A 102229-nucleotide genomic window follows, 5' to 3' on the forward strand; every position below is an offset into this window, starting at 1 on the left:
CCCATGTACAGCGCAGGCGACTGTAGACCATCAGATGTCCCCATGTACAGCGCAGCGCCTTCAGACCATCAGATGTCCCCCATGTACAGCACAGCGACTGTAGACCATCAGATGTCCCCCATGTACAGCGCAGCGGCTCCAGACCATCAGATGTCCCCATGTACAGAGCAGCGCCTTCAGACCATCAGATGTCCCCCATGTACAGTGCAGCGGCTCCAGACCATCAGATGTCCCCCATGTACAGCGCAGCGGCTCCAGACCATTAGATGTCCCCATGTACAGAGCAGCGACTGTAGACCATCAGATGTCCCCCATGTACAGCGTTAGCGGCTCCAGACCATCAGATGACCCCCATGTACAGCGCAGCGCCTTCAGACCATCAGATGTCCCCATGTACAGCGCAGCGACTGTAGACCATCAGATGTCCCCCATGTACAGCGCAGCGGCTCCAGACCATCAGATGTCCCCATGTACAGCCCAGCGCCTTCAGACCATCAAATGTTCCCATGTACAGCGCAGCGCCTTCAGATCATCAGATGACCCCCATCAGATGTCCCCATGTACAGCGCAGCGACTGTAGTCCATCAGATGTCCCCATGTACAGCGCAGCGGCTCCAGACCATCAGATGTCCCCATGAACAGCGCAGCGCCTTCAGACCATCAGATGTCCCCCATGTACAGCGCAGCGGCTCCAGACCATCAGATGACCCCCATGTACAGCGCAGCCACTGTAGACCATCAGATGTCCCCCATGTACAGCGCAGCGGCTCCAGACCATTAGATGTCCCCATGTACAGCGCAGCAGCTCCAGACCATTAGATGTCCCCATGTACAGCGCAGCGACTGTAGACCATCAGATGTCCCCCATGTACAGCGCAGCGGCTCCAGACCATCAGATGTCCCCATGAACAGCGCAGCGCCTTCAGACCATCAGATGTCCCCATGTACAGCGCAGCGACTGTAGACCATCAGATGTCCCCCATGTACAGCGCAGCGGCTCCAGACCATCAGATGACCCCCATGTACAGCGCAGCGCCTTCAGACCATCAGATGTCCCCATGTACAGCGCAGCGACTGTAGACCATCAGATGTCCCCATGTACAGCGCAGCGGCTCCAGATCATCAGATGACCCCCATGTACAGCGCAGCGGCTCCAGACCATCAGATGTCCCCATGTAAAGAGCAGCGCCTTCAGACCATCAGATGTCCCCATGTACAGCGCAGCAGCTCCAGACCATCAGATGTCCCCCATGTACAGCCCAGCGCCTTCAGACCATCAGATGTTCCCATTTAAAGCGCAGCGCCTTCAGACCATCAGATGACCCCCATCAGATGTCCCCATGTACAGCGCAGCGACTGTAGACCATCAGATGTCCCCCATGTACAGCGCAGCGGCTCCAGACCATCAGATGTCCCCATGAACAGCGCAGCGCCTTCAGACCATCAGATGTCCCCATGTACAGCGCAGCGACTGTAGACCATCAGATGTCCCCATGTACAGCGCAGCGACTGTAGACCATCAGATGTCCCCATGTACAGTGCAGCGGCTCCAGACCATCAGATGTCCCCATGTACAGCGCAGCGACTGTACACCATCAGATGTCCCCATGTACAGCGCAGCGGCTCCAGACCATCAGATGTCCCCCATGTACAGCGCAGCGACTGTAGACCATCAGATGTCCCCCATGTACAGCGCAGCGGCTCCAGACCATCAGATGTCCCCATGTACAGCGCAGCGACTGTAGACCATCAGATGTCCCCCATGTACAGCGCAGCGGCTCCAGACCATTAGATGTCCCCATGTACAGTGCAGCGACTGTAGACCATCAGATGTCCCCCATGTACAGCGCAGCGGCTCCAGACCATCAGATGTCCCACATGTACAGCGCAGCGGCTCCAGACCATTAGATGTCCCCATGTACAGCGCAGCGACTGTAGACCATCAGATGTCCCCATGTACAGCGCAGCGGCTCCAGACCATCAGATGTCCCCATGTACAGCGCAGCGACTGTAGACCATCAGATGTCCCCCATGTACAGCGCAGCGGCTCCAGACCATCAGATGATCCCCATGTACAGCGCCTTCAGACCATCAGATGTCCCCATGTACAGCGCAGCGACTGTAGACCATCAGATTTCCCCCATGTACAGCGCAGCGGCTCCAGACCATCAGATGTCCCCATGTACAGCGCAGCGCCTTGAGACAATCAGATGTCCCCATGTACAGCGCAGTGACTGTAGACCATCAGATGTCCCCCATGTACAGCGCAGCGACAGAGACCATCAGATGTCCCCCATGTATAGCGCAGCGACTGTAGACCATCAGATGTCCCCATGTACAGAGCAGCGGCTCCAGACCATTAGATGTCCCCATGTACAGTGCAGCGACTGTAGACCATCAGATGTCCCCCATGTACAGCGCAGCGACTGTAGACCATCAGATGTCCCCATGTACAGCGCAGCAGCTCCAGACCATTAGATGTCCCCATGTACAGCGCAGCGACTGTAGACCATCAGATGTCCCCCATGTACAGCGCAGCGGCTCCAGACCATCAGATGTCCCCATGTACAGCGCAGCGCCTTCAGCAATCAGACGTCCCCATGTACAGCGCAGCGCCTTCAGACCATCAGATGTCCCCATGTACAGAGCAGCGCCTTCAGACCATCAGATGTCCCCATGTACAGCGCAGCGGCTCCAGACCATCAGATGTCCCCATGTACAGCGCAGCGACTGTAGACCATCAGATTTCCCCCATGTACAGCGCAGCGGCTCCAGACCATCAGATGTCCCCATGTACAGCGCAGCGCCTTCAGACAATCAGATGTCCCATGTACAGTGCAGTGACTGTAGACCATCAGATGTCCCCCATGTACAGCGCAGCGACAGAGACCATCAGATTTCCCCCATGTATAGCGCAGCGACTGTAGACCATTAGATGTCCCCATGTACAGCGCAGCGACTGTAGACCATCAGATGTCCCCCATGTACAGCGCAGCGACTGTAGACCATCAGATGTCCCCATGTACAGCGAAGCAGCTCCAGACCATTAGATGTCCCCATGTACAGCGCAGCGACTGTAGACCATCAGATGTCCCCCATGTACAGCGCAGCGGCTCCAGACCATCAGATGTCCCCATGTACAGCGCAGCGCCTTCAGACAATCAGATGTCCCCATGTACAGCGCAGTGACTGTAGACCATCAGATGTCCCCCATGTACAGCGCAGCGACAGAGACCATCAGATGTCCCCCATGTACAGCGCAGCAGCTCCAGACCATCAGATGTCCCCCATGTACAGCGCAGCGACTGTAGACCATCAGATGTCCCCATGTACAGCGCAGTGGCTCCAGACCATTAGATGTCCCCATGTACAGCGCAGCGACTGTAGACCATCAGATGTCCCCCATGTACAGCGCAGCGGCTCCAGACCATTAGATGTCCCCATGTACAGCGCAGCGACTGTAGACCATCAGATGTCCCCATGTACAGCGCAGCAGCTCCAGACCATCAGATGTCCCCCATGTACAGCTCAGCGACTGTAGACCATCAGATGTCCCCATGTACAGCGCAGCAGCTCCAGACCATCAGATGTCCCCATGTACAGCGCAGCGACTGTAGACCATCAGATGTCCCCCATGTACAGCGCAGCGCCTTCAGACCATCAGATGTCCCCCATGTACAGCGCAGCGACTGTGGACCATCTGATGTCCCCATGTACAGCGCAGCGGCTCCAGACCATCAGATGTCCCCCATGTACAGCGCAGCGCCTTCAGACCATCAGATGACCTCCATTTACAGCCCAGCGACTGTTGACCATCAGATGTCCCCCATGTACAGCGCAGCGCCTTCAGATCATCAGATGTCCCCATGTACAGCGCAGCGACTGTAGACCATCAGATGTCCCCCATGTACAGCGCAGCGGCTCCAGACCATCAGATGTCCCCATGAACAGCGCAGCGCCTTCAGACCATTAGATGTCCCCATGTACAGCGCAGCGACTGTAGACCATCAGATGTCCCCCATGTACAGCGCAGCGGCTCCAGACCATCAGATGTCCCCATGTACAGCGCAGCGACTGTAGACCATCAGATGTCCCCCATGTACAGCGCAGCGGCTCCAGACCATCAGATGATCCCCATGTACAGCGCCTTCAGACCATCAGATGTCCCCATGTACAGCGCAGCGGCTCCAGACCATCAGATGTCCCCCATGTACAGCGCAGCGGCTCCAGACCATTAGATGTCCCCATGTACAGAGCAGCGACTGTAGACCATCAGATGTCCCCCATGTACAGCGTAGCGGCTCCAGACCATCAGATGACCCCCATGTACAGCGTAGCGCCTTCAGACCATCAGATGTCCCCATGTACAGCGCAGCGACTGTAGACCATCAGATGTCCCCCATGTACAGCGCAGCGGCTCCAGACCATCAGATGTCCCCATGAACAGCGCAGCGCCTTCAGACCATCAGATGTCCCCCATGTACAGCGCAGCGGCTCCAGACCATCAGATGACCCCCATGTACAGCGCAGCGCCTTCAGACCATCAGATGTCCCCATGTACAGCGCAGCGACTGTAGACCATCAGATGTCCCCATGTACAGCGCAGCGGCTCCAGATCATCAGATGACCCCCATGTACAGCGCAGCGGCTCCAGACCATCAGATGTCCCCATGTAAAGAGCAGCGCCTTCAGACCATCAGATGTCCCCATGTACAGCGCAGCAGCTCCAGACCATCAGATGTCCCCCATGTACAGCCCAGCGCCTTCAGACCATCAGATGTTCCCATTTAAAGCGCAGCGCCTTCAGACCATCAGATGACCCCCATCAGATGTCCCCATGTACAGCGCAGCGACTGTAGACCATCAGATGTCCCCCATGTACAGCGCAGCGACTGTAGACCATCAGATGTCCCCATGTACAGTGCAGCGGCTACAGACCATCAGATGTCCCCATGTACAGCGCAGCGACTGTACACCATCAGATGTCCCCATGTACAGCGCAGCGGCTCCAGACCATCAGATGTCCCCCATGTACAGCGCAGCGACTGTAGACCATCAGATGTCCCCCATGTACAGCGCAGCGGCTCCAGACCATTAGATGTCCCCCATGTACAGCGCAGCGGCTCCAGACCATTAGATGTCCCCATGTACAGCGCAGCGACTGTAGACCATCAGATGTCCCCATGTACAGCGCAGCGGCTCCAGACCATCAGATGTCCCCATGTACAGCGCAGCGACTGTAGACCATCAGATGTCCCCCATGTACAGCGCAGCGGCTCCAGACCATCAGATGATCCCCATGTACAGCGGCTCCAGACCATCAGATGTCCCCATGTACAGCGCAGCGACTGTAGACCATCAGATTTCCCCCATGTACAGCGCAGCGGCTCCAGACCATCAGATGTCCCCATGAACAGCGCAGCGGCTCCAGACCATCAGATGTCCCCATGTACAGCGCAGCGCCTTGAGACAATCAGATGTCCCCATGTACAGCGCAGTGACTGTAGACCATCAGATGTCCCCCATGTACAGCGCAGCGACAGAGACCATCAGATGTCCCCCATGTATAGCGCAGCGACTGTAGACCATCAGATGTCCCCATGTACAGAGCAGCGGCTCCAGACCATTAGATGTCCCCATGTACAGCGCAGCGACTGTAGACCATCAGATGTCCCCCATGTACAGCGCAGCGACTGTAGACCATCAGATGTCCCCATGTACAGCGCAGCAGCTCCAGACCATTAGATGTCCCCATGTACAGCGCAGCGACTGTAGACCATCAGATGTCCCCCATGTACAGCGCAGCGGCTCCAGACCATCAGATGTCCCCATGTACAGCGCAGCGCCTTCAGCAATCAGACGTCCCCATGTACAGCGCAGCGGCTCCAGACCATCAGATGTCCCCATGTACAGCGCAGCAGCTCCAGACCATCAGATGTCCCCATGTACAGCGCAGCGACTGTAGACCATCAGATGTCCCCCATGTACAGCGCAGCGCCTTCAGACCATCAGATGTCCCCATGTACAGCGCAGCGACTGTAGACCATCAGATGTCCCCATGTACAGCGCAGCGACTGTAGACCATCAGATGTCCCCATGTACAGCGCAGCGGCTCCAGACCATCAGATGTCCCCATGTACAGAGCAGCGCCTTCAGACCATCAGATGTCCCCCATGTACAGCGCAGCGGCTCCAGATCATCAGATGACCCCCATGTACAGCGCAGCGGCTCCAGACCATCAGATGTCCCCATGTACAGCGCAGCGACTGTAGACCATCCGATGTCCCCATGTACAGCGCAGTGGCTCCAGACCATTAGATGTTCCCATGTACAGCGCAGCGACTGTAGACCATCAGATGCCCCCCATTGTACAGCGCAGCAGCTCCAGACCATCAGATGACCCCCATGTACAGCGCAGCGCCTTCAGACCATCAGATGTCCCCATGTACAGCGCAGCAGCTCCAGACCATCAGATGACCCCCATGTACAGCGCAGCGGCTCCAGACCATTAGATGTCCCCCATGTACAGCGCAGCGCCTTCAGACCATCAGATGTCCCCATGTACAGCGCAGCGGCTCCAGACCATCAGATGTCCCCATGTACAGCGCAGCGGCTCCAGACCATCAGATGTCCCCCATGTACAGCGCAGCGCCTTCAGACCATCAGATGTCCCCATGTACAGCGCAGCGTCTCCAGACCATTAGATGTCCCCCATGTACAGCGCAGCGCCTCCAGACCATCAGATGTCCCCCATTTACAGCACAGCGCCTCTAGACCATCAGATGTCCCCCATCTACAGTGAGCATACAGGTGACTCCCCTGTGCGGTAAATGTGATGGAGGGGCACACACCTGTTTATAGAGGTAATGTGAGAGAGGTGGAAGCCACCTGTCTGCAGGTAGCATACAGGTAACAGCATCTGTATGTTGGAGGATCTGTATGTTGGAGAATCTGTATGTTGGAGGATCTGTACACTGGAGGATCTGTATGTTCGGGGATCTGTATGTTGCGGGATCTGTACACTGGAGGATCTGTATGTTAGGCCATCTGTACACTGGAGGATCTGTATGTTGGAGGATCTGTACAGTGGAGGATCTGTATGTTGGAGGATCTGTTCAGTGGAGGATCTGTATGTTGGGGGATCTGTACAGTGGAGGATCTGTATGTTGGAGGATCTGTATGTTGGAGGATCTGTATGTTGGGGGATCTGTATGTTGGGGATCTGTATGTTGGGGGATCTGTATGTTGGAGGATCTGTATGTTGGAGGATCTGTATGTTGGAGGATCTGTATGTTGGGGGATCTGTATGTTGGAGGATCTGTATGTTGGAGGATCTGTATGTTGGGGGATCTGTATGTTGGGGGATCTGTACACTGGAGGATTTGTATGTTGGAGGGTCTTAACACTGGAGGATCTGTATGTTGGAGAATCTGAATGTGGGAGAATCTGTATATTGGAGGATCTGTACACTAAAGGATCTGAACATTGGGGAACTTGTACATTGGGTATCTGGTCATTGGGAGATCTGTATGTTTGGGGACCTGGTCATTGGTAGAACTGTACGTTGGAGGGTCTATACACTAAAGCATCTGTATGTCGGAGCATCTGCATGATAGGGGATCTGCGCGTTGGGGGATCTGCGCGTTGGGGGATCTGTACGTTGGGGGATCTGTATGTTGGAGGATCTGTATACTGCAGGATCTGCACATTGTGGAATCTGTACAGTAGAGTATGTTGGAGGATCTGTACACTGGAGGTTCTATATGTTGGGGGATCTATATATTGAGGGATCTGTCCACTTGGAGGATTAATATGTTGGAGGATATGTACACTAAAGGATTTGTACATTGGGGAACTTGTACATTGGGGATCTGGTCATAGAGAGATCTGTATGTTTGGGTATCTGGTCATTGGTAGAACTGTACGTTGGAGGGTCTATACACTGGAGGATCTGTATGTTGCAGTATCTGCGCGATGGGGGATCTGCGCAATGGGGGATCTGTATGTTGGGGGATCTATACATTGGAAGATCTATAGGTTGGAAGATCTGTACATTGGAGGATCTGTACACTGGAGAATCTGTATACTGGAGGATCCAAGTATTGTGGGATCTGTACAGTGGAGGGTCTGTACACTGAATGATCTGTATGTTGCTGGATCTGCACATTGGGGGATCTGCACTCTGGAGGATCTATAGGTCGGAGGATCTCTACACTGGAGAATTTGTATACTGGAGGATCTAACCATTGTGGGATCTATATGCTGGAGGATCTGTACACTGGATGATCTGTATGTTAGGGATCTGTACACTGGGGGATCTGCACGTTAGGGGATCTGCGTGTTGACGGATCTGCGCATTGGGGGATCTATATGTTGGAAGATCTATACGTTGGAGGATCTATAGGTTGGAAGATCTGTACGTTGGAGGATCTGTACACTGGAAAATCTGTATACTGGAAGATCTGCACATTGTTGGATCTGTACACTGGAGGATCTGCACATTGTTGGATCTGTACACTGGATGATCTGTACATTGTGGGATCTGTACACTGGAGGATCTGTATGTTGGGGGATCTGTACAGTGGAGGATCTGTATGTTGGGGAATCTGTGCGCTCTGGGATCTCTTTACGCAGAACAATCTCATTTCATATTCTCATCTTCCAGGATCTTATTTTTTCGATCCCTTTGGCTCAGAGCTTGCAGTTTCATCCCCTCAGATTGCCATCTCTTTTTATCTAGTAGTTGGTGTTCCCAGGTCTTGGGCGCCCCTGCGGGTGTCCACCATTTACACCCATCTTATATTGAAATTGCGTGTGTGCCCTCAGAGAGGCGGAGAGAACAGATGGCAGCGCTCGGTGAATGATCATTTATTGGACACGCATCACCAGCGGTCAATAATATCTGGCACCCATATGGCCACACACAGTGCGTGGGTTTAGAAGAGCGGGCAGACTTCTGGCATGTGATCTGCCCGCCAGCCTCTGGGCCGTAGTTGTGGACGTTCTCTCTAGTCTGCTCTCCGCTCCTCGGACTGCGTCCCATCTCCTTGGAGTTCTGTCAAAAGAAAATTCGTCACATTATATATATATATGAAGAAAGTCTACTCTTGGCGCAATATCGTACAGCGGTGAGGCGGTGCGACCCACGACTCCGACCCTGAATCCTGCACCGAGGAGGCGGTGCGACCCACGACTCCGACCCTGAGTCCTGCACTGAGGAGGCGGTGCGACCCACGACTCCGACCCTGAATCCTGCACTGAGGAGGCGGTGTGACCCACGACTCCGACCCTGAATCCTGCACTGAGGAGGTGGTGCGACCCACGACTCCGACCCTGAATCCTGCACCGAGGAGGCGGTGCGACCCACGACTCCGACCCTGAATCCTGCACCGAGGAGGTGGTGCGACCCACGACTCCGACCCTGAATCCTGCACTGAGGAGGCGGTGTGACCCACGACTCCGACCCTGAATCCTGCACTGAGGAGGTGGTGCGACCCACGACTCCGACCCTGAATCCTGCACTGAGGAGGCGGTGCGACCCACGACTCCGACCCTGAATCCTGCACTGAGGAGGCGGTGTGACCCACGACTCCGACCCTGAATCCTGCACCGAGGAGGTGGTGCGACCCACGACTCCGACCCTGAATCCTGCACTGAGGAGGTGGTGCGACCCACGACTCCGACCCTGAATCCTGCACTGAGGAGGCGGTGCGACCCACGACTCCGACCCTGAATCCTGCACTGAGGAGGCGGTGTGACCCACGACTCCGACCCTGAATCCTGCACCGAGGAGGTGGTGCGACCCACGACTCCGACCCTGAGTCCTGCACTGAGGAGGCGGTGCGACCCACGACTCCGACCCTGAGTCCTGCACTGAGGAGGCGGTGCGACCCACGACTCCGACCCTGAGTCCTGCACTGAGGAGGCGGTGCGACCCACGACTCCGACCCTGAATCCTGCACTGAGGAGGCGGTGTGACCCACGACTCCGACCCTGAATCCTGCACTGAGGAGGTGGTGCGACCCATGACTCCGACCCTGAATCCTGCACCGAGGAGGCGGCGTGACCCAGGACTCCGACCCTGAGTCCTGCACTGAGGAGGCGGTGTGACCCAGGACTCCAACCCTGAATCCTGCACTGAGGAGGCGGTGCGACCCACGACTCCGACCCTGAATCCTACACTGAGGAGGCGGTGCGACCCACGACTCCGACCCTGAATCCTGCACTGAGGAGGCGGTGTGACCCACGACTCCGACCCTGAGTCCTGCACTGAGGAGGCGGTGCGACCCACGACTCCGACCCTGAATCCTGCACCGAGGAGGTGGTGCGACCCACGACTCCGACCCTGAATCCTGCACTGAGGAGGCGGTGCGACCCACGACTCCGACCCTGAATCCTGCACTGAGGAGGCGGTGCGACCCACGACTCCGACCCTGAATCCTGCACCGAGGAGGCGGTGCGACCTACGACTCCGACCCTGAATCCTGAAGTGAGGAGGAAGTGCGACCCATGACTCTGACCCTGAATCCTGCACTGAGGAGGCGGTGCGACCCAGGACTCTGACCCTGAATCCTGCACCGAGGAGGTGGTGCGACCCACGACACCGACCCTGAATCCTGCACCGAGGAGGCGGTGCGACCCACGACTCCGACCCTGAATCCTGCACTGAGGAGGCGGTGCAACCCACGACTCCGACCCTGAATCCTGTACCGAGGAGGCGGTGCGACCCACGACTCCGACCCTGAATCCTGCACCGAGGAGGCGGTGCGACCCACGACTCCGACCCTGAATCCTGTACCTAGGAGGCGGTGCGACCCACGACTCCGACCCTGAATCCTGCACCGAGGAGGCGGTGCGATCCACGACTCCGACCCTGCATCCTGCACCGAGGAGGCAGTGCGACCCACGACTCCGACCCTGAATCCTGTACCGAGGAGGCGGTGCGACCCACGACTCCGACCCTGAATCCTGTACTGAGGAGGCGGTGCGACCCACGACTCCGACCCTGAATCCTGCACCGAGGAGGCGGTGCGACCCACGACTCCGACCCTGAATCCTGCACCGAGGAGGTGGTGCGACCCACGACTCCGACCCTGAATCCTGCACCGAGGAGGCAGTGCGACCCACGACTCCGACCCTGAATCCTGTACCGAGGAGGCGGTGCGACCCACGACTCCGACCCTGAATCCTGCACCGAGGAGGCGGTGCGACCCACGACTCCGACCCTGAATCCTGCACCGAGGAGGCGGTGTGACCCAGGACTCCGACCCTGAGTCCTGCACCGAGGAGGCGGTGCGACCCACGACTCCGACCCTGCATCCTGCACCGAGGAGGCGGTGCGACCCACGACTCCGACCCTGAATCCTGTACGGAGGAGGCGGTGCGACCCACGACTCCGACCCTGAATCCTGCACCGAGGAGGCGGTGCGACCCACGACTCCGACCCTGAATCCTGCACCGAGGAGGTGGTGCGACCCACGACTCCGACCCTGAATCCTGTACCGAGGAGGCGGTGTGACCCAGGACTCCGACCCTGAATCCTGCACTGAGGAGGCGGTGCGACCCACGACTCTGACCCTGAATCCTGCACTGAGGAGGCGGTGCGACCCACGACTCCGACCCTGAATCCTGCATGGAGCAGGGGGTTGGACTGATGACCCCGGTGTTCCCTCCCAACTCCACCATTCTATGATTCTATGTGGAGTGGCAGTTAACCCCTTAGTGTCCCGGCCTATTTTTGCATTAAGGACACGATTTGGTAGATTTTTGTCTCCACTTTTCGAACACCATAACTTTTTTACTTTCCCGCCACTGCGGCCGTATGAGGGATGTTTTTTCTGTGGAGGGCTGTAAATGTTTTTGGTACCATTTTTGGGAAGAGCCGAGAAAAATCATCAATTCTGCCGTTTACAATTTTTTAAAGCCGTGAGCTAGGTCCTGCGCCATTGTTACCGGCAGGCAGTAACATCGTGTGAGAATCCCGCTAATGAAAGCAGAACCACTGAAATCAATAGGTTTGTTTCATCACTTTTTCTGGCCGTGATTTGCATGACTGCATATAGGTCCCCAGACACGGGCATGTGTTTAACCCCTTAATGCCACAGGATGCACAGTTACTGCAGGTTAGGGGTATGGATTGAGGGGGATCGATCCCGCTCCATACAATGTGTGTGGCGGCTGATTCTTACAGGGGCAAAATGCCCCGACCGATGTTTGGGGCCTGTATGGCACCCCATGATGAGATCGCAGGTTACTACGCGGTTGCCATAGCAGCTGGAGGCCTTCTGTAAGATCGCACGGCTGCCATTGCAGATTGCCTATCAAGCCATGTTTGTGGAGTGATAGACTGCCTGTCAGATCGCGGTATGAGGTAATACTGCAGGAGCGATCAAACCATCGACAGGGGACCAAAAATGTAAAAATCAGTTTAAAAGTTTTATTAATTGTTAAAAAAAAATAAAAAGGTAATAAAAGTTGTTTTAAAGAAGCCTTTTGTCATATTAATGATACAAGAATCTAAATATCGGATCTATCAAAGTAACGCATTATTCGCCCGCATGGTGACGTGTCAGAGAGAAAAGAGCACCGGAATTGAGCTTCTTTGTCTCCAAGAAAAAATGTAATAAAAAGTGATTAAAAAAGTGACATGTAATCCAAAATGGTGCCAACAGAAACTGCGGGGCGTCCGGCAGATAATGAGCCGCACAACTATGAAGAAGCAAAAACGTAAAAAAGGATGGCGGTCAGAAGATGGCGGCAGGAAATAATACTAAAACATTAAATAGTAACATAGTATGTTGGGCTGAAGGGAAACAAGGTCCATCCAGTGCAGCCTGTGCCCCCCCCCCCCCCTGTTGATCCAGAGAAAGGCAAAAAAAAACAACTATGAGCCAATTTACCCCACCCTAGGGGAAGAATTCCTTCTCAACTCCATAATGACACTCAGAATAATCCCCGGATCAACGTTTGATAGTTCCTACCTGAATATAATATCTGGATCACCAACCCCGCCGGCCAGCTAATATCTAGATCCTATAATATCCCTCAGCTCTATAAACACATCCAGTCCCTCTTAAACTCCTCTATGGATCCTGCCATCACCACGTCCTCAGGAAGAGAGTTCCACAGCCTCACTGCTCTTACAGTAAAGAACCCCCTTCTGCTTTCTTCTAGCGGATGCCCTCTTGTTACCGTCGCAGTCCTGGGTGTAAACAGATCATGGCAGAGATCCTTGTATCGTCCCCTCATGTATTTATACAGTTATTTGGTCGCCCCTTAGCCGTTTTTTTTCCGGGGTGAATAATCCCAGTTTTGGTGCCTCTCTGGGTATTCCAGTCCCGTCATTCCATGTATTAGTTTAGTTGCCCTTCTTTGAACCCCCTCCAGTACTGTAACATCTTTCCTGAGCCCCGGTGACCAGAACTGTGCGCAGTATTCCATGTGAGGCCTGACAAGTGCCTTATATAGTGGGGGGATAATGTTCTCGTCCCTCGCCCCTATACCTCTTTTACTGCACCCCAAGACTCTATTAGCTTTTGCAGCAGCTGACTGGCATTGCTTACTCCAGTTTAGTCTACAGCCCACTAGTACCCCCAGGTCTTTTCCCTAGCGGTACCCCATTTAGTGTATATTGGTGACATCCGTTCCTCCTGCCCATGTGCAGAACCTTACATTTATCCACATTGAACTTCATTTGCCATTTCTCCCCCCACCCCCCAGCTTATCTCGGTCCGTTTGTAGCCGCACATTGTCCTTCGTTGTATTAATTATATTGTATAATTTTGTGTCATCTACAAATATTGATATTTTGCTGTGCAGCCCCTCTATCAGGTCATTGATACATATATTGAACAGAATGGGGCCTAATACTGAACCCTGTGGCCCCCCGCTAGTGACTGTGGCCCAATCAGAGTACGAACCATTTATTACCACCCTCTGCTTTCTATCTCTGAGCCAGTTCTTTACCCAGATACACACGTTTTCACCCAATCTGAGCTTCTCATTTTGTATATTAGCCTATTATGTGGCACGGTGTCAAATGCTTTAGAGAAGTCCAGATATACGAGATCAATAGACTCTCCCAGGTCCAGCCTAGAGCTTACTTCATTGTAGAAGCTGATCAGATTGGTCTGACATGATCGACCCTTCATGAATCCATGCGGGTGAGGAGTTATCCTGTTGTTCTCCTTGAGGTACTCTTCGATGGTCTCTCTCAGAAACCCCTTGAATATTTTTCCCATTACTGAAGTGAGACTTACCGGCCTGTAGTTACCAGGCTCACTTTTGGACCCCTTTTTGTAAATTGGAACCACGTTGGCAATGCGCCAATCCAATGGTACAAGCCCGTTATCAATAGTGTCCCTAAATAGTGTCCCTAAGAAATAGCGGCCTGTCTATCACATCACTAAGTTCCCTTAGAACCCTTGGGTGTATTCCATCTGGGCCCGGCAATTTATCGATTTTAACCTTTTTTAACCGACTCCACACTTCCTCCTGTCCACCAACCGACCTCATCCTGACATCTCCATCTCAGTGTGTGGCGTCACCATAACTCCAAGACAACATGCCCGCTGCCTTGGGGTCATATTCGACTCAGATCTCTCATTTACTCCCTACATCCAGTCAGTGGCCCGAACATGTCGGCTGCACCTAAAGAACATCTCAAGAATCCGCTCCTTTCTCACCATAGACACGCTGAAAACGCTTGTTGTTGCCCTCATCCACTCACGGCTCGACTATTGCAACTCCTTGCTGGTTGGCCTCCCCTGCACCAGACTCTACCCTCTCCAATCCATCCTGAATGCGGCAGCCAGGCTCATATTACTGTCCAGCCGCTACTCGGACGCCTCTGCCCTGTGCCGGTCACTGCACTGGCTGCCCGTTAAATACAGAATTCAATTTAAACTTATTACCTTCATCCACAAAGCCCTCCACAGCGCAGCGCCCCCCTATATTGTATCCCTCATCCACAGCACAGCGCCCCCCTATATTGTATCCCTCATCCACAGCGCAGGGCCCCTATATTGTATCCCTCATCCACAGCGCAGCGCCCCCCTATATTGTATCCCTCATCCACAGCACCGCGCCGCCCTATATTGTATCCCTCATCCACAGCGCAGTGCCCCCCTATATCGCCTCCCTCATCTCAATCCATCACCCAGCCCGGGCTCTCCGCTCGGCAAACGAAACTAGACTGCACACCCCTCTAATTCGAACTTCTCACTCCCGCCTCCAAGACTTCTCCAGAGCAGCACCGGTCCTCTGGAACGCACTACCAAAGGCTACCCGAGCAATCCAGGACTCACAGAACTTCAGGCGTGCTCTAAAGACGCACCTCTTCAGGGAGACATACCGCATTCCCTAAACAAACCCCTCTGTACTCCGCCTGATAACATGCTCCCTGACCTACTGACTGCAATCCCTGCTAGCCATCATAAACCGCTCCTGCAGTCATATTGATCCTGCCGTCGCATAGCTAAATGTCTGACTGTTGTCTGTATATAGCATCCCTCACTCTCCAGCACGCGATACCGTGCACACCTCCAGCCCTTTACCTTCTGTATCACCCCATTACTTGTAGTATGTAAGCTCGTTGGAGCCGGACCCGCACCCCTATTGTTTCCATCAGCTGATTACTATGTAACCGTGGTTCTGTAATTTTTTGTACTTTTGTCTTTCTGTATCCCCCCCTGTCTATGTAAGCGCTGCGGAATATGTTGGCGCTATACAAATAAAGATTATTATTATTATATTATTATCCTGTGTTAGACAGGTAATATTCAGCGGGGGGGTTCGTTTTATTCCTCTGCATCTTGTGTGGCATTTCCTTTTCATTTGTGATTACACTTGAGAAATAAACTATTTAATAGATTTGCCTTCCCCTCATCGTCTTCTATGATTTCTCCTGCATCATTTGTTAAAGGGCCAGCGCTCTCAGTGCAAATCCTTTTTCTGTTAATATAATTGAAGAATAGTTTTGGGTTGTTTTTGCTCTCTTTTGCGATCCGTCTTTCTGCTTCCTCCTCGACAGTTTTTATCTTATCTTTGCATAATTTGTTCTTTCCCTGTATGATTTTAGCGTTTCTTCGCTGCCTTCTTGCTTTAGTAGTCTAAACGTTCTTTTTTCCATTTATTGCCCCCTTTACCATCTTGTGGAGCCACATTGGTTTCCTTCTACTTGTAGTTCTTTTATTTTTAAAGGCAATGAACTGTTCACATGAGGTGATTAGGATCCTTTTAAACTTGTACTGTTATTTTTGAGGATGTTGTTTTGTTGCTCCCTGATAAGGTTTCTTATTGGATGACAGCTGGAAATTAATTATATTGTGGTCACTATTTCCCAAGTGTCCCCCAACCTGCACCCCCATTATTTTTTCCTCCCTGTATTTCTACCCACAGAGATTCCACCTGTTTGTCTCCTACCCCTATATCCTCCTGTAGCTTCAGCATTAAGTACGATTTAACGTACAGACATACCCCTCCCCCTTTCTGGTTCCCACGGTCTCTTCTGAAGAGATTGTAACCCTGTAAATTCACCGCCCAATCGCGCTTATCATCAAGCCATGTTTCCGTAATTCCCACTATATCGTAGTTTTCATCAGTCATTCTCGCTTCAAGCTCACCCACTTCACTAATCAGACTTCTTGCATTCGTTGCCATACAGTTTATACAGTTGTTGTTATTCTTTGTATCCTTTATACTACTTATAGTCCTATTAGCTGTTCTTTCAGTTCTAACTGTACTAACCCCTCCCCCACTCGACCCCCATTCCCAATACTTGCTCCCAGGTCACTATCTACACTGTCTACCCCCCTGTTTCTGTTTTTGCACCCCTGCCCATCCAGTTTCTAGTTTAAACACTCCTCCAGCCTTCTAGCCATCTTTGGAAAGTAATAAAAGTAGTACAGAAAAAAAAAACTATATAAGTTTGATATGGCAGTAATCGTACCGACCCATAGAATTAAGTTCTCAGGTCACTTTTGTTGCAGTGTGTGCGCCGTAGAAGCAAGACGCACCCAAAGATGGCAGAATTTATTTTTTTTCCATTTTACTCCACTTAGAATGATTAACAAGTTTTTCCGTACTTTATATGTTACATTGTATAGTATCACTGAAAACTATAACTCGTCCCGCCAAAGACAACAACCCTCAGACAGCGATGGTGCAGACATAAGAGTGATGACTTTCAAAAAGGGGGAAGGAAAAAACAAAAATAGAAAAAAAAGGGTGGCGTCATTAAGGGGTTAAGCCCTGACATATATGATATTACATGGGGACTATCCATATTACATCTGTGTATGATGGGGACTTAATGCTCACCTGTACAGATGACACCGGCGTCCTGTGAGTGGGTACAAAGGCTGTTTTTGGACACGACTCCAGCACACTGCGATACCGCAGTCTCGTTACCATTACAGAACAGTTTTTCCAGCCATATTGATCCAGACCCGGGGCCAAAATATGCTCCTCCAGGGGCCCGTTGTGCATGGCCACAGCCAGCTTGTCTGCACACCACATGAGCGTCGTTAAGATCCCAGGTGTCATCACACACGGTGCCCCAGGCCCGCTGGTAGAAGACCTCCACCCGTCCGGAGCAGCTGGAGTCTCCACCAACCAGTCTAATCCGAGCTGCCCCTGCAAAAGAGGATGATGATGACGGACACCTGGCACATGCATGGGGGCACATAACTAACCGAGGCTGGCATCTAACAGCAGACATCAGTGTGCACACAGCCCGGACACGTCAGACATGGATGTGGAGGAGGCTCTTGGACATCTCAGGCCTCCGCCCTTGACTTCTACTCACATTTATCTTCCAGTTGCTCTGGATCATCATACCTGCTTGTGAACACAGCACTTCGACTTCACCAGACTGCATCTGGTGTCCTTTGGACAAGACAGAGCTGCACTGAGACAGACTTGCTTCATGGCCGACACAGTAGATACTGCGCAAATCTGTATGGCGGTTCCGACGTTTGTCTATTGACATTTCCTTGACCTGAGCACGTTCAACGGCGAAGTGGCAGCCTAACTGCCTACATAGCACCGCCTCCTCCTCGACATGCCATTCAAAGGCGGGCACCAGATGCCATTTATTATCCAGGAGCACCTTCACTTTGCCGGAACATGCACTACTACCCTCCGTCAGCGCCACCTTGGAAATAGCTGCATGAGACATGAAGAAGATAATAAGCAGAGAGGAGATGTGAAGACGAGCCATAGAGGGCCAGCTGCTGCTGTGGACGTGTCTACTAGGGTGGAGCCCACAAAAGAGGACCTCTTCTGAAGACCAAGTCTACTGTACAGGGGGTCTGGAAAGTCTTAAGACCCTCTCACTTTCTTTACACGTTTTATGTTGTGTCCCCTCACCATTCTGCACTCAATACCTCATAAAGACAAAGTGACAACAAAATGGGAGAAATCGTGGACATTTTTTGCAAAATTAAAAAAACTAACATTTTGCATTGACATAAGTATTCACATCCTTTGGTATGACACTCTTAGCTCTGGTGGCCTGTAGATGTTTCTGCACCTTGATTGGGTCACCTGTGGTAAATTCAGCTGATTAGACATAAATCCCCCCACCTATATAAGGTCTCACCGCTCACAATACATATCAGAACCAAAACCAAGCCATGAAGAGGACAGACCTGCCTGTAGAGCTCAGAGACTGTGTGATTATGTGGAGGCGCAGAGCAGGAGAAGCTACAAAAACATAATACTTACATGGAAGAAGAACCACCAGGACTCTTCCTAGAGCCGCCGACCCCCAAACTAAGGGGAGAATGGTCTTGTAAGAGAGGAGACCAAGAACCCAGCAGCCCCCATAATACTTACATGGAAGAAGAACCACCAGGACTCTTCCTAGAGCCGCCGACCCCCAGACTAAGGGGAGAATGGTCTTGTAAGAGAGGAGACCAAGAACCCAGCGGCCCCCCATAATACTTACATGGAAGAAGAACCACCAGGACTCTTCGTAGAGCCGCCGACCCCCAGACTAAGGGGAGAATGGTCTTGTAAGAGAGAAGGCCAAGAGCCCAGCGGCCCCCCATAATACTTACATGGAAGAAGAACCACCAGGACTCTTCCTAGAGCCGCCGACCCCCAGACTAAGGGGAGAATGGTCTTGTAAGAGAGGAGACCGAGAACCCAGCGGCCCCCCATAATACTTACATGGAAGAAGAACCACCAGGACTCTTCCTAGAGCCGCCGACCCCCAGACTAAGGGGAGAATGGTCTTGTAAGAGAGAAGGCCAAGAGCCCAGCGGCCCCCCATAATACTTACATGGAAGAAGAACCACCAGGACTCTTCGTAGAGCCGCCGACCCCCAGACTAAGGGGAGAATGGTCTTGTAAGAGAGGAGACCAAGAACCCAGCGGCTCCCATAATACTTACATGGAAGAACAACCAGGACTCTTCCTAGAGCCGCCGACCCACAAACTAAGGGAGAAGGACCTCAGTAAGAGAGGAAACCAAGAACCCAGCAGCCCCCATAATACTTACATGGAAGAACAACCAGGACTCTTCCTAGAGCAGCCGACCTACCAGAATAAGGGGGAGAATGGTCTTGTTAAGATTGGTGACCAAGAACCCAACGGTCACTCTGGCTGAAAGAAGCCTCCTCAGTGAGGGCTTAAGTAGAGGAACGTGATTTTGGCATGTTTTGCAAAATATGACAAAAGTAAAGGATTGATTTAAATGGTTTCGCTTTGGCTAGTATTTTTGCGCAGTAATGCTATGTGTGAAAAAAGATCAGGCGGGACCCATCCTCTTATCTTTTTTTTTTACCCATGCAACGGTCAAAAACCAAAAGGATTTAGACTGGTTAATACGCTCCATACCGGCGCGAATATTTGCGCATGTGACCATTTGTTTAGGCCCCAAGACACATACAAGCCACCTTTTACATTTTTTAAAGACTTACCAAAGATTTCTCCAGTTCTGTTGTCACTTTGTCATTATGGGGTCCTGAGTGCAGAATGATGGGGACACGAGGACACAACATGACAACATGTGAGGGAGCTTTAAGACGTAACGATTATCGTTCAAAAAATAGTTCAAATGGGCAGAAGTGAACGATAACCATTCGGTCTAAACGGGAATCGTTGGCTTCTTGCTCGTTGTTCTTTTTTGCAAGCATAAAAACTATTGTTGGCTCGTTAACTCCTCGTTGGGTCCCTCTCATCAATTATAGGAAACACTGAAGGATTCTTGTCTGAACAGGCTGCACGAGAGCGAACAAGCTATCGGCCACGTCACCCGCTCATCAGTACATGTGATAGTTGTTTAATGTAAAGGAGCCTGAGTAAGAGGGTCTGAAGACGTCCTGAATGCAATGTAACTCCACCCTGTTCAGTCCATTCGTGTGTAAACCCCATATACTGGTAGCTGACTCTTCAATCAAATCACCCCAAGCCCGCTCGAATACCCCCACATGGAGTATATGACCTCTGTGATGGTCTCACCTGAGGTGGAGCAGACAATTCCGGCGTGGATGTTGTAGAGGCATGACTGCGAGCTCCAGACACTGAGGCTGCACTCAGATATCCGAGACTCTGTCCCAGAACAATATGTATCCTCCACCGTCCTCCACCCAACACCAGTGTCTCCCATCACAATTTCCTGGATCTTCACAAGAGGTCCGCAGCCCATCTGTCTGCAGACAACCGAAGCTTCCCGCACATCAAAGTTCCAGAGGCAGAATCTGTTCCACCTGTCGTTGAGGGAGACTTCCACTATCCCGTCACAGGGGCCGGAGCCATTGACCAGTCGAATATTGCCAACACCTGTGTGGTAGAAGGAGAGAAGTCATATCAGTAATACAAAAGGAGAAGATCAATAAAAGGTTGTTGGAAGACTCACCGGAGGACAAGCAGCTGACCCCCGCGCTATACTGAGGGCTTGTCAGGTCCGGTTCACTCCATGTTCCCAGTAAACACTCTGAAACATCCTGTTCATTTCCAATACAGTCCACCAGCTCCAGGACATCACCGGACGCTGGCCCAAATGCATCTCCTTTCATGGCCTCCAGAGAAGGTCCACACCCCAGCTGCCGGCAGACGACATCCGCCCCAGGCCTGTCCCAGTGTTTATCACTCAACCAGCCCCAGGTATTATTGTAGAGAAGCTCCACTCGCCCCCGACAGCGGTCACCGCCATCCGCCAACCTCACCTGAGACAAAACTGGAGAAGAGTAGAAGAGACAGAGATCACAAGTCATCCAGCAGTATGGCCCAACCGCACACAAGGGGTGGATGGGGAAAGAGTCCAGTCTTCAAACAATTACATCCCAGTAGTTACAGGAATACTATGGGTAATGTACAGCACATGGAAGTGACAACCACTGCTTGGGTTAGAAATGTGCCCCAAATGGTTGTCACATCCCATTCCCACACATTTAATAGACATACCATAGAGGTGGGCAATACAGCTAGGGCCGACCTCAGGATGGTTATACCATGTGCCAAGCTCCCCTTCTCCACAGGATCCCCAATATTTGTGAAGGAGGGAGATGTCCTAGTGTCTTTCTGCCTTTGTCTGCTGGGCCTCTGTATGTTCACACCTGCATTATACAGAACATCAACGAGCCTTTCCCAGCTACTACAGCGGCTCTCAATAGCGTTTTCAGTCTCTCTCGACTCTTAAATGGCAAATCTGCCATAATATGGCAGGAAGTTTCTATTTGTTTGGCAAAGATGGAGGAGAAGGGCATCCACAGTGCGACGCATCCATACAACCAAAAACTTCCTAACACCCTAGGGTGAATAATGATATTGCCTTGTCCCAGCTCTAAAGTTACTAGTATATCATATATCTTTACATGTTACATTCTCTGCAGCGTACTAATTGATAGTTTTGACCATCCTAATGCACTTTATTGATAGTGTAAGAGTGCTCAATGTGTGAAACCCCCAAATCATCACCAGCCATCCCAGAAGTCATCACCAACCATCCCAAAGGTCATTACCAACCAACCCGCATATCATCACCAACCATCCCACAGGTCTTCACGAACCATCCCCAATGTCATCCCCAATTATCACTAAGGTCCTCATTTACCATCCTCTAGTATATAACCCCCAGCCCCAACATCAACCTCCAACCATCCCCAAGATCATCACCAACCATCCCTCAGGTCTTCACTAGCCATCCCCAATCATCACTGAGATTATCACCACCCTCTAGTATATAGCCACCAGGCCCAATAACAACCTCCAACCATTTCTCAGGTCTTCACCAACCATCCCCAACGTCATCACCAATCATCATTTTGGACATCACTTACCATCCTATAGTATATAACCACCAACTTAAACATCAACATCAGCTATTCCAGAGATTATCACCAACCATCCCTAATATTGTCACCATCAACCCCAAGATCATATCCAACCATCCCCGAGGTCATATTCAACCATCCCCGAGGTCATCACCAGCCATCCCAGTGGTCATCACCACCTCATCACCAAATCTGCCACAATATGGATGGTGGTGGATGCTGCCCATTCTGGTATTTTTTAGGATCTAGGAGTCCGGTGCTCTCCAGCATATAGAGGTGAGGATACCGGCTGGACACTTACGTGCTTTCTTGGCCTTTTTTTCCTTCATCTCGATGCTGCGACACACAGATCGTGCCAATGCAGATAGTGCTCTTCCAAGACTTGGATAGTCCAGCAGGTTATATGAATGGGTCTTTGGCGGGTAGGATACAATATCAGAGAATTCATAGTTCTCGAATCCCCGAAATCTCATCACAAATATCTCCACCCCAGCTCTCTTCAGTTTGTGTATCTTAGGCTTCATGAACGAGTAGGGGTCGAGACCGGTCATCAAGAGGATGAGGATGTGTGACCGGTGGGCCGGGCCGGGCTGTGGTCTCCATGTCATGGAATTAATGAAATCGACAACGTAGGATCTCTGTGGGATGAATCTGACGGGCCCCTGATGAATACGGAAGTGCTCAGGGAGGTTCTTGACATCATACATGCCCAAGTGCACCGTCACCTGCTGGTTTGTGGCATTCTGAAGCTCTTCTGCGAACCTTCTGACTGGCTCCAGGTCATGTAAATGATCATGAAACTGAAAGCGGTCAGTGTAGACGAGGATCTCTGCAGATCTGTGGACCCCATGGGAACAACCTGCAACAGATGGGAATAATGCATTACCTACAAGTTTCACCATGGCTGCAAATCACCAGCAGGGTCAGAGCGGCCACCAGAGGATCCTCCTGTTGACCCAAGTTGTGATATAATAATGCAGCCCAGGAGGTCACCCCATTGCATGTGACAGTGGAGCAGGGAATGTGCTGATTGGTTTTACTTGATGTTTTGGGTTATCTCACAAATGGATCAGGAGTCCCTGTGATGATATAACGTATATGTGCAAGCACACAGCAGAAGTTAGGATGCAACGTAAAGGGGCATACACATGTTCTGTATAGCTGCCTGGCCGGCCCAAGGAACTGCAGCACCAAGAAATTCGAAAACATGTGGACCTACATGTCAATTCCAGAGATTTTCTACATGTGCACGCCTGATAATAAACCTCTCTACTATGTCATGGGTCTTCATGTCCTCACAGATCTATAGATAAGTTTTAGGTGCTCTAAGCTCTGTGCGCAGGAAAAGTCTGTTAATAAGAGAATGTTCAGGCAGTAGAAGCAGAAGTCTATGACCAGAAGAAGGTATGAGGAGGAGAAGGGTCAGGTATGAACAGGAGAAAGGCAGGAGTGAACAGCAAAAGTCTATGAGCAGGAGACTGATCAGCCATTAACAGGAGAGGTCTATGAGCAGGAGAAGGGTCAGGTATGAGCAGTAGAGGTCTATGAGCAGGAGAAGGGTCAGGAATGAGGAGGAAAAGAGTAAGGTATGAGGAGGAGATGGTGGTGGATGGTGGATGAGAAATAGTGGTGCAACCTTAAGATGAGGGCAAGGACCCTGCCAACTGAGAATGGATGTCTGAAGGGTCCCTAGACCCGAGGGATTATATGATGCGTGTCTGCTTACATAGTACGACATTTATCTGTGTTGTACCATGCTACTATTGTTTGTGGAAGTCCTCCTGCTATCGGTTATACGAGGGCACAGTGCGGCTTTCTCTGCGGTCTCATTAGTTTGACACTTGCGGTACTTTTCCACCTGGTAACGTCACCGTTCGCTCGGCCGGTCGGTTTAACCACAAAGATAAATAGTTTAGTCTTTGCTTTATCTGGATGGTTCAGTCGCTGCAGCGGGGCATGAGAACCACGGAACGATCGGTGCTTAAACCAGTCGATTAGCCAACGAGCCAGCGAGGATTTTCACATTCGAATGACATCAACGATAAGTGAACGAACTTTCATTCCCCGTCAATCGCTGGCCGCGTTTACACTGAATGATTATCGGACAAATTGGAACGCTCCAGTGGTTTTTTGAAGGATAATCGTCCATCTTAGTTGAGATGGGTCGGATCTTGTTTTTTGTGAAACCTACTGTAGAAGAACCTTGACCCCGGTGTAAAGCTACATGGACCCTGAGTAATCTGGTCTTGGGACCTTCAGCACCCGGACCGTCCCTGGTCCCTCCTAGACCGTGAACGGACATGTCCCATCTCCTCATGGAGCCTGCAGTGACCTGCTGAGACCTACCTTCAATGTGCACTGCTGTGCCGGCGATGAGGAGCAACCAGATGAAGACTGACATGGTGGCTGGATACTTAGTGTCTGCCCCGCCGCTGCCCGGCTTGTGATCCCACAAGGGCTCAGAGGTCCTGTTTACCAGCTGGTTAATGTGAAAAAGACAAACAGAAAATTGGAAGATTTTTCTATTTGTTTGGTAAAGATGGAGGAGCAGGGCGTCCGCAGAACACACAACCAAAACATTCCTAACACCCTAGGGCCAAAATCATATCGGCTTGTCCCTGCTATAAACAGTTACTAGTATATCATATGGCTTTATCCACAGCACATTACATTATCTGCAGCATACTCATTGATATTGTGACCATCTTAATGCACTTTATCGATAGCATAGGATTGCTCAATGTATCAAACCCCCAAATCATCACCAACCTTCCCAGAAGTCATCACCAATAATCGTAGAGGTCTTCACCAACCACCCCAAAGGTCATCACCAGGCAACTTCCACATCATCACCAACCATCCCAGAGGTCTCCACCAACAATCGTAGAGGTCTTCACCAACCACCCCAAGGGTCATCACCAGGCAACTCCCACATCATCACCAACTGTCCCAGAGGTCTTCACCAACCGCCCCAAGGGTCATCACCAGGCAACTCCCACATCATCACCAACCGTCCCAGAGGCCTTCACCAACCACCCCAAGGGTCATCATCAGGCAACTCCCACATCATCACCAACCATCCCAGAGGTCTTCACCAACAATCATAGAGGTCTTAACCACCCGCCCCAAGGGTCATCACCAAGCAGCTCCCACATCATCACCAACCATCCCAGAGGTCATCACTAACAATCCAAGAGGTCTTTACCAATTGTTCCTGAGAGCATTAGCAACCAACTCCAACATATCACCAGTCATCCCGAAAGTCATCTCCAACCATCTAACAGGTTTTCACCAACTATCACTGATGTCATCACCAATCATCATTGAGATCATCACTAAGCATCCCATAAATCATCCTAAACATGCCCAATGTCATCTCCATCAACCTATCTAGAGATTATCCCTGACTATCCCAAAGGTAGTCACCAACTATCCCTGTGGTCATCATCACAGACTCCAAGATCATTACCCTAGGTTATCACTGAGCATCCGCAAGGCCATCATCACCAACCATCCCTGGAGGTCCTCACCAACCATTCAAGAGGTCATCTTCAACTATTTCTGAGGTTTTCCGCCAGGAGTGTGGTCAGGAGCATGGCTTATCACAGCATATCTTTTCATCTCTATTATTCTAGTGGCACCAGTAGTAATGTTGGCCCTGTTTAGTGTTCCTAGTAGTAATAGTGTCCCCTTTTATTGGCACATGAAGTAATAGTGAAGCCTTTTAGTGGCACCAGCAATAATAGGCTGCCATGAAAGGTCCCAGTAATAATAAGGCCCCTTATAAGTGCCTAGTGAGCTACCCTGTAAAAACTTTGCCTTGGAAATCCTATGAAAAAGCTCTCAAATGATTCAGATATGGTATCCGATGGCAGCCCCCCAGGCCAAAGAATTCTCTAAATCTGACTGAAAAAGACTGCGCTGCACCCAAGCTCACATACTAGCAGCATGGGATGTGTGTGGCAGGAGTCTAGGGAAACCGGACATTGTGAACCGCCAGATCACAAGACTTCACAGGGATTAGCGAATTGCACTGGACGGGTAATGGATATTTTCACTCCGATGACTTCACATTGCACTATGCCGGACATGAGAACATCAAGAGGAATGGAGTCGCCTTTATTACAAACAAGCAGACCTCAAAGGCAGTAGAAAGTGCTAGAAGAATCAGTGACCGTATCATTGCTATCCGGATACGTGGTAAGCCAGTGAACATCTCCATCTTACAGGTCTATGTCCCAACGACAGATGCCGATGAGGAAACCATTGAAGGTTTTTATGCCGACGTCTAGAAAACTGTAAAAGAAGAGCCAAAGAAGGACATCATTTACGTTATGGGCGACTTCAATTCCAAAGTCGTCAGCCAGCCAGAAGCAACCATCATAGGAGGATTTGTGTATGGTGAAAGAAATTAAGCCGGTGATCGTTTGGTACAATTCTGCCAAGAAAATCAGCTCAGGATAGCAAACACATGGTTTATGCAACCCAAACGCCGACTGTACATGTAGACATCCCCCAAATGCCGAATGTACACGTGGACATCTCCCAAACGCTGACTATCCCTGAGGACATCCCCCAAATGCAGACTGTCCCCATGGACATGCCCCAAACGCTGACTGTCGACATGTACATCTCCCAAACGCCGACTGTCCCCATGGACATCTCCCAAGCGCCGACTATCCCCGTGGACATCCCCCAAACGTTGACTGTACACGTGGACATCTTCAAAACGCTGACTGTTCCCATAGACATCCCCCAAACGCAGACTGTCCACGCGGACATCTCCCAAACGCCGACTGTCCCCATGGACATCCCTGAAAAACACTGACTGTCCCAGCGGACATCCACCCACCACTTACTGTACATGTGGACATCTCCCAAGCGCTGACTATCCCTGTGGGCATCTTCTGAACACCGACTATCCCTGTGGAAATCCCCCAAACACTGACTGTCCACGCGGACATCCCCCAAACGCCGACTGTCCCCATGGACATCCCTGAAAAACACTGACTGTCCCAGCGGACATCCACCCATCACTGACTGTACATGTGGACATCTCCCAAGTGCTGACTATCCCTGTGGGCATCTCCCGAACACCGACTATTCCTGTGGAAATCCCCCAAACACTGACTGTCCCAGCGGACATCCACCAAACGCTGACTGTCCTTGTGGACATCACCCAAATGCCGACTGTCCATGCGGACATCCCCCAAACGCCGACTGTCCATGCGGACATCCCCCAAACGCCGACTGTCCATGCGGACATCCCCCAAACGCCGACTGTCCATGCGGACATCCCCCAAACGCCGACTGTCCATGCGGACATCCCCCAAACGCCGACTGTCCACGTGGACATCCCCCAAACGCCGATTGTCCATGTGGACATCCCCTAAACGCCAACTATCCTCGTGGACATCCGCCAAACGCCAACTATTCTCATGGACATCCCCCAAACGACAACTATCCTCATGGACATCCCCCAAATGCCGACTGTACACAAGAACAGGAAAAAGAAAAAAAATAGCATGCTCACCACCACACTCCGTACCACACGCGCTTCAGTCCAGGCTGAACCTTCCTCTTCCGAGGCAGCTCCACCGCACAGTCCTCTACGGTAATCCACAAGATAATTCCAAAAACTGAACAATTGCTGCCTGTATATGCAGATACGCCTTTGTTCTTTTAGTGTCTATACAATGGAGTCCAGTTAAGGGGACGTGTTTCGGACCATGATGCACCTTGGGCAATAAACATCACTTCCTTATAAGTTAGACGCAATTAAAAACACATGAAGACAAATAACAATTAACTCCTGCACTACTGCTATAAAAACCCACAGGCCATTTCATACGCTGGCAGCTGCACAAGGGGCCTATGAGAACACGGCATTCATCGTCCGTAATCAGGAAAAGAAAAAGGAGGAGAAATAATGATGAAATGAGAAAAATGTCAGAATAAAGAGGAATCTAGGTTTATGGAAATTCCCATCATTTATAGGAAGTTTTCCTAAAATGTAATATCAATAACCATAAAATGTTCAGCACTTTTCAGACCTGATTAATGAGTGAGCCGACATGAAAAGAAGCATCCATAGGAATGGAGAGAAGTAACGAAGCCAAAGAGAACGAGAAATAATTATAGAGTGATGAAACCTAAACTACGGGGCGTAACGAACGAGGAGAATGGTCAATGTAACCATATAGCAAGAACACAAAAGAGGAGGATGAGTGGTGGGAAACGAGAGGACAGAGAAACATACAGAAGAGAGAGAACGATGAACAGATAAACATACAGAAGAGGGAGAACCACGGACAGCTAAACATACAGAAGAGAACCATGGACAGATAAACATACAGAAGAGGGAGAACGATGGACAGATAAACATACAGAAGAGGGAGAACCATGGACAGATAAACATACAGAAGAGGGAGAACGATGGACAGATAAACATACAGAAGAGGGAGAACGATGGACAGATAAACATACAGAAGAGGGAGAACGATGGACAGATAAACATACAGAAGAGGGAGAACGATGGACAGATAAACATACAGAAGAGGGAGAACGATGGACAGATAAACATACAGAAGAGGGAGAACGATGGACAGATAAACATACAGAAGAGGGAGAACCACGGACAGATAAACATACAGAAGAGGGAGAACGATGGACAGATAAACATACAGAAGAGGGAGAACCATGGACAGATAAACATACAGAAGAGGGAGAACGATGAACAGATAAACATACAGAAGAGGGAGAACGATGGACAGATAAAACATACAGAAGAGGGAGAACCATGGACAGAAACATACAGAAGAGGGAGAACCATGGACAGATAAACATACAGAAGAGGGAGAACCATGGACAGATAAACATACAGAAGAGGGAGAACCATGGACAGATAAACATACAGAAGAGGGAGAACCATGGACAGATAAACATACAGAAGAGGGAGAACCATGGACAGATAAACATACAGAAGAGGGAGAACCATGGACAGATAAACATACAGAAGAGGGAGAACCATGGACAGATAAACATACAGAAGAGGGAGAACCATGGACAGATAAACATACAGAAGAGGGAGAACCATGGACAGATAAACATACAGAAGAGGGAGAACGAAGGACAGATAAACATACAGAAGAGGGAGAACGAAGGACAGATAAACATACAGAAGAGGGAGAACGATGGACAGATAAATATACAGAAGAGGGAGAACCATGGACAGATAAAACATACAGAAGAGGGAGAACCACGGACAGATAAACATACAGAAGAGGGAGAACCACGGACAGATAAACATACAGAAGAGGGAGAACCATGGACAGATAAACATACAGAAGAGGGAGAACCACGGACAGCTAAACATACAGAAGAGAACCATGGACAGATAAACATACAGGAGAGGGAGAACGATGGACAGATAAACATACAGAAGAGGGAGAACCACGGACAGATAAACATACAGAAGAGGGAGAACCACGGACAGATAAACATACAGAAGAGGGAGAACCATGGACAGATAAACATACAGAAGAGGGAGAACCATGGACAGATAAACATACAGAAGAGGGAGAACCATGGACAGATAAACATACAGAAGAGGGAGAACCATGGACAGATAAACATACAGAAGAGGGAGAACCATGGACAGATAAACATACAGAAGAGGGAGAACCATGGACAGATAAACATACAGAAGAGGGAGAACCATGGACAGATAAACATACAGAAGAGGGAGAACCATGGACAGATAAACATACAGAAGAGGGAGAACCATGGACAGATAAACATACAGAAGAGGGAGAACCATGGACAGATAAACATACAGAAGAGGGAGAACCATGGACAGATAAACATACAGAAGAGGGAGAACCATGGACAGATAAACATACAGAAGAGGGAGAACCATGGACAGATAAACATACAGAAGAGGGAGAACCATGGACAGATAAACATACAGAAGAGGGAGAACCATGGACAGATAAACATACAGAAGAGGGAGAACGAAGGACAGATAAACATACAGAAGAGGGAGAACGAAGGACAGATAAACATACAGAAGAGGGAGAACGATGGACAGATAAATATACAGAAGAGGGAGAACCATGGACAGATAAAACATACAGAAGAGGGAGAACCACGGACAGATAAACATACAGAAGAGGGAGAACCACGGACAGATAAACATACAGAAGAGGGAGAACCATGGACAGATAAACATACAGAAGAGGGAGAACCACGGACAGCTAAACATACAGAAGAGAACCATGGACAGATAAACATACAGAAGAGGGAGAACGATGGACAGATAAACATACAGAAGAGGGAGAACCACGGACAGATAAACATACAGAAGAGGGAGAACCACGGACAGATAAACATACAGAAGAGGGAGAACCACGGACAGATAAACATACAGAAGAGGGAGAACCATGGACAGATAAACATACAGAAGAGGGAGAACCATGGACAGATAAACATACAGAAGAGGGAGAACGATGGACAGATAAACATACAGAAGAGGGAGAACGATGGACAAATAAACATACAGAAGAGGGAGAACCACGGACAGATAAACATACAGAAGAGGGAGAACCACGGACAGATAAACATACAGAAGAGGGAGAACCACGGACAGATAAACATACAGAAGAGGGAGAACCATGGACAGATAAACATACAGAAGAGGGAGAACCACGGACAGATAAACATACAGAAGAGGGAGAACCACGGACAGAAAAACATACAGAAGAGGGCGAACCACGGACAGATAAACATACAGAAGAGGGAGAAACACGGACAGATAAACATACAGAAGAGGGAGAACCATGGACAGATAAACATACAGAAGAGGGAGAACCATGGACATAGATGTTCAATAAATATACAGGAGATCCGATCCCGAATCTAAACCCCTGGGGTATCCGGTGTCCAATATGAATATCCTGAAGGCCTCCTGCCAACATACTTGTTCCTGATTCACCCTGAGTTTCCTACCGTTACATACTAATTCTATGCCATAGAAAGTCCATGTGTCTGCGTTCTTCTTGTGTTGCAGCGCCCCAACTTCCGGGGTCACCGTACTTGATATGAGGTAGATGTTCCATCATTCTCACCTTCAGTCTGTGCCTGGTGGAACCAACATACGTCACTCTGCATGTGGTGCGTTCAGTGATATGAGCCACACTGATGCTCTCACTATTGGTGTAATTACATTGTGTAACAAGACTTTGTTTCTGATTCTTTAGGTCACCAAACCATGAAAATATCCAACATTGTATCTGTGAGATCGTTTTTAGAGTCAGGAGATCGATGAAAACTGTAGCTCAATGTACCAGTTCATTGCTATTAGATTGTAGACTAGGAAGATATAGCATGCTGCTAGTATAAGTAGTGAAGGGGTTAAATGTAACCATTTCCATATACCAGTGAGTGTATAGCACAGAGATAAGGAAGTCCTCCAGACCGCCTCCCTTTCATCCCTTCCCAGTGAAATAATAACGGTTTCTTTGTATGTAAAGGTCCTTTTACATGGGACGACTATCGGGGCAAATGATGCCTGACACCTGTCCCTGTGTGTCCGCACCCCCATGCTGCCACACGGGAGCTACTGGTGCTGGCTCGCTCATAGAGTGGCCAGTGCAGGAGATTTCTCTCCTCTCACTCCCCCGCCCCCCCCCCCTCCATTAACACAATACAGCGGCTGTTCGCTGTTGAACGGCAGCTGTTTAAACTGAACGATGAGCTTCATCGCTCATCATTTATGCAGCATAAACGATGGATGATCAGCACAGTGTAAATAGCGGCCGTTCAGTAGCGAACAACCGCTGTGTTATCTCAATGGGAGAGGGGCGGGGGAACGAGAGGAGAGAAATTTGCTGCACTGCCCCCCCTGCTGGCTGCTTCGTGAGCAAGACAGATCTGTTAGCACGCAACGTTCATCCCGTGTAAAAGGACCTTTATAGTTACACCTTAAAAGGTGTGAACCTATGTTAATCATTTCAGTTATATCCTATCAGGTATTCTTAGTAGTTTTGGAGGTATGTACTTTTCCTGTGATGTCACTTATGGTATATAAACTACATACAACGTTGAATAAAGTAGAAATCACTTGATACCGCAACAAGGCTGGTGTAATTTGTATTTCTCCTAGGGGCCCAGACTTCTACACGAGATCTGGGATTGTCTTCTCCTTGGTAAACACACAAATTCTCCTTACAATCGACTTTTCAAAATGTGAGAAGATTCCTTTATTTTCTCTGTTCATAGTGGATCGCAGTGCTGTATAAAAATAGTTACTGACAATAAAATTGCTGAAACTTTCCTGAATCTGTAAAATATGCATCAGTGCATGAAAGATCCCTTGAGGGTACTTAAATGTCATTAAGCACATAACCTCTAACAGTGCCCAGTTTTCCTCCTCTTCCTCTTGTGGGTTTGTCACTTTCTCTGATTCTTCCCCAGATATAGTCACCAAGCATTCGCTCATTATACTGGCCTTGGTCCCTCCTTTCAAACTCTTTAATGTCTTGGTGGAATCTTTCCCCTGTTCCTCTGAATATGCGCCCATGTATGACTTGAACACTTCTAGATGTGAATGGAGAACATGCAACCTGAGGGACATTCTGCATCCCATCCTGTGGTGGTTGTTAAGAAGATTCTGAGCCCCATTCGTCTAATGCTTCACCTTGTGATTGCCCAAAAACCATCTACAACATTAATGAAGCTCTGCCATGCTTGCCTTTCAGTTGGTAGCAGCCTCTCCATGATTTCACCATCCTGCATTCATTTCCTCACCCACAAAAATTCCACCTCTGACCTTCGCTTCTGAAAGTTGTGGAAAGACAGTCTTTAGGTATTAGAAAGCTTCAGAATTCGGGTCTAATGCTGACGAATTGTTTAATGAGCCCCAGTATTACGTGAAGAGGAGGCAGTAATATCTTCACACTTTATGTTGTTCTCACAACCACAAGATCATTCCTCGTTGGCCACTCAACAGTTACATAGTGCCTGGCAGTAGCCCTGCTATCCCAGAAACACAAGAAACATGGATACTGATACTTTGTATATCAGTATGGGGACACAGATTGGTTTGGGATTGGCAAAGGCGTCCGACAGGGCTGCATCCTCTCACCCTTCTTGTTTAACCTATATGTAGAAGTGATCATGCGGAAAATGGACCTGGATGAATTAGCAATCGGGGTGAAAATAGGTGGAAGAAACATCAACAATCTCTGTTATGCAGATGACACAACTCTGCTTGCAGAAACAGAAGCCAGTCTGAAGCCGCTGATATAGAAGATTCAAACTGAAAGGTAGAATGCGTAGAATGCGTGCGAGAAGTCATCTTCCTCGGTGCGAACATTGACCAGGCTGGAGAATCTATGCCAGAGATAAAAGGATAGCGTTGGGACGAAGCGCGAGGCTAAACATTGACAAAATCTAGAAGAGAAGGGATATCGGTATAGCAACTAAATGCAGGACAGTGCAAACCACCATTGTCCCCAGAGCCATGTATGGATGTGAGAGCTGCACTGCGAGGGAAGCTGATAGAAGGGGCAGTGATGCATTGGAGCTGCTAGTGAAAGCTGCTGTGTATACCCTGGGCGGCAAGAGTAACAAACAGAGAAGTCCTGAATCGTATAAGACCCGATATATCATTGGAGGGAGAGATGACCAGACTCACCGGAAAACAAGATGACCGGGCTCAGACTCACCAGAAAACAAGATGACTGGGCTCAGACTCACCGGAAAACAAGATGACTGGGCTCAGACTCACCGGAAAACAAGATGACTGGGCTCAGACTCACCGGAGGAGAAATAACCGGGCTCAGACTCACCGGAGCAGAAGATGACCAGGCTCAGACTCACCTGAGGACAAAATGACCGGGCTCAGACTCGCCTGAGGACAAAATGACCAGGATCAGACTCACCTGAGGACAAGATGACTGGGCTCAGACTCACCTGAGGACAAAATGACCAGGCTCAGACTCACCTGAGGACAAGATGACTGGGCTAAGACTCACCTGAGGACAAAATGACCAGGCTCAGACTCACTGGAGGAGAAGATGACCGGGCTCAGACTCACCGGAAAACAAGATGACTGGGCTCAGACTCACCGGCGGAGAAGATGACCAGGCTCAGACTCACCTGAGGACAAAATGACCAGGCTCAGACTCACAGAGGACAAGATGACCAGACTTAGACTCACGGGAGGACAAGATGACCGGGCTCAGACTCACGGGAGGACAAGATGACCCGGCTTAGAATCACAGAGGGCAAGATGACCGGGCTCAGACTCACAGGAGGACAGGAAGACTGGGCTCAGACTCACGGAGGGCAAGATGACCGGGCTCAGACTCACAGAGGACAAGGTGACCAGACTTAGACTCACAGGAGGACAAGATGACCAGGCTCAGACTCACGGGAGGACAAGATGACCGGGCTCAGACTCACGGGAGGACAAGATGACCGGGCTCAGACTCACGGGAGGACAAGATGACCGGGCTCAGACTCACGGGAGGACAAGATGACCGGGCTCAGACTCACGGGAGGACAAGATGACCGGGCTCAGACTCACGGGAGGACAAGATGACCGGGCTCAGACTCACGGGAGGACAAGATGACCGGGCTCAGAATCACAGAGGGCAAGATGACCGGGCTCAGACTCACAGGAGGACAGGAAGACCGGGCTCAGACTCACGGAGGGCAAGATGACCGGGCTCAGACTCACAGAGGACAAGGTGACCAGACTTAGACTCACGGGAGGACAAGATGACCGGGCTCAGACTCACGGGAGGACAAGATGACCCGGCTCAGAATCACAGAGGGCAAGATGACCGGGCTCAGACTCACAGGGAGGACAAGATGACCGGGCTCAGACTCACGGGAGGACAAGATGACCGGGCTCAGACTCACGGGAGGACAAGATGACCGGGCTCAGACTCACGGAGGGCAAGATGACCGGGCTTAGACTCACAGAGGAGAAGGTGACTGGGCTCAGACTCACGGAGGACAAGGTGACCGGGCTCAGACTCACAGAGGACAAGGTGACCGGGCTCAGACACATGGAGGACCAGATGACCAAACTTAGACTCATAGAGGACCAGATGACCAGGCTCAGACTCACGGAGGGCAAGATGACCGGGCTTAGACTCACAGAGGAGAAGGTGACTGGGCTCAGACTCACGGAGGACAAGGTGACCGGGCTCAGACTCACAGAGGACAAGATTACCGGGCTCAGACACATGGAGGACCAGATGACCAAACTTAGACTCATAGAGGACCAGATGACCAGGCTCAGACTCACGGAGGACAAGGTGACCGGGCTCAGACTCACGGAGGACAAGATTACCGTGCTCAGACACATGTAGGACCAGATGACCAAACTTAGACTCATAGAGGACCATATGACCAGGCTCAGACTCACGGAGGACAAGGTGACCGGGCTCAGACTCACGGAGGACAAGGTGACCGGGCTCAGACTCACAGAGGACAAGGTGACCGGGCTCAGACTCACAGAGGACAAGGTGACCGGGCTTAGACTCACGGAGGACAAGGTGACTGGGCTCAGACTCACGGAGGACAAGGTGACCAGGCTCAGACTCACGAAGGACAAGGTGACCGGGCTCAGACTCACGGAGGACAAGGTGACCGGGCTCAGACTCACGGAGGACAAGGTGACCGGGCTCAGACTCACGGAGGACAAGGTGACCAGGCTCAGACTCACGGAGGACAAGGTGACCGGGCTCAGACTCACAGAGGACAAGGTGACCGGGCTCAGACTCACGGAGGACAAGGTGACGGGGCTCAGACTCATGAAGGACAAGGTGACCGGGCTCAGAACATGGAGGACAAGGTGACCAGGCTCAGAACATGGAGGACAAGGTGACCTGGCTCAGACTCACGGAGGACAAGGTGACCGGACTCAGACTCACAGAGGACAAGGTGACCGGGCTCAGACTCACGGAGGACAAGGTGACCGGACTCAGACTCACAGAGGACAAGGTGACCGGGCTCAGACTCACGGAGGACAAGGTGACGGGGCTCAGACTCACGGAGGACAAGGTGACGGGGCTCAGACTCATGAAGGACAAGGTGACCGGGCTCAGAACATGGAGGACAAGGTGACCAGGCTCAGACTCACGGAGGACAAGGTGATCGGGCTCAGATTCATGGAGGACAAGGTGACCGGGCTCGGACTCACGGAGGACAAGGTGACCGGGCTCAGACTCACGGAGGACAAGGTGACCAGGCTCAGACTCATGTATTTTGGCCATATAATGCAAGCAGGGTCACTAGAAAATCTATAATGCTTGGACAGATCAGCGGCAGAAGAAGACCTGGAGCCAAAGAACACGATGGCCGATACTGTTAGAGCGGATACTGGCATGGATATCACACAACTGAGAGAAGCAAAACTGAAAAACATGGAGGAGCTCGCCGGTAGGCTCACCGAGGGCCGTGAATGACTTAATGGCTAACAACAATTCTAGTCCAGAAGTACTGCAGTGTACTCACTTATCATACATGGCTCCTCCCACATCACACACCTCCTCCCTCATCATCCCTGGCTCCTCCCTCATCACACAGGCTCCTCCCTCATCATCTCCCTTATCACACACGGCTCCTCCCTCATCATCCTTGACTCCTCCCTCATCACATACGGCTCCTCCCTCATCATCCCCCCTCATCACACACGGCTCCTCCCTCATCATCCCCAGCTCCTCCCTCATCATCCCTGGCTCCTCCCTCATCACACACGGCTCCTCCCTTATAATCCCCCTTATCACACACGGCTCCTCCCTTATCACCGCTGGCCCCTCCCCAATCACACACGGCTCCTCCCTCATCACGCACAGCTTCTCCCTAATCATCCCCGGCTCCTCCCTTATAACATACGGCTCCTCCCTTATAACACATGGCTCCTCCCCATCACACACGGCTCCTCCCTTATCACCCACGGCTCCTCCCTTATAACACATGGCTCCTCCCTCATCTTCCACAGCTCAACCCTTATCACATAAGGCTCCTCCCTCATCCTCCCCCGCTCCTCCCTTATAACGCATGGCTCCTCCCTCATCACCCACGGCCCCTCCCTTATCACCCACGACTCCTCTCTTATAACACATGGCTCCTCCCTCATCTTCCACGGCTCAACCCTTATCACATAAGGATCCTCCCTCATCCTCCCCCGTTCCTCCCTTATAACGCATGGCTCCTCCCTCATCACCCACGGCTCCTCCCTCGCTATCCCCGGCTCATTACATCAGATCCTGCGGGCCTCGTATTATCATCACGTGGCCCAGACGCTTACTGTTGCCCAAACAAAACATGGCGGCGGCTGCGCGCTGGGCCGTGCCACCTACGTCCTCGCTGATTGGTCGCTCTACCAGTGAGCGGCGTCTTGCCCTACTGTAACATGGCGGCCTCCGACCACGTGGCTGCGCTGTGACCGCCCACACCGGAAAAGCCGGGAGCAGAGCAACCATGGAGGAGAGCGGAGACCCGGGTGAGATATATGACTACAGCAGTGACGTCATCCCGGTATATACCCCGTGTATTATATAGCTCTAGCAGTGACGTCACTATACATATATAGCTGTGCCAGAAGTGATGGGACGGCGCTGAGGGGCCATCAGAGGTGACACCCCCAGTATCCCCGCTCTGTTTCCACGGCCGTGACGGCACGACTTTCATACAAGTGCGGTACTTCCTACAGTAATAACTGCTTGTACCGCCGGGCGGTCGTCTTCACCCTGGCGTAGAAAGCGGCGGGTTTACCAGCGGCCGCAGATCCTCCGTGTTCACCCCACGCTGCTGTGAGGCCGACCCCCGGGGGCTATCGGAGGAGGTCTGGTCGCGGGCGCCAGACGGAGCGGGTGTCTAACATTCCTCCATCCGCAGCGTCGCCGCGGACAGCACAGGCCGCCCTCCGGCCCGCCGCGGACAGCACAGGCCCCCCTCCGGCCCGCCGCGGACAGCACAGGCCCCCCTCCGGCCCGCCGCGGACAGCACAGGCCCCCCTCCGGCCCGCCGCGGACAGCACAGGCCCCCCTCCGGCCCGCCGCGGACAGCACAGGCCCCCCTCCGGCCCGCCGCGGACAGCACAGGCCCCCCTCCGGCCCGCCGCGGACAGCACAGGCCCCCCCCCCCCCCCCGGCCCACGCCGCGGACAGCACAGGCCCCCCCCCCCCCCCCCGGCCCACGCCGCGGACAGCACAGGCCCCCCCCCCCCCCCGGCCCACGCCGCGGACAGCACAGGCCCCCCCCCCCCGGCCCACGCCGCGGACAGCACAGGCCCCCCCCCGGCCCACGCCGCGGACAGCACAGGCCCCCCCCGGCCCACGCCGCGGACAGCACAGGCCCCCCCCCGGCCCACGCCGCGGACAGCACAGGCCCCCCCCCGGCCCACGCCGCGGACAGCACAGGCCCCCCCCGGCCCACGCCGCGGACAGCACAGGCCCCCCCCGGCCCACGCCGCGGACAGCACAGGCCCCCCCCGGCCCACGCCGCGGACAGCACAGGCCCCCCCCCCGGCCCACGCCGCGGACAGCACAGGCCCCCCCCGGCCCACGCCGCGGACAGCACAGGCCCCCCCCGGCCCGCCGCTGCTGCACCCCTTGGTGACGCTACTATTTTGGTCCAAAAGGGACCGATATTTTTTTCTGATTTTCATCGACACTTTTTAAGCCGTATTTCCGGTCGCGGCGGAGGCGGGGCGTTCTCTGCGCGGCGAGCTGGAGGTCCCGGCGCCATTGTTGGGTGCTTATAACGTATTGTAGGACTTATCAATGTGTAAGTGGGAGAGGAGCGCCAATTCTGCCCCCACTTTGTGTCGCAGCGTTTCGCGGGTCACACGTCCGTAAATACTTTGCGGTCCGCCAGCTGAGACCCTGCGTGCGTCCCCGAGATTGTACCGCGCTCTCACAGACTGTTTTACGCAGTACACTTGGTTTTTCTCTATCTGCGTACAGGCGCGGATAGACCCCATAGAGCGCGGCGCCCGCGGATAGACCCCATAGAGCGCGGCGCCCGCGGACAGGCCCCCATAGAGCGCGGCGCCCGCGGACAGGCCCCCATAGAGCGCGGCGCCCGCGGACAGGCCCCCATAGAGCGCGGCGCCCGCGGACAGGCCCCCATAGAGCGCGGCGCCCGCGGACAGGCCCCCATAGAGCGCGGCGCCCGCGGACAGGCCCCCATAGAGCGCGGCGCCCGCGGACAGGCCCCCATAGAGCGCGGCGCCCGCGGACCTTACCGACACGCTGATGTGAGCACAAGGCCATGTAACTGATAGCGCGGATCACACGGGTGTGGAGCGCACACGGAACACGCGGCACACATCCGCTCGTGTCGCCATAGATCACGGATTCGTGTTTTCTGCGGGGCGTACGATTACCGCACCAAAATGATTCCATTCCTATTTTTTATACTCTGTATTTCCTCGTCTTTCGTCCCTGCGGGGGACTTGAACCGGCGATGCTGCGGGCACCCTGATAATACACTGCAGTACTCGTACCACAAGGCTTATCCCTAGTCGTAGCGCTCACAGGCCGTGGCAGACCTCCAGTACATTGCGGGGGGCCGATGACATCACGGAGGGAGCGCCCCCCTCTGTGACCCCTTTACATGCCGCAGTCTACGCCCCGTGGAGCTGCTGCTGATTGTACCTCTTCCCTTGAACAGATGCAGCTCGGCGGAGGACGGAGCCGCTGCAGTGTAAGGTACGTCCTGGGGGGGCGCTGGTTGATCTCATCACCGTGGGGGGAGGCTGTCTGTGACTTGTACCTTACTGTGTCCAGCTGAAGGGTCAGGAGCTCTCCAAGGAGGAAAAGCTTCGTCTGCGGAAGGAGAAGAAGCTGCAGAAGAAGAGCAAGGAGAAGGGGATGGTGGCCGTGGCAACCGCAGGAGGGGAGGACGGCGCCCCCCAGAAAGGTGCGTGCCAATGACCTCATGACTGTGAAGTAGAAGTGGGGGACGGGTGACAGTTTGGTCCTTGCTTCATGTTCTTTGGTCTTGCAGTGGAATCTTCTCAGCCCTCTGTTGCGGTTCCTGTCAGTCCCCCTCCTCCTGCAGTCACATCTGAGGCGCAGACTGGAATAAAGACCAAGGCAGAGCTGCGAGCGGAGAGAAGAGCCAAACAGGAAGCGGAGCGCGTCCAGAAGCAGAGCAAGAAGGTGGAGCAAAGTGCCGCGCCCGCGTCTACCAAGGTGAAGGCACCGCCCGCTGAGAGCCAAATGGGTGAGACACCTTCACAACCTCTATGTCTCAAGTCCTGCTCTGTGGTTTCTCAGCCTCCTCCTTCTCTACCTCGCGGTCGTTGTCTCGCCGCCTCCTCTTCCTCTGCCCCGCCGTCTTCGTCTCACCGCCTCCTCTGCCCTGCGGTCGTCTTCTCGCCGCCACCACCTCCTCTGCCCCGCGGTCGTCGTCTCGCCGCCGCCGCCTCCTCCTCCTCTGCCCCGCGGTCGTCGTCTCGCCGCCGCCTCCTCCTCCTCTGCCCCGCGGTCGTCGTCTCGCCGCCGCCTCCTCCTCCTCTGCCCCGCGGTCGTCGTCTCGCCGCCGCCTCCTCCTCCTCTGCCCCGCGGTCGTCGTCTCGCCGCCGCCTCCTCCTCCTCTGCCCCGCGGTCGTCGTCTCGCCGCCGCCTCCTCCTCCTCTGCCCCGCGGTCGTCGTCTCGCCGCCGCCTCCTCCTCCTCCTCTGCCCCGCGGTCGTCGTCTCGCCGCCGCCTCCTCCTCCTCCTCTGCCCCGCGGTCGTCGTCTCGCCGCCGCCGCCTCCTCCTCCTCTGCCCCGCGGTCGTCGTCTCGCCGCCGCCGCCTCCTCCTCCTCTGCCCCGCGGTCGTCGTCGTCTCGCCGACGCCTCCTCTGCCCCGCGGTCGTCGTCGTCTCGCCGACGCCTCCTCTGCCCCGCGGTCGTCGTCGTCTCGCCGACGCCTCCTCTGCCCCGCGGTCGTCGTCGTCTCGCCGACGCCTCCTCTGCCCCGCGGTCGTCGTCGTCTCGCCGACGCCTCCTCTGCCCCGCGGTCGTCGTCGTCTCGCCGACGCCTCCTCTGCCCCGCGGTCGTCGTCGTCTCGCCGACGCCTCCTCTGCCCCGCGGTCGTCGTCGTCTCGCCGACGCCTCCTCTGCCCCGCGGTCGTCGTCGTCTCGCCGACGCCTCCTCTGCCCCGCGGTCGTCGTCGTCTCGCCGACGCCGCCGCCTCCTCTGCCCCGCGGTCGTCGTCGTCTCGCCGACGCCTCCTCCTCCTCTGCCCCGCGGTCGTCGTCGTCTCGCCGACGCCTCCTCCTCCTCTGCCCCGCGGTCGTCGTCGTCTCGCCGACGCCTCCTCCTCCTCTGCCCCGCGGTCGTCGTCGTCTCGCCGACGCCTCCTCCTCCTCTGCCCCGCGGTCGTCGTCGTCTCGCCGACGCCTCCTCCTCCTCTGCCCCGCGGTCGTCGTCGTCTCGCCGCCGCCTCCTCCTCCTCTGCCCCGCGGTCGTCGTTTCGCCGCCGCCTCCTCCTCCTCCTCTGCCCCGCGGTCGTCGTCTCGCCGCCTCCTCCTCCTTCTCTGCCCCGCGGTCTTCTCCTTCCCATTTATTGTCTTTGCTGCTTCTGTGGACCCCTTTTTGTCTTTTTTCCTCTCCTGCCCCCTACAATTTTTTTTTTCCTCTTCTGTGGCTTCTGCCTCCTTTTCCTGCCTTCTCGTCATCCTCCTTCCTTCTCCTGTCCTCCTTCTCCCTTGGGCAGTCCCTGTTTTTCTTTCCTTCCCTCCCTCCTGCTCTCCCGCAGCCCCTCTTCTCCTCCCTCCTGCTCTCCCGCGGCCCCCCTTCTCCTCGCTGCTCTCCCGCGGCCCCCCTTCTCCTCGCTGCTCTCCCGCGGCCCCCCTTCTCCTCGCTGCTCTCCCGCGGCCCCCCTTCTCCTCGCTGCTCTCCCGCGGCCCCCCTTCTCCTCGCTGCTCTCCCGCGGCCCCCCCTTCTCCTCGCTGCTCTCCCGCGGCCCCCCTTCTTCGCGCTGCTCTCCCGCGGCCCCCCTTCTTCGCGCTGCCCTCCCGCGGCCCCCCTTCTTCGCGCTGCCCTCCCGCGGCCCCCCTTCTTCGCGCTGCCCTCCCGCGGCCCCCCTTCTCCTCGCTGCTCTCCCGCGGCCCCCCCTTCTCCTCGCTGCTCTCCCGCGGCCCCCCCTTCTCCTCGCTGCTCTCCCGCGGCCCCCCCTTCTCCTCGCTGCTCTCCCGCGGCCCCCCCTTCTCCTCGCTGCTCTCCCGCGGCCCCCCCTTCTCCTCGCTGCTCTCCCGCGGCCCCCCCTTCTCCTCGCTGCTCTCCCGCGGCCCCCCCTTCTCCTCGCTGCTCTCCCGCGGCCCCCCCTTCTCCTCGCTGCTCTCCCGCGGCCCCCCCTTCTCCTCGCTGCTCTCCCGCGGCCCCCCTCCTCCTCCCTCCTGCTCTCCCGCGGCCCCCCTCCTCCTCCCTCCTGCTCTCCCGCGGCCCCCCTCCTCCTCCCTCCTGCTCTCCCGCGGGCCCCCTCCATCTCCCTCCTGCTCTCCCGCGGGCCCCCTCCATCTCCCTCCTGCTCTCCCGCGGCCCCCCTCCTCCTCCCTCCTGCTCTCCCGCGGGCCCCCTCCATCTCCCTCCTGCTCTCCCGCGGGCCCCCTCCATCTCCCTCCTGCTCTCCCGCGGGCCCCCTCCATCTCCCTCCTGCTCTCCGGCGGCCTCCCTCCTGCTCTCCGGCGGCCCCCCTCCTCCTCCCTCCTGCTCTCCGGCGGCCCCCCTCCTCCTCCCTCCTGCTCTCCGGCGGCCCCCCTCCTCCTCCCTCCTGCTCTCCGGCGGCCCCCCTCCTCCTCCCTCCTGCTCTCCGGCGGCCCCCCTCCTCCTCCCTCCTGCTCTCCGGCGGCCCCCCTCCCCCTCCCTCCTGCTCTCCGGCGGCCCCCCTCCCTCTTGCTCTCCCGCGGCCCCCCTCCCCCTCCCTCTTGCTCTCCCGCGGCCCCCCTCCCCCTCCCTCTTGCTCTCCCGCGGCCCCCCTCCCCCTCCCTCTTGCTCTCCCGCGGCCCCCCTCCCTCTTGCTCTCCCGCGGCCCCCCTCCTCCTCCCTCCTTGCTGTCCCGCGGCCCCCCTCCTCCCTCCTGCTCTCCCGCGGCCCCCTCCTCCTCCCTCCTGCTGTCCCGCGGCCCCCCTCCTCCTCCCTCCTGCTCTCCCGCGGCCCCCCTCCTCCTCCCTCCTGCTCTCCCGCGGCCCCCCTCCTCCTCCCTCCTTGCTGTCCCGCGGCCCCCCTCCTCCTCCCTCCTTGCTGTCCCGCGGCCCCCCTCCTCCCTCCTGCTCTCCCGCGGCCCCCCTTCTCCTCCCTCCTGCTCTCCCGCGGCCCCCCTTCTCCTCCCTCCTGCTCTCCCGCGGCCCCCCTTCTCCTCCCTCCTGCTCTCCCGCGGCCCCCCTCCTGCTCTCCCGCGGCCCCCCTCCTGCTCTCCCGCGGCCCCCCTCCTCCCTGCTGCTCTCCCGCGGCCCCCCCTTCTCCTCCCTGCTGCTCTCCTGTGGCCCCCGGGTGACGGCTTGTCTCTCCTGCAGTGAAGCGTCTTCCAGAGCACGTCCTCGTTGATGATCCGGCTGCACAGAAGAAACTGGCAAAGAAGCTGGAGAGGCAGCAGGTGAGCGCCCGGCGGTGTGCTGGTGTGTAACCGCTCTCCTCCACCGGGGGGCGCACTCATCTTATTATTGCCCTCTCTTCCCCACGGTAGGCTCGGGGTGAGCGGGTCACGGATGGGCGTGACCTGGAGGTTTGTCAGCGGTGTGCTGTGGGTGTGTGTAACTCTTCTAGTGCTGTGATTGGTTGAGGGATGATTTGGCCTGCTCTGCTGTGCTGCATTGTGGGAGTTGTAGTGTCCATGCATGTACGCAGCTCTGGCTGTGACTAGAGTAGAGCCGGCTCTCACTGCCCCCTGTGTCTGCAGGTTCCTTGCCGCCAGGACTACGGTAGGAAGGTCAGCCTGTTCTCCCACCTCCACCAGTACAGCCGCCGGATACCCCTCACCCAGCAGATGAGGTGAGAATGTCGCCGGCAGCGCAGCGTCCAGCGAGACCCCCGGACTAACCCCTCCCCGTTCTCTCCCAGCATCCCTCACTCCGGGATACACCCAGCCGTGGTGCGGCTCGGACTCCGGTACTCGCAGGGCATCGTCACCGGCTCCAACTCCCGCTGCATCGCGTTATTACACTGCTTTAAACAGGTAAGATAAGGCTCCGCCCACAGCAACATGGAGCTCCGCCCTCTTCTTCCCCGATGACTCACCTGCTGTCTTCTTGTACCACAGCTGATCCGGGACTATACCACTCCGGCCCATGAGGAGCTGTCACGTGACCTGGTCAATAGGCTGAAGCCGGCCATCAGGTGGGGACCCTATGCCATGGGGTGATTGGTGGGCACTGGTGGCACCACCAACCTCATGTCCACGTGCCACGGGGCTGCCCAGAGATGGAATAAGGGTCTGTGTGGGGAGGGAAACCTAGATCAGGAGGGAGGTGGGGTTCTTGAGGGGCGGTGCCCACTGCAGTGGGGGAGGGGCGGTGCCCACTATATTGGGGGAGGGGCTCTGGAGGAGGAGTGGGCTGGTGGTAGAGCCCAGTACGTTGGGCCATGCTGGTGCAGCCCTGATTAGAGACTTCTGCTTGTGCCCCCCACAGCTTTCTGAATCAGTGTCGCCCCCTGTCGGCCAGTATGGGAAATGCCATCAAGTATGTAAAGAAGGAGATCTCTAACATCAGCCGTCAGATGAGTGAGGATGAGGTGAGTGTCGGGGGGTCCGCGGGGAGGGGGTCTAGGACATGGTGTCACGCGGCCCCCCTCACTGTCCCCTGCAGGCCAAGGCGCACCTGTATCAGTGTATCGATGGCTTCATCCATGAGAAGATCGGGCTGGCGGCTCAGGCCATCGCCAAGTCTGCGGCAGAGAAGATCAGCGAGGACGACGTCATCTTAGTGTTCGGCAGGTGAGTAGAGCGCTGGCCAACCCGTCCCCAGGCTGTGGCTCCTGGCAGTGACCCCCCCCCCCCCCCGCCCCTTGTCCCCAAGCTGCGGCTTCTGGCGGTGACACCCCCCCATCCCCGGCCCTTGTCCCCAGGCTGCGGCTCCTGGCGGTGACCCCCCCCCCCCCCCCCTTCCCCCACTGCCCCTTGTCCCCAAGCTGCGGCTCCTGGCGGTGACCCCCTCGGTATATCTCTTCTCAGCTCCTCACTGGTCAGCTTCACGCTCTGCGAAGCGCACAAGAGTGGCAAGAAATTTCGCGTCATCGTGGTGGACAGTCGGCCAAGACTGGAGGGCCGAGAGACCCTGAGGAGGCTGGTGACCTGCGGCATCCACTGCACCTACATCCTGATCACCGCCATCTCCTACATCCTGCCTGAGGTGAGGGTCTGCCTATACTCACATCCAGAGCTGCAGGCCGTGTTCTGCACCGTGTCTATACTCCAGTCACATCCAAAGCTGCAGGCAGTGTTCTGCACTGTGTCTATACTCCAGTCACATCCAGAGCTGCAGGCAGTGTTCTGCACCGTGTCTATACTCCAGTCACATCCAGAGCTGCAGGCAGTGTTCTGCACCGTGTCTATACTCCAGTCACATCCAGAGCTGCAGGCCGTGTTCTGCATCGTGTCTATACTCCAGTCACATCCAGAGCTGCAGGCAGTGTTCTGCACCGTGTCTATACTCCAGTCACATCCAGAGCTGCAGGCCGTGTTCTGCATCGTGTCTATACTCCAGTCACATCCAGAGCTGCAGGCAGTGTTCTGCACCGTGTCTATACTCCAGTCACATCCAGAGCTGCAGGCAGTGTTCTGCACCGTGTCTATACTCCAGTCACATCCAGAACTGCAGGCAGTGTTCTGCATCGTGTCTATACTCCAGTTACATCCAGAGCTGCAGGCAGTGTTCTGCATCGTGTCTATACTCCAGTCACATCCAGAGCTGCAGGCAGTGTTCTGCATCGTGTCTATACTCCAGTCACATCCAGAGCTGCAGGCCGTGTTCCGCATCGTGTCTATACTCCAGTCACATCCAGAGCTGCAGGCCGTGTTCTGCATCGTGTCTATACTCCAGTCACATCCAGAGCTGCAGGCAGTGTTCTGCATCGTGTCTATACTCCAGTCACATCCAGAGCTGCAGGCCGTGTTCTGCATCGTGTCTATACTCCAGTCACATCCAGAGCTGCAGGCAGTGTTCTGCATCGTGTCTATACTCCAGTTACATCCAGAGCTGCAGGCAGTGTTCTGCACCGTGTCTATACTCCAGTCACATCCAGAGCTGCAGGCAGTGTTCTGCATCGTGTCTATACTCCAGTCACATCCAGAGCTGCAGGCAGTGTTCTGCATCGTGTCTATACTCCAGTCACATCCAGAGCTGCAGGCCGTGTTCTGCATCGTGTCTATACTCCAGTCACATCCAGAGCTGCGGGCCGTGTTCTGCATCGTGTCTATACTCCAGTCACATCCAGAGCTGCAGGCTGTGTTCTGCATCGTGTCTTCTGCTGGGCTGTGACTGCAGGGTGTCATGGTGCAGTAGAAGCTCCGGAGGTGACTGGAGTATAAGCCATCTTTAGCGGTGGTGGACGCAGGGTCACATGACTGCCCCGGGGGCGGGGCTCTGATTGCGATGTTTTACACTCAGGTATCGAAGGTGTTCCTGGGGGCGCACGCCCTGCTGGCGAACGGATACGTCATGTCCCGCGTGGGGACCTCCCAGATCGCGCTGATCGCCAAGGCCCACAACGTGCCGGTGCTGGTGTGCTGCGAGACCTACAAGTTCTGCGAGAAGGTCCAGACCGACTCCTTCGTCTCCAATGAACTGGGTGAGAGCGTCTCTTCTGCTCTGCCTTAAAGGGGCGGGCTGTGTGCTGCGGTGGGTGGAGTCTCATCGGTTTACCCAGCCGTATTTTTGGCCTTAAAGACACTTTTTAGCTAGAAATAATCTTACCAGAAAGTGTGTTGGGCTGATGTCAGGAGGCAGCAGCGGCAGAGAAGTGCGAGGTTCCTGGCACCGTTGTGCAATATTATTTCAGATATTAAATGTGTACTCAAGCTGCACTGTGTGTGTGGTGCTGGTACTGTACTTGAGCTGTGCTCTGTGTGTGTGTGTGTGTGTGGTCCTGTACTCGAGCTGCTCTCTGTGTGTGTCCTGGTACTGTACTCGAGCTGCACTGTGTGTGTGGTGCTGGTACTGTACTTGAGCTGTGCTCTGTGTGTGTGTGTGTGTGTGTGTGGGTGTGTGGTCCTGTACTCGAGCTGCTCTCTGTGTGTGTCCTGGAACTGTACCCGAGCTGCGCTGTGTGTGTGTGGTCCTAGTACTGTACTCGAGCTGCGCTGCTCTCTGTGTGTGTCCTGGTACTGTACTCGAGCTGCACTGTGTGTGTGTGGTCCTGGTACTGTACTCGAGCTGCACTGTGTGTGTGGTCCTGGTACTGTACTCGAGCTGCGCTGTGTGTGTGGTCCTAGTACTGTACTCGAGCTGCGCTGTGTGTGTGGTGCTGGTACTGTACTCGAGCTGCGCTGTGTATGTGGTGCTGGTACTGTACTTGAGCTGTGCTGTGTGTGTGTGTGTGTGTGTGTGTGTGTGTGTGTGTGTGTGTGTGTGTGTGGTCCTGTACTCGAGCTGCGCTGTGTGTGTGGTGCTGGTACTGTACTTGAGCTGTGCTCTGTGTGTGTGTGTGTGTGTGTGTGTGTGTGTGTGGGTGTGTGGTCCTGTACTCGAGCTGCTCTCTGTGTGTGTCCTGGAACTGTACCCGAGCTGCGCTGTGTGTGTGTGGTCCTAGTACTGTACTCGAGCTGCGCTGCTCTCTGTGTGTGTCCTGGTACTGTACTCGAGCTGCACTGTGTGTGTGGTGCTGGTACTGTACTTGAGCTGTGCTCTGTGTGTGTGTGTGTGTGTGTGTGTGTGTGTGTGGGTGTGTGGTCCTGTACTCGAGCTGCTCTCTGTGTGTGTCCTGGAACTGTACCCGAGCTGCGCTGTGTGTGTGTGGTCCTAGTACTGTACTCGAGCTGCGCTGCTCTCTGTGTGTGTCCTGGTACTGTACTCGAGCTGCACTGTGTGTGTGTGGTCCTGGTACTGTACTCGAGCTGCACTGTGTGTGTGGTCCTGGTACTGTACTCGAGCTGCGCTGTGTGTGTGGTCCTAGTACTGTACTCGAGCTGCGCTGTGTGTGTGGTGCTGGTACTGTACTCGAGCTGCGCTGTGTATGTGGTGCTGGTACTGTACTTGAGCTGTGCTGTGTGTGTGTGTGTGTGTGTGTGTGTGTGGTCCTGTACTCGAGCTGCGCTGTGTGTGTGGTGCTGGTACTGTACTTGAGCTGTGCTCTGTGTGTGTGTGTGTGTGTGTGGGTGTGTGGTCCTGTACTCGAGCTGCTCTCTGTGTGTGTCCTGGAACTGTACCCGAGCTGCGCTGTGTGTGTGTGGTCCTAGTACTGTACTCGAGCTGCGCTGCTCTCTGTGTGTGTCCTGGTACTGTACTCGAGCTGCACTGTGTGTGTGTGGTCCTGGTACTGTACTCGAGCTGCACTGTGTGTGTGGTCCTGGTACTGTACTCGAGCTGCGCTGTGTGTGTGGTCCTAGTACTGTACTCGAGCTGCGCTGTGTGTGTGGTGCTGGTACTGTACTCGAGCTGCGCTGTGTATGTGGTGCTGGTACTGTACTTGAGCTGTGCTGTGCTGTGTGTGTGTGTGTGTGTGTGTGTGTGTGTGTGTGTGTGTGTGGTCCTGTACTCGAGCTGCGCTCTGTGTGTGTCCTGGTACTGTACTTGTGCTGTGTGTGTGTGTGTGTGTGTGTGTGTGTGTGTGTGTGGTTGTGGTCCTGGTCCTGGTCCTGTACTCGAGCTGCGCTGTGTGTGGTTGTGGTCCTGGTCCTGTACTCGAGCTGCGCTGTGTGTGGTTGTGGTCCTGGTCCTGGACTCGAGCTGCGCTGTGTGTGGTTGTGGTCCTGGTCCTGTACTCGAGCTGCGCTGTGTGTGGTTGTGGTCCTGGTCCTGGACTCGAGCTGCGCTGTGTGTGGTTGTGGTCCTGGTCCTGGACTCGAGCTGCGCTGTGTGTGGTTGTGGTCCTGGTCCTGGACTCGAGCTGCGCTGTGTGTGGTTGTGGTCCTGGTCCTGGACTCGAGCTGCGCTGTGTGTGGTTGTGGTCCTGGTCCTGGACTCGAGCTGCGCTGTGTGTGGTTGTGGTCCTGGTCCTGGACTCGAGCTGCGCTGTGTGTGGTTGTGGTCCTGGTCCTGGACTCAAGCTGCGCTGTGTGTGGTTGTGGTCCTGTACTCGAGCTGCGCTGTGTGTGGTCGTGGTCCTGGTACTGTACTCGAGCTGCGCTGTGTGTGGTCGTGGTCCTGGTACTGTACTCGAGCTGTGCTCTGTGTGTGTGTGTGGTCCTGTACTCGAGCTGCTCTCTGTGTGTGTCCTGGTACTGTACTCGAGCTGCACTGTGTGTGTGGTCCTGGTACTGTACTCGAGCTGCGCTGTGTGTGTGGTGCTGGTACTGTACTTGAGCTGTGCTCTGTGTGTGTGTGTGTGTGTGTGTGTGTGTGTGTGTGTGTGTGGTCCTGTACTCGAGCTGCGCTCTTTGTGTGTCCTGGTACTGTACTTGTGCTGTGTGTGTGTGTGGTCCTGGTCCTGTACTCGAGCTGCGCTGTGTGTGGTTGTGGTCCTGGTCCTGTACTCGAGCTGCGCTGTGTGTGTGTGTGGTCCTGGTACTGTACTCGAGCTGCGCTGTGTGTTTGTGGTCCTGGTACTGTACTCGAGCTGCGCTGTGTGTGTGTGTGTGTGTGTGTGTGTGTGTGTGTGTGTGTGTGTGTGTGTGTGGTTCTGGTACTATACTCGAGCTGCGCTGTGTGTGTGGTCCTGGTACTGTACTCGAGGTGTGTGTGTGTGGTCCTGGTACTGTATGTGGGGTGTGTGTGATCCTGGCACTGTACTCGAGCTGCGCTCTGTGTGTGTCCTGGTACTGTACTTGAGCTGTGCTGTGTGTGTGTGGTCCTGGTACTGTACTCGAGCTGCGCTGTGTGTGTGGTCCTGGTACTGTACTCGAGGTGTGTGTGTGTGTGTGTGTGTGTGGTCCTGGTACTGTATGTGGGGTGTGTGTGATCCTGGCACTGTACTCGAGCTGCGCTCTGTGTGTGTCCTGGTACTGTACTTGAGCTGTGCTGTGTGTGTGTGGTCCTGGTACTGTACTCGAGCTGCGCTGTGTGTGTGTGTGTGGTCCTGGTACTGTACTGTACTCAAGCTGCGCTGTGTGTGTGTGGTCCTGGTACTGTACTCGAGCTGCGCTGTGTGTGTGGTCCTGGTACTGTACTCGAGGTGTGTGTGTGTGTGTGTGTGTGTGTGTGGTCCTGGTACTGTATGTGGGGTGTGTGTGATCCTGGTACTGTACTCGAGCTGCGCTCTGTGTGTGTCCTGGTACTGTACTTGAGCTGTGCTGTGTGTGTGTGTGGTCCTGGTACTGTACTCGAGCTGCGCTGTGTGTGTGTGTGTGTGTGTGTGTGTGTGTGGTCCTGGTACTGTACTCGAGCTGCGCTGTGTGTGTGTGTGTGTGTGTGTGGTCCTGGTACTGTACTCGAGCTGCACTGTGTGTGTGTGGTCCTGGTACTGTACTCGAGCTGCGCTCTGTGTGTGTCCTGGTACTGTACTAGAGCTGTGCTGTGTGTGGTTGTGGTCCTGGTACTGTACTTGAGCTGCGCTGTGTGTGTGTGGTCCTGGTACTGTACTCGAGCTGCGCTGTGTGTGGTCCTGGTACTGTACTCGAGCTGCGCTGTGTGTGTGTGTGTGTGTGTGTGTGTGTGTGTGTGTGTGTGTGTGTGTGTGTGTGTGTGTGGTCCTGGTACTGTACTCGAGCTGCGCTGTGTGTGTGTGGTCCTGGTACTGTACTCGAGCTGCACTGTGTGTGTGTGGTCCTGGTACTGTACTCGAGCTGCGCTCTGTGTGTGTCCTGGTACTGTACTCGAGCTGTGCTGTGTGTGTGTGGTCCTGGTACTGTACTCGAGCTGCGCTGTGTGTGGTCCTGGTACTGTACTCGAGCTGCGCTGTGTGTGTGTGTGGTCCTGGTACTGTATGTGGGGTGTGTGTGATCCTGGTACTGTACTCGAGCTGCGCTCTGTGTGTGTCCTGGTACTGTACTTGAGCTGTGCTGTGTGTGTGTGTGTGGTCCTGGTACTGTACTCGAGCTGCGCTGTGTGTGTGTGGTCCTAGTACTGTACTCGAGCTGCGCTGTGTGTGTGTGGTCCTGGTACTGTACTCGAGCTGCGCTGTGTGTGTGTGTGTGGTCCTGGTACTGTACTCGAGCTGCACTGTGTGTGTGTGGTCCTGGTACTGTACTCGAGCTGCGCTCTGTGTGTGTCCTGGTACTGTACTCGAGCTGTGCTGTGTGTGTGTGGTCCTGGTACTGTACTCGAGCTGCGCTGTGTGTGGTCCTGGTACTGTACTCGAGCTGCGCTGTGTGTGTGTGGTCCTGGTACTGTACTCGAGCTGCGCTGTGTGTGTGTGTGTGTGGTCCTGGTACTGTACTCGAGCTGCGCTGTGTGTGTGTGTGTGTGGTCCTAGTACTGTACTCGAGCTGCGCTGTGTGTGTGGTCCTGGTACTGTACTCGAGCTGCGCTGTGTGTGTGGTCCTAGTACTGTACTCGAGCTGCGTTGTGTGTGTGTGTGGTCCTAGTACTGTACTCGAGCTGCGCTGTGTGTGTGTGTGGTCCTAGTACTGTACTCGAGCTGCGCTGTGTGTGTGTGGTCCTGGTACTGTACTCGAGCTGCGCTGTGTGTGGTCCTGGTACTGTACTCGAGCTGCGCTGTGTGTGTGTGTGTGTGTGTGTGTGTGTGTGTGTGTGTGTGTGTGTGGGGTCCTGGTACTGTACTCGAGCTGCGCTGTGTGTGTGTGGTCCTGGTACTGTACTCGAGCTGCACTGTGTGTGTGTGGTCCTGGTACTGTACTCGAGCTGCGCTCTGTGTGTGTCCTGGTACTGTACTCGAGCTGTGCTGTGTGTGTGTGGTCCTGGTACTGTACTCGAGCTGCGCTGTGTGTGGTCCTGGTACTGTACTCGAGCTGCGCTGTGTGTGTGTGTGTGGTCCTGGTACTGTATGTGGGGTGTGTGTGGTCCTGGTACTGTACTCGAGCTGCGCTGTGTGTGTGTGGTCCTGGTACTGTACTCGAGCTGCACTGTGTGTGTGTGGTCCTGGTACTGTACTCGAGCTGCGCTCTGTGTGTGTCCTGGTACTGTACTCGAGCTGTGCTGTGTGTGTGTGGTCCTGGTACTGTACTCGAGCTGCGCTGTGTGTGGTCCTGGTACTGTACTCGAGCTGCGCTGTGTGTGTGTGTGTGGTCCTGGTACTGTATGTGGGGTGTGTGTGATCCTGGTACTGTACTCGAGCTGCGCTCTGTGTGTGTCCTGGTACTGTACTTGAGCTGTGCTGTGTGTGTGTGTGGTCCTGGTACTGTACTCGAGCTGCGCTGTGTGTGTGTGGTCCTGGTACTGTACTCGAGCTGCGCTGTGTGTGTGTGGTCCTAGTACTGTACTCGAGCTGCGCTGTGTGTGTGTGGTCCTGGTACTGTACTCGAGCTGCGCTGTGTGTGGTCCTAGTACTGTACTCGAGCTGCGCTGTGTGTGTGGTCCTAGTACTGTACTCGAGCTGCGCTGTGTGTGTGGTCCTGGTACTGTACTCGAGCTGCGCTGTGTGTGTGGTCCTAGTACTGTACTCGAGCTGCGTTGTGTGTGTGTGTGTGTGTGGTCCTAGTACTGTACTCGAGCTGCGTTGTGTGTGTGTGTGTGGTCCTGGTACTGTACTCGAGCTGCGTTGTGTGTGTGTGTGGTCCTAGTACTGTACTCGAGCTGCGTTGTGTGTGTGTGTGGGGTCCTGGTACTGTACTCGAGCTGTGCTGTGTGTGTGTGGGGTCCTGGTACTGTACTCGAGCTGCGCTGTGTGTGTGTGTGGTCCTGGTACTGTACTCGAGCTGCGCTGTGTGTGTGTGGCCCTGGTACTGTACTCGAGCTGCACTGTGTGTGTGTGGCCCTGGTACTGTACTCGAGCTGCACTGTGTGTGTGTGGTCCTGGTACTGTACTCGAGCTGCACTGTGTGTGTGTGGTCCTGGTACTGTACTCGAGCTGCACTGTGTGTGTGTGTGGTCCTGGTACTGTATTTGAGGTGTGTGTGTGTGTTCCTAGTACTGTACTCGAGCTGCGTTGTGTGTGTGTGTGGTCCTAGTACTGTACTCGAGCTGCGTTGTGTGTGTGGTCCTAGTACTGTACTCGAGCTGCGCTGTGTGTGTGTGGTCCTGGTACTGTACTCGAGCTGCGCTGTGTGTGGTCCTGGTACTGTACTCGAGCTGCGCTGTGTGTGTGTGTGTGTGTGTGTGTGTGTGTGTGTGTGTGTGTGTGTGTGTGGTCCTGGTACTGTACTCGAGCTGCGCTGTGTGTGTGTGGTCCTGGTACTGTACTCGAGCTGCACTGTGTGTGTGTGGTCCTGGTACTGTACTCGAGCTGCGCTCTGTGTGTGTCCTGGTACTGTACTCGAGCTGTGCTGTGTGTGTGTGGTCCTGGTACTGTACTCGAGCTGCGCTGTGTGTGGTCCTGGTACTGTACTCGAGCTGCACTGTGTGTGTGTGTGTGGTCCTGGTACTGTATGTGGGGTGTGTGTGGTCCTGGTACTGTACTCGAGCTGCGCTGTGTGTGTGTGGTCCTGGTACTGTACTCGAGCTGCGCTGTGTGTGTGTGGTCCTGGTACTGTACTCGAGCTGCACTGTGTGTGTGTGGTCCTGGTACTGTACTCGAGCTGCGCTCTGTGTGTGTCCTGGTACTGTACTCGAGCTGTGCTGTGTGTGTGTGGTCCTGGTACTGTACTCGAGCTGCGCTGTGTGTGGTCCTGGTACTGTACTCGAGCTGCGCTGTGTGTGTGTGTGGTCCTGGTACTGTATGTGGGGTGTGTGTGATCCTGGTACTGTACTCGAGCTGCGCTCTGTGTGTGTCCTGGTACTGTACTTGAGCTGTGCTGTGTGTGTGTGTGGTCCTGGTACTGTACTCGAGCTGCGCTGTGTGTGTGTGGTCCTGGTACTGTACTCGAGCTGCGCTGTGTGTGTGTGGTCCTAGTACTTTACTCGAGCTGCGCTGTGTGTGTGGTCCTGGTACTGTACTCGAGCTGCGCTGTGTGTGTGTGTGGTCCTAGTACTGTACTCGAGCTGCGCTGTGTGTGTGGTCCTAGTACTGTACTCGAGCTGCGCTGTGTGTGTGGTCCTGGTACTGTACTCGAGCTGCGCTGTGTGTGTGTGTGGTCCTAGTACTGTACTCGAGCTGCGCTGTGTGTGTGGTCCTAGTACTGTACTCGAGCTGCGCTGTGTGTGTGGTCCTGGTACTGTACTCGAGCTGCGCTGTGTGTGTGGTCCTAGTACTGTACTCGAGCTGCGTTGTGTGTGTGTGTGTGTGGTCCTAGTACTGTACTCGAGCTGCGTTGTGTGTGTGTGTGTGGTCCTAGTACTGTACTCGAGCTGCGCTGTGTGTGTGTGTGTGGTCCTGGTACTGTACTCGAGCTGCGTTGTGTGTGTGTGTGGTCCTAGTACTGTACTCGAGCTGCGTTGTGTGTGTGTGTGGGGTCCTGGTACTGTACTCGAGCTGTGCTGTGTGTGTGTGGGGTCCTGGTACTGTACTCGAGCTGCGCTGTGTGTGTGTGTGGTCCTGGTACTGTACTCGAGCTGCGCTGTGTGTGTGTGGCCCTGGTACTGTACTCGAGCTGCACTGTGTGTGTGTGGCCCTGGTACTGTACTCGAGCTGCACTGTGTGTGTGTGGTCCTGGTACTGTACTCGAGCTGCACTGTGTGTGTGTGGTCCTGGTACTGTACTCGAGCTGCACTGTGTGTGTGTGTGGTCCTGGTACTGTACTCGAGCTGCACTGTGTGTGTGTGTGGTCCTGGTACTGTATTTGAGGTGTGTGTGTGTGTGTGTGTGTGTGTGTGTGTGGTCCTAGTACTGTACTCGAGCTGTGTGTGTGAAATAGTGGGGGAGGAGGGTATCCTGTCCTGGTACTGTACTCGAGCTGTGTGTGTGAAATAGTGGGGGAGGAGGGTATCCTGTCCTGGTACTGTACTCATCGCAGCTTTACATTTAACTGAGTGGTTGGAAGTGCTGACCTATTGTTTTCTGTATGCATTGCATTAGTGGGGAGTGACGGCAGAGGTACATGCTGATGTCATGGGGGCGATAGAGGGCAGGGAGAGGTACATGCTGATGTCATGGGGGCGATAGAGGGCAGGGAGAGGTACATGCTGATGTCATGGGGGCGATAGAGGGCAGGGAGAGGTACATGCTGATGCCATGGGGGCGATAGAGGGCAGGGAGAGGTACATGCTGATGTCATGGGGGCGATAGAGGGCAGGGAGAGGTACATGCTGATGCCATGGGGGCGATATGGGGCAGGGAGAGGTACATGCTGATGCCATGGGGGCGATATGGGGCAGGGAGAGGTACATGCTGATGCCATGGGGGCGATATGGGGCAGGGAGAGGTACATGCTGATGCCATGGGGGCGATAGAGGGCAGGGAGAGGTACATGCTGATGCCATGGGGGCGATATGGGGCAGGTAGGGGTACATGCTGATGTCATGGGGGCGATAGAGGGCAGGGAGAGGTACATGCTGATGCCATGGGGGCGATAGAGGGCAGGGAGAGGTACATGCTGATGCCATGGGGGCAGGGAGAGGTACAGGCTGATGCCATGGGGGCGATATGGGGCAGGGAGAGGTACATGCTGATGCCATGGGGGCGATAGAGGGCAGGGAGAGGTACATGCTGATGCCATGGGGGCAGGGAGAGGTACAGGCTGATGCCATGGGGGCGATATGGGGCAGGGAGAGGTACATGCTGATGCGATAGAGGGCAGGTAGAGGTACATGCTGATGCCATGGGGGTGATGAAGGGCAGGTAGAGGTACATGCTGATGCCATGGGGGCGATATGGGGCAGGGAGAGGTACATGCTGATGCGATAGAGGGCAGGGGGAGGTACAGGCTGATGCCAGGGGGGCGATAGAGGGCAGGTAGGGGTACATGCTGATGCCATGGGGGCGATAGAGGGCAGGTAGAGGTACATGCTGATGCCATGGGGGCGATAGAGGGCAGGTAGAGGTACATGCTGATGCCATGGGGGTGATGAAGGGCAGGTAGAGGTACAGCCCCACTTACCCTCCTCGGTTCTGTCTCCATCCTACAGATGACCCTGATGACCTGATTGTGACCCGGAAGGGCCGATGTCCATTAAATGAGTGGGAGGATAACCAATGGCTGCGGCTGCTGAACCTGGTGTACGACGTGACGCCCCCGGACCTGGTGGATCTGGTGATCACGGACCTTGGCATGATCCCCTGCACGTCTGTGCCCGTTGTGCTGCGGGTGAAGAGCGGGGAGCAGTAGGACGGGGGTCCTGGTGTTATTAAACATGTGTCTGCTCTGTAGCCGTCTCTACTGGTGTATATATGGGGGGGGGGGGGGGGGGGGGGAGATAAGATTGGCAGCTGTCCGCTGTGGCATTGGGGGCACAGAGCCACGGACCCTGAGACGAGGAACCAGCCGCGGTCAGCCGGGCCCCCCCCTCCAGCCGCGGTCAGCCGGGCCCCCCCCTCCAGCCGCGGTCAGCCGGGCCCCCCCTCCAGCCGCGGTCAGCCGGGCCCCCCCTCCAGCCGCGGTCAGCCGGGCCCCCCCTCCAGCCGCGGTCAGCCGGGCCCCCCCCCTCCAGCCGCGGTCAGCCGGGCCCCCCTCCACCCGCCGGGGTCTCTTTTACAAGTCTAACAGATAACAGATTTTTTCCCTGTCGGCTCTGACATCTGCAGCGTCTGTTTATGATGCCGAAACGGCGGCGGGAGGACAAGTCTGCGCCGCCATCCACTCATGGTTGTGTTGCGGATTTTGAAGGGTTTCCCCTGCAGAAGTGCCATGAATCTGCTTGAGCGATGTGAGCGCAGCGCGGAGACGACCGGACCACGACCGCGCGGTGCGGTCGTTCCTGCGCTGTGGTCCGATCGTTCCTGCGTCGCGCTGTGGTCCGATCGTTCCTGCGGCGTGGCCCGCGTTGCGCTGTGGTCCGATCGTTCCTGCGGCGTGCTGTGGTCCGATCGTTCCTGCGGCGTGGCCTGCGTCGCGCTGCGGTCCGATCGTTCCTGCGGCGTGGCCCGCGTCGCGCTGCGGTCCGATCGTTCCTGCGGCGTGGCCCGCGTCGCGCTGCGGTCCGATCGTTCCTGCGGCGTGGCCCGCGTCGCGCTGCGGTCCGATCGTTCCTGCGGCGTGGCCCGCGTCGCGCTGCGGTCCGATCGTTCTTGCGCCGTGGCCCTTGTCACGCTGTGGTCCGATCGTTCCTGCGGCGTGGCCCGCGTTGCGCTGTGGTCCGATCGTTCCTGCGGCGTGCTGTGGTCCGATCGTTCCTGCGGCGTGGCCCGCGTCGCGCTGCGGTCCGATCGTTCCTGCGGCGTGGCCCGCGTCGCGCTGCGGTCCGATCGTTCCTGCGGCGTGGCCCGCGTCGCGCTGCGGTCCGATCGTTCCTGCGGCGTGGCCCGCGTCGCGCTGCGGTCCGATCGTTCCTGCGGCGTGGCCCGCGTCGCGCTGCGGTCCGATCGTTCCTGCGGCGTGGCCCGCGTCGCGCTGCGGTCCGATCGTTCTTGCGCCGTGGCCCTTGTCACGCTGCGGTCCGGTCGTTCCTGCGCCGCGCTGCGGTCCGGTCGTTCCTGCGCCGCGCTGCGGTCCGGTCGTTCCTGCGCCGCGCTGCGGTCCGGTCGTTCCTGCGCCGCGCTGCGGTCCGGTCGTTCCTGCGCCGCGCTGCGGTCCGGTCGTTCCTGCGCCGCGCTGCGGTCCGGTCGTTCCTGCGCCGCGCTGCGGTCCGGTCGTTCCTGCGCCGCGCTGCGGTCCGGTCGTTCCTGCGCCGCGCTGCGGTCCGGTCGTTCCTGCGCCGCGCTGCGGTCCGGTCGTTCCTGCGCCGCGTCGTGTTGCGGTCCAATCGTTCCTGCCCATCACACTGACAAACTCAACAAAGGCCGGTTTCCAGGGAGCGTCAGTCCGTCGCTGCAGCCAGAACGCTTCTGTAACGGCAGTGTTTGGCTTATTTTCCAGCGGTCTTTTTTAACTCTTTAGCCGCCGCGGCTCACGGTTTTCCGACCATAAATAGACGCTGCGGCTTCGGAATCTGCAGACTGCGCTGTTGGTTGAACCTCATCCACTTGCGCCGGGAACAATGTGTGTTTACCTCCTGTGTGAGGGAACAGGACGCACAGCAAGCCGCAGGCTACCTGCGTATATATCACGCTCCCCGGGCGCCCTGCAGCCAGAGCTGTGGAGTCTGATCTGGAAATCTGCAACTGCAGCTCCGCCTGCGTACTGCGGTGTAACCCGTCCAGCTCGGATGTTTGGGCTTACAATCATCTCAGAAGGCCTGAAGTCCCCTGACTCTCTGGCCCCTCCCCTTTGACACCCCCACTCATCCTCACCTGATGTGTCGGCCGTGCATTCCCAACTTCACGAGGCTGTCCTGGTCTTGGGTCGGACTTCCTGAGCTTCCAGCCGTCCTGCTGCGGGTCTAGTCAGGACTTCTCCACCTCCCACGCTCTGCTCACATCCACAACCTCAGGAAGCCCTCCTTGCTGACTCCACGCCGGCCCACACGGTCGTCCTCCGGCACAGTCTACAGGCGGTCAGCGGCAGGAAGCGGTACTATTTACCTCCGAGGCCGGCGCAGGGGATTTTACACATTTTCACACAATGCAGGTTTTTTCTGCTGCAGAAATAAATGAAATTTTGAAGAAGGCCGCGGATCGCCCAGCGCAGCGTGGCTATAGATTTTGCGGAGGCTCGCCGCGGATCGCCCAGCGCAGCGTGGCTATAGATTTTGCGGAGGCTCGCCGCGGATCGCCCAGCGCAGCGTGGCTATAGATTTTGCGGAGGCTCCCCGCGGATCGCCCAGCGCAGCGTGGCTATAGATTTTGCGGAGGCTCCCCGCGGATCGCCCAGCGCAGCTATAGATTTTGCGGAGGCTCGCCGCGGATCGCCCAGCGCAGCGTGGCTATAGATTTTGCGGAGGCTCGCCGCGGATCGCCCAGCGCAGCGTGGCTATAGATTTTGCGGAGGCTCGCCGCGGATCGCCCAGCGCAGCGTGGCTATAGATTTTGCGGAGGCTCCCCGCGGATCGCCCAGCGCAGCGTGGCTATAGATTTTGCGGAGGCTCCCCGCGGATCGCCCAGCGCAGCGTGGCTATAGATTTTGCGGAGGCTCGCCGCGGATCGCCCAGCGCAGCGTGGCTATAGATTTTGCGGAGGCTCGCCGCGGATCGCCCAGCGCAGCGTGGCTATAGATTTTGCGGAGGCTCCCCGCAGATCGCCCAGCGCAGCGTGGCTATAGATTTTGCGGAGGCTCGCCGCGGATCGCCCAGCGCAGCGTGGCTATAGATTTTGCGGAGGCTCCCCGCGGATCGCCCAGCGCAGCGTGGCTATAGATTTTGCGGAGGCTCACAGTTGGGCCCTTTCATAAGGGGGCCCATAAATCATTGATGTATCCGGCGTGATCTGGGCGCCTATCATCAGGTATAAGTGCTGCCAAACGAATATTCATTCCCCTCTCCTTCGGTTGCTGCATGCAGAAGACTCCTCACTGGCCCGGGCCGTGTAAACGGGTAGTATCGCTTCTACACGACTGCTTGCTTCCTGTGAATGGAGGTAGGTGGCCCCAGCGCTCCCCCGGCCACTCCACCTCCGTTCACTAGCCGTGATTGTCTCAAGCACAATTGTCGCTGCGACGAGCTGCTGGCCATCTTCCCTTCTTCAGATCATCCTGGTATAATAGAGGAGATCACAGCTCATCCTCCTGACTACAGGCTTGGCCAAAAGTCTTAAGAATGACACATATTTTGTTTCTGTTTAAGAGTTTTCTGTTTAAGTGTGTTTAGATCTATTAAGTTACTGCCGGGGCGACGGCAGCTGTAAGCTTCAGCTGAGACTTTCCTTGTGAGCTCAGAAGACCAGACACACCATCTTCACTCCCTGACCGCTGCATTCCCAACTTCACACGGCTATCCTCATCCCAGGTCTGACCTTCTAATGCTTCCAGGGGCTCCAGCAGAATGTATTGTCTGGTTACCTTCACAATCTCAGCTGGTTCTGGATGTTCTGCAGCATCTTCACCACATTTCTCCAAGGTTGGCCTACCTTTGGCCATGCTCTCCATCCTCTCCATCCTCTCCTCCAGCAGATTAGGATAGTCCTCCTTCCATATTGGACACATTTACGAAGACCATTCTGGCGGCTCAACGGTGATAACAGAGTAAGCCTCAGTGTACAGCGGGGGGGGGGGGGGGGTAACGGTGAGAAGAGAGAGCCTGTGTGCAGCGGGGGGGGGGGGGGGGGGGTAACAGTGATAACAGAGTAAGCCTCAGTGTGCAGCGGGGGGGGGGGAGGTAACGGTGATAACTATTGGTGCCGTGGCATGAGGGTGGCGCGATACAAATGAAGATGGTTGTTATTAGGGGTTCAGAGCGCGGGACAAGTAGTCTGTTCAAAACAAGCAATAAAAGTGATCAAAAAAGCCGTCTGTACCCCGAAATGGTACCAATAACAATTACAGCCCATCGTTACATGGCGCCGGGACAACATAGAAATGGCTGTGAAGGCAGCGAGGCAACATGAGAATCTCCAAGAAACACGTAAAACGTATATATATAATGTTGGTATCGTATGGGTATGCCCCGCAGATACAGGTGTACCCCCTCCGTTATGGTATGGTAATGGTACGCCCCGCAGATACAGGTGTACCCCCTCCGTTATGGTAATGGTACGCCCAGCAGATACAGGTGTACCCCCTCCGTTATGGTATGGTAATGGTACGCCCAGCAGATACAGGTGTACCCCCTCCGTTATGGTATGGTAATGGTACGCCCCGCAGATACAGGTGTACCCCCTCCGTTATGGTAATGGTACGCCCAGCAGATACAAGTGTACCCCCTCCGTTATGGTATGGTAATGGTACGCCCAGCAGATACAGGTGTACCCCCTCCGTTATGGTATGGTAATGGTACGCCCCGCAGATACAGGTGTACCCCCTCCGTTATGGTAATGGTACGCCCAGCAGATACAGGTGTACCCCCTCCGTTATGGTATGGTAATGGTACGCCCCGCAGATATAGGTGTACCCCCTCCGTTATGGTATGGTAATGGTACGCCCTGCAGCTACAGGTGTACCCCCTCCGTTATGGTATGGTAATGGTACGCCCGGCAGATACAAGTGTATTCCGTCCATTATGGTATCGTAATGGTACGCCCCGCAGATATAGGTGTACCCCCTCCGTTATGGTATGGTAAGTCCCGCAGATACAGGTGTACCCCCTCCGGTATGGTAATGGTACGCCCCGCAAATACAGGTGTACCCCCTCCATTATGGTAATGGTACGTCCCGTAGATACAGGTGTACCCCCTCCAGTAGGGTAATGGTACGCCCCGCAGATACAGATGTACCCCTTCTGTTATGGTATCGTAATGGTACGCCCCGCAGATACAAGTGTACCCGTCCGTTAGGGTATGGTAATGGTACGCCCCGCAGATAAGGTGTACCCCCTCCGTTATGGTATGGTAATGGTACGCCCTGCAGATACAGGTGTACCCCCTCCATTATGGTATGGTAATGGTACGCCCTGCAGATACAGGTGTACCCCCTCCGTTATGGTATGGTAATGGTACGCCCCGCAGATACAAGTGTACCCGTCCGTTATGGTATGGTAATGGTATGCCCCGCAGATACAGGTGTACCTATCCGTTATGGTATGGTAATGGAACGCCCTGCAGATACATTTGTACCCACTCCATTATGGTATGGTAATGGTAGGCCCCACAGATACAAGTGTATCCCGTCCGTTATGGTATGGTAATGGTACGCCCCGCAGATACAAGTGTACCCCCTCTGTTATGGTATGGTAATGATACGCCCTGCAGATATAGGTGTACCCCCTCCGTTATGGTATAGTAATGGTACGCCCTGCAGATATAGGTGTACCCCCTCCGTTATGGTATGGTAATGGTACGCCCCGCAGATAAAGGTGTACCCCCTCCGTTATGGTATGGTAATGGTACGCCCTGCAGATACATGTGTACCCCCTCCGTTATGGTATGGTAATAGTACGCCCCGCAGATACAAGTGTACCCCCTCCATTATGGTATGGTAATGGTACGCGCTGCAGATACAGGTGTACCCCCTCCGTTATGGTATAGTAATGGTACGCCCCGCAGATACAAGTGTACCCGTCCGTTATGGTATTGTAATGGTACGCCCCGCAGATACAAGTGTACCCGTCCGTTATGGTATCGTAATGGTACGCCCCGCAGATACAGGTGTACCCCCTCCGTTATGGTATGGTAATGGTATGCCCTGCAGATATAGGTGTATCCCCCCCGTTATGGTATGGTAATGGTACGCCCCGCAGATACAGGTGTACCCATCCATTATGGTATGGTAATGGAACGCCCTGCAGATACATTTGTACCCCCTCCATTATGGTATGGTAATGGTACGCCCCGCAGATACAAGTGTATCCCGTCCGTTATGGTATGGTAATGGTACGCCCAGCAGATACAAGTGTACCCCCTCCGTTATGGTATGGTAATGGTACGCCCTGCAGATATAGGTGTACCCCTTCCGTTATGGTATGGTAATGGTACGCCCTGCAGATATAGGTGTACCCCCTCCGTTATGGTATGGTAATGGTACGCCCCGCAGATACAAGTGTATCCCCTCCATTATGGTATGGTAATGGTACGCTCCGCAGATACAAGTGTATCCCCTCCATTATGGTAATGGTACGCCCCGCAGATACAAGTGTATCCCCTCCGTTATGGTAATGGTACGCCCTGCAGATACAAGTGTACCCCCTCCGTTATGGTATGGTAATGGTACGCCCCGCAGATACAAGTGTATCCCCTCCATTATGGTAATGGTACGCCCCGCAGATACAAGTGTACCCCCTCCGTTATGGTATGGTAATGGAACGCCCTGCAGATATAGGTGTACCCCCTCCGTTATGGTATGGTAATGGTACGCCCTGCAGATACAGGTGTACCCCCTCCGTTATGGTATAGTAATGGTACGCCCCGCAGATACAAATGTACCCCCTCCGTCATGGTATGGTAATGGTACGCCCCGCAGATACAAGTGTATCCCCTCCGTTATGGTATGGTAATGGTACACCCCGCAGATACAAGTGTACCCGTCCGTTATGGTATGGTAATGGTACGCCCTGCAGATATAGGTGTACCCCCTCCGTTATGGTATGGTAATGGTATGCCCTGCAGATATAGGTGTACCCCCTCCGGTATGGTAATGGTACGCCCTGCAGATACAGGTGTACCCCCTCTGTTATGGTATGGTAATGGTACGCCCCGCAGATACAAGTGTATCCCCTCCGTTATGGTATGGTAATGGTACGCCCCGCAGATACAAGTGTATCCCCTCCTTTATGTTTCATGATGAACGCCGTAAAAAACCCAAAACAGCAGAAATGATGTTTTCTCTTTCTGCTCTACAAAAACCATCTTAGAGTTCTACAATACGTTGTGCGCACCCAGGAGCCTCCGGCACGCAATGACGTTGTGGCTTGTGAGCAGTGGAGATGGAAATCCCCCAAATACTGCCGACTCGTTAGTTCTAACCTTGGTCGCTTCACTGCAGGGCGGAGAGAGCCTACAAATGGCGCGGGTCTGAGAGAGCCTACAAATGGCGCGGGTCTGCGAGAGCCTACAAATGGCGCGGGTCTGCGAGAGCCTACAAATGGCGCGGGTCTGCGAGAGCCTACAAATGGTGCGGGTCTGAGAGAGCCTACAAATGGTCAGGGTCTGAGAGAGCCTACAAATGGCGCGGGTCTGAGAGAGCCTACAAATGGCGCAAGTCTGAGAGAGCCTACAAATGGCGAGGGTCTGAGAGAGCCTACAAATGGCGCGGGTCTGAGAGAGCCTACAAATGGTCAGGGTCTGAGAGAGCCTACAAATGGCCTGGGTCTGAGAGAGCCTACAAATGGCGCGGGTCTGAGAGAGCCTACAAATGGCGCGGGTCTGAGAGAGCCTACAAATGGCCCGGGTCTGAGAGAGCCTACAAATGGCCCGGGTCTGAGAGAGCCTACAAATGGCCCGGGTCTGAGAGAGCCTACAAATGGCCCGGGTCTGAGAGAGCCTACAAATGGCCCGGGTCTGAGAGAGCCTACAAATGGTCAGGGTCTGAGAGATCCTTCAAATGGCGCGGGTCTGAGAGAGCCTACAAATGGCCCGGGTCTGAGAGAGCCTACAACTGGCGCAAGTATGAGAGAGCCTACAAATGGCGCGGGTCTGAGAGAGCCTACAAATGGCGCGGGTCTGAGAGAGCCTACAAATGGCCCGGGACTGAGAGAGCCTACAAATGGCCCGGGTCTGAGAGATCCTACAAATGGCGAGGGCCTGAGAGAGCCTACAAATGGCGCAAGTCTGAAAGAGCCTACAAATGGCGCGGGTCTGGGAGAGCCTTCAAATGGCCCGGGTCTGAGAGAGCCTACAAATGGCGCGGGTCTGAGAGAGCCTTCAAATGGCCCGGATCTGAGAGAGCCTTCAAATGGCCCGGGTCTGAGAGAGCCTACAAATGGCGCAAGTCTGAGAGAGCCTACAAATGGCGCGGGTCTGAGAGAGCCTACAAATGGCGCGGGTCTGAGAGAGCCTACAAATGGCGCGGGTCTGAGAGAGCCTACAAATGGCGCAAGTCTGAGAGAGCCTACAAATGGTGCGGGTCTGAGAGAGCCTACAAATGGCGCGGGTCTGAGAGAGCCTACAAATGGTCAGGGTCTGAGAGAGCCTACAAATGGCCCGGGTCTGAGAGAGCCTACAAATGGCGCGGGTCTGAGAGAGCCTACAACTGGGCCGGGTCTGAGAGAGCCTACAAATGGCGCGGGTCTGAGAGAGCCTACAAATGGTCAGGGTCTGAGAGAGCCTACAACTGGCGCAAGTATGAGAGAGCCTACAAATGGCGCGGGTCTGAGAGAGCCTTCAAATGGCGCGGGTCTGAGAGAGCCTACAAATGGGCCGGGTCTGAGAGAGCCTACAAATGGGCCGGGTCTGAGAGAGCCTACAAATGGCGCAAGTATGAGAGAGCCTACAAATGGTGCGGGTCTGAGAGAGCCTACAAATGGCGCGGGTCTGAGAGAGCCTACAAATGGCGCGGGTCTGAGAGAGCCTACAAATGGCCCAGGTCTGAGAGAGCCTACAAATGGCGCAAGTATGAGAGAGCCTACAAATGGCCCGGGTCTGAGAGAGCCTACAAATGGCGCGGGTCTGAGAGAGCCTACAAATGGCGCGGGTCTGAGAGAGCCTACAAATGGCGCGGGTCTGAGAGAGCCTACAAATGGTCAGGGTCTGAGAGAGCCTACAAATGGTCAGGGTCTGAGAGAGCCTACAAATGGCGCGGGTCTGAGAGAGCCTACAAATGGCGCAAGTCTGAGAGAGCCTACAAATGGCGCGGGTCTGAGAGAGCCTACAAATGGCGCGGGTCTGAGAGAGCCTACAAATGGCGCGGGTCTGAGAGAGCCTACAAATGGCGCGGGTCTGAGAGAGCCTTCAAATGGCGCGGGTCTGCGAGAGCCTACAAATGGCCCGGGTCTGCGAGAGCCTACAAATGGCCCGGGTCTGCGAGAGCCTACAAATGGCCCGGGTCTGCGAGAGCCTACAAATGGCGCGGGTCTGAGAGAGCCTACAAATGGCCCGGGTCTGCGAGAGCCTACAAATGGCGCGGGTCTGAGAGAGCCTACAAATGGCGCGGGTCTGAGAGAGCCTACAAATGGCCCAGGTCTGAGAGAGCCTACAAATGGCGCAAGTATGAGAGAGCCTACAAATGGCGCGGGTCTGAGAGAGCCTACAAATGGCGCGGGTCTGAGAGAGCCTACAAATGGCGCGGGTCTGAGAGAGCCTACAAATGGCGCAAGTCTGAGAGAGCCTACAAATGGCGCGGGTCTGAGAGAGCCTACAAATGGCCCGGGTCTGAGAGAGCCTACAAATGGCGCGGGTCTGAGAGAGCCTACAACTGGCGCGGGTCTGAGAGAGCCTACAACTGGCGCAAGTATGAGAGAGCCTTCAAATGGCGCGGGTCTGAGAGAGCCTACAAATGGCGCGGGTCTGAGAGAGCCTTCAAATGGCCCGGGTCTGAGAGAGCCTACAAATGGCGCGGGTCTGAGAGAGCCTTCAAATGGCGCGGGTCTGAGAGAGCCTTCAAATGGCCCGGGTCTGAGAGAGCCTACAAATGGCGCGTCTGAGAGAGCCTACAAATGGCGCGGGTCTGAGAGAGCCTACAACTGGGCCGGGTCTGAGAGAGCCTACAACTGGCGCAAGTATGAGAGAGCCTACAAATGGCGCGGGTCTGCGAGAGCCTACAAATGGCGCGTGTCTACGGGCGCCGGCGTTGGGCTGACTTTCTCATGGCTACACAGAGGCACTTTCTGAGACGCGGTACGAATCCCTCCGACTCCGCTCACTCGGGTTCCTGTCGCACAAGCCAAGATATGATCAGTTACAACGAGCGCCGATCACAGGGATGTGTTGGTGGCGCTCATCACGGCTGCTTACACACCTGGCAGCATTGTCTGCTTGGAGGTAAGTGACGGTCGGCACGGCTGTCCCTGTACGGCTGCCATTGGCTGACTGTTTACGCAGGAAGCTGTACAGCCGTCGCTGCTGATAACCCAGAGCGCTGATCGTTGGCCCTCTTCTGCACCCTGATGATTAGGTGAACCAATGGTTGTGTCTGATAATTGGGTTCCAGGGGGCCAAGGATAAGAATACGCCGTTGCCCCTCATGAGCTATCAGTTTGGCATCAAGCATTGGCCTCTCCTGGGTATATGCCTGCCACCTGAACTGCTGCCAGCACCCAGCAAACCAGCCAGGAGCCAAGGCCCACTGCAACTGGGGGAGCCCACTGTGCACAAAGGTCCGGAAGGGGCCCCGGGCTGCTGGGTCAGCACCCCATAAAATAAAAAGACTATACTACCCTGCGCTGACGCTCCCGGCTGCTGTAGTCTGCGTTGCTGTCCCTGCTGAGCGCCGTGTTGGGCAATCATATGGCACACATGACCATGCAGGTCACGCCGGTCTTGGGGCGGGGGTCTTCGGGTAAACATGCCGCTCTTGAAGCAGGGGTCTCTCAGGTGCGCAGGCTGCTCTTGGGACGAGGGTCTCTCAGGTGTGCACTCCGGTCTTGGGGCGGGGTTTCTCTCAGGTGCGCACGCCGGTCTTGGGGCGGGGTTTCTCTCAGGTGCGCACGCCGTCTTGGGGCGGGGTTTCTCTCAGGTGCGCAGGCGGTCTTGGGGCGGGGTTTCTCTCAGGTGCGCACGCCGATCTTGGGGCGGGGCTTCTCAGGTGCACACGCCGGTCTTGGGACAAAGGTCTCTCAGGTGCGCACGCCGGTCTTGGGACGAGGGTCTCTCAGGTGCGCACGCCACTCTTGGGACGAGGGTCTCTCAGGTGCGCACTCCGGTCTTGGGGCGGGGTGTCTCTCAGGTGTGCACGCGGTCTTGGGGCGGGGTGTCTCTCAGGTGCGCACGCCGGTCTTGGGGCGGGGTGTCTCTCAGGTGCGCACGCCGGTCTTGGGGCGGGGTGTCTCTCAGGTGCGCACGCCGGTCTTGGGGCGGGGTGTCTCTCAGGTGCGCACGCCGGTCTTGGGGCGGGGTGTCTCTCAGGTGCGCACGCCGGTCTTGGGGCGGGGTGTCTCTCAGGTGTGCTCGCCGGTCTTGGGGCGGGGTGTCTCTCAGGTGTGCACGCCGGTCTTGGGGCGGGGTGTCTCTCAGGTGTGCACGCCGGTCTTGGGGCGGGGTGTCTCTCAGGTGTGCATGCCGGTCTTGGGGCGGAGTTTCTCTCAGGTGCACACACGGTCTTGGGGCGGGGTATCTCTCAGGTATGCACGCGGTCTTGGGGCGAGGTTTCTCTCAGGTGCGCTCGCCGGTCTTGGGGCGGGGTGTCTCTCAGGTGCGCTCGCTGGTCTTGGGGCGGGGTTTCTCTCAGGTGCACACACGGTCTTGGGGCGGGGTGTCTCTCAGGTATGCACGCGGTCTTAGGGCGGGGTTTCTCTCAGGTGTGCACGCCGGTCTTGGGGCGGGGTGTCTCTCAGGTGTGCACGCCGGTCTTGGGGCGGGGTGTCTCTCAGGTGCGCTCGTCGGTCTTGGGGCGGGGTGTCTCTCAGGTGCGCTCGCCGGTCTGGGGGCGGGGTTTCTCTCAGGTGTGCACGCCGGTCTTGGGGCGGGGTTTCTCTCAGGTGTGCACGCCGGTCTTGGGGCGGGGTGTCTCTCAGGTGCGCTCGCCGGTCTTGGGGCAGGGTGTCTCTCAGGTGCGCACGCCGCTCTTGGGGCGGGGTGTCTCTCAGGTGCACACGCTGTCTTGGGGCGGAGTTTCTCTCAGGTGCGCACACGGTCTTGGGGCGGGGTGTCTCAGGTATGCACGCCGGTCTTGGGGCGGGGTGTCTCTCAGGTGTGCACGCCGGTCTTGGGGCGGGGTTTCTCTCAGGTGTGCACGCCGGTCTTGGGGCGGGGTTTCTCTCAGGTGTGCACGCCGGTCTTGGGGCGGGGTTTCTCTCAGGTGTGCACGCCGGTCTTGGGGCGGGGTTTCTCTCAGGTGCGCTCACCGGTCTTGGGGCGGGGTGTCTCTCAGGTATGCACGCGGTCTTGGGGTGGGGTTTCTCTCAGGTGCGCTCGCCGGTCTTGGGGCGGAGTTTCTCTCAGGTGCACACACGGTCTTGGGGCGGGGTGTCTCTCAGGTGTGCACGCCGGTCTTGGGGCGGGGTGTCTCTCAGGTGTGCACGCCGGTCTTGGGGCGGAGTTTCTCTCAGGTATGCACGCGGTCTTGGGGCGGAGTTTCTCTCAGGTGCACGCCGGTCTTGGGGCGGAGTTTCTCTCAGGTGCACACAAGGTCTTGGGGCGGGGTGTCTCTCAGGTGTGCACGCCGGTCTTGGGGCGGGGTGTCTCTCAGGTGTGCTCGCCGGTCTTGGCATTGGGGCCCTCAGGTGCTTCCTATCTTATGGGAGGGGACAGGTCCCTGAAGCTCGCACAGTACAAGGACAGAATTGCCATTTTTCATTTTTCCTTGTAAAATAAATCTAAAATGCGGCTGAAAATCCTGCAAAAACCTCCCCGAAAAACCCGGCAGAACGAATCCCACATGGCGGCCGCCGCACGTCCCCCGCCCGCCATGTTTCTGTAGCCTGGTCTGTGATTACACGGCCGCCATCTTTCCGGAGCCCTCTGTGACGTCATCAGGACGCGCCCACAGGCTGCGGCGCCGGCTTTAAACGTTATAGACGGAGATCCAACAGCAGCAGCGGAGAGCATAGCCCGGTGGGTCCGGGGCGCCTAAGGGGAAGGGGGGTGTCCTTGGTGCCAGGGACCCCCCGTGTTGTGTTGAGGGGGGTGGTCCTGGTGCCGGGGACCCCCTGTGTTGAGGGGGGTGGTCCTGGTGTTGGGGACCCCCTGTGTTGTGTTGAGGGGTTGGTCTTGGTGTTGAGGGGGGTGGTCTTGGTGCCGGGGACCCCCTGTGTTGAGGACCCCCTGTGTTGTGTTGAGGGGGTGGTCTTGGTGCCGGGGACCCCCTGTGTTGAGGGGGGTGGTCCTGGTGTTGGGGACCCCCTGTGTTGTGTTGAGGGGTTGGTCTTGGTGTTGAGGGGGGTGGTCTTGGTGCCGGGGACCCCCTGTGTTGAGGACCCCCTGTGTTGTGTTGAGGGGGTGGTCTTGGTGCCGGGGACCCCCTGTGTTGAGGGGGGTGGTCCTGGTGTTGGGGACCCCCTGTGTTGTGTTGATGGGGTGGTCTTGGTGTTGAGGGGGGTGGTCTTGGTGCCGGGGACTCCCTGTGTTGTGTTGGGGGGGGGGGGGGGGGGTGGGTGGTCCTGATGTTGGGGACCCCCTGTGTTGAGGGGGGGGTGGGGTGGTCCTGGTGCCGGGGACTCCCTGTGTTGAGGGGGGCGGTCTTGGTGCCGGGGACTCCCTGTGTTGAGGGGGGCGGTCTTGGTGCCGGGGACTCCCTGTGTTGAGGGGGGCGGTCTTGGTGCCGGGGACTCCCTGTGTTGAGGGGGGCGGTCTTGGTGCCGGGGACTCCCTGTGTTGAGGGGGGCGGTCTTGGTGCCGGGGACTCCCTGTGTTGAGGGGGGCGGTCTTGGTGCCGGGGACTCCCTGTGTTGAGGGGGGCGGTCTTGGTGCCGGGGACCCCCTGTGTTGAGGGGGGCGGTCCTGGTGCCGGGGACCCCCTGTGTTGAGGGGGGCGGTCCTGGTGCCGGGGACCCCCTGTGTTGAGGGGGGCGGTCCTGGTGCCGGGGACCCCCTGTGTTGAGGGGGGCGGTCCTGGTGCCGGGGACCCCCTGTGTTGAGGGGGGCGGTCCTGGTGCCGGGGACCTCCTGTGTTGAGGGGGGCGGTCCTGGTGTTGGGGACTCCCTGTGTTGAGGGGGGCGGTCTTGGTGCCGGGGACTCCCTGTGTTGAGGGGGGCGGTCTTGGTGCCGGGGACTCCCTGTGTTGAGGGGGGCGGTCTTGGTGCCGGGGACTCCCTGTGTTGTGGGGGGGGGGGGGGGCGGTCTTGATGCCGGGGACTCCCTGTGTTGTGGGGGGGGGGGGGGTGGACTTGGTGCCCGGGACCCCCTGTGTTGAGGGGGGGGGTGGTCTTGGTGCCCGGGACCCCCTGTGTTGAGGGGGGGGGGGGGGGGGTCTTGGTGCCCGGGACCCCCTGTGTTGAGGGGGGGGGGTGGTCTTGGTGCCCGGGACCCCATGTGTTGATGCGAAGGGGGTGTTCCTCTCACCCCCTCCCCCTCTTGCTGTAACTGCGCTCTCTTCTCCCGCCAGGTGATGGCGCTGCGGTGTAACTCGGCGGTGATGTGACGGTCGATGACGTTAATGGACGGCTCTGGCCCCGAGAACGGTGATCCGCTCCCCATAGAGGTCATGGTACAAAGCCGAGAAGATGAGGGTCAGCCGCCCCCCGCTGAGCTGCCTCTGGGGGCCACCATGCAGGAGTCCGGGGCCCCTCTCATACATCCTGCTGGCAAGAATGGACTCGGGGTAATTCAGTCCCCGGTGAACACTGCGTCTCTCCCAAGTGACAGTCCCCAGAAGGGACCGCAGCCATCTCTGCCGGCGGCACAGGACGCTCTACAGGCCACTACTGGTACGTACAGCCGGGCCACCATCCTCAACTACCGACCTCGTGCTACTCTGTTCCTGGAGCCCTCGCTCCTCCTCCCTCTGTCCCCAAGAAGGGGCCCTCGCTCCTCCTCCCTCTGTCCCCAAGAAGGGGGCCCTCGCTCCTCCTCCTCCTCCTTCTGTCCCCAAGAAGGGGGCCCTCGCTCCTCGTCCCTCTGTCCCCAAGAAGGGGGCCCTCGCTCCTCGTCCCTCTGTCCCCAAGAAGGGGGCCCTCGCTCCTCGTCCCTCTGTCCCCAAGAAGGGGGCCCTCGCTCCTCGTCCCTCTGTCCCCAAGAAGGGGGCCCTCGCTCCTCGTCTCTCTGTCCCCAAGAAGGGGGCCCTCGCTCCTCGTCCCTCTGTCCCCAAGAAGGGGGCCCTCGCTCCTCGTCCCTCTGTCCCCAAGAAGGGGGCCCTCGCTCCTCCTCCTCCCACCTGTGTCCCCCGTGAAGGGGGCCCTCGCTCCTCCTCCTCCCTCCTGTGTCCCCCGGGAAGGGGGCCCCCTTCCTCGCTCTTTATAACTCCCTGTCTTGTCACTTACCTGCAGGTCCTCCTTCTCCTGTAGATGGCAGCACTGTGTATTTGGTTGCTGAAGACTCTTCTGGTGTTCCACAAACCCCAACTTCCAAGAGCAGCCATGTGATGCCCCCCATTCAAGGTCTCCCCCCTACATGTGACGCAGTGGAGCCCCCGACTCTACAGAACTCCTGCCCTGCCGTCAGTCAAACGCCTGCAAAGGGGCCCAAAAAACGAGGCCGCAAGTCTAAAGCCGAGCTGCTGAGAATAAAGGCGGCCCAGGAGCTTATGGCCCCTCTCATACATCCTCCTGGCAGGAAGGGGCTTGGTGTAATTCAGTCCCCAGTAAACACTACGGCTCTGACTACTGACAGTCTCCAGAAGAGGGCGCCAGCATCACAAGACACTCCGCTGACTACTGCTGGTATGTGACTGCATTCTCTAGACTGTCCTCCAACCCCAGCCATCAGGCTCTTGCCCCTTCCATCTCCTCCACCCCGGCTGTAAGAGTCCTGCTCTTTCCCCTAGACGAGGCTTTCTTATTGTGGTCTTCCTCCTTTTTCGCAGCGCCGCTTGGGCCCCCGGCCCGTCGTTCCTCCTTTTTCGCAGCGCCGCTTGGCCCGCCGTTCCTCCCTTTTCGCAGCGCCGCTTGGCCCCCGGCTCGCCGTTCCTCCCTTTTCGCAGCGCCGCTTGGCCCCCGGCTCGCCGTTCCTCCCTTTTCGCAGCGCCGCTTGGCCCCCGGCTCGCCGTTCCTCCCTTTTCGCAGCGCCGCTTGGCCCCCGGCTCGCCGTTCCTCCCTTTTCGCAGCGCCGCTTGGCCCCCGGCTCGCCGTTCCTCCCTTTTCGCAGCGCCGCTTGGCCCCCGGCTCGCCGTTCCTCCCTTTTCGCAGCGCCGCTTGGCCCCCGGCTCGCCGTTCCTCCCTTTTCGCAGCGCCGCTTGGCCCCCGGCTCGCCGTTCCTCCCTTTTCGCAGCGCCGCTTGGCCCCCGGCTCGCCGTTCCTCCCTTTTCGCAGCGCCGCTTGGCCCCCCGGCCCGCCTTTTTTCGCAGCACCGCTTGGCCCCCCGACCCGTCGTTCCTCCTTTTTCGCAGCACCGCTTGGCCCCCGGCTCGCCGTTCCTCCCTTTTCGCAGCGCCGCTTGGCCCCCGGCTCGCCGTTCCTCCCTTTTCGCAGCGCCGCTTGGCCCCCGGCTCGCCGTTCCTCCCTTTTCGCAGCGCCGCTTGGCCCCCGGCTCGCCGTTCCTCCCTTTTCGCAGCGCCGCTTGGCCCCCGGCTCGCCGTTCCTCCCTTTTCGCAGCGCCGCTTGGCCCCCGGCTCGCCGTTCCTCCCTTTTCGCAGCGCCGCTTGGCCCCCGGCTCGGCGTTCCTCCCTTTTCGCAGCGCCGCTTGGCCCCCGGCTCGCCGTTCCTCCCTTTTCGCAGCGCCGCTTGGCCCCCGGCTCGGCGTTCCTCCCTTTTCGCAGCGCCGCTTGGCCCCCGGCTCGCCGTTCCTCCCTTTTCGCAGCGCCGCTTGGCCCCCCGGCCCGCCGTTCCTCCCTTTTCGCAGCGCCGCTTGGCCCCCCGGCCCGCCGTTCCTCCCTTTTCGCAGCGCCGCTTGGCCCCCGGCTCATCCTGCCTTTCTTAGTGTTGGGTGTCTTGCAGACGCTCCTCCTGTTGACGGCGGGGACAAGTGTCTGGCCTCTGAAGACCCTCTTATCCTGCAAACATCTGCAAAGGTGCCCAAGAAGCGCGGCCGCAAGAGTAAAGCCGAGCTACTGATGATGAAGATGGCTCAAGAGTCGGAGGCCCAGGCGCTTGTGGAGAGCCGGCAGAGCGACTCTGAGAACGTGGAGCTGGAGCTAAATCAAAGCGGCCGACCGAGGAGACGCGCAGCCAAAACGTGAGTCCTCCCTGACCGCCTGTAGTCCGTCTAGTGCCGGGGGCCCTGATGTGGAGGGGCCCTCAGCGTGTCGTTGGTAGCACCTCACTGGTGTCAGCCCAGCTACTGTTGGCCCCTTCATTGTAGCGGTGCCCAGGCTGGACCACTGAGGACCTCCTCCGACCTCTCTGCGCACATTTCCGTGCTGCACAGTTGGTTCTTGGAGACTTTCTTGAGGTCTTGTGTCTCCTGAATGTTGGTTACTTCTCCCTCCAGGGCCTTGAAGCATTTCCAGGCTATAGCGGATGAGTGGGCAGCGTCTGGACGGTCCTCGCCTCCAAAGACTGAGGAGAAGGTTCCGGAGGAGACCGCAAAGAAGAGACGCAGGAAGAGGAAGTCGGATGACTCTGATGATGATTTTGTAGTGTCAGAAGAGGTTCTGCAGCAGGAGCAGGAAGAGGTGGAGGATGACTCCCTGAGCGGGGAGGAGTCTGACGATGACCTCAGCTTCTTCAGGAGGGGCGTCTTTGCTCCCGGAGAGGTGAGTGGGGATGCGAGGGTCCCTGCAGTCCGTGACCCGCCCGGTCTTCCCGCATGGCACCTGCATCTTGTAGGCCATGTTCAGACCTGGTGGATCCGTATTATACAGATATGAGAACCCACAGCCGGCTCTGAAATCCACAGAGATTGTTGTCGCCGCGTGGGCGTAGTTATGAGGCCCCCTTATATTATAGGATTCGGGGGCCCCAGAGCCAAACCGGTAACCACTGCACCCCATAGCAGCTTTACAAGGGTGCTGCCCAAAAGAAGGTTCATACAGAGGAGAAAAGGTGATAAGAAGGCTGAAGCCAAATAACTGGAAGGCGTCCATCGATGCTACAAGAGGAAATGGAGAGGAACGCCCCAGCAGATCGCTCACAGGAAAACAAAGGTGTTCTCCAACGGGCTCGAACTCAGGACCTCCGCATCCCCGGGCAGCAGCGCTGACCCCTACACCCCACATTGTTCTGCAGGACCTCCACATCCCCGGGCAGCAGCGCTGACCCCTACACCCCACATCGTTCTGCAGGACCTCCACATCCCCGGGCAGCAGCGCTGACCCCTACACCCCACATCGTTCTGCAGGACCTCCACATCCCCGGGCAGCAGCGCTGACCCCTACACCCCACTTCGTTCTCCAGGTACTCCACATGGCCGGGCAGCAGCGCTGACCCCTACACCCCACATCGTTCTGCAGGACCTCCACATCCCTGGGCAGCAGCGCTGACCCCTACACCCCACATCGTTCTGCAGGACCTCCACATCCCCGGGCAGCAGCGCTGACCCCTACACCCCACTTCGTTCTCCAGGTACTCCACATGGCCGGGCAGCAGCGCTGACCCCTACACCCCACATCGTTCTGCAGGACCTCCACATCCCCGGGCAGCAGCGCTGACCCCTACACCCCACATCGTTCTGCAGGACCTCCACATCCCCGGGCAGCAGCGCTGACCCCTACACCCCACATCGTTCTGCAGGACCTCCACATCCCCGGGCAGCAGCGCTGACCCCTACACCCCACATCGTTCTCCAGGACCTCCACATGGCCGGGCAGCAGCGCTGACCCCTACACCCCACATGGTTGTCCAGGACCTCCACATGGTTCTCCAGGACCTCCACATGGCCGGGCAGCAGCGCTGACCCTTACACCCCACATCGTTCTCCAGGACCTCCACATCCCCGGGCAGCAGCGCTGACCCCTACACCCCACATGGTTCTCCAGGACCTCCACATGGCCGGGCAGCAGCGCTGACCCCTACACCCCACATCGTTCTGCAGGACCTCCACATCCCCGGGCAGCAGCGCTGACCCCTACACCCCACTTCGTTCTCCAGGTACTCCACATGGCCGGGCAGCAGCGCTGACCCCTACACCCCACATCGTTCTGCAGGACCTCCACATCCCCGGGCAGCAGCGCTGACCCCTACACCCCACACGGTTCTCCAGGACCTCGGATGATCTGGAGGACACACAGAATAGTATAGAAGCTCCGGGATATTAGATGGTGTATCATAATAACCTCTCCAACCCAAAGATCCGTGCCTCCTCCGTCCATAAGACCTTTCTGTGCGTACCCCAGGCCGGCCATTGCCTTGTGTAACCGCGGTCCTGGTGCTTCACTTGCTCCGAGATGTCCCTGCACCAGGTGATCCCTCTAGTTTCTTCTCTCCTCCTCGAAGATCCTGATCCTGGCGTACAAGATCCCAATAACGCTCAAGGATCTTACTACTCCAAAAGGAGGAAAAGTGGTGGCATCTGGGGGCGGGACGACCGGAAGACCCCCTCCTGGAGTGAGCGGAGACCCTGTCCCATGAGTACTGATAGACCAATGACCTGGCGTTCACTAGGGGGTGCAGTGCTTACGGTGTGGCCCTGGGGCCCCGAGGGCGGATCCTATGACTTTAGGGATTGTTCTGTGAGTTATTCCCCCTTTTTCTAGATCCTTTTTACCTTCCAGTGATTTTAGTAAGTGAGGCCGGCCCACACAGGAGGGGGGTGAATGTTTCCTGCCAGTGGTGCATGCTGGGACATGACGTATTCTGCAAATCTGCTGCATGTCAGCAATGTCATTTTCTAGGATACGCCGTTTCATACTTCACGGCAGGCATCATGAAGGCTCGGGGCGCCCCTGCTCCCGTCTGCCCCCATCGCCTCTCTACCGCCGCCGGTCACAGAGTGTACAGATAGTCAGTATGGTGACCATCACGCTGCTACTATTACTGTATGTAAGATGGCGGCGCGGCCCCCTAAGGTCTCCATGAGCGGGGGAGGGGTGCGCCCTCTAGGTGCCCCCATTACTGACCACTCATTCATCTTATTTTCCAGAAAGTCTATGCCAACGTGAAAGGAACGGCGGAGAACGGCCTGCACAACTCCATCATGGCGCCGGTCTGGGCCGCTGCGGCGGTCACCATGGACTTGTAAGACACATTTCTGTATGATGGAGGTGCGTTCTGTGTCAGCGCTCTTATTTACCTGCCTGTCTCCCCTCCGCAGCCGGGAAGCCCACTACTCGGACTGGGAGTACCCCGAATGGGTCCCACATAAGGACAGCTGGCACTTCCTATCACACAGGTAACATGGGAGGAGGACCGGATCACCCGCTGATCTCATGGGGTCACACAGGGCACCCTTAGGGATGACGACGGCTGGTGGCAGGGGTGTCGGGGCACCGGCGGGGCGTTCAGTGTCGGCTCTGTTTCTTGCAGTGAGGCTGAGATCTACCTCCCCCTGCAGACCACCTCCCCTCCATTCTGCATCAGAAGAGAAGGCCTAGAGGAGGACTCCAACCCCCTTGTCCTGGACAGGTGAGCTTACTAGCACATTGTGCCCCATCGCTATGACCACAACCCCCGGACCTGCCTGTTAGATGTGACGCAGGGGGGGATCCTGAGCCGGCATCTCGCTGTCGGACCACTGAGGAGGGCGGGTTATATAGACGGCTCCGCCCTACGGACTCCAATGAGGCCCGATAGACCATATTCTGTCAGTACTGTTACCCTGGGGGCGTCCATGGGGCTATCCGCTGCAGGTACAGATAGTACTACTTTCCGTGCCCCACGTTGGTGTATGTAGAAGACCCCCATATGTGATGGGAGCGTCACCATAGGGTCCTCATTGTGTAGCATTAGCTGGCCTGTACTTCCCTAAGCTCCTATACACTTTCCTCCATATTGTCGTGCCCCCTATATACCGTGTGCGCTCTATACCATGTGGCATTATCTATCATGTATCGTACAAGTAGAGACAACCCGATGGCCACCGTAGGCCTGAACCAGTCGTGTGAGTAGGGAGGTGGAGGGAAGGAAAGTCTCCAGCAGCGGCCGACCGACCGACCGGCCGCAGGAAACCTTCCGGCACTCATGCAGGACATGTAACATCCTCTGCCGGGGTGCTGAGGATGGAGGAACGCTTACATGTTTCAAGCCGTATAGTCCTGGCTGTTAGTCCTAGTCTGTGTATTCTCCATACCTTCAGCCTGGTATCATTATCTGCCCCCTATATACTGCATGGCCTCTGTATTGTTATCTGCCCCTATATACTGCATGGCCTCTGTATTGTTATCTGCCCCTATATACTGCATGGCCTCTGTATTGTTATCTGCCCCTATATACTGCATGGCCTCTGTATTGTTATCTGCCCCTATATACTGCATGGCCTCTGTATTGTTATCTGCCCCCTATATACTGCATGGCCTCTGTATTGTTATCTGCCCCTATATACTGCATGGCCTCTGTATTGTTATCTGCCCCCTATATACTGCATGGCCTCTGTATTGTGTGTTCTCTGCCCCTATATACTGCATGGCCTCTGTATTGTGTGTTATCTGCCCCTATATACTGCATGGCCTCTGTATTGTTATCTGCCCCTATATACTGCATGGCCTCTGTATTGTGTGTTATCTGCCCCCTATATACTGCATGGCCTCTGTATTGTGTGTTATCTGCCCCCTATATACTGCATGGCCTCTGTATTGTGTGTTATCTGCCCCCTATATACTGCATGGCCTCTGTATTGTTATCTGCCCCTATATACTGCATGGCCTCTGTATTGTTATCTGCCCCTATATACTGCATGGCCTCTGTATTGTGTGTTATCTGCCCCTATATACTGCATGGCCTCTGTATTGTGTGTTATCTGCCCCTATATACTGCATGGCCTCTGTATTGTGTGTTATCTGCCCCTATATACTGCATGGCCTCTGTATTGTGTGTTATCTGCCCCTATATACTGCATGGCCTCTGTATTGTTCTCTGCCCCCTATATACTGCATGGCCTCTGTATTGTTATCTGCCCCTATATACTGCATGGCCTCTGTATTGTGTTCTCTGCCCCTATATACTGCATGGCCTCTGTATTGTGTTCTCTGCCCCTATATACTGCATGGCCTCTGTATTGTTATCTGCCCCTATATACTGCATGGCCTCTGTATTGTTATCTGCCCCTATATACTGCATGGCCTCTGTATTGTGTGTTATCTGCCCCTATATACTGCATGGCCTCTGTATTGTGTGTTATCTGCCCCTATATACTGCATGGCCTCTGTATTGTTCTCTGCCCCCTATATACTGCATGGCCTCTGTATTGTTATCTGCCCCTATATACTGCATGGCCTCTGTATTGTTATCTGCCCCTATATACTGCATGGCCTCTGTATTGTGTGTTATCTGCCCCTATATACTGCATGGCCTCTGTATTGTGTTCTCTGCCCCTATATACTGCATGGCCTCTGTATTGTGTGTTATCTGCCCCTATATACTGCATGGCCTCTGTATTGTGTTCTCTGCCCCTATATACCATGTATGTCATATATCCATAACCTGGGTGATATCTCACTGTATGCCGCACATCGTCCGTACTCCAGGCGCTGATCCGGCGCTATATCTCATGCTGGGGAGGTGCGGCGCCCGGGACACGGGGTCAGTTTAGTGGCCCCTGGGTAACACCCAATTGCAGAGCTGAAGAGTAGTGTGAGAAGTAGACATCCACTGTCCGCGCCCGCTGCTGGGCCTTCTGATTGGCTGCTGCTCTTACTAGTGATCTGTGTGCTCATTCACTAACACGGTCCTGCAGTGATGGCGTCGGACTTAGTGTGTATTGTAGCCGGGGGGGCATCCCTTCAACGCAGCGTGTGGTGCCCGCCATCTGTATACCGTGTGGTGCCCGCCATCTGTATACCGTGTGGTGCCCGCCATCTGTATACTGTGTGGTGCCCGCCATCTGTATACTGTGTGGTGCCCGCCATCTGTATACTGTGTACGCTCGGTACTCTTGGTGACGTCTCATCATCTGCCCCCCGTATACCATGTGGTGCCCACCATCTGTATACTGTGTACGCTCGGTACTCTTGGTGACGTCTCATCATCTGCCCCCCGTATACCGTGTGGTGCCCGCCATCTGTATACTGTGTGGTGCCCACCATCTGTATACTGTGTACGCTCGGTACTCTTGGTGACGTCTCATCATCTGCCCCCCATATACCATGTGGTGCCCGCCATCTGTATACTGTGTGGTGCCCGCCATCTGTATACTGTGTATGCTCGGTACTCTTGGTGGCGTCTCATCATCTGCCCCCCTGTATACCATGTGGTGCCCACCATCTGTATACTGTGTGCGCTCTGTATTGTGGGTGACGTCTCCTTATCTGCCCCCCGTATACCGTGTGGTGCCCGCCATCTGTATACCGTGTGGTGCCCGCCATCTGTATACTGTGTACGCTCGGTACTCTTGGTGACGTCTCACCATCTGCCCCCCGTATACCATGTGGTGCCCGCCATCTGTATACTGTGTACGCTCTGTATTGTGGGTGACGTCTCCTTATCTGCCCGCAGGTTCCAGTCGCTGCCCCCACACCCTCAGCGCCATGATGTGACCTTCTATGTCGGGGGGCCGGTGTGGTCTCTTGATTGGTGCCCAACATTGTGGGGTTCATCTTCCTGCCAGTATGTGGCACTGTATTGTCACCGCGGAATGGACGATCGGCACCGGCTGGATGTGGCGCACACGGGACCGGCACTCCTACAGTTGTGGCGCCTCGGAGCCCTCAGCCTGGATAAAGGGTTTGTACATGGGGGTGTCTTCCAGGCCGAAGCGTTGTGGGTGATGCCTGAGTGCCCCTGTCTCCTCTGTCCCACAGTCTAGTGGGGTGATGGGTGATGTCTGCGCCCGCTGTGTCCTCCGCTGTGGTGGTGTTGAGGGGTGACGACTGCGCCCGCTGTCCCCTCAGTGTCCTCCGCTCTGGTGGGGTGATGGGTGACTTCTGTGCCCGCTGTCCGCTATGGTACCCTCCGCTCTGGTGGGGTGATGGCTGACGTCTGCGCCCGTTGTCCCCTACGGTGCCCTCCGCTCTGGTGGGGTTGATGGGTGACGTCTGCGCTCGCTGTCCTCTCAGTGTCCTCTGCTCTGGTGGGGTGATGGGTGACGTCTGCGCCCGCTGTCCCCTGTGGTAACATTTGCTCTGGTGGGGTGATAGGGGACGTCTGCGCCCGTTGTCCCCTACGGTGCCCTCCGCTCTGGTGGGGTTGTTGGGTGACGTCTGCGCCCGCTATCCCCTGCGGTGTCCTCCGGTGGGGTGATGGGTGACGTCTGCGCCCGCTGTCCCCTGTGGTAACATTTGCTCTGGTGGGGTGATAGGGGACGTCTGCGCCCGTTGTCCCCTACGGTGCCCTCCGCTCTGGTGGGGTTGTTGGGTGACGTCTGCGCCCGCTATCCCCTGCGGTGTCCTCCGGTGGGGTGATGGGTGACGTCTGCGCCCGCTGTCCCCTGTGGTAACATTTGCTCTGGTGGGGTGATAGGGGACGTCTGCGCCCGTTGTCCCCTACGGTGCCCTCCGCTCTGGTGGGGTTGTTGGGTGACGTCTGCGCCCGCTATCCCCTGCGGTGTCCTCCGGTGGGGTGATGGGTGACGTCTGCGCCCGCTGTCCCCTGCGGTGTCCTTCGGTGGGGTGATGGGTGACGTCTGCGCCCGCTGTCCCCTGCGGTGTCCTCCGGTGGGGTGATGGGTGACGTCTGCGCCCGCTGTCCCCTGCGGTGTCCTCGGGTGGGGTGATGGGTGACGTCTGCGCCCGCTGTCCCCTGCGGTGTCCTCGGGTGGGGTGATGGGTGACGTCTGCGCCCGCTGTCCCCTGCGGTGTCCTCGGGTGGGGTGATGGGTGACGTCTGCGCCCGCTGTCCCCTGCGGTGTCCTCCGGTGGGGTGATGGGTGACGTCTGCGCCTGCTGTCCCCTGCGGTGTCCTCTGGTGGGGTGATGGGTGACGTCTGCGCCCGCTGTCCCCTGCGGTGTCCTCCTCTCTGCTGGTGGTGATGGGTGACGTCTGCGCCCGCTGTCCCCTGCGGTGTCCTCCTCTCTGGTGATGGTGATGGGTGACGTCTGCGCCCGCTGTCCCCTGCCGTGTCGTTCTCTCTGGTGGTGGTGATGGGTGACGTCTGCGCCCGCTGTCCCCTGCGGTGTCCTCCGCTCTGGTGGTGGTGATGGGTGACGTCTGCGCCCGCTGTCCCCTGCGGTGTCCTCCGCTCTGGTGGGGTGATGGGTGACGTCTGCGCCCGCTGTCCCCTGCGGTGTCGTCCTCTCTGGTTGTGGTGATGGGTGACGTCTGCGCCCGCTGTCCCCTCAGTGTCCTCCTCTCTGGTGGTGGTGATGGGTGACGTCTGCGCCCGCTGTCCCCTGCGGTGTCGCCCTCTCTGGTGGGGTGATGGGTGACGTCTGCGCCCGCTGTCCCCTGCGGTGTCGTCCTCTCTGGTTGTGGTGATGGGTGACGTCTGCGCCCGCTGTCCCCTCAGTGTCCTCCTCTCTGGTGGTGGTGATGGGTGACGTCTGCGCCCGCTGTCCCCTGCGGTGTCCTCCGCTCTGGTGGTGGTGATGGGTGACGTCTGCGCCCGCTGTCACTTCGGTGTCCTCCGCTCCGGTGGTGGTGATGGGTGACATCTGCGCCCGCTGTCACTTCGGTGTCCTCTGGTGGGGTGATGGGTGACGTCTGCGCCTGGTGTCCTCTGGTGGGGTGATGTGTGATGTCTGCGCCCACTGTTCCATCAGTATCCTCAACTCTCGTGGGGTGCCCGCTGTCCCCTGCGGTGTCCACCTCTCTGGTGGGGTGATGGGTGACGTCTGCGCCCGCTGTTCCCTCAGTATCCTCAACTCTCGTGGGGTGATGGGTAACGTCTGCGCCCGCTGTCCCCTGCGGTGTCCACCTCTCCGGTGGGGTGATGGGTGACGTCTGCGCCCGCTGTCCCCTCAGTATCCTCAGCTCTGGTGGGGTGATGGGTGACATCTGCGCCCGCTGTCCCCTCAGTATCCTCAGCTCTGGTGGGGTGATGGGTGACGTCTGCGCCCGCTGTCCCCTCAGTATCCTCAGCTCTGGTGGGGTGATGGGTGACATCTGCGCCCGCTGTCCCCTCAGTATCCTCAGCTCTGGTGGGGTGATGGGTGACATCTGCGCCCGCTGTCCCCTCAGTATCCTCAGCTCTGGTGGGGTGATGGGTGACGTCTGCGCCCGCTGTCCCCTCAGTATCCTCAGCTCTGGTGGGGTGATGGGTGACGTCTGCGCCCGCTGTCCCCTCAGTATCCTCAGCTCTGGTGGGGTGATGGTGACGTCTGCGCCCGCTGTCCCCTCAGTATCCTCAGCTCTGGTGGGGTGATGGGTGACGTCTGCGCCCGCTGTCCCCTCAGTATCCTCAGCTCTGGTGGGGTGATGGGTAACGTCTGCGCCCGCTGTCCCCTGCGGTGCCCTCCGCTCTGGTGGGGTGATGGGTAACGTCTGCGCCCGCTGTCCCCTCAGTATCCTCAGCTCTGGTGGGGTGATGGGTGACGTCTGCGCCCGCTGTCCCCTGCGGTGCCCTCCGCTCTGGTGGGGTGATGGGTAACGTCTGCGCCCGCTGTCCCCTCAGTATCCTCAGCTCTGGTGGGGTGATGGGTGACGTCTGCGCCCGCTGTCCCCTGCCCCCTGCGGTGTCCTCCGCTCTGGTGGGGTGATGGGTGACGTCTGCGCCCGCTGTCCCCTGCCCCCTGCGGTGTCCTCCGCTCTGGTTGGGTGATGGGTGACGTCTGCGCCCGCTGTGCCCTGCGGTGATCATGTGATGTGCCATCTCTCTTTCCTCTGGTGTAGGGGTGGCTCAGCGGCCTCCTTCGCCTACGGGTTGGCGGTGGATGACGGCTGTATGTGGGACCTAAAGTTCTGCCCTAGCGGTGGATGGGAGCCCCCCAGCACCCTCAGAAAGGTAAGTTCTTGGGGGTGACAGCGGGCACATACCATGCATGATGACTGCTGTATAACACGTGGCATCCCTGGCACAGGGCACAGAGATGGCGCGGCTCGGACTTCTGGCAGTTGCGTTCTCTAGTGGCCATGTACAGATCTACAGCCTTCCTCACCCCGAATCCCTGCATGCCCACCGGAGGACCCAGGGGGAAGGTAGGAATACGCACCCCCCCATTATTAGTAGTGTCTCTGTGCCCCCAGGACTCTCCATGGGTCTCGTAGAGTCCGGGCTCCGACGACTCCGAGCATGAAGGGAAGGGACATTGTTGGGGAGGGGAGTTCTGGCTGACGAGGGGGGTACTATGGGGTGACGGGAGGGGGGGGTGTATTAAGGGGCGACACGTGTGGGGGTGTATGACGAGGGGGTACTATGGGGTGACTGGAGTGGGGGTGTATGACAGGGTGACGTGAAGGGAGGGGGGTTACTATGGGGTGACTGGAGTGGGGGTGTATGACGGGGGGTGTATTAGGGGTGACCGGTGTGGGGGTGTATGACGGTGAGTGTATTAAGGGGTGACCGGTGTGGGGGTGTATGACGGTGGGTGTATTAAGGGGTGACACGTGTGGGGGTGTATGACGGGGGGTGTATTAGGGGTGACCGGTGTGGGGGTGTATGACGGGGGGTGTATTAAGGGGTGACACGTATGGGGGTGTATGACAGGGTGACGTGAAGGGAGGGGGGGTACTATGGGGTGACCGGTGTGGGGGTGTATGACGGTGGGTGTATTAAGGGGTGACACGTGTGGGGGTGTATGACGGGGGGTGTATTAGGGGTGACCGGTGTGGGGGTGTATGACGGGGGGTGTATTAAGGGGTGACCGGTGTGGGGGTGTATGACGGGGGGTGTATTAGGGGGACGGCCTGTATGTGTGTGCTGAACAGACCCCACAGCGGTGACCGAGGATTGTCTGCTGGGTGGTTGATGTGATTCTGGTTTCGGCAGTAGAGCAGACACGTCGGGGTTAATGCTTCGCTCTCTCATGGGGGGGTCTCCTCTCCTTTGTTCCCTCCCGGGTGTCATTGTCAGGCTTGCAGATGGTTATTACATGGCTGAATGGCTGCAGCGGCATTAACCCTCTGGTGTCCGCACCCTCCTCCAGCCTGGGGCAGGGAGGCCTCCTGCAGTGCTGGTACAGAAGGGGTTAATGTGGTAGCAGCTGAGCGGGTGACGATAATGAGAAACCGAGGGACCGAACTAATGGACTGTGTAATGGGAAAAGGAGGGAGGCTCAACGTCCCGACACCCGGGAGCTGACAATCTAATCTAGGAGACGCCGTATATCACTCTCACCATCCCCGACCCAGGAGCTCACAATCTATCCCCCCCCTCCCCATCACACAATGTATCACTCCCATCATCCCTGACCCCAGGAGCTCACAATCTAATCCTATCACACACAATGTATCACTCCCATCATCCCTGACCCCAGGAGCTCACAATCTAATCCCCCCCATCACACACAATGTATCACTCCCATCATCCCCGACCCCAGGAGCTCACAATCTAATCCCCCCCATCACACACAATGTATCACTCCCATCATCCCCGACCCCAGGAGCTCACAATCTAATCCCCCCATCACACACAATGTATCACTCCCATCATCCCCGACCCCAGGAGCTCACAATCTAATCCCCCCCATCACACACAATGTATCACTCCCATCATCCCCGACCCCAGGAGCTCACAATCTAATCCCCCCATCACACACAATGTATCACTCCCATCATCCCTGACCCCAGGAGCTCACAATCTAATCCCCCCCCCCCCCATCACACACAATGTATCACTCCCATCATCCCTGACCCCAGGAGCTCACAATCTAATCCCCCCCCCCCCCCATCACACACAATGTATCACTCCCATCATCCCTGACCCCAGGAGCTCACAATCTAATCCCCCCCCCCCCCATCACACACAATGTATCACTCCCATCATCCCTGACCCCAGGAGCTCACAATCTAATCCCCCATCACACAATGTATCACTCCCCCCATCCCTGACCCCAGGAGCTCACAATCTAATCCCCCCATCACACACAATGTATCACTCCCATCATCCCTGACCCCAGGAGCTCACAATCTAATCCCCCCCCCCATCACACACAATGTATCACTCCCATCATCCCTGACCCCAGGAGCTCACAATCTAATCCCCCCCCCCCCAATCACACACAATGTATCACTCCCATCATCCCTGACCCCAGGAGCTCACAATCTAATACCATCACACACAATGTATCACCCCCATCATCCCTGACCCCAGGAGCTCACAATCTAATCCCCCATCACACAATGTATCACTCCCATCATCCCTGACCCCAGGAGCTCACAATCTAATCCCCCCATCACACACAATGTATCACTGCCATCATCCCTGACCCCAGGAGCTCACAATCTAATCCCCCCATCACACACAATGTATCACTCCCATCATCCCTGACCCCAGGAGCTCACAATCTAATCCCCCCATCACACACAATGTATCACTCCCATCATCCCTGACCCCAGGAGCTCACAATCTAATCCCCCATCACACAATGTATCACTCCCATCATCCCCGACCCCAGGAGCTCACAATCTAATCCCCCCATCACACACAATGTATCACTCCCATCATCCCCGACCCCAGGAGCTCACAATCTAATCCCCCCATCACACACAATGTATCACTCCCATCATCCCTGACCCCAGGAGCTCACAATCTAATCCCCCCCCCCCCATCACACATTGTATCACTCCCATCATCCCTGACCCCAGGAGCTCACAATCTAATCCCCCCATCACACACAATGTATCACTTCCATCATCCCTGACCCCAGGAGCTCACAATCTAATCCCCCATCACACAATGTATCACTCCCATCATCCCTGACCCCAGGAGCTCACAATCTAATCCCCCATCACACAATGTATCACTCCCATCATCCCCGACCCCAGGAGCTCACAATCTAATCCCCCATCACACACAATGTATCACTTCCATCATCCCTGACCCCAGGAACTCACAATCTAATCCCCTATCACACACAATGTATCACTCCCATCATCCCCGACCCCAGGAGCTCACAATCTAATCCCCCATCACACACAATGTATCACTCCCATCATCCCTGACCCCAGGAGCTCACAATCTAATCCCCCCCATCACACACCATGTATCACTCCCATCATCCCCGACCCCAGGAGCTCACAATCTAATCCCCCATCACACACAGTGTATCACTCCCATCATCCCTGACCCCAGGAGCTCACAATCTAATCCCCCATCACACAATGTATCACTCCCATCATCCCTGACCCCAGGAGCTCACAATCTAATCCCCCATCACACAATGTATCACTCCCATCATCCCCGACCCCAGGAGCTCACAATCTAATCCCCCATCACACACAATGTATCACTTCCATCATCCCTGACCCCAGGAACTCACAATCTAATCCCCTATCACACACAATGTATCACTCCCATCATCCCCGACCCCAGGAGCTCACAATCTAATCCCCCATCACACACAATGTATCACTCCCATCATCCCTGACCCCAGGAGCTCACAATCTAATCCCCCCCATCACACACCATGTATCACTCCCATCATCCCCGACCCCAGGAGCTCACAATCTAATCCCCCATCACACACAGTGTATCACTCCCATCATCCCCGACCCCAGGAGCTCACAATCTAATCCCCCATCACACACAGTGTATCACTCCCATCATCCCTGACCCCCAGAGCTCACAATCTAATCCCCCATCACACACAATGTATCACTCCCATCATCCCTGACCCCAGGAGCTCACAATCTAATCCCCCCCATCACACACAATGTATCACTCCCATCATCCCTGATCCCAGGAGCTCACAATCTAATCCCCTATCACACACAATGTATCACTCCCATCGTCCCTGACCCCAGGAGCTCACAATCTAATCCCCCCCCCCCCCCAATCACACACAATGTATCACTCCCATCGTCCCCGACCCCAGGAGCTCACAATCTAATCCCCCCATCACACACAATGTATCACTCCCATCATCCCTGACCCCAGGAGCTCACAATCTAATCCCCCCATCACACAATGTATCACTCCCATCATCCCTGACCCCAGGAGCTCACAATCTAATCCCCCATCACACACAATGTATCACTCCCATCATCCCTGACCCCAGGAGCTCACAATCTAATCCCCCATCACACACAATGTATCACTCCCATCATCCCTGACCACAGGAGCTCACAATCTAATCCCCCATCACACAATGTATCGCTCCCATCATCCCTGACCACAGGAGCTCACAATCTAATCCCCCATCACACAATGTATCACTCCCATCATCCCTGACCACAGGAGCTCACAATCTAATCCCCCATCACACAATGTATCACTCCCATCATCCCTGACCCCAGGAGCTCACAATCTAATCCCCCCCCCCCCCATCACACACAATGTATCACTCCCATCATCCCTGACCCCAGGAGCTCACAATCTAATCCCACCCCCCCATCACACAATGTATCACTCCCATCATCCCTGACCCAGGAGCTCACAATCTAATCCCCTATCACACACAATGTATCACTCCCATCGTCCCTGACCCCAGGAGCTCACAATCTAATCCCCCATCACACAATGTATCACTCCCCCCATCCCTGACCCCAGGAGCTCACAATCTAATCCCCCCATCACACACACAATGTATCACTCCCATCATCCCTGACCCCAGGAGCTCACAATCTAATCCCCCCCCCCATCACACACACAATGTATCACTCCCATCATCCCTGACCCCAGGAGCTCACAATCTAATCCCCCCCCCCATCACACACAATGTATCACTCCCATCATCCCTGACCCCAGGAGCTCACAATCTAATCCCCCCATCACACAATGTATCACTCCCATCATCCCTGACCCCAGGAGCTCACAATCTAATCTCCCATCACACACAATGTATCACTCCCATCATCCCTGACCCCAGGAGCTCACAATCTAATCCCCCCATCACACACAATGTATCACTCCCATCATCCCTGACCCCAGGAGCTCACAATCTAATCCCCCCATCACACACAATGTATCACTCCCATCATCCCTGACCCCAGGAGCTCACAATCTAATCCCCCCCCCCAATCACACACAATGTATCACTCCCATCATCCCTGACCCCAGGAGCTCACAATCTAATCCCCCCCATCACACACAATATATCACACCCATCATCCCTGACCCCAGGAGCTCACAATCTAATCCCCCCATCACACAATGTATCACTCCCATCATCCCTGACCCCAGGAGCTCACAATCTAATCCCCCATCACACACAATGTATCACTCCCATCATCCCTGACCCCAGGAGCTCACAATCTAATCCCCCCCCCCATCACACACAATGTATCACTCCCATCATCCCTGACCCCAGGAGCTCACAATCTAATCCCACATCACACAATGTATCACCCCCATCATCCCTGACCCCAGGAGCTCACAATCTAATCCCCCATCACACAATGTATCACTCCCATCATCCCTGACCCCAGGAGCTCACAATCTAATCCCCCATCACACACAATGTATCACTTCCATCATCCCTGACCCCAGGAACTCACAATCTAATCCTATCACACACAATGTATCACTCCCATCATCCCTGACCCCAGGAGCTCACAATCTAATCCCCCATCACACAATGTATCACTCCCATCATCCCCGACCCCAGGAGCTCACAATCTAATCCCCCATCACACACAATGTATCACTCCCATCATCCCTGACCCCAGGAGCTCACAATCTAATCCCCATCACACACAATGTATCACTCCCATCATCCCTGACCCCAGGAACTCACAATCTAATCCTATCACACACAATGTATCACTCCCATCATCCCTGACCCCAGGAGCTCACAATCTAATCCCCCATCACACAATGTATCACTCCCATCATCCCCGACCCCAGGAGCTCACAATCTAATCCCCCATCACACAATGTATCACTCCCATCATCCCCGACCCCAGGAGCTCACACTCTAATCCACCATCACACACAATGTATCACTCCCATCATCCCCGACCCCAGGAGCTCACAATCTAATCCCCCATCACACAATGTATCACTCCCATCATCCCCGACCCCAGGAGCTCACAATCTAATCCCCCATCACACAATGTATCACTCCCATCATCCCTGACCCCAGGAGCTCACAATCTAATCTCCCCATCACACACCATGTATCACTCCCATCATCCCCGACCCCAGGAGCTCACAATCTAATCCCCCCATCACACACAATGTATCACTCCCATCATCCCTGACCCCAGGAGCTCACAATCTAATCCCCTATCACACACAATGTATCACTCCCATCGTCCCTGACCCCAGGAGCTCACAATCTAATCCCCCATCACACACAATGTATCACTCCCATCGTCCCTGACCCCAGGAGCTCACAATCTAATCCCCCCATCACACACAATGTATCACTCCCATCATCCCTGACCCCAGGAGCTCACAATCTAATCCCCCCCCCCAATCACACACAATGTATCACTCCCATCATCCCTGACCCCAGGAGCTCACAATCTAATCCCCTATCACACACAATGTATCACTCCCATCGTCCCTGACCCCAGGAGCTCACAATCTAATCCCCCATCACACACAATGTATCACCCCCATCATCCCTGACCCCAGGAGCTCACAATCTAATCCCACATCACACAATGTATCACCCCCATCATCCCTGACCCCAGGAGCTCACAATCTAATCCCCCATCACACACAATGTATCACTCCCATCATCCCTGACCCCAGGAGCTCACAATCTAATCTCCCCATCACACACAGTGTATCACTCCCATCGTCCCTGACCCCAGGAGCTCACAATCTAATCCCCCATCACACACAATGTATCACTCCCATCGTCCCTGACCCCAGGAGCTCACAATCTAATCCCCCATCACACACAATGTATCACTCCCATCATCCCTGACCCCAGGAGCTCACAATCTAATCCCACATCACACAATGTATCACCCCCATCATCCCTGACCCCAGGAGCTCACAATCTAATCCCCCATCACACACAATGTATCACTCCCATCATCCCTGACCCCAGGAGCTCACAATCTAATCCCCCATCACACAATGTATCACTCCCATCATCCCCGACCCCAGGAGCTCACAATCTAATCCCCCATCACACACAATGTATCACTCCCATCATCCCTGACCCCAGGAGCTCACAATCTAATCCCCCATCACACACAATGTATCACTCCCATCATCCCTGACCCCAGGAGCTCACAATCTAATCCCACATCACACAATGTATCACCCCCATCATCCCTGACCCCAGGAGCTCACAATCTAATCCCCCATCACACACAATGTATCACTCCCATCATCCCTGACCCCAGGAGCTCACAATCTAATCCCCCATCACACACAATGTATCACCCCCATCATCCCTGACCCCAGGAGCTCACAATCTAATCCCCTATCACACACAATGTATCACTCCCCCCATCCCTGACCCCAGGAGCTCACAATCTAATCCCCCATCACACACAATGTATCACCCCCATCATCCCTGACCCCAGGAGCTCACAATCTAATCCCCCATCACACACAATGTATCACTCCCATCATCCCTGACCCCAGGAGCTCACAATCTAATCTCCCCATCACACACAATGTATCACTCCCATCATCCCTGACCCCCAGAGCTCACAATCTAATCCCCCATCACACACAATGTATCACTCCCATCATCCCTGACCCCAGGAGCTCACAATCTAATCCCTCATCACACACAATGTATCACTCCCATCATCCCTGACCCCAGGAGCTCACAATCTAATCCCCCATCACACACAATGTATCACTCCCATCATCCCTGACCCCAGGAGCTCACAATCTAATCCCCCCATCACACAATGTATCACTCCCCCCATCCCTGACCCCAGGAGCTCACAATCTAATCCCCCCCCCCTCCCCATCACACACAATGTATCACTCCCATCATCCCTAACCCCAGGAGCTCACAATCTAATCCCCCCCCCCTTCCCCCCCCCCCCCCCCCCCCCCCCATCACACACAATGTATCACTCCCATCATCCCTGACCCCAGGAGCTCACAATCTAATCCCCCCCCCCCCCTCCCTATCACACACAATGTATCACTCCCATCGTCCCTGTGTATCTTCCATCGTGATGTGGTGCTGGTATGGGGGGTATATCCGGCCTCCCCCTCCCCCGGGGGCAGTAGCGGTTCCGAGTCATTAACCATTGGTTTATCTCCTATAATTAGGTGCCCCCCTTCCCCTGATTGATGTGCGGCCCCCCGCTGGGGGAGGCGCTGCCTCTGGTTTGCTCCGTCCTCTTCTCCCTGATGCCACCATTGTAAAGTCTGAATGATTCTGGGGGTGATTGCACCCCACAAGTGCCAGCAGGCGCTCACCCCGCGGCAAAGAGTGCCCAGAGTTTCCTGCCCTGCCTGCGCTGCCCCCTCTGGTGCAGGGGCAGTATATATATTGACCTGTCCCTTGTATTATGGGGTCTGCACTGTGGACTCCCCCCTTACTTCTCCTCCAGCGCCCAGGTAGCGGGAGGCAGGAGGGGGCGCCATCTATCACCTTGTCATCCTGCTCTTATCTCTCTGCACAGACCTCTCTAGGTGGAGGGGGGTCTCGGAGGGTGAGGGGGCTGATGAAGACATAACGGCCTCTGGGAGACCACAGACATCCTATAACTGTCCGGACCTACAGATACTGTATAACCTGACACGTGGGAGGAGCCTGAAGTGTCCGCAGAGATGGTGGCGGCTATTCCATGAGCCGTCCTCGGCTGGACCGCCCCACCTGACTGCGGCGTAGAGAAGGAGCGCTGCTCTTGCTGTTGAATGCTGCTTATGGGGTTTATTTGGGGGCAGCGCAGTGTTGGGGGTCTGTGAGAGAAGGCAAAGTAACAGTAAGGGGAGTAACTGCACATATTCCATGATCACCCGTCACAAAACCCAGTCGAGGAGGGGGACGAGGAGCCACTGATCCCCGGCCACTGACAGTCAGCGGAGGGCTCCACATCGTCGGCGTTCTCCTAGGAACTAGTGCATACAGTTCTCCTACTGATCAGTGGGCCCTACAGTGGGTATAGTCAGGGTTCTGGCAGGAGGGATCAGTGGGCCCTATAGTGGGTATGGTCAGTGTCTGGCAGGAGGGATCAGTGGGCCCTACAGTGGGTATAGTCAGGGTTCTGGCAGCAGGGATCAGTGGCCCCTACAGTGGGTATGGTCAGGGTTCTGGCAGCAGGGATCAGTGGGCCCTATAGTGGGTATGGTCAGTGTCTGGCAGGAGGGATCAGTGGGCCCTACAGTGGGTGTAGTCAGGGTTCTGGCAGCAGGGATCAGTGGGCCCTATAGTGGGTATAGTCAGGGTTCCGGCAGCAGGGATCAGTGGGCCCTATAGTGGGTATAGTCAGGGTTCTGGCAGGAGGGATCAGTGGGCCCTATAGTGGGTATGGTCAGTGCCTGGCAAGAGGGGTCAGTGGGCCCTACAGTGGGTGTAGTTAGGGTTCTGGCAGGAGGGATCAGTGGTCCCTATAGTGGTGGGTATAGGTGATCAGTTGTATTGAATCTTCTTTTCCTCTTGCAGATTCCTGGGAGCCGGCCATCTGTAAGGTACGGAGCGCCGGTCTGTATACCTGTGTATGTGGGACTAGTCCTTCCTGTACACCTTATACTATAGCCCAGCAGGCCTGCCTTGTATGTCGGGGACACGTCACTTGTGTATAAGGGGTATGTAGACATGTGTCCGCAGGGTCCGTCAGCCGGTCTCACATCACAGCCCCCATCTTTTTCTTGGTGACTCTGGGTCAATAATCTCTCTAGATTCCTTTTAATTAAAGCCAGTGAGGCGCGGCGGCCGTGTGGCCCGCCTGGGGGCCGGGAGGCGCGGCGGCCGTGTGGCCCGCCTGGGGGCCGGGAGGCGCGGCGGCCGTGTGGCCCGCCTGGGGGCCGGGAGGCGCGGCGGCCTGCCTGGGGGCCCGTAACAAGTGTGATTGGAGCCCCGCGTAGTGCATAGAGCAGTGTTGGCCCTCAGACATGTATGCGTGTGGCCCCAGTTTGGGTCAGCTGACTGTAACCTCTCTCTTCCAGGCGGACTGTGTGGTCAGACTTCATGTGGGATCTATTAAGGCCTGTAGCCCTGGTGAGAACGGTCAATGCTTCACCCTGGCCTGGTTTCAATCCAAACCGCACCACTACCTTGCTGCTGGATTCTATGATGGTGAGTATGCGATCAAGTGACCCGTGTCCTGTCGTCCCCTCCATGGGGAACCCCCAGGTGTTATAAACTGACATACTCCCCTCCTCAGGGATAGTCCACTAGTTACACTGAGGTGTCCTTTGTCCTCTTCTCACCTCCTCAGGGATAGTCCACTTGTTACACTGAGGTGTCCCCTGTCCTCTCCTCAGGGATAGTCCACTGGTTACACTGAGGTGTCCTCTGTCCTCTTCTCACCTCCTCAGGGATAGTCCACTTGTTACACTGAGGTGTCCCCTGTCCTCTCCTCAGGGATAGTCCACTTGTTACACTGAGGTGTCCTCTGTCCTCTTCTCACCTCCTCAGGGATAGTGCACTTGTTACACCTGAGGTGTCCGCTGTCCTCTCCTCACCTCCTCAGGGATAGTCCACCTGTTACACTGAGGTGTCCCCTGTCCTCTTCTCACCTCCCCAGGGATAGTCCACTTGTTACACTGAGGTGTCCCCTGCCCTCTTCTCACCTCCCCAGGGATAGTCCACTTGTTACACTGAGGTGTCCCCTGCCCTCTTCTCACCTCCTCAGGGATAGTCCACTTGTTACACTGAGGTGTCCCCTGTCCTCTCCTCAGGGATAGTCCACTTTTTACACTGAGGTGTCCCCTGTCCTCTCCTCACCTCCTCAGGGATAGTCCACCTGTTACACTGAGGTGTCCCCTGTCCTCTTCTCACCTCCCCAGGGATAGTCCACTTGTTACACTGAGGTGTCCCCTGTTCTCTTCTCACCTCCTCAGGGATAGTCCACTTGTTACACTGAGGTGTCCCCTGTTCTCTTCTCACCTCCCCAGGGATAGTCCACTTGTTACAATAAGGTGTCCCCTGTCCTCTCCTCTCCTCTTCTCACCTCCTCAGGGATAGTCCATAAACTGATGCCCTGATATCCTCAGGGATAGTCCACTTGTTAGACTAAGGTAACCACTGACCCCTCGGAGGTTGGTGCGCCTGCGCTGGAACTAGCTCCCCTCGCCTCCTGCTTCTTTACACGGGGTCATTCCTTTTCGAAGATGATTATCGAAAACTATTTTTTGCCCTCGTTTTCGGTTTGCAGCTCCTCCCCTAGAACTGATGTAGAACTGGTTGTTATCATTGTAGGCACGGTAGCGATATGGGACCTGAAGACCAGGTCTGTTCTGCAGCGGGTTCGTCAGGGCCGCGTGATAAAGCAGTATCCGTTCCACAGCTTCTCCGCCCACGACAGCGCCGTGCACAGCATCGAGTGGTGTAAAGCCGACAGGTACGGAGAGCTCCACCTCTGGACCACAGGACCTCTGTAGGCACACCTGACCTGCAGCCATAACAGATTCCAACTGCTCTATTGCTCCCTGTTATCAGACATTGCAGGATGGAGAGAGGCTGACTGTAGTGCTAAGTGGAATGAATGTCAGGAAGTGCAAAAACCTCAGTGTGTCACATCTCCGGTACTGATATAACCTCCGGAGATGATATATATGTGACTGATATCAGCCGCCCCGCTTATAACACTTCAGTACTGATATAACCTCCAGACACAACATATACATGTAACTGATATCAGTATTAGAGGGTTATAAGAGGAGCAGCCGATATAACCTCCAGAGATGTTATATATGTGACTGATATCGGCCGCCCCTCTTATAATGCTCCAGTACCGATATAACCTCCAGAGATGATATATATGGGACTGATATCAGCCGCCTCTCTTATAATGCTCCAGTACTGATATAACCTCCAGAGACATATTGTAGTGTAATGGCCTCTCATTTGTCGTGTTGGTCAGCTGTTTTCGTTCCCTCCAGTAACTTCTTTGTGACGTGTGGAAGCGATCGGCGTCTAAAGTTCTGGGACCTCCGCCGCCTGCACACGCCGGTCAACAGTATCAAACGTTTCCAGAGCACGGAGATGGCGTGGCTGCTGCCGTACTGCGGGGTGGCCGTGGCGCAGGATAACTGCTACGCCTCGTGAGTATCCTGTACACACAGATGTCATGTCCTACATGTCACACGCCTCATGTTCCTCTCCTGCTCTCCGCAGACAGGGCCTATGTGGCATCCACTACGTGGACTCTGGCTTCCTGGGTTACAAGCCGTACTTTGCTACACCTCGCAAGGGAACCGTGTGGGTAAGAGGCTTGTTATTGGGACCTCCCCTGCTGAATGGGCCTTTGTGTAGGATATAGGGGCCTCCCCTCCTTAATGGGCCGTTGGGTAGGATATAGGGGCCTCCCCTGCTGAATGGGCCGTTGGGTAGGATGTAGGGGCCTCTCCCCCCTGCTGAGTGGGCCGTTGGGTAGGATGTAGGGGCCTCTCCCCCCTGCTGAGTGGGCCGTTGGGTAGGATGTAGGGGCCTCTCCCCCCTGCTGAGTGGGCCGTTGGGTAGGATGTAGGGGCCTCTCCCCCCTGCTGAGTGGGCCGTTGGGTAGGATGTAGGGGCCTCTCCCCCCTGCTGAGTGGGCCGTTGGGTAGGATGTAGGGGCCTCTCCCCCTGCTGAGTGGGCCGTTGGGTAGGATGTAGGGGCCTCTCCCCCCTGCTGAGTGGGCCGTTGGGTAGGATGTAGGGGCCTCCCCCTTGCTGAGTGGGCCGTTGGGTAGGATGTAGGGGCCTCTCCCCCCTGCTGAGTGGGCCGTTGGGTAGGATGTAGGGGCCTCTCCCCCCTGCTGAGTGGGCCGTTGGGTAGGACGTAGGGGCCTCTCCCCCCTGCTGAGTGGGCCGTTGGGTAGGACGTAGGGGCCTCTCCCCCCTGCTGAGTGGGCCGTTGGGTAGGATGTAGGGGCCTCCCCCCTGCTGAGTGGGCCGTTGGGTAGGATGTAGGGGCCTCTCCCCCCTGCTGAGTGGGCCGTTGGGTAGGATATAGGTTGAAGGTTGTGTTAGGACAGGCGATGCGTAGACAGGGGTGGGGAGTCCTTACTGACTGGTTAGACTGACTGGAGGTGGTTGGTCTGCCATGTTATGGAGGCTGGTGGTTGGCGGCGTGTTATACCGTCATATGCGTTGTCCCTTACAGAGCGTCTCTGGCTCGGATTGGCTGAGCATCCTCGCATCTGGGGACGTCACTGGAGAGGTCATGGTCACCCTGTTACCCAGCCTGAATGCGCAGTCCATTAACACGAAGCGACCGTCAGACCGCAGATTTGTAAGTATTTGCCATTCAAAATGCCCGGAGCTGAGTGCCCGCGTGTCTCCCGGAAGTCTCGTGTAGTCACTATTATACGGGCACTTTGGGGGTCACCTTTGGTAATGTCGGTCATTGCTTCCCTTGCAGCCTGTGTATAAGGTGGACTTCCTGTCCTGTGCGCCCCCCTCTGCAGATAGCCCCGATGCCGGTGACCACATGCTGAGCGGACCCCTGGCTGAGAGCCGTCACTGGGAACATTTCAAGCCAAAGTCATTCCGCGCGGCGACCGGACGCTTCAGTCTCCTGCTGAAGGATACGGATCTGGTAGGTTCCATCATCAGCAGGCTCCCCGTAGACTGTAGCGAGGGTCCCATTCAGGGTGCTTTCTTAGTTTGACCAGTCCGTGTAGCCCTATATGTAAGCTGTGCAACCGGTAACCCTGCTCCAGTCATGTGACCTCAAATGAGCAGCAACCAAGGATCGTCCTCGCACACGGACCAGGGTCCCCAGCCCCCCCCGCGGGACACGGTCATGATGTACACGTGTCGGTGGTCTAAGAGCCTCAAAGGCTTCTGTGTGATCCCTGATCCATGTAATGTGCTCAGCGCCCTCTTCCCCTCCAGGGGGGGTAAATGTCTGTAGTAATGTACGGGGTGTTTCCTGCTTTGTCACTTGGTTTGGGGTCCGGTAATTGGGGGGGTGGCTGAGCTTGTATCTCATCGTATGAAGGGTCCCTCTCGGCTTGGATGCACAGGTGGAAGCAGGAGGGGATGGTGAGGAGCTTGTAATATTGTGTCCCTTTACTCTCAGCTCGAATAAGATATGCCACCCACCCCTCCCCCCAGGTGGCAACAATAGTCTGAATTTATGATTTTAACCAAAGGGCTCTTGTTCAAAGGGCTCTGATGTCAAGACATCAGCACAGAAAGCAAATTATGGTTGGAAATTGGCTACAAACTCTTCCTACAGGAGTTGTAGATGACTTTCAAACCCTGTGAGTTTATATAAGCAGTGCTGGAACAGATGGCAGTACGCCCCCTGGGGCCAGACTTGGACAGGTTTGCTCTTCAGGACACATTGTATTATAATGGCAAGAAAAAGGCAATTGACCAAAGAAGAGAGACGGCCGTCAGTACAGTTTCTTACACCATCAAAAGGCACTTGGAAACTGACAGGAAGACGTCCGACCAACGGCCGCTGCAACATCACATATAAGTTCTTTAGGTTCCTGAGTGACCCCAACTGTCTAACACGGAGGAGGAAGCGTGACGATCTGCGGCTCTCTTGCTGATTCTAGAGTTGGCCACTTGCACAGAATGACCGGCACACCAGACAAAAAGGGCTGCCACAGCAGTTTGATAGGCCATGCAGTACCCTCTGGTGTGCGCCTAGTTGGTCAGGGGTTCATATCGCAGCAAGACAAAGATTCAAAACCTACTTCTAGGTTATGTCACAACTACCGAACATGACAAGAAGAAGTCGGCAGGCTGCAGAGAATGGAACGGCCCACACCGTCTCCAGACCTAAACCCCATCCAGCTTGTTTGGGACGAACAGACAGAAGGCTGAAAGCAGAGCGACCTACAAGAGCAGCACATTTGTGGGAACTTCTGCAACAACGTTGGGAGGAAAGTTCTGAACAATATCTGAATGCAGTTGTAGAAGGAATGCCTGGATGGTGTGAAGCCGATCTATCGGCTGGAGGGGTCAACGATATGGATGGAATTGGGGAAAACAAAGTTACTCCATTATAGTTGTTCATCCTAACTTGTTTGTTCTCTGCTTTTATTTCAAAGTCCATCTGAGACAAACTATAAATATCAGGAAAAATGGGCAACACTGAGGTGCTCTAAAACTTTGACAGGTAGTGTATGCCAGTGAAGCGTGTGCCCCCCCCCCCCCCCCCCCCCGCCTACACACACACACAAAGATGGAGGCACTGCTCATATCTGAGAGGAGGGGGGACACACTACTGCCTCTTTGCCGAATCCCTCATGACTGCGTTTCATTATAGCATTACCGCCATTAGCGAGTTGCCTAGTTTTTAGCAATTCGTGTTGTGGTGTAATTTTAGTGATCCCTTTTATTGGTCCCTTGCTGTGCCCATGGGTGGGATGAAACATGCAGGGACCCCACATCACTGACTGTGAACCTCCCTGTTTTTGGTACTTAGGTCCACAACAGGGCTCTCTAGTATACAGAGACTCCGCAGAGCCGCTCTTCTCAGGGCGATCACCCTGCATGTTGCCTGGTCGGGTGATAGTTATGGGGGATATTTAGGGACAGTTGTTTGTATGCATCTCCTCCCCGTCCTGCTCGCTCTAAAGATTACTCTTGCTGCCAACCGCAACTATAAGTGATGCATTGTGTCTGGATATATGGCTGCTTCTGCAGGAGCACCAAGACCCTTCTGATTTATCTCCCCTGTCATGGCTCAGCTGTGAGTATTATGACTTCTGTGGCGTCCATCAGGTTCTCTACGTGTTACTACACATGAGATAACTCATCGGTTTCCTTCAGCTCATTGTATCCGGCACATTCAGTATTATTAGTACTTCCATGTCCCGGATAGCTCAGCTTTATCTTATTACAAGTTATGTCTTTGTTTGGCCATAGTTCACCTCCTTTCTCCATATGTTGCTGGATGATTCTCTGCCGTAGGCCCCGTACCACTGCTGTAAGGAGTCCTAGACACTTCCGTAGGTAATTTCACTCTCTGTGATGCAGACGGACTTCCATGGCATGAGCAGCCGGGAGCCTGGCAAGAGGATGCAAGCCAACGAGCTAAAGAGTGACCTCAACATGGAGCGTGTGCAGCTGGAGGCCATACACAAGGTGAGACACCCCCCACGTCTGAACCCCCTCCAAGAGGAGACGTATAGTTAAGCCCTGGAATGGTCTTTCTGGTCCTCAGTCTCCAGACTTTGGTTTTTGTCATCCTTTTAGGTCCGGTTCAACCACAACCTAGATGCGTACACGTGGATTGTGTCTGGAGGTCATTCCGGCCTGGTCCGAGTCCACTGCGCCCGAGGATTACTGTCTCCGGTTGGCCAGAAGATGCTCCAAGAGAAGCGCACCAAGTTTCAGGCCTTGTACGAGGCTGCAGAGATGGTGGGAGAGTTGGAGTACAGCCCGGAGGTCCAGCATTGTGTGGTGGAGGTCTAGAGCCCCCAGCAGACCTCTTGTAGAGACGTCCGTCAAGCCTGTGACCTCTGCAGGTGAAGCTCCTGCAGCTTTGTTGACTCCTGTAATATGTTCCTGTATTATGTCTGATTTTAGTTTGTTTTTAACTGATTTTGTATTTTGTACCTGTTGTTGTGCCCAGAGGGACATTTCCACAGCACTTGCCGCTGGCCCGGGTACCCGCATGTGCAGGACTCTTGTAGCACAAGGCCTATAGCAGGATGGAGTAGACTGCCGTGCCCCTTCTCACACGCGGACCCGGGCAGCAGAGACAGAGCCACGTTCTCTCCTCATCGCTCACATTGAGCTCCTTATGACGTGACTTCTTGTTTATTAAAATCCTACTATTTTTACATGTGCATTTGGTTTAATGTCGGTCTTGTGTGGATGCGAGAGTTCAGCCGGCCACCAAGTGTGTGTATGAAGGGCGGAAGGCCATCCCGTGACTATGGTGAGCAATCGGGACGGGGTGAGTGTAAGAGGGGCAGATGGGAGCTCATGGGTATGTTTGTTTGAAATTGGCCATATGGCAGAGCGTTAGTTAATGTATCTTGTGGGTCCTTTTATCCCTGGGGGGCAGCGGTGCGCACGTGCGTGTGTCACTACTTCCTTTACTTCAGCCGGAGGGGTGGATGTTTGGCCTGTGCGATAGTTCCACGACATTCGGGCTCTGACCAGGGTGGGCAGCCAGTGGTGGTCATCTCGCTTCTAGTGTCTTTGCAGGCTGCCTCACCCCCACAATGTCACCATTTGGCTTATCTCTGATTATTGTGGATGAATATGTGGCAGCGCCCCCGGTTCAATCATTGCGGTACTTATGTCCGGTTGCTTGGACACGTGACAGCGCTACGGGGCTCACCTCTGGTTATGTATTTAGATACGTGGTGGCGGTTTCATCGCCACGATGCTTCTCTCCGGTTGCTTGGATACGCAGTGGCGGCGGCGGTTACATCATTACGGCACAGACCATTTCTTTTATTTTCTTTATTATATCTAAAAAAAACATTGTGTAGAGCACAACGAGAGATACAAATATACAGTCACAAGGTGACGACGAGACCACAGTGTCACAAACACCATCTATACAACCAGCAGGGGGAGTATGAGCACCCGCGCCCATCACGGGGCCTGGCAGGGGCTTTCCTCTATTCTGGCCTGGTATTACAGCTCGACTCCTGATCTCCATATTGACTATGGCGCTGATTAGCCGCAGCGCCCTCGCGCTCCATGTGACACCACGACTTGCAGATTGTATCCTAAACACGCTACGTGGTATCACATGTAGCGTTCTAATCACATTGTATCAGATGGCTCTGGAACGGCTGTTACAATGTGCAGGTCCTGCCATCGTCATTCCGGTGAGCCGAGCAGCAATGATCTGCACCCCCCACCGTTCCTGGAAATGAGATTCTCTATAGGCCCCTGCCAGCCGCCTGCTCTGAGGAGGGGGGTCACATACTTACCAGGATTGTCTGAGATTGAAGGACAGCTCTGCTGTTTTTGTTATTACACCTCAGCCGCATTGACTAATGGCGCTGAGCCTTCCACCTAATCTCCGACGACCCGGGGAGCCTCCCCTACAGTAGCATGGAAGGACAAAGTACACACACTGTGTGATAGACCAGAGACACAAGACACGACACTGGACGACGTGTGAGCGAAATCCAGACACACCCGACAGCCGACCGACCCCTAGAGCTGACAATTACCCTTCATCTGTAGGCCGGGTTCACATGAGTGTAATACGGGCGCACTTCTATTAACTGTCCAACCACTGGCCTACAGACCCGACCACACAGCGATCTAGGCAGCTGTGATTTGGGTCGGCCTGGCACATGCGTCTACGACAAGCCCAGAGATTAACTCGTATGACAGCGGTCTATTCTGTTCTATTGACCACACGTTGGCGAGCAGTAACCACCGAGCCCTCCTCTTGGGGACCGTCCTGTGTGGACGCTTATTATAATGTCACGCTCTGCTTTCAATGTTATCCGCTCAGAATTGTCAGTGGCTGACGCATTTCATATGTGGGAGGGGGCTAGGTTAAGAAGGTGAAGCCTAATGGATGCGAT

General features: G+C 55.7%; 4 protein-coding genes across 6 annotated transcripts; 3 read left to right on the forward strand and 1 right to left on the reverse strand.

The window, feature by feature from the left end:
• Nucleotides 1–8882: 8882 nt before the first annotated feature.
• Nucleotides 8883–27924, reverse strand: LOC136608851 (antigen WC1.1-like). Its single transcript, XM_066589132.1, has 8 exons — nt 27814–27924; nt 24627–24759; nt 22582–23139; nt 20864–21184; nt 20467–20787; nt 17839–18165; nt 17320–17634; nt 8883–9055 (listed from the first exon to the last, which is right to left on the reverse strand). The coding sequence occupies exons 2-8, from the start codon at nt 24679–24681 to the stop codon at nt 9009–9011; spliced, it is 1944 nt and encodes a 647-aa protein (XP_066445229.1). The 5' UTR covers nt 24682–24759; nt 27814–27924; the 3' UTR covers nt 8883–9008.
• A 1155-nt stretch (nt 27925–29079) lies between these two features.
• Nucleotides 29080–31200, forward strand: LOC136621586 (semenogelin-2-like). The gene has a single exon (XM_066597172.1). It carries the CDS (start codon nt 29080–29082, stop codon nt 31198–31200), a length of 2121 nt encoding a protein of 706 aa, XP_066453269.1.
• A 6475-nt stretch (nt 31201–37675) lies between these two features.
• Nucleotides 37676–56685, forward strand: EIF2B4 (eukaryotic translation initiation factor 2B subunit delta). Of its 2 annotated transcripts, XM_066594348.1 has the most exons (14): nt 37676–37800; nt 39975–40012; nt 40091–40223; nt 40311–40529; nt 43809–43888; nt 43979–44017; nt 44192–44283; nt 44353–44467; nt 44552–44628; nt 44922–45024; nt 45099–45226; nt 45464–45641; nt 46899–47079; nt 56445–56685. In XM_066594348.1, exons 1-14 carry the CDS (start codon nt 37779–37781, stop codon nt 56642–56644), a joined length of 1605 nt encoding a protein of 534 aa, XP_066450445.1. In that variant the 5' UTR covers nt 37676–37778; the 3' UTR covers nt 56645–56685. The 2 variants fall into 2 exon arrangements, with proteins under 2 accessions (XP_066450445.1, XP_066450446.1); XM_066594349.1 differs by lacking the exon at nt 43979–44017 and having other exon boundaries at nt 37678–37800.
• Nucleotides 56686–69510: 12825 nt separating this feature from the next.
• Nucleotides 69511–100510, forward strand: GTF3C2 (general transcription factor IIIC subunit 2). Of its 2 annotated transcripts, XR_010790989.1 has the most exons (21): nt 69511–69582; nt 71073–71394; nt 71953–72345; nt 73558–73795; nt 74051–74315; nt 76640–76734; nt 76811–76888; nt 77023–77121; nt 80146–80373; nt 83416–83527; nt 83604–83721; nt 93219–93244; nt 93722–93851; nt 94977–95118; nt 95660–95821; nt 95895–95982; nt 96865–96993; nt 97123–97299; nt 99702–99809; nt 99921–100192; nt 100300–100510. XR_010790989.1 is itself a non-coding variant. In XM_066594350.1 (20 exons), exons 2-20 carry the CDS (start codon nt 71115–71117, stop codon nt 100137–100139), a joined length of 3087 nt encoding a protein of 1028 aa, XP_066450447.1. In that variant the 5' UTR covers nt 69511–69582; nt 71073–71114; the 3' UTR covers nt 100140–100510. The 2 variants fall into 2 exon arrangements, 1 of the variants encoding a protein (XP_066450447.1); XM_066594350.1 differs by having other exon boundaries at nt 99921–100510.
• The last annotated feature ends 1719 nt before the right edge of the window (nt 100511–102229 follow it).

This window comes from Eleutherodactylus coqui, chromosome 1 (assembly GCF_035609145.1).
Source record: "Eleutherodactylus coqui strain aEleCoq1 chromosome 1, aEleCoq1.hap1, whole genome shotgun sequence".
Lineage (NCBI taxonomy): Eukaryota > Metazoa > Chordata > Amphibia > Anura > Eleutherodactylidae > Eleutherodactylus > Eleutherodactylus coqui.

What these genes read in the sequence shown, in the direction of transcription:
- LOC136621586 (XM_066597172.1), top strand. Translation starts at nt 29,080, where the DNA reads ATGGACAGAAACATACAGAAGAGGGAGAACCATGGACAGATAAACATA.
- LOC136608851 (XM_066589132.1), bottom strand. Translation starts at nt 24,681, where the DNA reads ATGTCAGTCTTCATCTGGTTGCTCCTCATCGCCGGCACAGCAGTGCAC. An exon ending in AAAAAAGGCCAAGAAAGCAC is followed by an intron (nt 21,185 to 22,581) that starts GTAAGTGTCCAG and finishes ACTCTTCTCCAG; the next exon opens with TTTTGTCTCAGGTGAGGTTG. An exon ending in AATTGTCTGCTCCACCTCAG is followed by an intron (nt 18,166 to 20,466) that starts GTGAGACCATCA and finishes TGTCTCATGCAG; the next exon opens with CTATTTCCAAGGTGGCGCTG.
- EIF2B4 (XM_066594348.1), top strand. Translation starts at nt 37,779, where the DNA reads ATGGAGGAGAGCGGAGACCCGG. An exon ending in CGGAGCCGCTGCAGTGTAAG is followed by an intron (nt 40,013 to 40,090) that starts GTACGTCCTGGG and finishes TACTGTGTCCAG; the next exon opens with CTGAAGGGTCAGGAGCTCTC. An exon ending in CGGATGGGCGTGACCTGGAG is followed by an intron (nt 44,018 to 44,191) that starts GTTTGTCAGCGG and finishes CTGTGTCTGCAG; the next exon opens with GTTCCTTGCCGCCAGGACTA.
- GTF3C2 (XM_066594350.1), top strand. Translation starts at nt 71,115, where the DNA reads ATGACGTTAATGGACGGCTCTGGCCCCGAGAACGGTGATCCGCTCCCC. An exon ending in GGGAGCCGGCCATCTGTAAG is followed by an intron (nt 93,245 to 93,721) that starts GTACGGAGCGCC and finishes TCTCTCTTCCAG; the next exon opens with GCGGACTGTGTGGTCAGACT. An exon ending in TGCTGCTGGATTCTATGATG is followed by an intron (nt 93,852 to 94,976) that starts GTGAGTATGCGA and finishes TTATCATTGTAG; the next exon opens with GCACGGTAGCGATATGGGAC.